The sequence below is a fragment of the Leuciscus leuciscus genome, assembly GCF_965113295.1.
Source record: "Leuciscus leuciscus genome assembly, chromosome: 6".
NCBI classification, from domain to species: Eukaryota; Metazoa; Chordata; class Actinopteri; order Cypriniformes; family Leuciscidae; genus Leuciscus; species Leuciscus leuciscus.
The window spans coordinates 19,358,349-19,499,344 of NC_138730.1; the positions used below are offsets into that span (position 1 = coordinate 19,358,349).

The 140,996-nt window shown below is 39.7% G+C and overlaps 10 protein-coding genes and 1 long non-coding RNA gene across 13 annotated transcripts; 5 read left to right on the forward strand and 6 right to left on the reverse strand.

The window, feature by feature from the left end:
• The first annotated feature begins 1,866 nt into the window (after positions 1–1,866).
• Positions 1,867–19,462, forward strand: dvl3a (dishevelled segment polarity protein 3a). Its single transcript, XM_082173791.1, has 15 exons — positions 1,867–2,403; positions 5,718–5,787; positions 7,074–7,192; positions 7,311–7,426; positions 7,579–7,720; positions 8,900–8,993; positions 10,318–10,387; positions 10,981–11,120; positions 11,195–11,271; positions 11,363–11,430; positions 12,003–12,152; positions 13,532–13,663; positions 14,400–14,567; positions 16,426–16,629; positions 18,452–19,462. The coding sequence occupies exons 1-15, from the start codon at positions 2,243–2,245 to the stop codon at positions 18,778–18,780; spliced, it is 2,040 nt and encodes a 679-aa protein (XP_082029917.1). The 5' UTR covers positions 1,867–2,242; the 3' UTR covers positions 18,781–19,462.
• A 3,049-nt stretch (positions 19,463–22,511) lies between these two features.
• zbtb41 (zinc finger and BTB domain containing 41) lies at positions 22,512–32,109 on the reverse strand. The gene is made up of 12 exons (XM_082173780.1): positions 31,956–32,109; positions 31,568–31,700; positions 29,671–30,914; positions 28,522–28,729; positions 26,914–26,983; positions 26,647–26,794; positions 25,696–25,825; positions 25,479–25,574; positions 24,986–25,092; positions 24,450–24,555; positions 24,098–24,186; positions 22,512–23,582 (listed from the first exon to the last, which is right to left on the reverse strand). Exons 3-12 carry the CDS (start codon positions 30,863–30,865, stop codon positions 22,996–22,998), a joined length of 2,736 nt encoding a protein of 911 aa, XP_082029906.1. The 5' UTR covers positions 30,866–30,914; positions 31,568–31,700; positions 31,956–32,109; the 3' UTR covers positions 22,512–22,995.
• A 2,349-nt stretch (positions 32,110–34,458) lies between these two features.
• LOC309500756 (protein crumbs homolog 1-like) lies at positions 34,459–46,763 on the forward strand. The gene is made up of 7 exons (XM_082172462.1): positions 34,459–35,570; positions 38,929–39,482; positions 40,612–40,777; positions 42,347–43,247; positions 43,368–43,409; positions 44,763–44,885; positions 45,080–46,763. Exons 1-7 carry the CDS (start codon positions 34,598–34,600, stop codon positions 45,330–45,332), a joined length of 3,012 nt encoding a protein of 1,003 aa, XP_082028588.1. The 5' UTR covers positions 34,459–34,597; the 3' UTR covers positions 45,333–46,763.
• Positions 46,764–47,527: 764 nt separating this feature from the next.
• ahsg2 (alpha-2-HS-glycoprotein 2) lies at positions 47,528–50,263 on the forward strand. Its single transcript, XM_082172579.1, has 7 exons — positions 47,528–47,804; positions 47,995–48,105; positions 48,183–48,267; positions 48,364–48,518; positions 48,602–48,706; positions 49,108–49,176; positions 49,505–50,263. Exons 1-7 carry the CDS (start codon positions 47,595–47,597, stop codon positions 49,856–49,858), a joined length of 1,089 nt encoding a protein of 362 aa, XP_082028705.1. The 5' UTR covers positions 47,528–47,594; the 3' UTR covers positions 49,859–50,263.
• A 131-nt stretch (positions 50,264–50,394) lies between these two features.
• Positions 50,395–57,059, reverse strand: LOC309500825 (uncharacterized protein). The gene is made up of 7 exons (XM_082172578.1): positions 55,368–57,059; positions 53,871–54,047; positions 53,677–53,795; positions 53,443–53,602; positions 53,248–53,363; positions 51,170–53,165; positions 50,395–51,075 (listed from the first exon to the last, which is right to left on the reverse strand). The coding sequence occupies exons 1-7, from the start codon at positions 55,675–55,677 to the stop codon at positions 51,068–51,070; spliced, it is 2,886 nt and encodes a 961-aa protein (XP_082028704.1). The 5' UTR covers positions 55,678–57,059; the 3' UTR covers positions 50,395–51,067.
• Positions 57,060–57,200: 141 nt separating this feature from the next.
• Positions 57,201–62,592, reverse strand: pfn2a (profilin 2a). 2 transcript variants are annotated; one of them, XM_082172580.1, is made up of 3 exons: positions 62,204–62,563; positions 60,919–61,111; positions 57,201–59,172 (listed from the first exon to the last, which is right to left on the reverse strand). In XM_082172580.1, exons 1-3 carry the CDS (start codon positions 62,330–62,332, stop codon positions 59,075–59,077), a joined length of 420 nt encoding a protein of 139 aa, XP_082028706.1. In that variant the 5' UTR covers positions 62,333–62,563; the 3' UTR covers positions 57,201–59,074. The 2 variants fall into 2 exon arrangements, with proteins under 2 accessions (XP_082028706.1, XP_082028707.1); XM_082172581.1 differs by having other exon boundaries at positions 59,132–59,519; positions 62,204–62,592.
• Positions 62,593–65,662: 3,070 nt separating this feature from the next.
• Positions 65,663–82,649, forward strand: LOC309501638 (TSC22 domain family protein 2-like). Of its 2 annotated transcripts, XM_082173792.1 has the most exons (4): positions 65,663–67,746; positions 75,139–75,213; positions 79,366–79,417; positions 81,093–82,649. In XM_082173792.1, exons 1-4 carry the CDS (start codon positions 66,242–66,244, stop codon positions 81,402–81,404), a joined length of 1,944 nt encoding a protein of 647 aa, XP_082029918.1. In that variant the 5' UTR covers positions 65,663–66,241; the 3' UTR covers positions 81,405–82,649. The 2 variants fall into 2 exon arrangements, with proteins under 2 accessions (XP_082029918.1, XP_082029919.1); XM_082173793.1 differs by lacking the exon at positions 75,139–75,213 and having other exon boundaries at positions 65,671–67,746.
• LOC309501690 lies at positions 68,755–75,132 on the reverse strand. The gene is made up of 2 exons (XR_014206969.1): positions 74,910–75,132; positions 68,755–74,874 (listed from the first exon to the last, which is right to left on the reverse strand). It is a non-coding gene; the product is annotated as an uncharacterized lncRNA (long non-coding RNA).
• A 1,464-nt stretch (positions 82,650–84,113) lies between the features above and the next one.
• On the reverse strand, positions 84,114–90,894 carry LOC309501662 (UAP56-interacting factor-like). The gene is made up of 9 exons (XM_082173828.1): positions 90,692–90,894; positions 90,160–90,291; positions 89,733–89,947; positions 89,460–89,596; positions 88,233–88,305; positions 86,875–86,930; positions 86,429–86,503; positions 85,835–85,964; positions 84,114–84,694 (listed from the first exon to the last, which is right to left on the reverse strand). Exons 1-9 carry the CDS (start codon positions 90,765–90,767, stop codon positions 84,593–84,595), a joined length of 996 nt encoding a protein of 331 aa, XP_082029954.1. The 5' UTR covers positions 90,768–90,894; the 3' UTR covers positions 84,114–84,592.
• A 426-nt stretch (positions 90,895–91,320) lies between these two features.
• On the forward strand, positions 91,321–96,172 carry cpdp (CPD photolyase). Its single transcript, XM_082171812.1, has 9 exons — positions 91,321–91,874; positions 92,389–92,534; positions 92,704–92,886; positions 93,015–93,173; positions 94,096–94,294; positions 94,408–94,557; positions 94,639–94,760; positions 94,870–95,029; positions 95,668–96,172. Exons 1-9 carry the CDS (start codon positions 91,472–91,474, stop codon positions 95,844–95,846), a joined length of 1,701 nt encoding a protein of 566 aa, XP_082027938.1. The 5' UTR covers positions 91,321–91,471; the 3' UTR covers positions 95,847–96,172.
• A 1,072-nt stretch (positions 96,173–97,244) lies between these two features.
• Positions 97,245–111,699, reverse strand: nmur1b (neuromedin U receptor 1b). The gene is made up of 5 exons (XM_082173820.1): positions 111,601–111,699; positions 109,367–109,492; positions 102,641–103,523; positions 99,898–100,143; positions 97,245–98,655 (listed from the first exon to the last, which is right to left on the reverse strand). Exons 3-5 carry the CDS (start codon positions 103,500–103,502, stop codon positions 98,507–98,509), a joined length of 1,257 nt encoding a protein of 418 aa, XP_082029946.1. The 5' UTR covers positions 103,503–103,523; positions 109,367–109,492; positions 111,601–111,699; the 3' UTR covers positions 97,245–98,506.
• Positions 111,700–140,996: the final 29,297 nt, after the last annotated feature.

Genomic DNA, 140,996 nt, shown 5'->3' on the forward strand with positions numbered 1-140,996 from the left:
GCACCATTCAGGCTGTACACAGAAATCGAACAGTGCACGAGGGTTAAACCCTACGGATTACAAATGGTATGGCATTAAAGTTCATGTGCATGCGAAGGCAGACGTCCCAACACTTTTGACAATATAGTGTACTTTCGATAAAACCTGCTTAAAATGTTGTTGTGTTTTGAGGTCTTTTAATATTTTGTGGTACACCTCATGAAAAGCAAATAGCCCAAACCTTTCTCTTTTTAATAAGCAATTTCCACATGTTAGTTTTTTCAAGTCTTTAATTGAAAGCAGTGTTGTGTAAATGGTCCCTAAATTGTGCCACTTTTTTACCAATGTTGTCCTCTAGGGCAGAGAAATTAGTAAAAAATAAATCATGATGTCTGCAGAGTCATAGAAATGACTTTTCAAAAAGGGGGGAATTATTTGGGATTATTTGTTTTATTTAACACCAGAATGATTTACATTTGGAATAAAAACATTTGATTTGTGTACACCAAGAATGTAGACTATAGACTCCGATTTACTAACATATCCATAAATCAGTCAGGAAAATGTATAATTCAGAATATTTAAATGTAGTTGAAAACTGTCATAAAAAATGGCCCCTTAGAGACAGCTAAATCCTTTACCTTTAGGTAATGTTTACAAAATCTTTTAGTGAACAAACTAAGGGATCATTATTCCAAATTCTAACCATCAAGGTTTCAGAGAAATATGAAATATTTCCCCTTTTCAATCGATATTAGTTGAGCCACTGACAGTGTTAAACCCAAAGCATCTGACAGACTTTACCACACTGCTACAATTTTGGTGAAAATTATTAATTTATTAATTGATGGCTCATATTTTAGCAATACAATTTCATGTTATGTATTGGCAATTCAACAACATGTACGATATGAAGTTTACACCTGTCTAAATTTGCTTAATCTTGCTACATTTAAATTTACGCCACGGCATAATTGGTACACATGAATTATCCCCCAAAAAAGTGACATTTAAAGGACATTCTGGGAGTTGATATGAACATTTCATGTGACTAATGACTAATAGCGTCTCCCTGTGATTACACAGTGTTATATGATACAGCTAAGACTAATCTTCCTGCAAACCACAGCAATTATAAACCAGGTCAAGTGGTTGTATTTTCTCCAATTTTATCTAACCTACTTTAATGTGAACTATATACAGGTTTAGTTTCATCAAGAGATACAACTTTTTATCAACAGATATGGTAGATTGTACAGATGTAAAAAGAAAAAAAGTATTTTTATTAGTGAAAAATGAGAGAATTAAGACAAAATGCTAGCTTTTATCTCCACATGTTTCCCTATACTTTTTACATTTCACAAAAACTTTGATGGATATGTGGAATAAAAATGTCTTTCAGTCCAGTAAAGGATTTTATAAACATCTTCTTAAGAAAACCAAAATGTTTCATCATAACCCTCTAAGTCTAGTGGATATTTTAAAGGGAAACTGAATCATATGCAGCAAAAATAAGACTTAAGAGTGAGCAAATGCATTCATAATTATTTGTGAAAATCATGCATTATGCTCCCATTTTATTTATTTAATATGCGCTTCAATCACACTTATCTCGATCTAGACATGACACAGTTTACCCCTGACTGAACACATGGCATGTTGTGCCACTGGGCCACTCTTTTCAGTCAAGTTTTTATGGCTGTATGTGATTCCAGTTAATATTAGATATCCATAATTAGGCTTCTTCTCATTTCTACTTGCCAATAGGCCAACTTAGAAAAGCGGCTCAACTTACCCCAATCTCCAAATGGCATCTTTTTAGTAGAATGACCCCACGTAACTGTTTTCACACCTACCACCCCTCTCCGCTAGGGGGAGCGCGTTTCCCCGGGCAGTCAGCGTCAATGAAAGCAATACAATTCCTCTGTAAGGAGAGCACAGGGAAGCTCTCCGAGTAGCCTCGGCATTCCTGACCAAAATAAGCTTCTTTATCACACATTTCACGGATTATTCTCTGTTCTCAACAGGCGGGATAGAGTGAAATAAGAGTATGGATCAGTAATCGCCTTTTAAACCAGTCAGCTCATGGAATATTTGCGCTGATATCGAAGATTCCTGGGAACTCCGGAGGAGAAAGAACGGGATTAGCAACAAAAAAAAAGTCAACTGGCGGGTGTAAGCGAGCAAAAACCCATTCTGGAGGGGCATCAGGGGAACCCCCTGCGCTGGATGACCGCCGATTACTTCTCCCCAGCGGTCTGCAATGGGGGAGACTAAAGTTATCTACCATCTCGACGACCAGGAAACTCCATACCTGGTCAAACTGCCCATCCCTGCCGAAAGGGTCACTCTTTTGGACCTGAAAAATGCTCTCAAGAAACCAAACTACAAGTTTTTCTTTAAATCTATGGACGATGACTTTGGGTGAGCCTACCGTAACGTTACATTAGTTTTCTTAGCACTTGTGCATGTTTTCTCGGGGTTTACATACAATTCCAGCTCCTCACACGCTTTCTCCTCTTGTTTGGATCAGGGATCGACTGCCATGATCCAGGCTGATATAATATATCCCTCATTAATTCCGTTGGACGCGCTTGTGTGTGTGTGAAAATGAGTCAAAATGTACTGTGTGTGTGTGTGTGTGTATGTGCGCGCGCGGAGTTCAGCAGGGGTAAATGTTGGGTCCTGTTCAATTGTCGACGGCATCCATTTTAAGACTGGATTACTCTCAAATATGGCTTTTGGCCTGACGGCACGATCTTGGGTGTAGTTATAGTTATGTGAATGGTTGGAGAGCACAGCCAGAGAGTATCACAGGAGGGAGTTGTTCAGGATCCGTCCTCCTTAAATGTTCTCCAGCGTCAGTCTAAATTGCCATGACTACACAAAAAGCACTCGTGGTTTTGGTGTTTCTTTACGCTTATTGTGCTCAGATCCGGTTCCTAAAGTATTTTCTTTTTTTCCTCAAAGCACCTTAGTGTCAGAACATTCGAGAGCGAGTATCGCCGAAACCAACCCCTTTAACTAACACTTTGAGGAATTTTCCACCCCGATTCAAGAGTAGTACAGTAGAATCTATTTGAATGTGCAGTGCGCATGCGCGGTTCAACGACCATAATGCACCCCAAATAATTTTTTTGACCAAAACATTCGAGGTGCGTTTAGGCTATATTGAATTTTGGATGCGCTTAACGGATTATATTATGGTCTTGGTCGTTAGCCACACTTTTCTCAACGTTTCCATCACTTAAAGGCCTTTGAAGTAGCTGTGAACTCTTTGACTTATTTGGGCCTTCATTAACATGGTCACCAAAAAGCGGGCATGTTCATATTTGGACCTGTATATCAGGTCCAGAATGGTCAAATAGAAGTGATGTACAGGCATGAAAAGTCCTGGAAATTAATTAAGGGTAAATTAAATATATCATTGGGTAGAAAATTCTCTTTGTGAGTGCTTGTATAGGCTAAAAGGCAGTGAGTGAAATGTCTTATTGGACGTTTTCGTTATATCTCGGCATTATTACAATATATAGTGTTTAACAGATCACTTTTATGTACGTTGAAGTGATTGAAAATGTCATGAAACTTTGCTTTATTATTATTTTTTACTAAGCCTGTGTCCAGATTTAAAGGGCCCCATTGACTTCCATAGTAGAAAAAAACAAAAAAAAAAACACTACGAAGTCAATGGGGTCCATCAACTGTTACTGGTTACTGATATTCTTCAAAATATCTTCTTTTGTGTTCAACAGAAGAATGAAACTCATACAGGTTTGTAACAACATGAGGGCGAGTAAATGATTACTGAATTTCCTTTTTTGGGTGAACTATGCCTTTCAAAGTGCACGAGTTCTGTCTGTTAAGCATTGTATAAAGGGTTGCCTGTATCTTTTAACTACTGTAGCTGTGAATCAGTCACATTTGGAGACCTGGCTAGTGTTCTTGTCCTGTCTGTCTGTTTCATTAGCCGAAAGAATGTTGACTTGGAACAACTGCAGGCTCGCTGTGGAATGCCCTGATCGCTTCAGCACTGGCAGCTTTACGGCCTTTTCCAGTGAAATAGGCTATCGTCCCATTCCCCTCCCTTTAACTCCCCTTCAACAAAGTTCATTAAAAGCTTAAAGATGTTCGTCGTTGAAGGGCAGGCTCCGATTTCTGCCAAATGGAAACAAATAGCTCAATTGAATCTGTCTCTATTGATGTTTTACATGTCTGTCAACTCAACAAAGCTAGGCTTTTTACACATTTGTAAATGTTATTATTGGATTTGGAGTGTTTGTGAATGAATGACACTTTTTTTCTGTGTGCACAATGCACATCAATACAGGTAGTTTGTTACAAAGCAGTAGTATAGAATTAAGAAATAGTGTGGATTTAAGCATCTGCAGCGTATAATTCAACACCACGGAAAATCATTTTGATTTGTCCCACAGTTTGTAGAAGATGGTTCACTTGGGAAGTTTGTCTTGTGCTGTGACAAACTTTACAGTTCCCGTTTGAGTTGATGCTCAAGAAACATCAGTGTTGAAAACAGTTGTGCTGCTTTTTTTTTTTTTTTTTTTGGAAACTGATAATTTTTTTCAGGATTCTTTGATAATAGAAAGTTTAATAGAACAGAATTTATTTGAATATATATATTTTTTGTGTCACTGTAAAAGCCGTTCTGTTCATTTTGATAAATGCAATGCTTCCTTGCTGAATAAAAATATTAATTTCTACATCTACAAAAAAACTTTGTGACTCCAAAGTTTTGAACTATAGTGTATATAATATTAATTCAGAGTCTACATGGAAATGTCTATATGGTGCTTTTGAATATGTAAAAGTTGGGGGAAAAAGTTAGGAACTTTGGACAGTTATATATACTTTTCTTATTAGATTCCTACAAATTCAGTCTTGAAAAACAAAAACCTTTGACCTGTTTCCACAATTGGACATTGGATTTTTATTTATTTATTTATTTATTTTCAGGCCAGGGCTGCGTTTCTCAAAAGCATTGTGAGCTAAGTTGATCATAGAGACCATTGATGGCAATGGTTGTACGATCTACTTTGGCTTACCGTGCTTTTGGGAAACACAGCCCTGGAAAAGTAATGAAAAAGTTGAGGAAATTACTTCAGTGATTATACATTTTTCTGGTTATGTTCTAGATGTTGGCTGAAAATCTGACTTTTTTGTTTTACTCAAATAAGTGTGATGCAAATACATCTAATTGTTTAAATCTTTTCATTTCAAGCATTGCTGGGCGAACTGATTCTAAATTATAATTGTTTTAATTTGGAGTGTCATATTACAGTCTTGTAGGTTGTGAGCATAATGTGAGCTTGCATTTGTTTTACATACGAGCATTCGAACAAACAGGTTTTTTTTTTTCATACAGGCTTGCAAACGCAACATTCTAGTGGTAAATTTCATTGAATATCTGAAATAACTTTGATTTCATGAGTTTTGAATCGTATCTGGTGGAGTCTCCCTCAGCTCTTCCATTTGTTCTTCAGTCCTTTGTGTGTTTTGTGAGCACGTGTGTGCAATGCTTATCTGATTAATGCGTTTCTGATCCAACCCGTCCTTTCTTTCATTTAATGGCAGTCTCATTTACGTATTCTAATTTATTCCCAGACACTCTGGGGATCTCTAAAGCTGATCTTCCGTTATTTTACACTTCACACACAGACTGTGGTTGTTAAATAAGACCTGTCTGTTCTGATTGTGTTTCTCTGTTTCTTGTGTTTCTGCAGGGTGGTCAAGGAGGAAATCACTGACGACAATGCAAAGCTTCCCTGTTACAATGGCCGTGTGATTTGCTGGGTGAGAACAGAAACACACACACACACATCCCGTCCAGCCTCGCATCTTAATTCCCTGGTGCTCCTTGCATAATAGATCAGCCTTTTAATTCAGCCCATTCCCGGTTCTCTTGAGTGCTGACACTGCTGTATTTGTATTTTTCAAAGAGGCTGCCAGTCATGCCTGCTTAAGGTTCACTTCGGTGTGATGCAGCTAATCAAAGACTTTGGTACGCTACGCTGCATAGGCTTTGTTTTATGAGCTTCACATTTATATTTAAATTGAAAATTCGCTGGTCTTCAGCCCGCTTTTGTTACAATGTTGGTAGTATATGTGAACGAAGAATGTTTACTCATTAAAATTCAAGTTTATTCGTCAGCAAAAGTCCGCCAGATGATTTCCGCATTTTTGTATCCCTGCACACAGACAGTCGGATCGACAGAGGGTTATTAATAGAACATTTATTGTAAGAGAAGTTTTATCATTGAATTTGTTTCGTACTTTGTCTACTCTTTAAACTGCATTATGGTAAAAATGTAACACTATGGCAACAGCTTTACTTGCATGCGAATGGCAGTTTCTTTCAGTTTTTCCCCACCGGTTGGCCTAAAACACTGTGTTCGTTGTCATTCAGTTTGGAATGTGCCGGAAAATATGAATAATCTCAGTGTTTGTAGTCAGCAGTGTCTAGAACGCGCTAGATCCTTCCCCGAAAATAACTCACTCCTGCTAAATGTTTACTCTTTGAATTCTTGATGTTGACACCATTATGAATAAAAGTTTGCTTGGAAGTATTTCCTACTAAAGCAAGAGTCTGTATTTGACACTGGTCAAGCGTATCCATAGCAGACTGGTGGGAGAGGCCTTGGACCGCAACATGCCCTACTGTCATTAAATTTAAACTTTTTGTTGGAAATGGCACAAAACAATTCAAAACCATATGAGATCAACATGAATACAAAGAATACACTAAGATCTTGGCACATGTGTCTTAAACTAGCTTTTTCTTTCCTTTCCCACTTTACATTCAATTCAATTTGCTGTTCTTATTGCGCTGTTTTGTTTAAGTTGCTTGTCCAGCAATAGAAGAAGTTCTCTTGGGATCTGGAACCATCTTATAAGCCATATATGAAGTTTTGGGTATTGTAATATGTTTTTATATTTAGAGATCCTAGTATAGGAGTATTGAACTGAAGCAATTCTGATAAGCAGAAACCATTTTTAACCATGTCTTGGTTCATAACCACTTCAGGTTACAGTGTGTGAACTGCTCTTGACAATATTTGTTCTTTTGTGTATGTTAATAGCTGGTGTCCTCAGACGGCTCCCACTCAGATGGATGTTCAGTGGCAGAGAGTCAGTCCGAGCGGCCGCCATCTCACGAGAGAAGCCAAGGCATTGGAGATTCCAGACCCCCGTCCTTCCAGTACGTGTTTTGATCAAATGATCAGATCATATAACAAGTTGGCAGTAAAACTCAAAATAAGGAAAATGTTCTCACAGTCTTTTTGTTTCTGTAATCTTTAACCTTCTCTCCCACACAGTCCAAAGGCTGCTGGCAGCCGGCATGGTGTGGACGATGAGACGGAGACGGATTCAGTGGTGTCACACCGGAGGGAGAGGGACAGATCGCGCAGGAAACACTCACATGAGCACTCTGGTATGTGTCACCTCACTTCTCACTGCATGTCTTGTGCTTTGTGAGACCTGCCATGTAAAAGGTTCATATTTAATAGTAATAGCTATTCCTATTTAAGAATTTAAAGACAAATCCACACTTGAATCAGTGATCATTAATGTTGGTCTCTGTAGGAGGAAGGCAGAATGGCTACTCACGGGGAGGCAGAGGCGTGGATCTGGGAGGTTATGACGTCTGTGACAGCCGTTCTTCCCTCATGAGCAGTGAACTGGAATCAAGCAGCTGTTTTGACTCGGATGACGGCTCCACCAGCCGGTGGGTCTCACAGCATTTGTTCGTTCCCAAACCAATGCGCTCAATATGATTACGATCACAGCGAGCTCCAATGGTTTGTCACAGCTCAGACTCGATGGCATATGTGGGCAATCATAAATATGGTTTGTGGAGATTTGGGAAATTGTTTCAAGTAAATGTAGATTAATGCTGTCGATAGGGTCGGGAATCGAAAACTGGTTATTTCTCAGAACATGCTGAAGAAGTTGTTTTGTGGTAATAAATGTACTTTTAATAATAATAATACAATGTGTAGTATATATTGATTGGTTGCTCCCTGAAAAGTACTAAAAGAACAATCGATCAGAAAGAATCAGAGCTGTTAGAGGGATAGTTTATTAAAAAATGAAAATTCAGTCATCTTTTACCCACCCTCATGTCATTTCAAACCTGTATTCATCCTCAATATTTTCAGTGAAATACTGAGAGATTTCTGTTCCTCCATTGCAAGTCCATTCCACAAAAACTAATAACATCAAATATGATAAACGGCAAGTAAATTGTACTTACTTGACGTTCAAGAACAAACCTTGCTGGTTCTTGTAGAAGCTTAAACATGCTTGCACAGCGTAAAAAAAATTATATTTTTTGCTAATTGAGTTAAAGCAGAAATAAAATAAAACTCATTAAAACTTTACATAAAACTTAAAATATTCATAAGTCTAAAATAACACTGGCTTGCTTGACGGGTCAGGTCAGATCATTTCTTGCCCCTCAATTATCATGTTTGAGCTTCTATTTACAATATTTGAATATGTGCGTTGATCAATGTTTAAATATGAATAAAAGCCTAAAAGAAATCTCATCATCATATAAAGCAACCGTGTTTCTTCAGAAGACTTGTGTTAAACTGCTCAATTCATATCGACTACTTTTACAATCTCTTCATGGATTTTGGGGGATTTCAAATATTTGATGGCCTTTCAATGGAATCAGAGAAATCTCAGGTTTCGTTAAAAATTTCTTAATTTGTCTTTCGAAGATGAACGAATGTCTAGGAACAAACGACAAGAGAAATAAATGACAGAAATGACATTTTTGGGTAAACTAACCCTTTATAGTCTTTACAGTTCCTTAGTATCTTCTTCACATCTGTTTTACATTACTATTGACTTGAAACAGAATGAAATGCTCATGTAAACTCTGACACTTGTTTCTCAGTTTTAGCAGTGTTACTGAGCAAAGTGGCTCGTCCAAGCTGTTGAGACGACATCGCCGGCGGAGGCGCAGACCCAAAGCCCAGCAAATGGACAGGGTGAGACAGTGGACAGAGCTCTTAACTCTTTCCCCGCCATTGACGGAATTTTCCGGCAATCCATGTTTTTTTTCACTGTTATACAGTAGGGGGGCGATATTAAACATCTTATGAAAGAGTAGAGAATCTGCGGATCAAAACACAGGCGAAGAAGCAGAAACAAGTGATGAAAGTATCAAAACTCAAAAATGTTAATAAATCAAAACTGTTACAGAATGAAATGTCGACCCAGGACAAGGTAAAGGACTGTTCAAGCTTTGGGGGTGTTAATGGACTGAATCGACTCTACTGTCGGATGTAGTCTTAAGGCCCGTACACACCGGGACGAATATCGGCGCGCGTTATTCGCCAGCGTTTTTCAACGCGTTTTTCGCTGACGATGAGCCGAGTGAACATGCAAATTCATTCCCTGACATTAGATGGCGCTTAATGTAAAACAGAAATACAATACCACTCCATAACAGTCTATACTCTGCAATACCACTCCATAACAGTTCTCTTTTAACAAGATTTTTGTAGTCGCTGTCGCGTTTGTCATATAGTTCTTTATTCCGACACCAACGAGACCAGCAGCTCTACATTCATCTTGCCTTGCATCTTCCTAGTCATTTCTTCCCGGCAGTGTCTGTCTATGGGCAGTGTAGACGCTACTTGGCGTATATCTTCTTCGCTGTTACGTATGTGTGCTCAGCAAGACCGTTTTGTGTTTGAGCGCCCCCAAGTTGTGTTTTACTGTAACTTCAGAAGCTCCAGACACGTGAGCAAAAGCGCCAATCTCATTGGTCGGATAGTTTTTGACGCGGCGCGTCAAACCAAAAAAACAAACCCGAGGCGTTTAAAAAAAAATTACGCTTTTACGCGTGGCGTTTTTCGCGTCGGTGTGCACAGTCACATTGGCGCCCTTTGTTTAGTCACGAGGCGTTAAACGTCGGCGAATATCGCGCGCGAAATTCGTCCCGGTGTGTACGGGCCTTTAGACAAAAGCTCGATTTTCTCAGCTTTTTTAATGAAACTTGCCCACATTCAGGTGTTGATAGAAAAAGAATGCAAAAAAGAAAAGGTATAAAACATTTTTTTTTTTTTTTTTTTTTTTTTTTTTTTTTTAAACATGTTAAATGTTCAGATATTCATACAACAAAATATTCTAGGGGCCATGAAAGTTTTGTGAGAATGTTGAATAAAAAAAATGAAAGTGAATAATTCTGGCGATGGCAAAATGTAAAAAAAAAAAAAAAAGAAGAAAAAAAAGGAAAGAATTAAGTGTCAAATAACATGTATACAAACCATTATATATTAAAATGACTTTGTCTCTCTCTCTCCACAGTCGTCTTCTTTCAGTAGCATCACTGACTCCACCATGTCGCTGAATATCATCACTGTCACTTTAAATATGGGTGAGTTTGCATTATATGGTTTTGTTCCTTTTAATTAAACTCTGAATGTATTCCCAGTACAGCAGCCTTGAGTGCCATAAAAATATTAAAGGGATAGTTCCCCAAAAAATGAAAATAAGCCCAATATTTACTCACCCTCAAGTCATTCTAGTCATTCTGTTTTGAAGTCCATAAAAGTGCATCTATCCATCATAAAAGTGCTCCGCACGGCTTTGAGGGGTTAATAAATGCCTTCTGAAGTGAAGTGATGCGTTTGTGTATGAAAATTATCCATATTTAAAACTTTATAAAGTAAAATAACTAGCTTCTGGCCAAACAAGTTGCTCTTTATACGCAAGTCGACTATTCATGGATTTCATCCGGTCCCTTTCCACAGGTGTATTAATCAAGCACAATGCAGTCTGCATTCATAATCTAGGTGGTTGATTTTATACACCTGTGGAAAGGGACCGGATGAAACCCATGAATATATGGCCGTTTGGCCGGAAGCTAGAATTTTACTTTGTATTGAGGTAAACCCCTGTGTATAGATGTGCAACATATTATTAAAGTCAACAAGTTGCCTGAAACCTCTCTCGCTTGACCTCATTTAGAGAAGTATAACTTCCTGGGCATCAGTATCGTTGGTCAGAGCAACGAGCGAGGCGACGGAGGCATCTACATCGGCTCTATAATGAAGGGCGGAGCGGTGGCGGCCGATGGGCGGATCGAGCCTGGTGACATGCTGCTGCAGGTGAGGTTTGGATGGAGACCTGTTCAGGTTAGGAATCTGGTTGTATCAGTTCATATTACCGTTTCCTCTCACAGGTGAACGACATCAACTTTGAGAACATGTGCAACGATGATGCCGTACGAGTGCTGAGGGAGATCGTGCATAAGCCTGGGTGAGTCATATTACAAAACATTCTCACTTATGTTTAGCTGATCAACAAAAGTGTGATAACAACTGCACTTTTTTTTTTTTTTTTTTTGCAGGCCCGTGTCGCTTACCGTGGCCAAATGCTGGGACCCAAACCCTAACAGTTGCTTTGCTTTGCCGAGGAGTGAGTGTTCAATTTGTCCCTCTCACACACTCATTTACACACAAAAGGACCATAATATTCGTTTTAAAAGAAATTAAGCATTTTATTCAGCAAGGATGCAATAAATTGATCAAAAGTGGCAAATTAATTTATATTGTTACAAAATATTTCGATTTCAAATAAATGCTGTTCTTTTGAACTTTCTATTCATCAAAGAATCCTTAAAAAAAAAATCACAGTTTCCACAAAAAATATTGAGTAGCACAACATATCACAACATTGATAATGATAATAAATGTTTATTGAGCAGCAAATCATCATAATAGAATAATTTCTGAAGGATCATGTGACACTGAAGACTGGAGTAATTCAGTAAATTCAGCTTTGCCGTCACAGGAATAAATTACATTTTAAAATATACTAAAATAGAAAATAACTGTTATGTAACTATGTAATAATATTTGACAGTATTAGATTTAACTGCATTTTTTATTTTTAAAAAATGCAGCTTTGGTGGTTTGTAAAACTTGTTGTGGTGAAAACGCAAACTCTTTTGTATAGCTTTGTTGAGTACTTGTTGCCTTCTGTCCCAGGTGAACCCATCCGGCCCATTGACCCTGCAGCCTGGGTGTCCCATACGGCAGCCATGACGGGTGTCTATCCTGCCTACGGCATAAGTCCTTCCATGAGCACAGTCACCTCCACCAGCTCCTCCATCTCCAGCTCCATCCCAGAGACTGAGAGTAAGACATCTGCTGTTCACTCTCCTCCAGATGTTATTGCACACAGCTTGGAAATCTTTAAAAGTTTAGTTCACCCAAAAATGAAAATTCTGTCATTAATTACTAACCCTAATGTCTTTCCAAACCCGCAAGACTTTCGTTCATCTTCTGAACACAAATTCATATTTTTTTTATGAAATCTGAGAGCTTTCTGTCCCTCCATTGACAGCTGCGCAACTACCACTTTGACGCTTCAAAAAGTTAAGTCACTCGATCGCTTTAAATGATGTACAGATATAATTTAGTATTTTATTCATATATAAACATTGATCAGTGAACATAAACAGAAGCTCATCCAAACCTGCTTGGCGCATGAGAACAAACCTCATTGGTTCAAACGTGCTGCGTAACACGAGAATGAACCTCAGTTGATGAATGTTTCTATCTGAATAAAAGCCTAAATTGAATCTGGTCATTATATGAAGTGATCGTGTCACTGTCAAGTCAGGTCAAGTCAAGTCAAGTTTATTTGTATAGCGCTTTTCACAATACAGATTGTATCAAAGCAGCTTCACAGAATTAAATAAAAATAATACAACAAAGTTTTTTTTAAGAGGAATTTATTGATTGATCAAATTAAATTAAGTATCCCCAAAATATCCCCAACTGAGCAAGCCAAAGGCAACAGTGGCAAGGAACCGAAAAACTCCATCAAGTGACCTAATGGTGTCCTAAAACTCCATCACTGTGAACTGCTCAATTCATATGGATAAGTTTTACGATCTCTTTATGAACTTTTTGAAGCGTCTAAGTGGTGGTTGCATAGACGGTCAATGGAGGGACAGAAAGCTCTCAGATTTTATCAAAAAGATCTTCATTTGTGTTCAGAAGATGAACGAAAGTCTTACGGGTTTGGAATGACATGAGGGTTAGTAAATGATTCCAGAATTTTAATTTTTGGGTGAACTATCCCTATAAGACTTCACTATTATGATTGCTTATACCTAGGCTTATGGATTTGATCAGACCCACATTTTGGCATGTAATTCATCCCACAACATTTGTTATAGAAATGAATACCTCAAATTATGCGGTTTGTTGAGGAGAGTTGTACTGTTAATTTTCTTGTGATCAGACTTACTAGTTCTAACTTGCAAATGACAAAATGGGTGAAAAATGAAACTCTAATATTTCATGTAGTTTTTGTAATGTTGTAAAATTTTAATTGTATATAAATATAATTGTTAATAGTTTTTTTTGGCATTTGGCACCTTTGATGCTGATATGGCATTAAACAAATAAACACCTTAACAACTGTGAAGCAACCTAGATTGTGGGAGGTCCTGATTTCTCGCCACCAGGCAGATTCTTTTGTAAACTGTGTGTTGTTCTCCTCGCAGGATTTGATGACTACCACCTGTCCGTCCACAGCGACATGGCAACAGTTGCAAAAGCAATGGCCTGTCCTGACTCAGGACTGGAAGTTCGAGACAGAATGTGGCTGAAGATCACTATAGCCAATGCTTTCATAGGTCAAGACACACTTTATTTAAATGATAGATTGTAGTAATTCATCATTATAGTTTTACCTGTAATTGTACCAATATTCAAGTCAGCATGAAACTGATTTTTTTATTGTCTTTTCTTCCCTACTTTGACGTTCTTTTTTGTGAAACCGCTTTTCAAACGAGAAAAAAAATTCAGGCGGGACTTTATTTTGTCCATTAGGAATTGACCGGATCATTTGATCGCTGTCGTTTGCTAATTGCTGTGATGTCATGTGAGTGGCAGGTTGCTGAAACAGATGTTATTGACCCGCCCTCGCACCAGTGGGACAGTAGAGATGTTGTGATGGGGAGAAGAAGTTAGTGTTATTGATTAAAGATGTGCACGGATAAATCATTTATAATAAACACTGTAATATTCCATAACAGAAATAATAATTGTTTATTACAGTGTACATAGCAACAAGATAAACACTGCAGTATTCGGTTTGAAGCCTGTCCCGCCACAATCAACTGCAAGCTTGCAATAATTTTTTAGTGCAGAACCCACGTCTCGAATACGGTCAACAACCGATGCATAGAATCAAGTCCCTGCCCTAAGTTTTTTTTCTTTTTCAGTAATATTTGTAATACTCGGATGTGTGTCACAATATAAGAGAAAAATATCTGCTACTTCCATTTTATCACAACTTTAAAATAAACATCAGCAAACTACTCCATGGAGCCGCTGTATATAATAATGGGTGCATATGTTGGTTTTTAGGCTCTGATGTGGTTGACTGGCTGTTTCATCACGTGGAGGGCTTTGCAGATCGCCGTGAAGCACGCAAGTACGCCAGCAACCTGTTGAAGGCTGGCTTCATCCGCCACACTGTCAACAAAATCACCTTCTCCGAGCAGTGCTACTACATCTTTGGAGATCTTTCTGGCAGTAAGTACTTTTATGAGATTTCTGTCATTTACTCTCCCTTGTGTTGCTCCAAACCTGTAGGACTTTCATTCTTCTGTGGACCAGATCATAAAATATGGATCTCTGAGCTGTTCTTTACCAGACAATAAAACCATACTGTGACCAGGGAAATGTGAAATGGATGAAAAAGTTAAAGTGGTCCTATGGTTTGAATATGTGGCATGTGACTTGCCATCTGAGAGCTTTTGCTTTAAATTTCAATCCTCTCACAAAGCCATCATATGGCATAGCCAGATCCTGTCTGGATCTTTTTGTAGGTTATTAGCGCAGACAAAACCGACTGTGGTGTCGACTCGCGTTTCCTGCAGCTAGGCCAAAACGTTACACTTTAACACACGTCAAAGACGACTGTCAACTAGCACTCCATAACTCTCCATACCAGCAGGTGGCAGTAGTCTATATTTGTCATTCAAAAAGGGAAATTGGGGCTGCGTTCCAGTCCAAAATTGTCATGCCCTTCACTCACTAACTTCCCTCCGTCTCGTTCACTCGGATGTACGTCGTTGCATAAGTGCCCACTACTGGCGGAACCTTTGCAATAAGCTGAATTGGAACGTGCCAAGCCCTTGATCACTTAGAATCCACTATGGGGTTGATTTATTGTTTTTGTTTAATGCAGCATTCTATATGTATATAGGTGTGTTTTTTATTTTATTTTTTATATAATTAATATATCATAGAGTTGTTTGTGGTGGGGTAAATTAAACGCAATATGCGTTGATGTCACAATCGTGTTGCATTATGGTATATGGAGCTGCCTGACGTGTACATATGAAGTAGACAAAATCGAGGGAGCGAGGGTCTGTCCATAAAACTTCCCTCTTCCACTTCACGAAGTGGAACGCACTTCAAAATGGCGGCAGGGCCAGGGATTCCCCCGAGGGGAAGTGCTTAGGGAAGTTCGCAAGTGCGTGTCTAAAAGTGGACTGGAACGCAGCCTGATTTGTCATTCAAAAAGGGAAATTGATACTAGCGCTGCGTCCAAACTCGAATACTTCACTACTATATAGCATGTGAAGCGACGCAACTGATGCTGGTAGGTGATGTCCGGATTACTTTCATACTACAAACATTCATACTATATAGAACTTACTTTTTTTAACAGCCGCGAAGTAAGTTCTTGAGCCCCTGCAATTTTAATCGTGAAAGTGTACCGAGGGGGACCTTCACCCCCCAGAATGCGATTTCTACCAAGGGGGAAACGTGATTTCACCCCTGTCCCCGCAGAAGTCTGTGCTGAGATCAGAGTGATCTCTCTCTCCGTCAGATTCAACGGGCCTCAAGCAAGTTGCAACACAAGTCACATGGCTTGGTGGTTTCAATATGCATTCATTTTATGCAGAAGAGTTGTTCGGAGATTCGTCTAAACATGTCCTTTTGTGCTCCACAGAAGAAAGAGTCATTTGGGTTCGGATGAACATAATTTATAATATATCCTATCCTAAAATTTCGGGCTGAGCTAATCCTTTAACACAACGAAATATCACAGTTTACATATGGTCCCTGCCCATTGTATATTTTTATAAAACAAATGCGTTCTTTCATTGTAAGCTAGTAGGGGATTTTAAACCACTATTTGGATTTGAGTTGTTATTAGTCCAGATGTTGAATTTACGAATTTTCTGTTTGATTATGTAGCTATATAAATATTCTACTGCTATGTTTAGTGTAGGCTTGTCAGTACGAGGGAAAATTCTATTTCAGGCTCCAGCTATTCATGGCCCTGAACTTCCATCTGTCCCAGTGAAAGTTGCCGTCACTGTACATTCAGGTTTGCATTTTGTCGACACTCTATCAACTGGACCGTCTTTTGTTGTAGACATGGCCCATCTCTCTCTGAATGACCATGACGGCTCCAGCGGGGCGTCTGATCAGGACACTCTTGCTCCATTGCTTCACCCCGCTGAAGCTCCCTGGCCTGCCGCGTTCCCTTATCAGTACCCAACAGCCCATCCCCATGCGGACGCCGCTCACAGCTACTCTGAAGCCGGTGGAGGCAGCGCAGGCAGCCAGCACAGTGAAGGTGAGTAACCTCAAATCACGCTGCACGACATATCGAAATAAAATAGTTTTTGCCATACGGTTTAGTGCAATTTGATCAACCCTGCAGCCTGCGGTTTTAGTAAGTAAATACTAGGGGTTGAACGACTTTTTAACACATTTATGTGATTCAAGTCAACAAGTCGCTGATGATGTCATAAATTAACAAATAAGCCTTAACCTTGAGCTGACAAGTCGACTTCAAGCTTAAAGCATCATGGCAGAACATTTAAGTCGACTAGTCAATGCAACCCTTGGTGAATACATGTGCTACCAGTGAAGCGCAAACAACAGATGTTGTTCATGAGTCTCAGAACGGCTCGGATTCTTTATGGTGAACCTGATTTCACCAAGTACAACATGTTCCTGGATCAACATCTTTGTTGGTCCTGGAACAACATTCCAATCAACCAATCAGATTTGAAGGACAAGTTTACAGTTTGTCAAGTTTAGGCTTACAACCAAGGTTAGGTGCTTCTACATCACTGACTACGTTTACATGCAGCCAATAACCCGTTCAAAACCGGAATATTAGCAATAACCCGGTCGCGCACGGCCATGTAAACACCGGCAAAAACCCAGATATGCTCATATCCCGGTTTTTAAAAACCCGGATGTGATCCCTGGGGGTACCCCTTTTCTAACCCGAATATTTGGTCATGTAAACGCGTATCGGCATATCCCCATCAAAAGGAACATTGATTTGTGTTCTGCGCATGTTCTATTCGCAAGGAATCTTGGTCTTTTGAGTAGAGACGGCGCATACAAAAACCCGCGTGCAGTATACCGGAAGTAAACAAGAAGTAGAGGTAAACATGGCGAGACGCAGCACAGCACCACACTTTTGGAGCGAGGAGGAAAGCACAAACAAAGGCGATCGCTATCTGCCCCGAACTATTCATTATCCGCGTGCTGCTGCTGTTGTTGTTGTCTTTGGATACAGGAAGAAGAATCGGAAATGACGCATATGGCGTCTTAAGGTTGTCCGTACGTCCAGACGCTAACCGTGCGTCGCTGTTTACATCGGGATATTGCCAATTGATTACAAATTCCATGTATACAGGAGTAACTCTCTCTGCTCACGCATGTAAACGGGTTATTCCGAATGTTTCAGAAACCTATATAGTGACCTTAACCCGACCATAACCCGAATATTGACAGCTTGTAAACGTAGTCAGTGTTATTCACATGTCATCTCCCTTGATTTTAGGGATAAGATATTGGTTCCAATAGGTTTAGGGGTAGTGATATGGTTACGACCAAATATTCAGACAGGAATGTTGTTCCAGGTTCAACAAAGTATGTTGGTATGCTTGATGATGAAAGCTTGATGGTATACCGTTTAAAAATGAAATTAAGATCTATGTATGGATGTATGGATTTCTTTTTTGTTTAATATATTGAATAATCTCAATAAAACTAATAATTATGATTATTTTATAGTCAAATTGAATTGGTCCAAAACAGTGTGAATGTGGCCTATGAAAACTTGAAATATAAGTTTTTCTCCAATCGTTCAGCACTTAAAGGATTTCGCACCTAAAGTCTTTAGAGTAAAAAATAAATTTTCAGCTTTTTATTTTTTATTTTGATGCACTCCCCCCAAAAATCAGCCCTATCATTCTAGAATGATTCATTATTTTCCAAATGGAGCATTTCAAGTCATCTGATGAAGCTTCCTGTATTTTTTTCATGTCACAATATACATTGCAGAAAAACTAAATATCACAATGTCATTTTCAAATATTGTGCGGCCCCAACTCATTTAAGTAGCGTCTCACTTTCTTTAACGTTGCTGTCCATAGGGAGCAGCGGTTCAAACTGCAGCTGGAGCAGGACTGAGGGGAAGACCGCAGCTGGAGACTTCAGGATAGGGGGCGGAGGCGAAATGGTCGACGCTCATGAGTTTGACTTCCGCAGAGACAGAGCCCCCAGCGAGCGCTCGGCGGCGGCACCCAGCGAGGGCAGTGTGCGAAGCTCACGATCTCACAGCTACAGCCTGAAGCAGGGATCCGCACGAGCCGGCCCGGGGTCGCCGTCCTCCCGCCTTCTCGCCAGCATTCCCCCCGAACTCACAGGCTCCCGCCGCTCCTGCAACACAGCCAACGGGGAGTTCTTCGTCGACATCATGTGACTTACAAGCAGAAGTGCCCAAACAGTTTTTTGCCTTATGGATTACAAAAAAAATGTGGCCTACTAGTGCAACCCATTAGAATTAGGATTAGTGCTGACCTAAAAATCAATAGCTTGTGAGCCCCAACAATACTTAGGTCTTAGAATTAGTCTACTAAAGCATAGGAAAACATCAGTTCCTGCTTACAAGAACAGATTAAGACTTTTTTTTTTAACTAAATACTGAGCAAAATCACCTCAAAATAGTTGGGAAACGTGTTATTGGAGAAAATGGAAAGATTTCCTCTTATGGATGGACAAAAAAAAAGAGATTTTGAGAGAAATAGCAATAATTGAATGGGATTTAGTTACAACACTATATGGGTGTGAGGTTTCAAGGTGAATGTAGTCCAACCAAGGACGTAAATGTCAAAGTTTGAAGAGAAATGCCTGTTGTCATCTGCCCTGTTTTAGCGCATATTAGGAGGTTCTTAACTTTTTTTTTTTTGTCCTTTTTTACATTTTTACTCTCAGTAAATGTCTCTTGAAGATATTTCATTATTCACGGAAATTGTTTTTACTGAGAATATATTTTTCAGTGTTTGTCAGCAATATTGTATTGGGAGAATTTTTTGAAGAACCATGTTAAGGAGATTTCTTTTTTTAATTTATAAATATAGTTTTATTGTGACATGCTTGGAGTACATATGTGTCTGTGTGTGTTTTATGGGTTCAGCTTGAGGAATGTGAAGGCTGTCCTCATCTGGAATCCAGATGTTTCTGGGTTTATGTGTCCGTCTGCTTTTATTGTTTTTCGGCTAATATTCTAAGGTTCTCCGTACTTTAACGTTTTTCAGAGCTTAAAAAGATAATCTCTGAAGTACTGAATCGTAGTCTTGGTATTGTTTTGGTAAAATCTGGTTTGGAAGTCCATAAAAGTAGCCACTGAATGCGAATATAAAGTATGACAGTTACAGGTGTTTAGTAGTAGTATATGAGTTGATAATGTTTAGTTAACTACCTACAAGAGTGGTTGTTAACGAACTAGATTTAGTAATTGTGCAGCATTAGGATAGCAAAGCAGTGACTGAATCATTTTAACTTCAGATCCAAAGAACAGAAATAATACACAGACAAAACATGCACATGAATGTAATTTCCCACATCAGATCAGAAAACTAAGGAAAAACACCCTTAAAGGAGCATCTGGAGATGTTTCTGGTGGATATTTGGCAACTGATGGAGATTTGTTTCTGTATGAAAAAAAGATCATCATGGGTATGTATTCTGCCTCAGTGTTCTTGATGCCAACTTTCAGGCAGAGACACGCACTTTTAATTAAGCACCAGATTGGGAACCAAAGAAATAACAGTAGACACAAAAACACGTCAAATGTGAAAAAGATGAACTTCAGAGTTGCTTTGGATCAACAAATCCTACCAGATGTCTATCATGTGGGTAGATTACTCTCAAATTGTAGTCAGTACTGATTCCAAATTACATGACACAAATTGTAGTTAGTAACGTAATCCATTACATTGCACATTTAAGGTAATGTAATCAGACTACTTTTTGATTACTTTTAGATTACTTTTGACCTAACTTATTGATAACATTGATTTGAATAGGATGATCTTGTACAATATTGATATAAAAATACAAAGAGAAAGAAATTATCCCTGCATTGCATGCAAATATGAAATGATGTGAATTTGTACATTTTAATGTGTTTTAAAAAGACAAAAGCCTTCCAAAGACAGAAATACACGGTTAAATGAGTCACTGAGTGATAATTCAAATAATAATTCGGATATAAGCACTAGACTTTTATAGAAAGAAAAATGTAAAAGATAAAAAGAAGTATTAGAGAGAATCAATTATATATAATTTAATGCCATTGTGAGATTACATGTAATCATGAAAAAATGATTGGGTAATTGATGATGTACCTAACTGGATGGTGAAATCATGCTGTAGAGACAGAGTGGCTCAGTCTTTGCCAGGCTGAGCTGCAGGTGATGTTCTTTCATCCAAGATGTTCGCCAGACCACTTGAGATTTGTGCAACTACTGTGGGATCATCTGGTTGAAATGAAAGGTACAGCTGCGTGTCATCAGCATAGCAATGGTAGGAGAAACCATGTGGCTGTGTGATGGATCCCAGTGATGTAGTGTATTTGGAAAAGAATTACAACCCAAGAACTGAACCCTGAGGAACTCCCATGATCTGTTGATGTGCTTTGGATTCCTCCCCTCTCCAGACAACCCTGAAATACCTTCCTGTTAGAAAGGATTTAAACCAGTCAAGTGGAGTTCCTATGATGCCCAGTGATGAGAGGGTGGACAGAAGGATCTGATGATTGAGAGCATCCTGACCAGTTGTATCACAGTGTGGTACGGTAGTAGCCTACCACAGAAATGGACCGTAAGTGCCCACAGAGAGTGGTAAAGACTGTTGAGAGCATCATTAGATACCTTTACCCTCCTTGCAGAACATCTAGCTTCCACCGCAGAGTCCACAGAAGAGCCAGTTCCGCTATTAAAGACTCTTCCCAGTTCCCACCCCAACACAAACTGGCAAAAGGTAGGCTACATATATAAATGCAGGACGTCTAAGAAATAGTTTTATTTCTTATTTATAAAAATTTATTTAAGTTTAAATTAAGTTATTTATTTATAAAAATATTTCAACACGGACTCCTCATCATAGGCTACTGTCGTCACATTCATATTCCGCATGCGACCTGTTCAGACTACACAACTATAGGCTACTGTACTATATTTGCACTATTATTGCACTGTTTGTTGCCTATACTTGTAATTTACATGTTACTTCTTATCTTAATACTTTATTCTTGTGGAAAGCAGAATAATTTAATTGTACAGGGAACTGTGCATATGACAATAAAGGCTCTGAACTTTCAACTGTTGAACAAGAGAACTGCTGATATTTGACCACAGGGAGGCAGTGTGACTCGAAAGACTGAAATGGGCAAATACTGTCCCTCCAACATGTACCACATTAGCTCTGGTCTACTGCTGACTTTACTGTGCAACTCTGTCAACTATGTATTCATTTTTGTGTGTCACAGGTCAGATTTAGTTGTAATCTTATCCATGTGTTTGAGCTGGTTTCCTGCGCAGTGAATCGTGAATGGACAAACGGAGAGCTGCATGAATATATCCAAACTGTGGACAGGAAATGCTGTTGGAAAACTAAATAATTGCAGAACAAACATCATCTAACAAAGAAATGATTGGGAGATATAGAGTGTTAACTGATATTGTGTCAGTAGTCTGCTGGACTGTTATAAAGATGAATTTATTTACATTACAAGTTATCAGAATTTCATCTTATTTTGTGGCCACATAAATATCAGCAACAGCACCAATCGCATTTTCTTACTAAATCCTAATGCATGAGCAATAAAAGCCTGAAGTATTAATATGATACTCAACATAAAACACATGCAAACTTAGGTTGTTTTTATTTTATTTTAGATTTTGTCGAAAGGTTCAATAAACTATTCTATTAAAAAGAAAGTGTTTTTTTTTTTCAGACTATTATTTCCTATGTCAGGCTGTGCAGGTTTAAACAGATATAATTCATACAGCAAACAGTATAAAACTGGTTTCCCAAAGAAAGTGGTCATAATTGTTGTCTCTAAAACTTTTTTCCAACATCCCACCATGTGACTGAACAGCCAGACAAAAAAAAAACCCAAAACACAACAAACGACTAGAACAAGCAGTATAAAATCACTTCCTGAACTCAAGAGTTCCAGGATGCTTTATTTACAAGAACACAAGCAAAAGAGCTGTGCGCTCATTTCATCATTTACTTTGGTTAGGGGTGGAGAATTACTTGAGAAGATTTGACACATATATAATAACTCATCAGCACTGCAGTTATCTGTCAGATATATGAACACAATCGGCTTATAAAGGAGACATTTACACACAGATTCCATTTAGAGTCAAAGTTTATAGTGGATGTGGATGATAGAATCCTCAATTCATTATCAGCTGTTCACTTCAATTATTAAAGGTAGGAACATTTTTAATTCTGTCATTATTTATTCTCCGTCATGTCGTTCCAAACTATTTTCTGCTTTGAATTACAATAGTGAATGCATTTTAGAGTGAACCATGTCTGTGAGAACAGCACAAAGAGACCAAAAAGGAATTCATGTGATGTGAAGAATAACGTGTATGTAATAGCACTGATGTGCTGCGAATTAATGAGTATGTTCAGCACTAGACATATTTTGTACAGATGAAGCCGAGTCCAGTCCCAATAGTGTGCCCAAGTACGACTGCTCTCGAGGGTCCATCATCTGGTCCGGCCGCACTGGGTGCACTATGTTGGTGGGCTGAGGCGTGAGGGTGTACTTCTCTAAGAACACTAGGTCAGTGGCGGACTGGTAGCCCGTCTGCTGTTGCTGGACGCCGTGTGGCGCCCCGTGCACCGTGTCCTCAGTCATCTGGACGGGGACGAGTGTCACGGGAACGCAGACATCAGCCGCCACACTCTGCAGCACAGTCTTAGACGCGGTGTGGTATGGTTTGGGTGTTTCGTTTGACGGCAACGGCTCGGTCAGCTTGCTAGCGGCGGGCACAGGCATGTTCTGCTGTTGCTGGTCGAGCAGGCGGGCGCTGTGAACGTGGTCCACGTGGTACTTCAGCTTGTCCTTACGCTTGAAGGTAGCACTGCAGTGCGGGCAGTTGAAAGGGCGTACATCCGAGTGAATGACCATGTGTTTGGTCAAAGTCTTCTTGATGCGGAAGGTCTGGTTACAGATCACACACCGATGGGGTTTCTCACCTGAGGACAGCGAAATATCGGATCAGAAAAAACTGTGTAGCAGAAATGCCACGAATTTGCCATTAAAGATTTACAGTTCAAAAAGTCGGCAAGAATTTTAAATCTTTTTGAAAAAGGTCTATAATGCTCACCGAGGCTGCATTTTTTTTGCTCAAAAGGACAGTAAAAACCTATTGTAAAGACTTTTTTTTAAACATTTTTTTATGATAACTGTTTGATGTTTTATTCCTGTAATGACAAAGCTGAATTTTCAGCATCATTACTCCAGTGTTCAGTGTCACATGATCCTTCAGAAATCATTCTAAGATGCTGATTTGCTGCTCAAGAAACATTTCTTATCATCGTCTGTTTTGTGGAAACCGTGATACATTTTTATTTTTTATTTTAAAGAACAGCATTTATTCGAAATAGAAATCTTTTTTAACATTATAAATGTCTTTATTGTCACTATTGATTATTTTTAATGCATCCTTGCTGAATAAAGGTATTAATTTGTAGTGTATAGTGTATTTTACCTGAATGTGTTCTGAAATGTGACATGAGGTTGGTCTTCCCCCTGAACTCTTTCTTGCACACCTGACACTGATGCAACACTGCTTTATACCTGTCAAATTACAGTACATGATCATGACATCACAGATCTCACACAACCAACATCAACTGCGGGCATTATTTTGTATTGCATAACAAAGACTGCATGTATCGTCACAAAAACAATGTTTTTGTTTCTGAAATTGGTGTGTGTGTGTGTGTGTGTGTGTGTGTGTGTGTGTGTGTGTGTGTGTGTGTGTGTGTGTGTGTGTGTGTGTGTGTGTGTGTGTGTGTGTGTGTGTGTGTGTGTGTGTGTGTGTGTGTGAGTTCACATGCCTTCGCCAGATCTTCTCTCCCAGGTGAATGCTTTTATAATGGACAGTCAGGTGATCGGCACGGCGGAAGCATTTTCCACACTCTTCACACTGGTGCGCTCTCTCGCCTACACAAAACAAATGTTACAAGACTATAATCCTACAATACACACTTATAGAGCACATAAAGCTTCGTTTAAAAGTTTTAAGGTGGATTTCACTGTTTTTGGCCTTAAAGGGATAGTCCAAAATGAGGGGCATCCAAAAATGAACATTTTGGTTACCAGTTTCAGTTCCAATTGATTTCCATGATATTTTTTGACCATACAATGGAAGTTAATGGGAGCCGAGAGAGTTTCTTTGGTTACCAGTATTCCTCATAGTATCTTCTTTTATGTTCCACATAATAAAGAAAGTCAGACAGGTGTGGAAAGACATGAGGGTGATCATTTTTTTGGGGGGGTCGACAGTTTTAAATCCTAGTGAGTCATCCATCCATCTAGACATTTAAGGCATCACATTATGGCTGACATCCATTTGACTGAATTTGAAAAATACCTGTATGAATTTTTTTGTGCTTCTTTAGATGATCATGGCGAATGAAAGTTTTGCCACATTCCTCGCATTCATAGCGCTTGTCCTCATGATGAACACGAAGGTGAAGCCTAAAATATAGACAAAACATCAGGTAACAAACACTGGTGATAAATAAAACTATAATGATTTCTAAAGGATCATGTGACAATGAAGACTGGAGTAATGATGCTGAAAATTCAGTTTTGAATTGCAAGAATAAATTACATTTTAAAATATATTAAAAGTTATTATAAATTTTAATAATATTTCACAATATTGTAGTTTTAACTGTATTTTTGCAGCCTTGGTAAGCATAAGAGACTTCCTTCAAAAACAGAAGATGTGCATATATGCAATTAAAGTTCAATATGTTCATAGAAGCTTGCTTAACTATTCATCTGCACAATTTCTCTCAGAATTTTTTTTTTATGTGAACCACGTTTCTTGTATGTAGTATTTCGGCACTCTCACAGACCTGTAGGAGCTCCCGTGACGGAAACTTTGTCCGCAGATGCTGCACAGGTGAGGTTTTTCCCCGCTATGGATCCTCAGATGCTCTCTGAGGGTTGTCCTGAAAATATGTTCAAAGATAAGCTGAGAGAGCTTGTTTTTGAATAAAACACCCAACCATTATCGCACTGGCATACAGGTTTGGTAATATCAGTGTTTTGAGCATAACAGCAGCTTCTTACCTCTCTCGAACCGATTTGCCACACAGAAAGCAGGTCCATTTCCTCTTCCCCCCATGTGTGCACTCGATGTGACGTTTGCGGTTCCCTGTGTCATTAAACTGACGACCACAGATGTCACAAGGAAAGGGTCCTGGATATTGGACATTTTGTCAACATTAAAGGAACACTCCACCGTTTTTTGAAATAGGGCTTATTCACCTTCTTTCCCACATTTAGATAGGTGGGCAAATGCATTTTTGTCTCAGTGCATGCATTGTTTTAGTTTGACAGGGTTGGCGCTAGCTTAGCTTAGCATAATGAATGGAATCCTTTGTTGCCAGCTAGCATGTCCTGAGTAAAAGTGATATAAAAAAATAAATAAAAAACACCTAATTACTTCTTGTGGCCTGCGTATTCACAACAAGTACAAATAGCGATGCAGATTAACACTAGGCGATTTCCTATGCAGATTTTGACATGGGACTATATTAGGGGGAAGCACAGGCGAAGCACTGCTACTTGGGCGCAGAGATATCACGCCCAAGTAGCAGTGCTTCGCCTGTGCTTCCCCCTAATATAGTCCTTAATATATAAGTCAATATCTGCCTAGGAAATCACCTAGTGTTAATCTGCATCGCTATTTGTACTTGTTGTGAATACGCAGGCCACAAGAAGTAATTAGGTAGGTTTTTTTATTTTTTTATATCACTTTTACTCAGGACATGCTAGCTGGCAACAAAGGATTCCATTCATTATGCTAAGCTAAGCTCACGCCGACCCTGTCAAACTAAAACAATGCATGCACTGAGACAAAAATGCATTTGCCCACCTATCTAAATGTGGGAAAGAAGGTGAATAAGCCCTATTTCAAAAAACGGTGGAGTGTTCCTTTAAAGGAATTCTCTGGGTCCAATACAAGTTAAACGCTTTTGGTGCTGTTCATTAGCACAAAAAAGAAAGGTAAAGCTTTACCCAAATGGAACTTTTCTTGGTGCTTCAACCGGGCAAATCGTGACTTGAAGTACTCGTCGCAGTAGGCACACTTGAAGGGTTTGTCCTGTGAATGTAAGATCATGTGCTCCTCCAGATGGGGACGACGACTGAAGGACTTGTGACAGATCTGTAATGTTAAAGAAATGATACAGGCAACTGTAAAATTGTTTGCAAACAGAATTTCACTTCAGCTTTTTGTGGTCATTTGAATGTAGTGTATAAAAATAAATAAGGCAAATGACTCACGTCACATTTCCAGCCTTCACTCTTCTTCTTCTTCTGAGTGAGAAACTCCTGGAGGTGGTCAGGGTGAAATCTGTAAGCAGACAAGGTGCATTTCATCACCAAAACAACAGTTCAGAAGATGTACTGGAAACTACAGCAAGTGACAGCAAAACACATTTGCTGTCTATTTCCAGGATTCTCAGAAGCGGAAGTCATCATAGATGGGTGAATTTGTAAAGTGGTAAATGTGTGACTACAGCAAACATGATTCTTCAGTGGGAAAAGAAAAAATTCATGATAGCGTTTCAACAACTTTCCAAAAGAGGACAAAATATAGAGAAATGAACTTACAGCAGTAAGAAAGAGAGAAAGATGTCAAATTTACAGTTACTCCTTCAGCTAAAGATTTGCTAAGTTTACAATGTTAATAACTGTGGAAATGCATTTATTCATTTAGTAGACACAGAATACATAACTGCCATCTATTAAAGGGATCGTTCACCCAAAAATGAAAATTCTGGCATCATTTACTCACCCTCAAGTCGTTACAAACCTGTATGAGTTTCATTTTCAACACAAAATAAGATATTTTGAAGAATGTTGGTCCCATTGACTTCCATTGTATGGTCAAAACATATAATGGTTATAACGGTTTGGTTACCAGCATTCCTCAACATATCTTCCTTTGTATTCTGCAGAAGAAAGTCATACCTCGAAAAGATGGTATGAACCAACTTCTTGTTCTGATTTAAGTCACATTTCATGATATCAAATGATATTGTACATGAAGAAAATGAAGCCCATAAGAACACACATTTGGTAATTCGTTCATATGTTAAAATTTGAAATGCACATTTTTCTCAAAGTTGGGGTAATATCAGTCATAATATCTGTCCACAGGACGTTCTCCCTGAAATATTTAGGCATGTTCAAGCGCAAAGCGGGGTTCTCCCGGCTCTCCTATAGAGTAGAATCCCCTTTCGCTGAGTTGAGACTGTCGTTGTGTCTGAAGTTCGGCTTGAATGTGTGTGGCAGATTGCAGATATCAGCTACTTTTTGCTGCAATCTTGCATCAAGGTTTCCCTCACGGCGCCATGGGCATTAAACTTCTTGATAACATTATGTGTGGTGAAAACAGGAACATCAAGGTCTATGGAGATGTGCTTGCAACCTTGAGATTGTCCATGCTTGGCTATAATCTTGTGTCTGACCACTTCACATAATCCTCTGGTTTTCTTTCTTTTTGTCCATTCTCGTTGCGGTACAAATAGTGACACAAAACAGGAGAATGATTCATTTTCTCTATTATTCAAACTGGCTGAATCAGCGACTGTGAACCAGAATCACTTGCTTGAAATGGAATCATTTTTAACCACTTCTAGAAGTTGCCAATAAAACTGTCCAGGCCATTTTAGGATTTCTCTGTGAACCTACCCAAGATTTAATAAATTACTCAGATTTTGTTGTTTTGTTCAGCTGCTCACCAAAGGCATACATACATATGTGGATACCAAAATATGTTTTAATTTCAAAAGCTTACTGGAAGAAATTGTGGCTTAGAAATGGTCACAATCTTTCCTCTGATTCCGATTCAGTGAAATCCGGGATTGGGACGGGATCCCCACTCACCTCTTCACGTGTCTGCTGAGAGTCTTCCTGCTGGCATGAAGCTTGTTGCAGAAGGGACATTTGTGCTCTTTCCTCTGGACGGGCGTATCACTGTCATGCTTCTTCTTGTGCACAGTGAGGTTTGATTTGGTGGAGTAGCACTGAAGACAGATGTCACACTGGAAAGGTTTTTCTCCGGTGTGTACTCTGGTGTGACTCTCGTATTTACCTACAAAATGAGGAAAAGCAAAGCAGTTATTAAGACAAAGCTATTACATGAACAACAAAATGGCATTAATCTTTCTTTCTTTTTTTTATCCAAATAATAATAAAAGAAATGCAAACTACTTCCTCCTTATAATATCAGGACAGTCAGTAGTATTGCCCTGACATTTTTGACTTTATGGTCAAAAATATCAAATATACACTTTAATTAATAAACTAAAAACATGCTCATCATAGAAGAGGTGTATTCTCGTCATATTATGCACACAGCCGTTCAAAAGTTTGGGATCGGTAATTATTTATTTTTTTAAATGTAATACTTTTATTCAGTAAGTATACAAGTGATAAATATCACAGTTTTCACAAAAACATTAAGCAGCTTGACTGTATTCATCACTGATAATAATAATAAATGTTTCTTGAGCATCAAATCATCATATTAGAATGATTTCTGAAGGATCATGTGACACTGAAGACTGGAGTAATGATGCTGAAAATTCAGCTTTGATCACAGGAATAAGTTACATTTTAAAACATATTATAATATAAAATAGGGTCACACTTAGTTTATAGTCCAGTTCACACTATTAACTATTACCAACAACTTTTGCCTCAAACTCCTAATTAATAGTTAGTACGGTAGTTCAGTTTAGCTATTGGGATTAAGGGATGTATAATATGGTCATGCAGAATAAGGCATTAATATGTGATTTATACGTACTAATAAACAGCCAATATCCTAGTAATATGCATGCTAATAAGCAAATAGTTAATAGTGAGAATTGGACCCTAAACTAAAGTGTTACAGAAAATAGTTATTGAATTAAGATTTAAACTGTAATAATATTTTACAGTTTTAATATATTTGAACTGCATTATTAATGTATTGTGAAAATAAATTAAGAGAAGTCACCGATTACATCCGTCAGCCTTTACGGTTCTCACCTATGCGATCAAAGGTCTTGTCACATTTGGGACACTTCAGAGTCTTTTTGTTAGCGCTCTGGACCACAATGGGAGCCAGTCCCTCCGGGAAGACATGAGCGGTGACCTCCGTCGCTTGGCTTTGCTCCTCAACAGCACGAGTTGATCTCGGTTCGGCCTCCTTCTGGGTCTCGGTCTGCTCTCCGGCCTCACTGAGTTCAGCCACATGCTCCTCCTCTTGCTTCTCACCGTCTTCACGTTCTGCCTCCTCGACCTCCACAGCACTGGAGGTTTCTTCTCGCCCCTCCTTAATACTTTGCTCTCCCTGCTCATTCCGTTGCTCTTCCTCACTTTCGTCATCCTCTTCCTCCTGCTCCTCAAAGGTAGCATCGTCATCCTTTGGAGTTTTTTGACTGGGTTTTCCAGACAGTGCGTGGCCATTTCCGCTCTCCTGGCTCTCAAATTTAGCAGGGGTCCTCCTCTGACGGCCAGATCGGCGGGTAGTGACCGCGGATGAGCTTGCCATGTTTTGCTCTTCCTCAACATGGCAATCAGCGCTGTGCGTCTTGGCCAGGTGATTCTCCAGAGATTTCTTGTAGCAGAATGTGCGACTGCAAAAGGAGCACTTGGCTCCTACTGAAGTTTGGACATGCGGGACATCTGGGGTCTCCTGGGGAACCCGCTGAACATCACTGACTTCATCAGCGTGAGCTGGTGTCACCCACTTTGATAAAAGATTTACAGCTTCCATCATATCCAGAAAACAGGCAGCCTCGGTCAGAGCAGGAATCTGGCTTTCTGAAACTTCAAATTCAGATGTGTACAGGAAGTTGAGCAAGTGTCCAAAGGTGGAGCCCTCTATGTTATCAATGGTAACATGGTGCAATTCGGGGGTTTCACTGAATTTGGCATGAAAATAGCCACTGCCAAAAGCCAAAACCACCTTGTGGGCATGATACATCTTCCCACTGACCATTAGAGTTATGTCACAGAATGATGGCAGTTTCTGACGGTCTTCGTTCAAGAACTTCAGGAAACAGCCATCACTTTGGGATATTTGCAGATGCTTCTTTTCCTGCGAAGAATCTTTATTGGCCAGGTCAACATCGCTGCTGGCATCACACGCCGTTGGTCCATCACATGTTGTCTCCTGTGTTTCTGTGCTACTGATATCCTTCACTTTCGACTGCTGGGATGGACTGACTTTCTTCTTCATGTTTAGGGTTTTCAACACAAAACTTCCATTTTTAGAGCTGAAAAACAGACTTACAATGCACAAACACTGATTCTTTAGTACTTGGGCAAAACTGGGGTAAACAAATACATTTATGTATTCAACTATTTTGCATTAATCTGTTTATAGGTATTGTATTACATTGGAGTACAACCTGCTGCTTTTTGTATGTATGGCAATTTATGTATTACAATTTTAAAAATGTGTGCTGTCATGGCATTCATTATGAATATTGCTAAATCTAGTCATTCAGAATGACTCATAAGAACAAATTAACAATATATGATGGTTTCACATCGCCTCCATCTATTGAAAAACATATTTTGCTTATCACAGACTAACTTCAGAATCTTCACCCTTAAATAAATATTTTACAAATGAACCTATTCCTTCAGTCAGGATACACTATAAATGATTATTTTAAAAATACATACTATTATTTATTTAAACTTTCACATACATTATAATGGAAATATAAATGTCAAAACAAAAAAATAAATAAATTTTAAACACAAATAAATGGTACATTTGTGTTAAGTAAATCCTAGAGATCATCTCTGGTTCATTTCAAAGTGGAAACAACAACAACAACAAAAATCTATTAACTAGAAAAACTATGGGGCATATTTTGGCCCATACTGGAGCAAATTTAGAATAAACGATTATAGTTTATTATGCATTTACCAGCGCTTTCAGTTGTCAAAATAATGTAATCATGTCACACGCCGAGCCTATAGTATATGTGGAGTTAGTAACTTCAGACAGAACGAAGCATTGACAGCGTCATATATCATGACGTTTTGCTTGCAGTCTTGCACTGGGTGAGGAAAATTACACAAACGAAACAAACACATTACAATACTGTCAGAGTGCATTACATTGTACATACATTACTAAATCTAGTGCAATGCAAATGAGAACAATGCAAATCTGAAGTGAACTACCCCTTACGGCCCCCCATTATGTCATGCTCCCACAGGGCCCCTCCACAACAGGAGTGCGTTGACAAACGACCCTAAAATGGCCCATGGCAAACCGCGAAGAGCGACTTGTTTCTCAGTTCCAGTCTTACCTTTAAAAAGATTAAAAATGCGGTGGTGTTTTGAAGAGGTGTCTTGTTTTGCCTTTGTATACAAACAAACAAAATTATAAGATTATAAGACGCGTAGTATGTCCTTTTTCCATCGTCCAGGGCTCCGACGTCTCAACAAGCTGTTTTGTCATTGGCTAAAGGCGAAAGGTCTTCCTGTTTCATTGGTTTACATATAAAGCGAATTCATCCTACGAGAATAACTCCTATGTATAACTTGTAATTTAATGAAAGTTAATAATGTATTATTTTCATTTATAAACAATAATAATTATATTAATAACAATGAATGCGAAACGACGTTGTCCATAAGACGCGTAGCATTATGGGTAATGTAGTTGCCTATTTGGTGAATGGAAATCCCTGCTTCAAGTTCAACAATGCACACACAAGTACAGTTATTATTTATGAATGATTATATACATCATATTTAATTGAACTATTAATTTTTATTAAATATGATGTTTTCAATGTAAATATGTAGCCTATGTTATTTAGGCTATGTATAGTAAATAAATAAATAAATAAAATTGTAAATATTAACAAAATTTCGAATAGTCAAAAGTTCGAACATAATTTATAATTTTACACACTTTATATGTGAATTAGCCTATACAGTGACCACATGTTATCTTTTTCTTTACAGTATGTATTCTGTCTCGCGAGTCACGCCGGTGTTCAAGGCTATTTCTTTCTAACACGCTTCTAATTCCAACTTTGTCGCAACAGGTAAAAGGGTGATTAAGAATATCCACCCTATATGTGCCATGACCGTTTTGTTGCAAAATAACATTCTGTGGGCCTACCTCAAACCATAAAATAAACTTAATCACCAACTCATCATTTGAAAATAATCTTCATTCAAATCTAAATAGTGGATGATGGCTTTATAAGTTCTACTGTCTAATTACAAATTTACTCTGCAAAGGTGGCAGCACAGAAGGCAAGTAGGTGTCTTTACACACACTGTTTAATGCTGCTCAGAGGTGGCATAAATGCATTTACACAGCCATTTTATCTGTATATTGTTTAGGCGGGTCAGAGCAGGCATAATTTAGTCTGTCTTTTATGCTGTATTTCATCTTTACTCAGAATTTTGAGCAGGCACAGAGCAACCTTAACTCAGCTGTGTGAAGAAAGATGCCTTAAGATTAGTTAATAACTGCATTTAGATCGGTCTTATCAGAGCATTTGAAGTCCATAAGGTGTGGATGCGTGAGTCTCTCAGATTAGCCTTTGGGACCTGTCCCGTCCCTGGCTTCACACCAGTTCATTACACATGTAAGTGCATTAACATAATCCTAAAACTTGCTGTGAACCCACTGAAGCCAGTCAGTCCTAAACACAGATGAATGAAGACGAGCTAAGGAAGTCTCTGGCGGTAATGGTGTTTTACGAAGCGGCCCTGTCTTCTTCAGAGCTTGTTTTAGGTCTCCTGTCTGTTTACAACTAAAATCATGTCAAGTGCGGCCATATCTTTCTGGATGATATTGCTGTATGCAGGTAATAACAATTTTATCTTGTGGGATAGTTCTGGATTACATTATCAAAACCTGCTTGTTTGTACTTTTTGTAGAAGGTTATTGTTATAGGCATGTTAATAACATTGTGGAATAAGTCTAAGAATGCATAATGCTTTTCTTGCATCAATCCTCACAGTTTAACAGCCTTGGAGATTGTGATTGGCTTGCTTCCATCAAAGCTCAAGATGTTTTCTGGATGATTTTCAAATCATGCTGAAGAACATGATTTTTTGTTGTTGTTGACCTTTTGCAGTTCATGCAGCATGAAAACCTTTTTGATTATACTTATTGTTGTATCAACTTAACAATTAAAGTTGGTCTGTTCTTTTATCAAACATAATATAATAATTTTGATAAACTAAATTTTTTTTTACTTTTTTTTACTGGTGAATCCAAGTTCAATAATCATTAAGCTGAGCATTAACATTAGATAATATTGATGTAGAACATTTTTATTTTGTATACTAATTGAAATATTTATGTCATAATAAGTCCCCATGCTTTGAGCAAAAACACATGCTATTTAATATTTTAAGTTGGTCATACTTTAAGTTGACTATTTAATTTTGAACTCTTTCTAAATTCAATAGTTCAATCAGCCTAAAATAGTGTTTGTCTGACTAAATGAAAGTTGTGTTTTACAGTGATGCTGTCATTAGCAAAAGAACATACCAAATACTACAAAAATCTGAAATTCTTGTTGATTTAAAAAAAAAAATTCTCTCAAATTGTCATGGCCAGAAACATAATGTGTAACGGGAAAACATGTTTTAAAGTGGTAATTTGCCTAAAAACAAAAATCCTGTTATCACTTACTTATCCTCATGTCGGTCCAAACATGCATGACTCATGCAGATGAGATGATAGTTCAAAAAATGTCTTTTGATAGTTCATTTAATGAAAGTCAATGGGGTCCAAAACATCACAGGACACCAGTGACTTTCAAACAGCTGCACATTTTTTCCATCTTCTGATGTGTTCCACAGAACAAAGTCATACAGGTTTGGAACGACATGAAGGATGAGTAAATGATGACATAATTTCCATTTTTGAGTGAATGTGATATCTCCAAGTCAGATATGAAGTCAACCAGTATTGATTATGTTCATGCAAAGTCTTGAAACTTGTTTCTTCTCTGCCTCAGGAGTCTCCAGTGGGTGTGAAACAAACCCGTGCATGAATGGTGGTGTGTGCGTGAATCAGGATGGACAATTCAAATGTCAGTGTTCCCAAGAGAGCTATAATGGACACCTCTATGGGGGGCCGAACTGCATGGTAGTCCTGCTGGGCTGTGAGCGTCATTGGTGCCCGAACGGCGCCACTTGCCATCCATACCTGGACAAAGGACGGCATCGATACAGCTGCATCTGCCCTGAGGGCTTAACTGGAACAAAATGCCAGACGTCCACCACCTTCTCTTTTGAAGAAAGTGGATTTATCCAGGTCCAGACCATCCTCACTAACGCTTTTGAGCCCTTGAATGTCACTCTGAGTTTTCGCACATTGCAGGAAGTGGCCACTCTGCTCCAGTGCCAAGTTGAAGATCAGCTTCTTACGCTGGAGTTGGTGGATGGAAAACTACGGCATACATTGCAGAGAGCCCAGGACACGGAAAGCATTCTTCTAGAGCTCCCAGCGAGGGTTTCCGATGGCCGCTGGCACACGGCGAAGGCCTCGCTGCACAACAGCATGTTTGGGCTGAGTCTTAGAGACCCGTCTTGTCCTGGAGACTTGTGTGACATGGAAGTGCAGATAGATCAAGCAGAGCCCGAATTGGGTTCAGGTCTATCAGAGTTGACTGTGATACAGGATCTCTACATTGGTGGAAGAGGAGAGCAAGCTGGTTCAAGCTTTCTGGGATGTATGCGGGATGTGTGGTTGGATTCACGCATAGTGGTGCCTGGATTGGGACAGAGGGCTCCCATTAAGCAATTTAATGTGAAACAGGACTGCGGTGACTGGGACCAATGCAAGGAAAACCCATGCCAGAACAGAGGCAGATGTGTCAAGACAGGATGGAGGAGTTTTAGCTGTGAATGCCATCGGCCTTATGAGGGCAAGCACTGTTTAGAGGGTATGATCTTTTGTTTATCCTACTCCAGTTTACTTGTAAACAAGCTATGGGTCGGACTTCATGTAGAATAGACACAATTGTGGATTTAGATACTTAAAGAGGACCTATTGTGCTTTTTTCTCATTTTCAACTTACTTTAGTGTGTAATGTTGCTGTTTGAGAATGAAAAAGGTTGCAAAATACAAAGTCACTCCAAAGGGAGTTTTTCTCTGTATCAGTGCGCACAATGTTTCTGAAATCCCTGAAACGCCTCCATTGTAGTCTTGAGTTTTTTGTGAGAAAGTATAGTTCACAATATTCCTCATTTAAATAATTCCCGCCCAACCACAGTTATTGTAAGGGCCGTGATATTTCCCAAACACGCTCTAAGCGGTTGACCAATCACAACACACTGGTCCAGCCGACCAATCAGAGCACATTGTGCTTTTCAGAAGGAGTGGCTTCATAGAGACAGGAACTAAACAGAGTGTTACTGACAGACTGTGAATAGAGGTGTCCATAAAGCATGAAATCCTATTCTAGTAGACCCCCCCAAAAAAATCAAGACTTTGTAAAAGGGCATAAATCACATTTCAAATGTAATAATGTCACACAGTTGCCCTAACAGAGTGTAGTTTATCACATATGAACTTATGATCCATTAATGTTGAAACCTGAAAGTGTTCGTTTGAAAATTTAGCATTTAAAACGACACAAACTTCTTTGTTAAAGCTACACTGTGTGATATTTTCCCCCATCTAGCGGTGAAATTGTATATGACTACCCAGTGAATATTAGTTTCTGTTCCTTTCAATTTCGAGGGCGTTTTAACTCCTACGGTGGCCGTATTATTCCAAGATTAACATGGCTTTCAGTTCGACTTCGTCCAATTGCGCCTTTAAAACTATCACCTGTAATCCGTCGCAGCACAGATTTATGTTACAAGGTAAACAATACTTTTTCACCATTGACGTGAGGAAAAGTAACGCAAGTTATACTAGAGGTCGTTCTGGCGTTATGCACAACCATGCTATGGTTAGACAAGCAACTATAAAACTTCGAATTTACACATATAGGCTGGATTACCTGCCGAGAGGAAAGCAGGCAACTTCGGCGTCCGTTTTAAAATCTTTGCTCCTCATGAGCTCTTTCCATTTGGGAAAAGTTACTCCATTATTGACTTTGGTCTTGCTGATTTGCCTGTCGCGTTGACGTTTTAATTCTATCTTTCGCTTCCTTGGCGACTCTGCTACATGTCCTCGAAAATAGGCGTGATCCTCCATCAACAATCTTTCAAATCTGCCGGCAGTCGCGAGTAATCTCCCCCTCGCATTCGTCTCTGTGTCACTGAGTGTAAAGCGCGAAAGGCGAAGCTTGAATTTACAGGTATGTCCCTCTTTGGCTAATGTAGTTTCAAGATGGAGGGGCAACATGGCGACCGGCATTCGAACCCCTCACCCGTATGTACTTTCAGTGGCAGATTATAAACTTACGAGAATACTTTATTACTTGAAAGAAGTAAATATACATCAATGAGCACATCTGTTTTTGAAAGAACTAAGTGTTTTTTGCTAAGAATCAACTAAAAAAATTACACAGTGTAGCTTTAAATGTTGTGCAAAGAGAAGTGTGCTTGTGCTCTCTTGTCATTAATTGTCAATTGTCATTCTTGTCATATCTTGTCAATAATTGTCATTAATTTTGATATATGCAATGACATTTACACATTTTTAAGTGTGGCTTAAGTGTCGTTCCAAACCTGTATGAGTTTCTTTCTTCAACTGAACACAAAAGAAGATATTTTGAAGAATGTCTGTAATCAAACAGTTGATGGACCCCACTGACTTCCAGAGGATTCTTTTTTCTTACTATGGAAGTCAATGGGGTCCATCAGCTGTTTGATTACAGACATTCTTCAAAATATCTTCTTTTGTGTTCAACAGAAGAAAGAAACTCATACAGGTTTGGAACGACATGAGATAAAGTAAATGATGACCGAATTTCCATTTTTGGGTGAACTATCCCTTTAAATTAGCAAATACTGTAGTTTGAGCTACAAATTTTAATACTATTTAAAGTAGCCTATTTCTGCTTAAACCAAGATACAATATTAAATCATTTAAAAAGAACATTCAATCTTTCCTGATCACCATTTATCTCTACAACAACATCACTGCTTAGCAAATTATCTAAATTTAGCACCCCTCAGAGGGTCAAATCTAGTCCCAAGACATAGAATGAGATTAGAGCGCTAAATGAAACAGCCATCTACAAACACCAAGACGTAAACATGCCAAAGCAGAAGGACTGCCAAGGGAAGGTTAAAATCAGCCACACCTGAACTGTGGATTATAGAAACGTGATATAAACAGGCGCGTTTAATCCCATGCTAACTTTAAATAGGGCCTATCCTGCTAGGAAAGCTGCCGTCAATGATTGATTTAAAACTTTGTCAGTGAGGAAAACAAATTTTTCTCTGTGAGGAACAGGTAGGCGACAGAACATATTTATTGAACTCTATTTTTGGAAACATTTAGTCATAAATGTCTTATTATTATTATTATTATTATTATTACAGCCACCACAACAATAAGAAAAATATATGTATAATAATTTATTTATTGTTAATTATTATACATATATTTGTATTATTATTGTTGTGGTGGCTGTAATCATTTTTTGTTGTAGTTAATTTTTTACAATAAACAATTATTTCCATTTTGTTGCATTTGACAGTTAGGCCTACATTTTATTTTGATTATTATTATTGTTATTATTTTTAGCAGAATTAATAATAATAATAGTAACATATTTGAAATAATATTAACATTTATATAATAAAAAATACAAATCTTTTGAATACTATGAATAATTATTACTACATTTAGAAATATTCAATTTTGTTATATTTGACTGTTTGTCTTATTTTTATTATTATTACAATAATAATAATAATAATAATAATTAATGTATTTATAATAATAATAATTCTTTCCATTTTGTTAAATTTGACTGACACATTTTATTTAGATCATTATAATTGTTGTTGTTGTTAACAACATTATTGTTATTATTTTTTAATTATTATTATCAACATTATATTTGAATTAATATTACAAATTATAATTTTATTTTAGGTTTGATATTGTTATTGTTACAACAACAACAACAACAACAATATATTTTAAATAGTATTATAACTCTTTAGAAATATAACATTTTGTTATATTGGATTTGATATCATAATTATAATTATAATAAAATTGCTAATAATGATAATAATTATATATTTTGTATAATGTTAATATTTAGAAATGTCCCATTTTGTTTGTTACATATTATTATAACATGCACTCATTTGATCTTTTTGATTTTGTAGAGTATGTAGCTGCAAGGTTTGGCAATGAAGATTTGGAGAGCCACGCTGTGTTCAGGGTGGATGAAGACGACCCAGGTGACAGCACTACCGTGTCCATGTTCGTCCGCACGCGCCGCTCACAGGGCCTGCTCCTCGTCCTCTCCAACAGCACCAGTCAGTACCTCCGTGTCTGGCTGGACGATGGAAAGGTCAAAGTTCAAATCAACAACTTTGAAAGCCTGCTAGGAAGGGAAGTGGTCAACGATGGCCACTTTCATCTCATATCTGTGCTTGTGGAACCCGAATCCCTGTCCCTGTTTATGTCTGCTAAGATAGAGGGTCGCGTCCCGGTCCGTCGTGTGCTGGTCCAGGCTGGGGACGCAGTGCATGTGGGAGGCTTACCGGATCGCCGTGCATCGCTAGCCTTTGGGGGATACTTTAAGGGCTGTATCCAAGACCTCCGTATGAATAGCAGACGCCTGCAGTTCTACCCAGTCAGTGTCCCGGTGAGCTCCTACAGGCTCCAGAGTTTGCTGGAAGTCACACGCGGATGTACTGGCGACGACTCCTGCAGTGTAAGAGACGTTTACAGATCTATTACGGTACTGCTATAATAAAGTGTGGTCCAATTTGCAATTTATTCTGGACAAGAAAATATCCAACTGACAGGAAAGGTTGGTCTGGTCGACATGAAAAGTGACCAGTAATAGCATATTTTGCTTTTATATGCCATTAGGCCGGGTGATATACTATAATGGACGGGCATGGGGAAAACTTATTCAGACAGTTTCATAGCAGAAACAATGATCAGAATGAGCACTCGTTTCGCATTATCAGCAACAATATTTTGTATCTATTATGAATGATTTAATGAATATTCAAATATGATGAATATTTACATCATTTACAGTGTTCACTGTTCTGGAATACTAATGCTTGACTTGAACCATATAAAGAATTTGTGCACATTTAAACCCCCTTTAGAAGTATATATGCTAAACTTTCATAAATATTCAAGTAATATGAATGATCACACCATTCACAATATTAAAAAATCTGGAATAATGATACTTGACTTCAACCAAACCTTTTTAGAAAGGTGCTAAACATCCTAAATATGTTAAAGAGTTTTGATATTTTGTCAACTTTATTCATAATTATGAATAATTTTATAAATATTCTTGCATTATGAATTGTTACACCCTTCACAATGTTCACAATTCTGGAATAACGTTATACTTTTATAAATTTGCTTTAATATGTTTAATATGCTTGATTATTTTGTAAACTTCTAATATTATGAATCCTATAAAAATGTTCATGTAGTATTATGAATGATCACATCATTCAGAATTTTCGTAATTCTGGAATAATTATGCTTTGCTTGATCCAAACCTTTATAGAAATTGGCTTAGCTTTCGAAATATGTTTGACTATTTTGTAAACATCAAATATTATGAATCCTTTGATAAATATTCATATGTTATGAATTATTACATAATTCACAGTGTTCGTAATTCACCATTTTGCTGTTTGAGACAGACCCCAAAGGCCCGTGGACAGCAGTTTGAGAAAAAAAGCAAACAACTATAAAGTTGTTTGAAGGACAGCAGAGTCTTCTTCAAGATTTAACATGTGAATGAATCTTGATCGTTTAAAGGGACAGTATGTACTGTAATGAATGATTGTGAGTATCTCTTCTAGATCAATCCCTGCTTGAATGGAGGTGTGTGCTACTCCATGTGGGATGATTTCACATGCAGTTGCCCACCTAATACGGCAGGGCGACGCTGTGAGGAAGTCAAGTGGTGTGAGCTGTCTCCATGTCCCGCCGCTGCTATGTGTCAAGCACACACTCAGGGTTTTGAATGTAAGTATGAATATGTAAATGTTCCAAGAGCAGTTGTCCTTATCTGAACTGTTTTTCTGAGTAAAAGCGGTAAGGAAAAAAGCATTACCAGAATTACCAGCGACACCAGAATAAAAATGTTCATGATTCTGAAGCTGAAAACAGAATTATTTGAGACGAATATGCTTGCACTCTGTTACTCACTAGATATATTTAAATAATGTAGGCCACTTTTTACTGGTAATATCAGACATTTTGCATTATCAGGACCCACAAATATCCCCCCTTTGCATTATTATACGTTATATTCAATATTATATATAGTACTTTAATGTATTACTGACACCAAAACTCTGTAAAATTTTTATTTTTTGGTGTACTATACACAATACACATTGTCACTATCCACGATACATATTGTTGCATTTTTGTATTCCGATATGTTGTGACACGACAAATTGTTGCACCCCTAGTAGATATACTAGAGGATTTATGAAAGCCTTGAAAGATTATCCTTTGTTGGATTTGCCAAGCCATATGTGTCTGCCCTGAGGCATTGCATGAAGCGTGTTAATGACATGCACACATGATCTCACAGAAATTAAATATGGTGCTGAGGGCTTACACTTTGGAGGTAAAATAAAAGAATTATAATTCTAGACAAGTCGTTCTGGCACCAGGACCCCCATTGTCTTTTTTTACAACAAAAATCAAAGGTCCCATGGCTTTTCTATTTTTTTGTGATTTAATATGAGGATTAAGGATAAAGATTGTAAAAAAAAAAAAAAAAAATGTACTCACATAATTTCTACTAGATAAAGTATTTTAGGGCTTGGCATAACTAAATGTATATTCTTTATAATTATTCCCATAAAGAAACAATGAAAACTTTAGCCTACTTACAAGTAAACATAAAAAAAAAAAAAAAATATATATATATATATATATATACATTTTGTTTTGTTTTGTTACAGCTTGTTGTTCAGCTATTTGATTTGATATTGTTATTATTATTGTTATCATTAACAACAACAACAACAACAATAATATTAATAATTATAACTATTTAGAAATATTCAATTTTGTTATATTTGATTTTATATAATTATTAGAAGTAATAGTAGTAATAATAATACTGCTAATAATAATAATTATATATGTTAATGAAAACTTTACTTGAAATAAAATAAACATTTACTGAAAAAAATTAGAGAAAAAATAATTGTATGTATATATATATATATATATATATATATATATATACACACACACTGTATATAAACAATGATAGTATCTTAATGATACTAAAATAAATTGGCTAAATTGCTATTGCTAGACAAAACATTGCCAAAAAAAGCAGTTTAATTCATTTTAAAGTAAGTAAACATTAATGTAAAAAGTGGGAACACTGTAAACAGCTTTTAAAGGCAAATAAGATATGTAGTCGCTTATGGAAACATAATTATGGATGTATATGTAAATTCTGGTTAAATATATTTACCGGTATATATTTGCAATAAAAGAGTTTTGTAGAAATAGATTATCTTTAGTAAAGAGTTGATTGATGCTTCTTTCCTGCTCGTTTTGCAGGTGTGGTCAATGTCAGCCTCCGAAGTGACAGCCACATAATCACCTATCGTGGCAATGGAAAAATAAAGCGATATCTCAGCAGCATTTCAATACATTTCCGTACCAGGCAGCAGAACGCGACTCTACTACATGCTGAGCGCGATGCTCAATTTATTACCATTTCTATCCAAGACGGACACGTGGTTTTAGAGCTGCAGGGAGAAGAACAATCTTCGTATATACACAGTCTGGACCAGGTTAGTGATGGACAGTGGCACAGGGCAGACTTCAGCATGGACAACCCAGCCTTACAGTCATCCAGATGGAGACTGGTTCTGGATGAGCACTGGGAGAAACCCTCCATCTCAATTACAGCCTCAGAAGATCTGGATTTCCTGAGAGAAGATGTGGACATCATCTTGGGGGGGTTGGGACCCAATTCGGAGGGCAACTTCGCTGGCTGTCTTGGTTTGGTGGAGATTGGTGGCCTTGCATTGCCATATTACAGCGACATGGAGATGAACCTTCCCAGGCCCCAGGAAGAGCACTTTCTGAGAACCTCTGCCACTCCCTACTTTGGCTGCTGGGGATCTAATATCTGTGAGCCTGACCCGTGCCAAAATGGTGGGGTTTGTGAAGATCTGTTCGACCTTTTCAAGTGCAATTGCCCATCTGATTGGGATGGCCAACTCTGTGAACTGACTCTAGACACTTGTGCCTCAAACCCTTGTGTTCATGGAGCCTGCAGAGGAGTGTCAGCAGGATACGAGTGCTCGTGTGATGTGGGCTACACCGGCCGACACTGTGAAGTGGTGGTGGACTTATGCGCCCACCACAAGTGCAGCAATGGTGGAATATGCCTAAGAGGACTGAAACGCTACGCATGTCTCTGTCCGAGAAACACAACTGGACCTTTCTGCAGGTGAAGATGATTCCCATGCTCACCCCTCCAATGCATCTCTCGACACACGAGTTCTTCTGCAATATCTTGAAATGTTGACATTCTTAGATATTTGCGTGTTAAATTCCATTTCTATTTCAGGGAGAGAGTTCCAGAACTTCCATGGTATATCGACAGGTTTCCGTGAGTTTGACTTCTTACAATATGCATTAAAGGTGCTGTAAGCCAAAGCCTTTACATGTTAGAAATGGTCCTTCACAAGGGGGTGATCATATTTGAGATCCTTGGCATTCACATGTTTGAAAACCCGAGCCAACCAATATTAGCCAGCCCGAAAAAGCAAAGTAATTGACTGATTGGCTAGAAAATACAGGCCGCTAGCCTCACTCTATTTTTTTGCATCCACATTTACAGGGGATATTTTCTATTTAACACATCTATTTCAGTGATGCGTCTGCTAGTTTAATGTGTAAATTAAAATAAACAATTAGAGTAGGTTATATGTTAATGTTGGCAGCTCAGAATTGTTACTTTTTTGACTTATTATGCTTTAGAAATGAGAATAAAGGTCCGTTTACATAACAATAATGATATAGGACCCTATTTTAATGATCTAAGCGCATGGTCTAAAGGGCAAAACTTAGGAACTTAAACTTAGGGAGTGTCCTAATCCACTTTTGCTTGTTTAATGACGGTAAAGATGGTCGGTGCACCCGGCGCAATGTCTAGAAGGGTTGTCCTTATTCACTTAATGAGTAATGGGTGTGTTTTGGGCGTAACGTGAAATAAACCAATCAGAGTCTCATCTCCCATTCCCTTTAAAAGCCAGTTACGCTCATGCCATGGCGGATCCGCTTTTTACATGGCGGAATTTACAAGCGGAAAAACTGAACGCATCTCCAGAGAGGAAACGGATCTGCTCGTGCGCGAGGATAAATAACAAAAAAATAAACACTACTATTGACTTTAGACCAGGTTTTTGTTGGTCAATGATGCAGTCTATTTCAGTTGCCTAAAAATAGCACAAATGGGCGCAAATGCATTTGCTATTTAAACAACGTGGCGCAGGACGTGAAAATGATAACTGCGTCGGGCTGAAACTAGCAAAAAACACTTGCGTCGTGCCTGGCGCCACATTGCGCCAGGTGAATGATAGGGCCCATAGTTTCAAAATCACTCTAAATGTAAAAGTATAGCAGAGTCCTATAACAATAATGGCACAGAGTAACAATATTGTTGGAATCACTTTCACAGCAATATTTTCCAGTTGATTAAAAAGATAAAAACATTGATCAGCCAATCAGAATCCATCCTGCTTTAAAGAGCTTGAGCATTTAAAGAGGCAGACAACTTAACTGCAGCGTGTGCTTATAATAAACATAAAGATATTGTGCGTTGGTGTGGATGCTAATAAAGTTATCTTTATAGTTATTATTCCTGGTGTGAATGGGCCTGAAGTATTAATAGAACAGAACTGTAGTAAGTCAAAAATGAAGCCTGTACCAAGCCTCATCCTTTTATCATATTTTTCTCTAGATACCCTAAACTTCCTGTGTCTTTCTGTGGGAATGAGAGATGGAACTACAGTTGCTTCAATGGTGGGAATTGCTCCTCTGTAGAGGATACTTGTGAATGTCTACCTGGATTCGCAGGACAATGGTAAAAATATTAAACCACAGAGGTTCAATTTATGTGATAGCACGTGAATGGGTGAAAACCTATTGATGAGAAGTGTGCTATTTTTTTCTCTCAGCGATCAGACTTAATGGCAAACCTACTGTTTATAATGTGCCGTAAGATGGCTCTTAACTGTGTCAATCTCTCCATCTGAGATGACTGATTTTCTTTGACAGGTGCGAGCTGGAGCTGGATGAATGTGCATCTGACCCCTGCCTTAACGGAGGCTTCTGCCGTAACCTGATCAACAGGTTCCAGTGTGTGTGCGAGATGAGCTTTGCAGGTGACCACTGTCAGATTGACGTCAGTGACTTCTACGTCTATGTGTTCCTGCTCCTGTGGCAGAATATCTTCCAGCTGTTGTCATACCTCATTTTGCGTTTAGATGATGACCCAGAGGTTGAATGGAACGCAGCCAATGATGACTAGGACTAAAAACAGTTCCTTCTCAGACACTCTGAGGACTCTTGAGGAAGATGTGGGGTGATGTTGAATGGACACAAATACGCGAAGGCCTTTAAAGGGGTCCTAGTATGCTTTTTTAGTATGGCAACTTTATTTAGTGTGTGATGTTGCTGTTTGAGAATGAAAAAGGTCTGCAAAGTTACAAAACACAAAGTCACTCCAAAGAGAGTTTTTCTCTGTATCAGTGCACACTGTTTCTGAAATCCCTGAAACGCCTCCATTGTAGTCTTGAGTTTTCTTACGGGAAAGTACACCTCACAATATTCCTCATTTAAATAATTTCTGGCCAAGGTACAGTATGAGCAAAAAAAATTAAACAATTGGGGGGTGACCTGTTGCCTTAGTTGTGTGTTGAAACTCGTGGTTATGGTGCGTGACATTTGCGAAACACACTCTAAGCAGTTGACCAACCACAACACACTGTTCCAGCCCACCAATCAGAGCACATTGTGCTTTTCAGAAGGAGTGGCTTCATAGAGACAGGAACTGAACTGGGGTGCGTTTCCCATACAACGACGCAACTCACTGGTTCACTACCATAGTACGATACATCGTTGGAGAAATCAACTAGCTAGTCACGACTGTTTCCCGAAACTATGTTGTCGCAAAGTGGTCGTTCAACCACCATGGTTTATGACGTCACGTACGTGGGGGAGATACAGATTAAGTCCACATGTCATACAAACATGAAACTATGCTTCTAACCACAGGTGGAGAGCTGTCGTTCCAACCACACAACTTTGCGATGCTGTTTGCGAATGTTCGTTAGAACTATGGTTTCGGGAAACACGGACTCGTTGAACTATGCTGATAACGACGGAACTTGCAAACATAGTTGGCTAACGATGCTTTTGGGAAACGCACCCCAGAGCGTTACTGACAGACTGTGAAGAGAGGTGCTGCAACAATGTCAAATATGTGGAAATCAAGGCTTTTTTTTTTAAATCAATCATGAAATCGTATTTTAGTAGACACCAAAAACAAAATCATGGATTTCAAAATGGTCATAATAGCTCCCCTTTAAATATTATTAGAGGTCATTATGAGTCTGTTTTCTGAATCAAATGTAGTTTAAGAACCAATCAGTAAGAAAACCAATATATGATTTTTAATCCCATCATTAAATTATTTTTTTTATCAACTGGTGTTCTGATTTATGAATTCATTTTGATGTGTAATGTTATTTTTTGAAGTAAATTTGCAATCCTAGCCTTTTATATCTCAATGATTAAATGACTGCATTAGCTTTCCATTATTTTACCCCATATAGCAGATTTTGTTTTGAAATCAAATAAACGAATCACAAAAATAAGACCATTCAATATTTAGTTGTTTCTATGCAGCAGCTGTGTATATTATAGCGTTGGTTTTGCTTATGAATCTGAGATTGACAACAGGTTTCAAACATATATTTAAAGTATTTAAATGTCTGTGTTGATTGTTGAATGGCTGTTATTTATTTTTATTTATTTTTTTGAGACCAGAATATCACAGCGATTAACAGAGACTGGTAATGGTTTGAAGATCTTTCTTAAAAGGAAATGAAGGCCCAACATTGGCCATTAAATAACATATTAGTAAATCTTCTACTCACTCCGGATCAAAGTGTTTGCAAGCATCCCTCATATTGCTGACCACTGGTAGTTGAACTGGATTTCCGCAATACTCAGGCAAATAGAGGCACTTCAGAAAAACAAGTTTACATTAAGTTATGTTTGCTTTTCATTGCTGGGTGTTCGATAAGCACCAGAAACAGCAAAAAAAACACACTTGGAGGCATCTTTTTAAAAATGCTTGAAATCTGACATTTAAACTTTTTCAAAAAAGTGAGTCAAACAGAAGGCTTTTGCTTTTCTGATTATATTTTTTAAATGGCACATGTGGTGTGGATTCATTCAAAAAAAACACAACTGAAGATTGACTGGATGCGAAGCTGACTGGACTGACTTCAGTCATGTGAGTTTTATCACCAAGGACATGGTCAAAGTTTAAAAGCACCCCTGCTTCCCCAAACCAAACTTTAATTTGAACACCCACTCGAATTGCACAGTTATGTTTATATTGGCACTCAAAGATGGTTCATTGGTGTCATTTATGTAACAGAAGTCGGAATGTCGTCAAGACTAAAGTACAGCGTATATATATATATACACAACAAACCAAACTCTGCCACCTTCTATCTGCATATTGTCTTTGCTTTAGGAGTTCAGGTTATTGCTGTTCAGCATGCAGCTCTGGGTTACAGTGGCTGTTCTTGGGCTCCTGGTAATGGGCTCATGGGCACAGGGGGTGATGCCCACTTTCAGCTTAATTCCCTGTGATGCCCCGGAGGTTGAAGCAGCGGCTCTGGTGGCACAGGATTTCCTCAACGCTCAGCACACCCACGGTTACAAATATGCCTTGAATCAAATTGAGAAAAGCAAGATCCTCTCCAAGGTGAGACAATGGATGACCATGATCCACTGAGCTTTTTTTAAGAATAAGAGACCTGTGCAGTTCCATGATATTTTCGGAAATGTTTAATATAAATATTTCTTTTTTGCACGCTTGGGATGTCAGTATCATCAATCCACACATTTTATTACAGGTATCAATAGGGTTTTAAGATTTAAAAGTCTCTTTGTAGCCAGGTCACACAGACACGTATCTTCTGGAGTTGGACTTGCTGGAAACTACATGTCACGTCTTGGATCCAACACCAGTGAGCCTGTGTCCAGTCAGACAAAAGCATACTGTGGTGAGATCTGTTCAGTTAACTTTATTGTAAATATGTTGTATATTGCATTTATCTAAAAGGACCTGGTCCTCGTCTAGGCTGTTGAGGCAGATTGTGATTTTGTCCTGACAAATACAACTCAAGGTCTGTCTGTTGTGGCATTCAAGTGCAAAACCGAAACAGGTAAGAGGACACACACACAAAAAATCATTGTTAAAACAAAAGCAGTTTTTGTCATCTGATCTGGAAACATCCCTTTGTTGTTGTTGTTGTATCTAGAATCAGAGGAAGAGTGCATAGGCTGCCCTAGCCTCGTTCTATTTAATGACACAGATGGCCTCCAACTCATTGAGAACTCTTTAGATAGTTTCAATAAAAACAATACGCTAAGCACTAAGTTTGCACTCCTTGAAATTGGACGAATGGCATCCCAGGTAATGTAAATGGAATATTAGAAATTATTATTGGAAAATAAAGCTCCCTATAGATAATGGTACTGTTTTCTACTTTTTTTCAGATTGTCAGCGGTGGACCCAAATACTTTGCAGAATATGCCATTATTGGGACTAACTGCACGAGTTATGATGATGATATATGCTTCCCTCAGAATCACACTGTTGCTGTAAGAATATTTAAATATCTTGAGAGAGAGAGAGAGTTTGGCTAGTGTTCAGCTGGCTGGTGTAAATGTTTGAATTAAAAGTCAACATGAAGCCAGAAATTCTTCCTGATCTATTGTGCATAAGACATTGGTGCTCCACCTTTGAAGCGACTTTACTTTTCAGATGATTTCACCAAGCCCTCTTTTCAAATCCCACTCAGTCCAACCGCCTGGCTCTATTCTTCATGCCCTCTTTTCATGATCCAGTCAAATCCCACAGATAAAAGTCTCGTCCTACATTTCTTTCTTGTTGAATATCCTGTTTTGCTCAGAAATCACATCAGATTACTGAAGCAAAATGGGTTGAACAGTCTTTCATGTTGACTTCAAAGTGTCTAATCCATATTTGTGGCTATTTTTAGATTCATGGCCTCTGTCTAGCTGAAGGTTCTGCCAATCTGAATGATGTTGACTGCAAAATCTTCGGCCCAGTAAATACCTCTTCATTTTACACTTGTCAATTTAATGGCTGCCTTAAATCTAATGTTATTTTTGTATAATTGAGACTTTTTAATAACGTGTGTATATATATATATATATAATGTTTTAGTGAAGCATTTTCTTGTAGACATGACAAATGATTAGGACAAGTTAAATGAATGCAAACAAAGATGTTAAAATGTAATCTTAAAAAAAAAAAAGTGTGAAGTGTGTAATTTATGGTCCATGTGTGACACCAAAACATAAAATCGGTTTCACTCCCCCCGAAGCAGAGGTTAGAGGAATTTAAATATACCTTTTTTTTTTTTTTCATGACAGACCCAAACTGTTGACCCGGCGAGCAATGCCACAGTGCGATTCCAAAAACTTCTGCATGCTCACACCTTTGGACCCATCCACCACCCCACCCTCCATGACCTCAGACATCACAAGCTGACAGCACTTCATGACCCTGCGGCAAGCGGCCTGCTCTCTGCAGAATCTGCTGAATCAGCTGAGGTAGTGGCGGTTGTGCCGCCAAAGGAAGCTCCTGTTGTAAAGAGGGAGGTTTCTGCACCAGAAGGGCCAGCAGTAGATGCAGCAGTAGTGCCAGAAGGGCCAGCATTAGATGCAACAGTAATGCCAAAAATCCTCCTCCCTCCGATCTGTCCAGGAAAAAAGAAACATTTCTGACTTGTTCCCATTTCATGAACCAACCCATATAAAGTAGTCATCATTTGAAGTTGATCGAAACCTTTCATCAAAGTTATACATGAATTTTGAACAATACCTGTTCTTGTCTTTGGATAACTTTGATAAACGTTTTTGATCCACTTCAAATGTTGACTACTGTAGATAAGATTAAGTCACACTTGTTTTGGTCTCCAGACTTGTCCTGTTGAGTTCTGAGATTGCCACCAAACTTATAACTGCAATCAGTCAGGAGTAAATGTTTTACAACAAAACCGATACATGTATAAACAAAACTAGCCTTCTTGTTAAGAAAAACAATTCAAGGATATTCCTGTTATTCTGTGGTGCTGTAATGAAATGTTTACCTTGACAAAATGTCATTAAATATTGATGACAATGACATAAGTGGGACAGAGATTCTCTAATGTTTGTTATAAATGCTGCATTTCCAAAGGGATTTTGGGTTTCACATTTTTGATAAATATTCTTATCTTGAGTTTGTATGGTTTTAAAGGTTTCTCATTGTTTGGGAGTTAAAATTACCAGTTATTTTACAATGAAACAGCTGAACACTGTAGGGCAAGTGGAAGTATGTACATGTAAATGATTATTTCTATAACTAGCTCACCTGAGAAAACCAAGTTGACTCGATCAAATCAAGTTTACTTTTGGATTTCTGGTAAAGGTGGCATGGATACAGGATATAGTGTATATATAAGTGCCACCATCCTGCAGAATTTAGCGCCAAAGCACAAATCTTGAAGACCTTGATTAGCTGGCTCTGGTATGTTTAATTAGGGCTAGACCTAAACTCTGCTGGAAGGGGATTCTGCATGAACTGGATTAGACAGCCTACCCACCCAACAAACAAACACTTCTTGTTCCAAGTGAGTGATGCTAAATTAACTGCAGTCTGTATACTGTTGTGACATCCTGCATTTAGGACAAATCAAGTGAACGCGAGTATGAAAAACTCAACTTATTTGAAAGAACCAGCAGAATATAAACTTGTGTAAAAGACAAACTAGATTACCCTAATCAATAAAGACTCAAATGAACTCCATACAAATTGTACATTTAACTAAACAGGCAATGCAGGACAGACATTCTTTAAAGAAAAAACAATAACAGTTGTGTCACTTAAACAGTTTTATTAGTTAGTGCGGTTTCCAGCTCTCCGAATTCCTTGGTCTACTGTGGATGGATGCCTCATAACCCTTAAAAGAAAGAAAAAAAAAGTATATTTTATATACACACACCTTCAACAGTAGTTATGCTGTACCATTTTGTACACAGAACTGATTCACTTGCCATCTAATTGATCGTAGGAAAGTAATGCATCCTGGTTAGATTTAACAGCAGGAACCCAATATGTGCCCTTAAAAACAGGAACCACAGATTCTCCACTTTGAGAGTTATCCTGCTGAGGGTTCATTACTGGAAGATTACCACCACTAGTTTGCTCTGGTTGAGGTGGCATGGTTGAAGGCTCAAATGATTTGTGATTATTGGATGTCTGAGGAAATGACATCTGGCTGTTGGAGTCTTTTGTTGGAGAGTCAGATATTGGGACCTTAGCATTTGAATAAGTAGCTTGATACCAGTGATTCATATGCACATTTTTGCCATGAGCTTCAGGTTTTGAAGAAGTGTCAGATTGGACCATTTTCTCAAAAAAGGGAACATTATTTGGAGCAACTAACATTGGCTGCGTGTGATGTCCCCATGGGGGAACATATCGTTCCCTCTCAGCCTGGTAAACTGCAGGTTTTGGGCTTTGGTTTGAATAGAATACAGACTCAGCAACTGGTCCAGAAGGCAACTTAGAAGGTCCCAAAGGATGTAGAACAGGAGCAACATTTGCAGGTTTCACTGTAGGCCATGAAGAGCCAGTATGTGACTCCAACTTCCTAAAAACAGAGGGACTCATAATAGGTCCTGTCAAAAGCTTTGAAGTATGAGGGACATGGATACCCTTAACAGTGGGATTCTCTGCCAAATATTGCATTGCTGTACTATCTGAAGCTGGTGGCACAATTGCACCTTGTGACGAAAGCGGGCCATAATTATAACCCATGCCATGAACAAGAGGAGGGGTTGAACCTGCAGATATAAAGGGAGATGACAGTTCTTGGCCTGTGACTTTAGTCCGTCCAAAAATGTCAAAACTAGACAGAGGACAACCAAAATAGTGATGGTTATGGTAGGATATTGAAGGTGGGCAAGGGCAGAAAGTTGGACAGTGAAAATAACCTGCATGTGACAAACAATTTGGAGTGAGGCAAGAATTTATGGGGGCAGGGGTGTAAACAACTTCAGGAGATTTGGGGAGTGAAGGGGTAGGATCAGGGCTAGGATCAGGACTTGGGGCAAAATCAAACTCTAGGCTCATAGGAGGACCCTTAACAGATGGGGTTAATCTGGAAGCAACAGCCCCAGAGGTGGAAACTGTATTATTCTGGAGGACTTTTATAGGAACAGGAGGCATTAGCTGTGGCCCTGCCTTTCTTGTAGGGGCAGGTGGTGGTGGTGCAGACTCTGGTTTTGGTGGAACATGTGGTTTAGAGGGTCCGGGTTGGTTTTGGGAATAAGGCCAGTATGGGTCTACTGGAAAAACTGGTCCAGGTTTTCCAGGATATGAAGGATACACCAAGTTTCTGGGAGGAAACATAGGTGCCAATTGCACAGGAGGGACAATGGGCATTGTAGATGTCAACTTATCTTGAGGACTGCTTGTGGGTTTTAGTAGGGGAGCGAGAGGGGTTTTAGGAGCCTTGATAGGAGGAAACAAAGGCTCTCTTGGATATGGCAAAGCTGTATTTAGACTGGGGACAGGGGTGAGACCCAAGCTGGGCTTAGGGATCCAAGGATACCAAGTTTGAGGAGGTTTTATGTAAACGGGTGCTTGTGGCTGCTGGGTGATAGCAGTTGGGAGACCCATAATTTTGGGATCTTGAGGAACAACCTCTGGTGGTATGGTTGGAGGAAAACGTAGAAAAGGGTAATTAGGAGGAACGGGTTTAAAATTTGGCTGGCCCAGGATGTAATAAGGAAGGGGAGGAGTAGGCAACTTCTGAACTTTTGAACTTGTGGAGGCCGTTAAACTTGGATCCCTTATTGGCTGAGTGGTTTTAGTGGTAGTGGTGGAAGGGTCTGTTGATGAAACGAGAGCCGGGGGCATAAATGTCAGTGTATAATTTTTAGGTGCAAGATCAGGCAGTCTCATAGGAAGATTATGGGAAGACAATGCTGGACAGGACAGATTAAACTCGCTCTCCACTGCCATGCTGAGAGTGAACATCCCATCCTGTAAGAGGCAGCAGATTAGTTTATTCAAGATGAGAAACTGGCTGAAATTAGTCAAATGTGAAATACTGTATATTGCATACCTTTGGCTCAGTGCATGGCATGTACGGGGCATGGATGACCACACTTTCTGCATGTGACACCAAGCTGTATCCACATCTAGCTGACGCTTTCAGTAGAGGCTCCCACTCATTCATTACTAAGTTTAAACATAATTAACATTTAGACCTGTAACACTCACGTCAACCTATGCAAACAAACATGGACCTGTTTGTTACCTTTGATCTTCAGGTTCTCAGAGACTCCTTTATACAGCTTCACAATCATGCCATTCGGGTAGCAGGAGACAGTTGGAGCTCTCTGTGCCGAGGTTCGTGAGGAACAAGACATTTTCACAGGCAATCCAAACCAAAGTAAGGGAAGAACAAAAGTGTCTCTCTGAAAAGAACAAGGAGTAAGGTCAGAAGGGATAAAAGCTATAATTCTATTTACATTGAAATCTAAATGCAAACCTCATGTGATACGTAACATCCATCATTTGGTATGATGAAAACAAAGTCTCTCCATGTTCTCAGAAATCTATGACCACATTCTGAGGGCAACTGTGACAATGGAAGTGGTGGATTGCTTCCTACAAACAGATAAATAAATAAAAATTGGGAAGCAAAAAAAGTTTGAAGCCTTAAATGTCAATGGAGAGGCAAACCTCGATCAATAAGAAAGCTGGATCCAAAAGAAGCCTCTCGTCCATGAACGGTCAGTTTCATCAAATCTCCAGCACAATCTACTTGGGGTTTCATATCAAGTAGCCTTTCTACTGTTGGAGTATACAGGGTGTTCAGACCATAAACCTGTCCCCAAAGAGGTTGCAACTTCATCCCGCCTTTTGACAGAAGATACAAACAGGGTAAACTGGAAGACAAGTCCAACTTTAACACCATGCAAACAAAAACTAAATGCTTTTGCATGGAGGTGCAATAAATAACCCCCTTCAGACCCTGCGACCATTGGAATGGACATCACATGGTTTTTGGTTAAACCTATAGCCTAAGATTTTAATGTTTTTTTTAAATATGATACTGCCTGGTCACTGATTGGTCCCTGATCAACCAATCACAACAAAAGCATGGCCCATAACTTAATCTGATTGAATTTCAGGCATCACATAAGACATGCATGGCTAACCACCTAGACAGGAGGTAGAGGAGCTCCTTTACCTTCTTAGATTTATAATAATCTTAATAGTATCAAGTGATATTCAAAGTAATTTGAAGATCTTTCAGAGCTGTGGAACATTGACATCCATCACAATGGACATTAGGTTCATAAAATTACTAATATTATTAATATGATTTTATGTCTTCAATGTTGTGACCATGAAATATCATTCAGCTTTTCATTAGTTTTAGTGAAAAACCGCAAAAACAAATGAATGAATACACAGCAACTCACACACTACAAACACATTTATGCTATGCACACACAATCATTTATCAAAACCAGCAAGCACACAAACACTCACAGACATGCACACATACTCAGAAGCACCTACTGCAACCAACAAAAATAATCAAGTTCTTTGAGACTTGGGACCTTTTTTCTACATTCTTATTGCATTGCCCATTCTTACAGTAGCCTGTGTGTTCTTTTCAATATGTTCAATGCTAGTTCATATACGGTTTAAACTCTCATTCATAAGTATTTTAAGGTTAAAAGATGACTATTGATTCAGTTGCCGGTTGCATACTGCTAAGATTAGTCCTTCAAGTTATGCATCACTTTTTCTGATCATTCATAACTGCTTTAAGTCAGTTACATAAAAACGTAGATTGGTCTAATTTGAAACAAGAAAGTAAGACTGATTGCCCCTTGACTAATTGCAAGTTGGTCATAGCCTACTATACTGAAAACTTAGTAGGCTACTGGCTGTTTATTCAACTGGCCTCTGGGTGTCAATTGTCTAATAGGCCTAATAATAAAACTGAGTTTGCACAAATCTTGTTTTAAGACTCATTTATAATTTTTTTATTTTGCTCAGTGAAAAAATAAATCCAGGTCTGAACTCAGACTGGATGACTAAGCTTCAAAGTCATGGACTAAAATTCTTGTTAGGCTAAATATTCGCTAAACATTTATTCTGTATTGTTAGTGATTTAAATCCTCCTTACAAATGCATTCAATAAATCACGGGTACATCGATTACCTGGATCATCTGACTGGTATGCATTGTCATCGGCTCGACCGAGATCGAGATCCGAAGAAAAACGGTCACTACCATCACCATGAGACTTTGGAGCTTGGTCTTGCCAAACGAGAAGGCGTCCAACTGGTTCTCCAGATTTCGGCTTCTCGTCTCCTCGATCAAATGACTCCTTTGTCCGTGTATTATTGTGAAAAGAGCCCAGTGAAAAAGGTTTCTTTACCTCATTAAATAACACAAAACCACTAACTTTAATAAAGCTAAGCCAAATAAACAGAAAAAGCTTCAGGATTGGTTTCCATTTAAACGCCATTCGACATAACAATTTTGCGCACACACTCCGCGTTACACCACTATAGTGTGTCGCAAAAACGCGTCTTTTCTCAAGCACCGGAAATATATAAGATCTTATGTCTACAATTAGTGCACGTCCAACAAATCAGACACCTGTTAGACACCCCAGAGAAAGAAATTAAGGGTTGTTGTGGATGAGTATCACATGTGAGGTAGACAAGGCAACGTCGGTCCAGGAGAGCCGATGTGCAGTTATGCTCCAATTCTGATCAAACACACCTGAACAAGCTAATCAATGTCTTCAGGAGGCAGGTGAGTTTTTTTCAGGGTTGGAGCCAAACTCTGCTGCAGGACTGACATTGGCTACCCCTGGTCTAAGCTTAAGTAGAGTGAATCATATGTGTGTGTGTGTGTGAGAGCAGGCACATTTACTAGTTATACTCTAGTCCTAGATGGCATGTCAAATTATATGTACATGTAGTACATATATTGCAACTCTTCACATCAGACAAGCTAATTCTGGAAATAAAATTAAACCAAGGCCTGGTTCCACAGAGAGGGCTTCGATTAAGTCAGTGTTAATTCAATTAGGACACTGTAAAACATTTCTTAATTCCCCAACTCGAAAATTTCTAGTGACTGGTCACATCTAAATTTTTCAATTGGCCCAAGTTAAATTCTGTAAATTATAAAATTAAATTTACAGAATTTCACTTGGGCCAATTGAAAAATTTAGATGTGACCAGTCACCAGAAATTTTCGAGTTGGGGAGGTTAGACATTTTTTTTTACAGCGGTCATTTAAAGGGATAGTTCACCCAAAATTGAAAAATTACTCACCCTCATGTTATTTCCAAACTTGTATGAATTTCTTTCCTCTGCTGAACACAAATGAAGATATTTTGAAGAATGTGGGCCACCAAACAGGCCCAAGAACCCCTTAACTTCCATTGTATGGGAAAAAAATTATTTGGAAGTCAATAGGGCCCTTCAACTGTTTGGTTACAATTTACAATCCTTCTTCAAAATATCTTTTGTGTTCAGCAGAAGAAATAAATACATACAGGTTTGGAACAACTTGAGGGAGTGTAAATGATGAAATCATTTTTGGGGGGTGAACTATCCCTTTAAGTATCTTTTATAAACCTGCCTTATAAAAACCATTACTGGTGTGAATCTTGAGACAAAAGAAGGGCATATTTTAAGATATGTCAGTGCAAGGTGCTTGCAGTTAAAACATGCATTTTAGTCTGGGACTAGGCTTAAGCATTTAACACCTCTATGTTTGTGATTATAGCGACCTCTTCAGGCTTATCCATGTCAAATACAAACCAATGAGGCACAGTATATTTTTCCTTCAAGTGCTCACTTTAATATCAACATAGTAGTTCACATATTGAATAGAAAATATCTTGAGAAAGGAAAACAATCAAGCAGGAAATCCCTTTTCTGATACCTACCATGCACTACACCGTCTTTGGTAGACTTCATTTTTGACATTTCTAAAAAGATGCTTGAAGACAAACACATGAACAAAATGAAATTTCTGGTTGGAATAGGTTTATTTGATCTGTCTGTAAACAAGGTGGTTAAATCATGGCATTTGCTTTTTCTTTCCTTTCACGCAAATTGAGTTGAGCTGGTCAGATGTAAGAAGGGAGAGAATTGGACAATTTTTTTTTTTTTTTTTTTTTTATCTGTACATTTTCCACAAGCCCTGGAGTTTGAATTTATGCCAAATATCCCAAAGGTGCCACTAAAGAATTGACTCCTCACAAGGCAGCAGTTAAAATCCATCTCACAGTAGCAACAGATCAGATCTACATTATGGCACAGGATACACAGCTTTATTTAACAAGTTTCCACAATACAACTGACTTCGACTAGTGGTCTTTTTCCAACTAATACCACCATATCCCAGAAAAGGTTAGTGTACACAGTTTACTTCAGTATATATTTTTTTTTGTCTATTTAATGAAGCATTTGTACCGTGCTATGACAGTTTGATACATCGCAATTAAGTAGTGTACAAGGCAATGACTTCCAAATGGTTTCATTCTTGAAAATAACAGATTAAAAGTCAAAAATGTTTAAGAATTTTGAAGTGACATGTTAACAATAAGACTGCCATTTCATCTATTCAAGACATTCATGAGAGAAATTCTCAGGTAGTTATCATACACTTGATTTTTATTTCAAACTGTTAAGCCAGTAATAGTGTTTAATAGAAATGAGCTTGTGTTACATTGTGTACTTGGTGTTGAAAATTTAGTGTTATAAAGTCAGCAACAGATGAAGCTAGCAGTCATCCTTCACAACAACGGTTTGGAGCAATTCTGTTAATCCCTTCGGATGCAACACAAAATTGGTCCTATTGGAGAACCCAAAGTGAAATGGACAGAACCAGGAGGTACATTGGGATGGCAGCACTTTTTGTCTTAAAAAAAAAAAGAAACAAAAAAGGACAAACATAAAAGAAAAACATTTTACAGGAGCTGGCAAACAACAATCATAAGTGCCTGAGCTATTGTAGCGATGGAATGTCCATACAGAGTCCGGGATGCAAAGGCTCTTGGGGAACAATTTAACCCAAACCTTGTAAATGCTGATCTGCCACCACACTCAAAATATTCCAACATTAGACCAATGACTTACAAGACCACATCCAAATACAACAGCAAAAGCATTTGATATAAGGTATTAAAACTAAAGAAGGTACAGCTGGGGCGAGGGTGGTGCGGTTCACAAGGGCAGGGGCAGAGGTGCTTACTAAATGAATTCAGGATCAAACCAATAAAATAAAATAGAAAGTGTTCTGTGACTGGTTAACTTCATTCTCAAAGCTGAGACACGGTGGTGTAGTTAGTTATTGGAAAAAACGATGATATTGACCTAAAAGATATGCATGCACTTTCTTCATCCTGGACATGCTGTATACAAGGAAGACCATGAGAGCTCAGCAAGGACTCAAAGCACTCGAGAAGCATAATCTATCTTAAGCTGGTTCATTAGCAGTGCCTAAGGAAACAAAATTGGACAATGTAGTGACTTCATTTACTTGTGAATTTACACAAATTCTGGGCAGTCCAATTCTTCAATTCTTCATTTTACATCTATGGTATGTACAGTAGTGTTTGTGACTGAACCTTCATAAAACCAACATGCTTGATTTACTGTGGCACAAAAAAGATGTCAGAATTTGGAAAACTAAAGAACATGGAGCATTAAACAAAAGGAAAACTTCATAAAAAAATGGACAGATAGATTTGGAGAGAGACAACAATGCATCTACTAACTGTTTCTGGTAGTGTTGTCAAGTTGACAAAAGGGGGGCAAGGATGAGGGTAGGGGTGGGTGGGTAGTGTGGTGCGGTGTATTAAAGTGAGCTGCTGTGTGGATGGATGGGAAGGGGCTGCTTTAGTATCCAACTTTCCTCAGGTACTCAGCCATGCTAAATGCTTTCTTGTTGAGCGATCCTCCGTGGGTACCTTCCTTTCCCATGACTACAACCAACACTGGAGTACATAAGGAAAGAAAAAAAGACGACAAATGAACAAAACTGAAAAAAAAAAAAAAAACTAAAAAAAAAAAAAAAAAAAAGTCTTTCCCCCGATGTCACGGGGACATTATAGGATATAATCACCATTCTTCCCTTGATTGCTATTAATTTTTTTCAAGACATTAACTGCTTGAAGGAGAAAGCTTAACAGCAAACTTCTTTCTTCTTTCTGTCCCTCAAGTGAAACTAAACAAGCTTAATTACATTAGAACCCTGAATCCCTCAAGTATTTTGCCATTGAGTATGCCTTCTTATTCAATCCGCCTCCATGGACCCCTTCTTTGCCCATTACAAGAACCAAGACTGAAAGAGAAGAAATAGAGAAGGGGAAAGTTGAGAAGTGCAGTGGTTAAGGAAAAAAAAGGGAACATTATGAAACAGAGGAGAAAGAGAATCACAATAGCAATCAGAAGTGTTTGCATGCACATGCGTTTCACCATTAAAAGCAACCAAGTACAGGAAAGTGATTCAGAGTATTTGATAAGAAGGTCTGAAGCTTGTTGCTTGAGCTGTGTAGTGACACATTTTAGCGCACAGGAAAGAGGAAATAGGAAGAGGAATTTGACGCTGCCACATTCCAAAGGACCTTCGACCCCCTCCTCCACACCCCCTAAATCCCTTTGAAATGGAGTTACCTTGCCAAGATATCTCTCAGAGACTTTCATGGGATCACATCTGCACATTTATACATTTTGTCAATTGGATATGCTAAACACACTGGGCTTAAAGGGATAGTTCACCCAAAATGTTTAATTCTGTCTTCTTTTACTCACCCTCGAGTTGTTCCAAACCTGTACGAGTTTGTTTCTTCTGGTAAACACAAAGGAAGCTATTTTGAAGAATGTTGGTAACCAGACAGTTGATGGACCTCATTGACTTCCGCAGTATTTTTCCCCCATGATGGGGTCCATCAACTGTTTGGTTACTGACATTCTTCAAAATATAATCTTGTGTGTTCAAGCAGAAGAAAAACTCACAGGTTTGGAACAACTTCATGGAGAGTAAATGAAGACAATTGTAATTTTTGGATGAACTATCCCTTTAATACTAGCAACCTAACCTTTACCTCTAGGATTGTGCAAATAATCAGCATCTATGAGACTCAAACTTGCACCCTGCTGATTTATCTAATATATGCAGAGATAACAGGGTGTGGAGGGGTGTTTACCGTATAACCAGATGACTGATAGACCAGTACCAAATTCATTAAACAGTGACAAGGTGAAAGTAAATCTCAAACGCGGTTTAAGAAAACTGTTAGATCAAGAAAAGCTAGTACATGCACAGCGCTGAAATCCAGCTCTTGGGTGTGTGTGTGTGTGTGTGTGTGTTTTGTTTTTTCAGAAAAGGAGAGGTAGGGGACAGAAGATTGCACTGGTTTGAAACCATACCTTCAATGTCTGTTTTTCTTATACTCAAAAAGAGGACCACAAAGGCAGACTGTATGAGTGGGCACATCTTAGCATTAAGGGTCATTCATTTTAAAGTTGCTATGGAAATCTTTATTTCTTTTTATTGAAATAAATCTATATGAATATTGTAAGGAATTAGATACAGCTTGTTTCCCAGGGATAATCTACACTAATACTTTGAACAGACACAAGAACCCTAATAAAAAGGCAATCCTTAATAAAAGAGCCTGTCAGGGGTGATCCTAAAATATCTGTGGGCTAAATTAAACATTTTGACATGTATAGTTTACCTTTGCCAGCTCTGCCTATGGAAACATTGTATGTCGGCTCTCCATTATGACTCTTTGTCCTGATGTCCATTGTCCAGTCCCCTTCCAGTGGAAGACTGTCTCTGATCACAGAGCACTTCTTTTTCCCTAAAGTCAGCCCACTGGTGAAGAAGCCCTCTCGATCTTTGCCAACAATGACATCGATTTCATCAGGCTGAAAAATGAAACGTGAAAAAAAAGATGACATTTTAAAAAGTCTTCTCTTCAATTAAGATTTAGCATCATGCAGGTTTACACGGTCTCCGCTGTAAATAATTCAAATAGGGACTGTACTTTAAGGGAACCTTGGAGAAAACCTGATTGGATCATTTGATCTCCCAGCATACCATGAGTGAAGCCAATCTGACCCACTCTAGGAGTTTAATTAATAAATGCAGTTTAGGTTTAACCACTTTTTTTATTTTATGACAATAGCATAATTCCAGTTCTAATACTAACAGTGAGATGCGGGGAAAAGTGAGTATTCACAGGCGACAGGACGCCATCTTTGTGTTCCTGTAGGGGGAAAAAACTTGAAGCACAGGCGCCACTGTCTGAACTTCCTCCTCTCATGGCCTAAGACTGCAGCTTATCTCAAGACTGATCAGACAAAGTCCGAGCCCTGAATGAATCCCGGGCTTATTACCGATCTAGCAAGGGGATCTCTGCACATAAAGGGCCTAAAAAATAGAAAGATAAAATGCACAACGCGTGGATATGGTAGAAATCGATAATGCTGAATAATGCAAAAGGAAATGTGTGATTTAATCAGAGCCAGACCCGTTTACTTCCAATAACACTCTTCAAAAATGCAAAGGAAGCGTGCTAGATGGGTTCGGCTGTACAGCGGTTACACTTTAACTAGGTTCTTTAGATAAGCATAAAGTGGTTCATTGTGATATGAGTAATGAAGACTAGAGGCCGTGGCCACAGCCCTGTGCCTTCATCTGGGCCTCGACCCATTCAGTAGAAACACATCAATTCTCTCCCGCTCTTTCCATTTTAAGAGAAAAAAAAAGGCTGAAGTGTACCGTTGCCGTTTTGCTAATGCTAAACGCGATAACAACAGCTCGTTTTATTGTAAAATACGCTTGAAATGGTTAGCTCGCGCTAGGCACGAGACCGGCTCCCCGTGCACGCGTGCTAAAGCTGACTAGCTTGCTAACACCCGAATCCGTCCGCTCGCCCTAACACACAAATTACCGTCCAAATTAAATCAAAACGAAGTGTTAACCTCACAGCGGGTGATAATCTAGCAAAAACTTACCGTTATACCGCTAAAAGTACCCCCCTCTGACGATGCCCAAACATATTTGGCGTCCGTGTAGCCAACAATGGCGGCATCCTGGCAGCTGCCATCGGCCATCAGGTTATCCACGTAGCTTTGCCAAGACATTTTTCTGTGATTTGAAAGGATATATAGGACGTACTGCACCCACTGGAGTGGATTGAACGCTACACGTGCTGAAGGACTAGCGAGGGTCGTGCGGATGGAGGGTTTTGGCGTCTCCTGTGCTGTCCGGCTCGTTGGCTTGTATGAAATCTCAGCTCGGGCAGGAAAGAAAGCCGACGGACTGAGACAGCGCCTGGGTGTAGTCCCGTGCTATATCCCTCCGCGCAGACGACTCACCACCGCCACTGCGACGCTGCACGAAAATAGGCCCCCTCTGATGTGGTCGCATCAGCTCAGTCTGACTATCACGATGTAATTAGTTTCACAACGCTAGGTTTTTAACAGAAAATGTCTAAATGTATTATTTCCCCGCCCCTTTATGGCTCATGAATTTACCACATCTGTCCACATGAAGTTTTCTGATATCAGGAACGTCTCAATTATCTTAAAGGATAGTTCACCCCAAAATACAACTTTTGTCATAATATTCGCCCTAATGAAATATTTTGAATAATGATGGTAACAAATCAGTTTTGATTAGCCTACCAATGACTTCTAATTCTGGTTAACTAAAACTTAAACCATAAAAACATTTCCGTTACTACAATAGTATATTAAAAAAAATATTTTTTTTATCTAGTTGCCAATGCAACATTTCTTACTTTCCTTTAGTTAAACTTGAAAATAAAATGGCACAAATACACAAGTTCTAAAACTTTAAATTAAAATATATAATTATTTCACAATATTAATAAAAAGCATAATAATATCTCAATGATACTAAAATAACATGAGGGGAAAAAACACATTCCACTGAATTTCCACAGAGGAAAGATTTTCATTTCTGGGTGAAATATCACTTTAAGTCACATAAGTTTGATGTGAAGTAATTGTCACTTTGAAAAAGGGATTTAGTTTTATTACCCCTAGTAAAAGCCGATTTAGTTTCACCTTTGAATATTTATTTTTACATTATGGCAAATGTTAAATATCATATCATCAAATTAATATTTACTCAGAATGTAAACATCAAGCTATCATTTAACAGATAGGGTAGAAACTTTTTTTTTGCTTTAATAACTCATTTTTAAATGTACAATTAACTAAACGGTGTTATATGACAAGTACAAATAGTGCTCATGTTACACCCCACCCCACAACAACAGTGAGGTATAATAGTATAGGTGGGGTGGGTTGTTGTAACACCAGGGCCTTGGTCAAAAAACAGCGATGAAGGAGACCGGAACGCAGTTTCCTTTAGTGAAGGCAATACAGGAGACACAGAAACCAGTGGCTCCCCTGTGTAACACTAGGAAACATATGTTTTGTACATTCATTTATGTTGTTATTAAATGTATAGGCTACTTATTTTGTTAATCATATTAAATTGTTTTGAATACCAACCCTGTCTTCCTTCAACTCCAGTCCATTTCATTGTAACCATTTTGAAAGAAAAAAAGGAAGCCTTTTATTTTTAAATGGCAAACTTACTAAACAATGAGCTAACATGGGATAATGATTCAAAGAACAACAGATAGTCACATTTACAACCGTGTCAAACATCAGCCAGCCCAATTTTGTAACATTTTTGTTGGCCCAGTGTGTGGAGAAAGTAGTTCTAAAACCTTGACCATTAGGTCTGCTATGATATTTCTAAATTTGTATACATCGTGTTTGTGAGATCTATCAAGACTCTGTTGATTCAGATGAAATGAGTTGTGGCAATATGTTTGCAAACTAAATTAAATGTAAATCCCAAAATAATTTTGTTTGCCTAGTCCATTGACTTCTACAGTCATCTCAGCAGCTGGGTTACATACATTGTCATTAATGTCAGGACAGATCGTGTAGGGCGAACAATGACACAAGACACACAACAAAACCATGACATTTACAGGCCAGTCATTGGGGAGGCACACCCATGACTACGGTTATGTTATCTCAACTAATTTTATTTGACAAAGCCAAGAAATATTATTCTAATCACCTGTCACTCCCCTAAATCCAACAGACAACTTAAGATAAAACATAGTACAACATATAAAAAGTGTGTTGCATTATTTGGATTAGTTGCTTTTAAACATGACTAAAAAAAGTGGTTGAAGAGAATATAATAGGCCTATACATAAAAAAGACCAAATTGATTTTGCTACACTCTTTGTGGAACACAATTTTCCAAAACGTTTAACTAGAGCTTTAAGGACTGAATATAAAATAAATATGTGAAAAATCCACCAGAGGGGTGTCTCCTCCTCACTGCCGAACTAAAGCACTTCCGGCTTTTCCTCAAAGTAGGTTAATGGTCGTGTGAATTTACTGTGTGTTATTTCTATATTGCACTTGGCATGTAGAAAACGCAATTATTATATATTTTGAACCGAAAAGAAAGATAAAACACCGCCAATAACAGAGGATTCCAGAAGGTTCAAGCTAATCAGAAGTGTGTGTGCAGAATGCAATTGCTCCCTCTACTGGTCATAGCTGATATTCTACACACAATGCCACTCAATAAGTATAATAAAAACCCATTCATCAATTTGATAACAGCACTGTACAATTGAAGCAGGAAGAGTGGAAATAGTTTCAGAATAAATATACAGAAGAATATATTCATTTCATAGAACAACTGAACATCACTTTGCGACTGAGAGTCTGTGGTCACACAGCCAAGTTGCATTAAAGCCTTTAAACTGGTTTCACTGTTCTCTCTTAAATTAGAATATTTTTGTGTGTGATTTTTTTACTCCTAAAATGTTGGCATATTTTTTGTTATAGCCTCTAGATGAATAAGTGAACACAATAAAAACAATGAATTTAAGCAAGAATCAACTATAACAGTCAGTTTTTTCCCCCTCATAAATGCCAGGAATTGTCAAAATGTGTCTTATGTGTTGTAATTTTATAATAGCCTATATTAATTTAAAATATAATGGTTTATTTCATAATAGGCTCCCATTGTAACTTAACTTAGCCTACAGCATGTGGTGAAAATCTTTAATATTTATTATCATTAATATTAATATTATTATTTTCCCAGGACAGTAGTGAAAACTTCCAGTAGCTTTTATGTAGGCAAGAATGACTTTCATAATTTTTTTTTCCTTTTCCCTTGTCTTTATCTTGCTTAATATTGTTGTTGGGTAGGCTATATGTTGTGTAGTATGTGATGTGAAAATTCAGTGTAATCTTAAATGCTAAAATTGTTGTAAAGACTGGTTACCCCAATAAGACGCAAACCTCTTTATTTTCCCGTGCTTTATTTAATGTGCATATATTTAAAACGAAAGGGTAAATGAACTTACGCCGTTAGATTGAACGTAGGAAGCCGTATTCACGATCCGTTTACGCGTCATGCCTGTTGCGCTCGTTTCCCAGCATGCAACTCGAATTTATATAGCCATCTTGTCGGGAGGTGAAATTTTTAGATTTTCTGTTTCCGAAGTCTGCCAGTTAGTTAGCCATAAACTTTAATTTCTAACCGTTTTCGTAGTTGTTTTGTTAGTATGCCCGAATTTAGTCGCTGAGTTTAGTGCCATAGGAGGCGGGGTTTCAAAGCGCTCGTTCAGGATGTGTTTGATACTTATATGTAGGTAGAGAAGTGAGAGGCAGCAGGGGGAGTGAGCAGCCGAATCTACGACAGCGGCCTTACACACACACACACCGCCCTTCTGGATCACCAGCATATGAGGATAAGTTAATAACCAACACGTCATCTTTCATACACCGCTTGTGGAGGTTGTTTTCGTCCGCCGTTCACGCGTCGAAAATGCAACAGGAGAGAAGAGGAAGACTGATGACGCACGATCATCTCGAAAAACTCTGAAATTTTGGGTCCGGTGCCGCAACAATCTGCTGTTTTGTGAAGTCAACAGCGTCTTTAAGGGGTCTCGGTGTCATAAAAAGCTGTTCAGCATGTCGAAGATGCCGGCCAAGAAGAAGAGTTGCTTTCAGATCACGAGTGTGACTCAGGCTCAAGTCGCGGCCAACAGCGCGACCGAGGACACCGAGAGCCTGGACGACCCGGATGAGTCCCGGACAGAGGACGTGTCCTCCGAGATATTTGACATGTCCAGGGCTGACTATGAGCCTGAGGTCTGTGACATGAGCTCCTCGGAGGAGACTTTGAATAATGTGTGCGAATCAGAGGGGCAGTTGCCCGCTGCCGCCCCCGTGAACGGTGGGTTTGTCCCGCGCAACAACCTGGGTCACCAGGGCATCCAGGCCTCTAGTGCTCAAGCGGCGGGCACGTCTCAAGTCACAAATTCATCAAGCGCGACGACCGTAACCAGCTGCAGTTCACGCTTCAGGGTCATTAAGCTTGATCATGGCACCGGAGAGCCCTTCAGGAGGGGCCGGTGGACCTGTATGGAGTATTATGAGAAAGACCTGGATGGCTCTGTGATGAGCAGGACTGTGGATAGTATAAGGCACACCAATGTGACGGAGCCCTTAGCGGATAGGGACAGTGGTATCGGGGCCACCGTCAGCTCCGTAATGGCTCAGGTGGCACCTGACGCAGGTAGCGACGGGTCATCTTTCACCGGCCCGGGTTCCGGTTCACCCGAGACCTTTAGTAATAAGCCGGTGCCTCCGTCTTCTCAGCAGCAGGTGCTGGGAAACTCTCATGTCGCTGTTCCTCACAGTCTCCATCATGATGGAGGACACCCGGCAGCCCACCTTCAGAAATCTCCCAGCATCCCTCCTCCTCAACTTTATCAACCCCAGTCTAGTGCACACCACCTGCAAAGCCAACCGGCTCTGATATCAGCCGGTCAGCCTGAATACACCCAGCGTAACATGCCTACAGTCACCCAGACTCACCCCGGAGCAAGCCTTTCTGTCGGACATGCCGTCAGTCAGGGGTCGTCCCCTGTTCCGACCCAATCCGCTGGAGGGATGCAGGTTCTGGGTACAGTAGAAAGCCCCGGAGTCCCTGGAGGTGTTCCCTTAGGGAGCCAACCGGTGTCGTCGGTCCCAAACCTGGTGCAGCATGTGGGGCTGTTGAGCAGCATCAGCCCTATATCAATTCAGCAATCACCAGTGGGACAATACCAGGCCTCAGGCTTGTCGACGCCGCCGCAAAGCACTCAGAACATGCCCACAGCACCAGGGACGGTCGGAGTAGGCGGCGTGCCAGCCTCGAGTTTGCTCACTGCTCTGCCAGGATCTGCGACAGTACCCAACCTTAATACCTCTGCACACAGCCAGGTTCCTCGCAGCGGGACGGCAGCGGGCATCGGCTCTCCTGCCATGGGTTTCAGTCAGACGGATGAGAGCCGGAGGATGTCTGATGCATCGGCACAGATTCACAGTACAGACATGATGAAGCCCTTAATCACAGAAGGCCTGCAGTTGTCCAGGCCGGCTGTCAACAGTCTTTTCGGAATATCCATTCCCATTGATGGGGAGGAGGACAGGTGAGGTGCCATTCATGTTCTGAGCGATTTAAGGGATTTGACTGCCTGAACTTTCACTTTTTATGCAGGGTTCCCACGGTCATGGAAGACCTGGAAATGTCAAGGGATTTTAAAATTGATTTCCAGGCCTGGAAAAATCATTCAGATTATGTAGTGAATTCAATAATTCATGAGATAGAAATTAGTCTGTGTGAATGCCATCTTTATATAAAAATGTATATCTTTTTTTTGAATTTGGACCATCTTTGAATTTGGTAAAAAGGCGTGGGAACCCTTCTCTTCTTTTTTATCTTGATTTAGTTTTATTAGGCTATATTTCCCAGAGAGTATTATTTTTTTAAATTTTTTTTTATTGCATACACAGGCTCAGGTAATATTTAAAGGATTGTTTGATGATAAAGGGATAGTTCACCCATCATTTACTCACCCTGGCCTGAAGTTGTTCCAAACCTGTATGAATTTTGTTTTCTGTTGAACACATAAGAAGATATTTTGAAGAATGTTGGTGTTGTAACCAAACAGTTTATGGGCCACATTGACCTCCATAGTATTTTTTCCCATACTATGAAAGTCAATGGGGTCCATCAGCTGTTTGGTTACCAACATTCTTCAAAATATCTTCTTTTGTGTTCAGCAGAAGAAAGAAACTCATACAGGTTTGGAACAACTTGAGGGTGAGTAAATGAAGACAGAATTGTAATTATTGGTCGAACTATCCCTGTTATGGGAATGGTGTCAACAAATGTTTAATAGAAGAAAAGAAATGTTGCATAGATTTTAAATCAGGCAATGAGAACAGGCTTTAGTCATTTCATCCTGGTAAATTTCCATGCAGTGTGCTTAGCATTAATGTGCAAATGGTTGTGTTGTGAGGAATGCAGTGACATGTGATAGATGTGTGGTTGTTCTCATTAGGGTTGCTATTCCATCTCTTGCTTTTCCACTGCCAGTCAAAAGTTTGGACACACCCACGTTTTTATTATTACTGTTTTTCTCATTTTCGAATAACAGCAAAAGTCATTAAAATAATGGGATTATTTAGTGAAAAATGAGGAACATCCTGCTATTCAGAAACTTTTAAAGCAGTTTGTGTGCTGGACACTTGTTGGCTGCTTGACGCATCCATTTAAAAAATGTCGTTAATATTTCATCATTCACTTGATCGGGAAGGTAGGATGTGGGTAAAACATCCTACCCATGAGGTAAAAAGCCAACCAGCTTTTTATCAGGTTGGGCCACAATCGATGATTTAACAATTTGAAGAATTATTTATTTATTTTATTTGTTGATAATGAAGTCGGTTTAGTTTAATATACACTACCATATGTTTGGGGTCAGTAATGTTTTTCCAGATGTTTTTGAAAAAAAAGACTATTATGGTTTTAAGGCTGCATTTACTTGATCAAAAATACAGAAAAACAGTAATATTGTGAAATATTACAATAACTTTTTATTTGAATATATTTTAAAATGTATTTCCCTATGATCAAAGCTGGATTTTCATCATCATTACTCCAGTCTTCAGTGTCACATGATACTTCAGAAATCATTCTGATATGATTTGCTGCTCAAGAAACATATCTTCTTATCAATGTTGAACACACTTTGTGCTGCTTAATTTCCAGGATTCTTTGATGAAGAGGAAGTTCAAAAGATCAGAATTTATTTGAATGTTTTAACTGTTACTTTTGATCAATTTAATGTGTCCTTGTCTAATAAAAGTATTAATTTCTTAAAAAAAAAAAAAAAAGTACTGACCCCCAAACAGTAGTGTATATGTAAGACATGGGTTGAAGTTGTTTTGAATGTACAGTGAGGTTGTATGTTTACTGATATTTTGAAAAGATATGTTTGATGTACAAGTATGACAGAACTCAAACAAGCATGCACACAAAAATGTTTCTTGTTTGCTTCCGGATGTCACAAGAATGCCAGAAATGGCAGTACTTTCTCAATTGAAAAAAGGGGACTGTGCGTATCTGGTGACACAGTTTCAGTTGAGAAGTGTCGCTGCTTGGCTTCCTCTTAGATGCTCGACTTTCAGTTCCAGCTTTGCAACTTGTACACAATATATCAACTTGATGGCATACTCGAGAGGAAATGGTGAACTGTCAAGTGCATTAGATGACTCTGTGGCTTCAGTTTATGTACTAGTCGAAGTATAGTGTGAGTAGGCAGTGGCCTTAAAACTCAAGGGCTGGATCTCAGCTCGATGTCTCCTACGTGTGCCTGTCACTCGCCCAGCCCGGGGTAAAGACGCTTGTCACTGAATGGTGACACCTTTTGTAGCTGATATGCAAAGGGGGGGTCTGTGATAGCGGAGGCCTATCACGTAGCGAACAGTAGACCTCCCCCTATGTTTTACTTGTAGAGATAAGGTTGCTCTTCTACATGGTTAAAAACTGTTCTTTATTGCTCTTTTAAAAGACAGAGACAGCCATCACTCCTTATTTATGACTCTAAAGACATGGTTTTCACATTATTTACTTAATGTATAGGGGCACAAGGGTCATCTGACAGGCAGTTGTTGAGTGATTTCCTCAAGACAGCATTCCTGTTCAGGAATTACTGAAATATTTTGTGGATGCCATGCATATGTCTTTGAGGGAACAAACTCCATGAACGTATTTAAAAATTGTTCACCCAGCAGATGCTGTTATTGTTTTCCTTTAGTTGCCTAATGCAGTTAGATTTATACTTTATGGTTTGGTTGGCACAGCTCACACCTTCACAGGTGGGTTTTTTTGTAATTTTTGGAGATTGATTATAGATTTAAATTAGGGATGCACAATATATCGGCCACCATATCGGTATCGGCCGATATCGCCTATGTTCATTTTTAATGTTATCGTTCTTGGGCCGATAAATAATGAATTATTTCCTTCAGCTGAGATTCAGGTGTGCACGGTTCGCTATGACGTTTTTTAATTGCTTAAAATATGATTGAAATCACTTCAAAAAGGAAAGTGTGGTTAAGTGCAACATAAGCCTGTCATATAGGCTACATAAAATTGTGTGCTTGGGTCATGGATTTTAAAGGTGAGACTTTTTTTAAATCAGGCTCTCAAAAATTATTTAAAAAATGTTTTTTATCAACCAATATATCGGTTATCGGCTTTCAAATACAAAGAGTTATCGGTATCGGCCAAAATGTTCATATTGGTGCATCCCTAATTTAAATAATAATAAATATTAAAATAAAAAAATTAATTAAGAAATGAGTAAATTAATTAAGAAATGAGTAAAAGTTTGGGGTCAATACGTTTTTTTTTTTTTTTTGGAAAGAAATTATTACTTTTATTCAGCAAGGATACATTAATTTGCTCAAAAGTGGCAGTGAAGACATTTAGCATGTTACAAAATATTTTAAATAAATGCTGTTCTTTGAAATTCTATCCCTTAAAGAATTCTGAAAATAAATTGACATTTTCACAAAAATATTAAGCAGTGCAACCTTGATAATAAGCATTTCTAGTAATCAAATCAGCATATTAGAATGATTAGAGGGATAATGTGACAAGACGAGTAATGATGCTGAAAATTCAGCTTTGACATCACAGGAATAAATCATGTTTCAAAATGCAAAAAAAAGGAAAACATTTATTTTAAATTGTAATATTGTTTTTACTGTATTTTTGAACAGATAAACGCAACCTTGGTGAGCAAAAGAGACTTCAAACTTTGCACAATATTTTTTTTTTTAGAACCTGACATGACAACTTCATGACGGTTAAACATGTCTTGCACCAATTCTCATTGTTTTAATAGAGGTTTTATCTGAGTGAAATATGACATGGACGTGTATTGTGAAATCCACCCAATCAGTTTCAACTAACAAAACACTGATTGTGTCACATGGTCATTCACAACATAGACCAAAGTTACAGTTGGTTATTACTTTGTCCCAAATGTGATGTTGTTTTGACATTCTAAGTCTTGGGATTATAAATCTAACATCTGAAAGTGTTTTCCATGAATTAGCTCATTGTGCAACAAGAGATCAGATTTTGCCCCATCTGCTGGTGAGAATGTGGAACCTCTTCTGTTTTTGCCGCCTTTTTGAGATATGATGATGCGCGCTGGCATATAACATCCCTGGCAAATATCCAGTTATGTAAGGCAGACCAATTGAACGTGAAGACTAGCATTAAAAAGTTAAAGCCGGCCTTTAGTTGGCATTACCTTCAGCTTTCAGGGCTCCGTTAGTTTTTGTTTGTTGATCAAAACATTTGTTTGACCTACTTTACTAGTCGTAAGCAAGTACAGATCATTTGTCAAGTGTCATAACAGTGATTCATTTGTGCAACTGTGTTTCAATCTTTCAACACCAGCACAGGTCAGGATGTACCTTTTCACACAATCTTGCCATTCTCTCAATCTCAAATCTTAAAGCGTCTTTGTATTTGGCAAGCATTCCCTTCACTCTTTCTTTTAAAGCTCTCAACACCTCCATCCCAGGTAACACTGCTGACTTCATCTGACAGTAAAGCAGTTCACAAGCTGTCAAGTCTTCAGAACACGCTCTTCATGTACTTCCTGTGGGGGAACTTCTGTAGGCCTTTGCTCATGTAGAGCTCCGATCTCCGTTTTGTCTTAAGAATAAAAGCTGCTGCTTTCATGTTGTGCAAGCGGCAGTCACACTAAATCTTTAAGCATGCGAAATATTTCACACTTATAAGTGACTGATTTGGCACACTGGGTAGGCAGCAACCCCATGTATCATAGCAAATAGCACTATTTATGTAAAGTGCACTAATTGATTCCAATAGTTTGTTGCCAAGCTAACATAACAATACTCTAAGCATAAAAAATATACAGCACACTCACATTTTGAATACATCATACATACTTTTTGTAAGAATGGATCGATGTAAATACCTTTTTTCAAGTCCGATACCGATACGTCAACCTCGAGTATCTGCAGATACAGATGCAAATTCGATACAAGTACTGTTTTTTTTTTTTCTTTATCAGTTTATTAATGTTTTGCAGACAAAGAGAAGAGAGATTGTGTGCACAACACCCTGGTGTATTTCACTCTTTTTCATCAGGGGTTTAAAGTATAGAACTTTAGTAGTGAATGAGTATCATTCAGTTCGCTACTCCAGTGATCTGCGTTTCTTCTTCTTCTTGTTCCGTCTACTCAATTGAACTTTTTGACTGTGATACAACGGCCCAGGCAGACTAAAGGTGTCGTCACGTTTACTGTGTGTAACGGTATAGCCTATTGGAGTCGTGCAGCTCTTAAAGTGACAGCAGCCTAATAAATCTGCTACAGTCATTATTGTTAATCAAACAACAAAAGACACAGATAAAATCACTCACTGCTCTTGAATGCATAACTTTTATAGTTTAAATAAGGATTCGTCTATATGTAATGTATACAGCAGTGTTATTTTACATTTGATTACATCTTCCTGAAAAACCTAAAGCACTGTTCATTTCATTTGTATTTTTGTTCTGACCAGACAGTGGAACGCAACTTGATTTTGTGAGGCTATTGGCCCTGCCCAACACATTGTTAGCCCTGGCTCGCACTGGCCTGACAGTGGAAAAGCGGCTAATGATGCCAAAATATGCTGCTTATGTAGGCTGCTCACTCATCTCAGTCTTGTGAGACCGTCCCTTTAGGCAGATCACATTTTGAATATTGGATGGATTTTTGAAATGCCTTGTTTTGGTTGTCAGTGTCATGATTCACCTCGTCTATCTTCCTCTTCAAACCATTTCACATGTTCTAATTGAAAATGCATTTTCTCTGATCCACTTCAGAGGTATAAATAATGTACGATTACACTGACCTCAGTGATGAAATTATAATATTTGCTTGAAACCCAGTTTTTTTTAAAACCACTGTTATGGTTACCTTGTTTTACAAGATCCATGTATATAGTGTGTTTTTCGTTTCTTAGATTAGCTCATGTGTAACATTAACCATACAGTTGGAATCTACAGGTAATGCATATTTGTCTCAACACGTAGCTGTAGTTGAATGCTTTCTAAGCAACGATCCTGATGTTTATTGGATCCAGATATAATCTGCCGTCCCCATGAGGTTACATGCATAGTAAGAAGAAAAAGAGCCCTTTGGAGGAGTGTGGTTGTGGGGTCTCGGCCCCCACCGGAGAGCAGCCAGTGTTCCACGGATTCTAGGAAAAGCTGTTTGCTCAGAGTCCAGATATTCACACATGTGGTAAATCTACTCCTGTCCCCTCCCATTCCTATATAGAGGGCTATATGGAGAGGAGGGTCTCCTCCACCCCAACTGCTGTAGCCCTCCCATCCTGATATAGAACATTCTGTCCTTTTACTTTAAAGGCCCTGGTAGTTTGGAGAAATGGAGTTAATGGTTACCGCCTGTGGTCCCCTACCTATCACAAGATCTTAAGTGATCACTGACCAATCTTTATTTAGATGCTTAGGATTCATAATTGTATCTTTAAGTGTCATTGAGACTTTTTAAAGTTATAGGCTAATACATGCTGTTTACCTATGACTTGGCAATATAGATACAAATTCTGTATCTACATTTTTATTGTCATTTTTAGATTTCATATATCTATGTATTTGTTCTAAAATGGCTTTAAATAGGAACTTTGAGAATTGCTGCAAATTATTTTTAAAGTATATAGTGTGATAATTAAAGCTAAAGAGAAAATCTAGTGACGTACACTACAGTTCAAATGTTTTGAGTACTTTTATTCAGCAAGGATGCATACGATTATGCTACAGTAAAGAATTATGATGTTATAAAGACTTGTATTTCAAATAAATGCTGTTTTTAAAAAAAAACTTTCTATTCATCAAAGAATCACAAAAAAGTTTCATGGTTCCCACAAAAATGAGCCTAAGCAGCACAGCTGGTAAGAAATATTTCTAGTCAAATCATCATATTAGAAATTCTGAAGGATCATGTGACACTGAAGACTAGAGTGATGCTACTGAAAATATTCAGTTATATTATATATATAAATATATAAATGATCAGAGAACATAGCAAGAGACTAATTTAAAAAAATCGAACTGACCCCAAACTTTTGATTATAAGCGCCTATTAGTGTTCTCGTACTTGCAAGTGGCGAGACAATGATTGATTGTCAAACTAATCTGATGACATGATCATGAAACCTAATGGTCACAAAAGCAAATTATGATCATGAAACCTAATGGTCACAAAAGCAAATTAAAATCATTGCAATCATGTTGCTTAATTTTCAGTAGTGAACGAACATCTGATATATTTTCCAGTTAACCTCAATTGTTCTTTTGGATGTTTTTACTACAGTCTGAGCAGACTACAAATCAACCCTCCTTTGATTCCCTCTTTGGCCTGAACTTTTCATTTCTCACATAACTTTTTCTATTTCTCTCTTTCTGCTGGATGGAGTGCAGGAATCCCTCCACAGCTTTCTACCAAGCTTTCCAGTCTGGCAGTAGGCTGAAGGACTCAAAGATGACCTGTGATAGGTACAGTAATGGGACAGACCCTGGTGTGACGCAAATGACGTTTGAAGTGTGCTGCATGGGGCGGGCATGGCTTTGAGGCTTAAAATGGTGCTCTCTGCAGTGGAGCTCAGCGCAAACATAACCTCATAATGCTCATATGCAAATTGCAATATTAATCAATGTGGGCTAAAATCCAATGGGAAAATGGGATACTGAATCGTGTTTCAAATGCATTGCTTTCCATTAACACAATTAATTAGCTGAAGCCAGTGGTGAGCTGCAGATAAGGATTTATGCCAATAGGATAATTTTTGTTTTTAGGAATGTGCAAAAGCAAAAATGTTAATAATTTGGCTAGTCGGTTAGTTTCTGAACATCTAGGCTAGTTGACTTGACTTGAGCATCTCCAATTAAATGCACCACAACTAAAGACCTTAAATTTACTAGTCAGTTGTTCAACGACTGGTTGCCCAACCTGGCCTACCCTAAGTAGTGGTCGACCGTAGGGCTGGGTGATAAACTATATCATATCGAGATTGCAATAATATTTACGTCGATAGCGATGATAAACTCGATATAACAGAAACACAGCAGAAATAAACGCAACAACAGGCAGTCAGTGCATGTCGATAAGTGATTTCTGCGTGTGTCTGTGTGAATGAGCGGCACTGTTTCGTCTGATACGCAAACTCACACACGTGAGGCTCACAGTGTCTTCAGCGTCTGCCGTCTCAATATACGAGGACATGAACTTCATCTCCAGAGCTGCTTTGAGAGTCACTTCACAAGCTTTTCACAGTTTCATTTGTGAAAAACTATCGACCAATACACACTGAAACTCATAAATAAAAATAAAAACCATCAAAATAAAGTTAATTTTAACTTGAAGAAATTATGACAGAAATAAATCACTACTGTAGCTTTTTACTAAAATGTACTTCTGAAAGTAATACTAATATTCAAGGTAATAATGAACATAAACATCTTAAAGAGTGCTGACCTGTACCACCTGACCGCTGCAGGTTCATTTCAGCGTTGATAGTGTTGCCATTGAAACTCATAAATTCGAGTCACGAACCGCTCCAGTATAACGTCACGGGTTTCCATCTCTTACAAATTACAGTAGTTATGGCATGAACGCAGCATAAGCTGGTTGTTTTGGTTCAGGAGGAACTGTAAAAGGCGGCTGCTGTTTCGGTTGCGGTGCTCGGTGACTGACGTCTGTCTAACTCTGCATAGCATGAAAGATGACGTGATGTCAATGTGTAATATATATATATATATATATATATATATATATATATATATATATATATATATATATATATATTAGAGGTGGGCATAGATTAATTTTTTTAATCTAGATACATTTTGAAATTAATCTAGATTAAAATGGCTCATTTGAATTCTGCCGAAGGCATTCAGAATATGTGTGCTACCCAAATAATGACTATAAAAGTAAGTCTTTGAGAACGGGTTTCTCAAGCCAGGTGGCGCATTAGACCAGGGGCTCATCTCCTGTTTCCAAAATGCATCACAAACTGCTTGAGAAAGCTGTTCTACTCATAGACTGTAAAAGGTTACTACTGTACTGTTACCGTCCGTAGGCAACATTAGGTAGGCCTATGTTATTATCAACTACTATAGGCTATCAATTAGGGATGGGCGATATGGCCTAAAATCTATATTGTGATATACATTGCAGCCTCTTGCGATAACGATATACAGTATATTATAATAAAACCATTTCAGAACAGATTACACAGACCCATGCTAAACAACTGCTAAATGTATTTTTTTTTTAAAGGGTGTATGTAGTTTTGAGAACATATATTGTGCAAAACTGTAAGTATACAACATAATTTTGCAGATAAATAAAATTTAAGTACACTAGCTGCAGAGACTTAAGTAGGTCTAATGTTTATTATGGCTTGGAGCTTATGAAACCCCAAATTTAAAATTAGAATATTGTCTAACTGATGTCTTTTCAGTGAAAAAGAAACACAACAACGATTCTTAAAATCGAGATTATGTGCTACACCACTAAGATATATTGGAATGGGAATAATACGCACGCGCTGGTATTCAGTGATATCATGTTTCGTTTTGAATTTGAGGTGGTAGAACGGATTAGTCGTGTGTTAACTTACCGAACTGTTACCCCACACACTCTGTATTTAGTTTGCTGCTGCTCGTCTGACGGCTTAAACCCGAACCAAGTCCAAATAATGGATGTTGCACCGATCTTTTTCACCAGCTTTCACTTTCAGCCGTGTTTACTTAAGATGACGACGAATATGCGTTGCAGCCGGGTTTACCTCGCGGCCGCAGGTAGATTGCGTCATCATAGCTTGTGTAGTATAGAGCCATCTCCCAACCCAACTTGGAGAATAGATTAACGGCGATATTTTTTTTATCGCGCGATAAGAGTCTCGCGTTAACGCAGCACGTTAACGCCGATAACGGCCCACCACTAATATATATATATATATATATATATATATATATATATATATATATATATATATATATACACGCATACATTTAGACCACTTCACCTAGTGATTGCTATCAGGATGTGAAGAGACTTTCAAGCAGCATAACAAAAAATGTTTCTGGAACAAATCGCCTACCCTGCCTTTAATATGGCTATTTGTGTCGCTTTGATGTGATATCTCTTCTGAGTCAGCCTGGTTTTTCGACACTAACCTTACATTCTCAGCTCAAGACATCTTGTTTTTAAAGACAAGAATAAGTAGTTACATAAGACAAGCGATCCTTTGTTTGTATGGACAAGCCTGCAAAAGCTTTATGAGAGCCTTTAAATACCTTTGCTTGGCTCAAGGTTATCAGCAGCCTTTGCTGTGGTCTTGGATATGTTGCAAGACTGGATCTAATTCATCAGTCGAACAAGTTCCCCAACATACTGTTTCTTTTAAGTGCAATAATCTTTGGTTAATATTTTGACTCTGTGACATTAGAGAGGATGAGATGCATTGTACATGTTTGTGCGACTTGAAACTGCAAGACAGCACTGACCACGTCACACTTTTTTTGGGACACTTTTTAACTTTTCTTTACTTTTGAGATTGTATATTTCCCCGACAATTGCGTATGCATGTGTACGTGCTTGTGAAAACTATCATTACAACAACATGGAGAGCCATTTAGTCTCCCAAATTGTGTCAGTGTGATTTTGTACTGAATGCGTTTCCTCTTAAATGGACCTTTTATGGTTGATGCTAATCTGCTTTTCCTGTGAGAGTAAATTGTAGGGAAAAGTACAGAATGTCTCTAAATCAGTGTCATCATTGCTTGTCTTGACTTTCTACACATGTGATCTGCTTCAGTGTATTGGATGGATTGATGGGTTAAAAAACAACAACAGTAGCATGCATACAATTTTTTTTAACAAATATATAGTCGAAAATAGAACATTGTTAATAAGACACATTAGTTCCAAATTAGTCCTGGTCTAAATTTTCTATTTTAATATATTTTAAAATTATATTTATTTCTGTGATGGTAAAACTGAATTTTCCGCATCATTACTTCCAGACTTCAGTGTCACATGATCCTTCAGAAATCATTCTAATCTAATTTTAATGTGACGCACAAGATGCAATTCATATTATTAGCAATATTGATGTATAGACAGTTAAAAAATCCATCCATCCATCCTTCCATCCATCCTTCCATCCATCCTTCCATCCTTCCTTCCTTCCTTCCTTCCTTTAATGTTTTGACTGTAATTGTGTAAAGTATACAGTACAGTGTTCAGTGACGTGATTGTTTTATTGTGCATGTTTCTAAACTGAGTCAACTTTACACCCTCTTTGGACAAAACCCTGTATGAGTATCAGATGGAGGCTGCCGCCCCCCCGCCCACATAGCACTGTACTCTTCTGTACTGTTAGAGCTGTTTGCGGTGGTTAGTTGTCGTTATGAGGGGCTGCTCCACGAGCTGCTCGATTTCCATGATTTTAGCACGATTTGTTGGAAGATTGATGTGTACGTGCATGTGGCGCAATATTCCATGAAGAAACGGAGAGGGAAGCAGCAACAGGAGCAGTTTGTTATTCTTTAATGTACATGCTTTAAACGTCTGCAAAATGGTTATGATGTTTTTATGCAGCAGATGTTTTAAATGAGACTTTTTTTTTCCAATTGCAGTGCCTCTGGAGCAAGTGTGGTTGCCATTGATAATAAAATAGAGCAAGCAATGGTAAGTTTTTCATTTATTTATATATATATAAAAATATAAATAAAAATATTATTTCATAAGAGATTAAATATACATTTTCAGTTTTCGTGTAATGTTGCTGTTTGAGAATGAAAAAGGTCTGCAAAGTTACAAAACACAGTCACTCCAGAGATAGTTATTCTCTCTATTATTAACTGTTTCTGAACTCCCTGAAACGCCTCCATTGTATTCTTGAGTTTTCTTCCGGGAAAGTACGCCTCACACAATGTCCTTCATTTACATATGCAAAACAAAAGGACAAAGCCTGGTTGAGTTGCGTTAGTAGTGTTGAAACTGGCGGTTTCTGACATTTCTGAAACCTGCTCGACCAATTGGTCAACGGTTGACCAATCACAAAACACTAGGGGCTTTCGCATCAGAGGAACCTTTTCATAGTTCCTAGAACTATTGGCGGAAGTACCCGGATTTTGGCGTGTTCGCACCGCAGGAACTAGGAAGGATTTTTCTTCTAGGAACTCCTTTTGGAGGAATTTATTTAGCTCCTACTTCAGAGTCGGGTCTAAACCAGCACTATAGACCTTATGCGCCAGAGAAACGAGGGCGCCGCCATCTTTAGAATATTGTCTTTAGTAATTAGCTTTTGAAGTAGATAAATGTAAAGTTAACGAAAGTTATCATGAGGACTGTAATGTTTAAATCAGATGACTTAACAAATGTCAGTCGACCGGGAAGATTTTAAAACGAGCCGTTCATTAATAAACACGCAAAATCGCTGTGAAAATACAGACCGGAAGTCAAGACAACAAACGCAGCGCTGAAAAGGGGCGGGGCTACATAAGGTCTATAACTATCCGTGACATTAGTGTACACTGATTGACCAAACGCATGCGAAACGCCAGCACCCGCCATTTAAAAAAAGGCTGTGTAAACATACAGATTATAGCCTATATTTACTCCAGAAACTAACTCTACGAACATGGAAAACAGTGATAGATGGGCCTCTTAACCTTTACGCTGAGGAGAAAATCCAACGCAACTTTGAGTGGACCAAGCTAAAGCAACTCAGTTAGCAACACTGGACATTAACCACACGGCATACGCTAATAACTTTTCATATAACTTACTGACTACTTTCTATGTATAACAGTTCTATCCAATAACGTATTAGACAGGACTGTTAGACAGTTCGTAAACTAATGAACACGGAGAATGCGAGCACTGTGTGCTCAGACTCTGGCGTTCTCAGCGCCGTCAAAATTAAAGTCACAACAACAAGCGCGGCTTACGTCACTTCAAGAGTTCCTACTGGCTGTGCGAATGCAACCAGGAAAATGTTCCTAATGGAAACCATTGGTTCTCGGGGAACCATCCTGGTGGCTAGTTCCTAGAACTAAGTTCCTGGAACTACCCGGTGCGAAAGCCCTTACTGATCCAACTGACCAAAGAGCACATTGTGCTTTTCAGAAGGAGGGGCTTCATAGAGACAGGATCTAAACAGCGTTACTGACAGACTGGGAAGAGAGGTGCTGCAACAATATCTGAAAAAAAAAAAACGTTTTTTTTTTGCGTTTAAGCATTAACCTATTCAAGTAGACCCCAAAAACAAAATCAAGACTGTAAAAGGGCATAATAGTTCCTCTGTAACAAAATTTTGAATGGGTTCTGATGTTGAAATTATGTCATGTTTTGGCTCTAGGATTTAGTGAAAAGTCATCTGATGTATGCCGTGCGGGAGGAGGTGGAGGTGTTGAAGGAGCAGATAAAGGAGCTCTTTGAGAGAAACTCTGTGCTGGAGCGAGAGAACGCTGTGCTCAAATCTCTAGCCAACAGCGAGCAACTCTCCCAACTCACCGTCCAGCCCAACTCCAACCCATCCAACTCTCCCTCCCAGCTCGGGCCCGTCCCGGGTCAGGCCCAGGCCCAGCCCCAGCCTTACCTTCAGCTAGACGGCAATACGACCCTGGACTCCCTGCCACGACAACCACAGCCCAACGTCACCTCCGCCTGAAGCCTGTGCGAATGACGCATTTATCATTACAACAGCAGAAAACCTGTCTCGTTCACTACTTCGCTGAGCGCGCATGATGTCGGCGTTTTCTGCTCGGGCACAACATGCTAGCATGCCTGTGGACCACGGTCTCGATCGGGGCTCCCGTAAGGCCCATTCCCCCCTGGACGAGGTGGAGAGTTTGTGAAGAGAGTTATTTTTTTAATAAAGAGAATCCAGCCATGAAAGCGGTGTATTTTTTAGCATTGCAGTTTTCATGTTGTAAGAAGCGAGAGTCTATTTTCAGAGCCACCGTACTTAACATGATTTCGATTCACCTGTCAAGTTCAATTGTACTGTTTGTTATTTATTATAGGGCTGCTATTTTCAGAGAGGAACAATGTCACAGAAGCCGATAAGTTCGAGAGAAACCTTTTCGATTCATAAATCCGACAGTAATTGGTCATAAATCCAAGCAAGCAGTCTTACAATATCAATCATCAATGCAACCATAAACAGTGGGTAGAGTTCAAACACTAACAGCAAAGTTTCTCTGTGGATAAAGAATGTGAACCTGGCGTGAATGTACATTTTGTATAGTATAAAGAGTAAAAAGAGCGTAACAAGTTTGTACAGGTTTGTGGGCGAAGATCTAAACTGAATCCTCAATGATCTACCCTGATGAAGAACGCTTCAGTTCTGTTGCTAGTATGTTGGAAAAAGAAGTCAGTTGCCATATTCTCCTGCCCGCTACCCTGATGTCTCATGTTTTTGGGGTTGGGAAGGGGATTTAAAAGAAGAAGAAGAAAAAAAAAAACTGTGAAATTGTTCAACCTACTTTGTAACCAAAGATGCAAAGCTGTGTAATTTTTTTTCTTTTCTTTTTTTTTTTTCTTTTGTTATGCGCACTATGTACTTTTTTTTTTTTTTTTTTTTTAATGTTCCTCACAACAAATCTTTTTGTTGCTTTTAGGCATGTTCTGCATGATCTGTTATCTGTAAATGTCAAACCACTTTCTTACCTCATATTTGTATTGGGCACTCATATTGTAAGTAGTCTGTGAATGGTGTCAGCGGCAGAAGGAGATATGGAGGTGATGGTGAGGAGGGAAAAAAATGAACTAGTGTGTGTGACGCACTAGCCACAGAAAATGAAGTGAGCCATGTTTTGTTCATTTAAATGGTGTTTGAATTTCATATGCCAATAGTTTTGTTACATTGCAAATTTTAATGTATTTAAATAAATGCAATATTCAAATTACAAAAGTGCTTAGGAATATTTGTATTAATGCATATTTTGGTAGGAACAGGTGGTTAAATTGTCTGCGATGCTGTATGAACCATGATGATTATTTTCACAGTTGAAGTCTCACATGACCGCACTGTAGGCAGTGACTTCCCCACACTGAGAGGAAACATGATGGATTTACCTTGATGTGTGGGTTGCTGATACACACCACTTGTGCTTTTTACGTATACCATATTAAGTTGAAGTATACAGCATACAACATTTCAGGCCCAAAAAAGACCCACATATTAATTGAGAAGGGTAGATTGAATTATAAAGAAAAAGATCAAGAAAGGTTTTAGCCATCATCTGATTAATGTGTTTGCACTTCATAGATTGTGTATGACTCGCTATAAAACAGCAGGATACAAATTTCTGCAACTTCTTTACATATTTAGCAAATTTTCCTCCACACTCAAAAATTCATGACTTTTTGATTTTGAGGTGAACTGTGACCTGGATATGACCCCCTTTTTTTTGGATCACATGAAACCAGTCAAGAACAAGTCATATTTAACCTGTACTACCATTAGTTGATTGTATTGTGGTATATTTTTTTTCCTTAAAGTACTTCTCAATTAAAGATGAAGCGATATAAAAATTTTATTGGGCCGTTTTCACGACACTGGTTTCAACTAAAAAGGGAAAGCTTTATTAGTTTTGGCCGTTCATTTACACGACAACTGTTTTTTATTGGGGCCTAAAAAAATTCTAACTTTTGAAAATGGGATTCAAAGTTTTTGAAAACAACACCCTTATCTCCGTGAGAACTACTGAAACACACATTTGTGAAAACCAGACATGCGCAGTAGCATTGCAACACTTTTGTTATCTCCTTGAAATAGTCCAAGGTGTGTAATGTTTCTTTACAAAGTGACATCGCCAACTGAATAATAACACCTGGCATGAATAATACAGCAGTTTGGGCAACGCTCTGACAATAAACCCAAAGTAAAAACTTCTGTTTTTAGTATATCATTGTCGTGTAAACGTACCCTTAGGGGCTATTTACACGTCACCACTTTCAACTAAAAACGTTAAAAAAAATAAAATGGGTAACAAGTGCAAGTTTTTGAAAACGGTCTCTGTGTACAACAAAAACGCGAATCTCGGAGAGACGATGACGTCACGCATTTGCGTATTACATGTGAAGTCTGTTTCATGGCCGTCTTGTTTTTATGTATGTGTATGTAATTCCTTGATAATGTTATTTTGTTCTTGAGCAATAAAAAAAATCGCGGATCGTTTTGACAATGGTGTTGCCTGTACGCGGAAAACTCTCCGTTTTAAGCAAGTGTAAACGTACCCTTAGTTTCAAACGCTGAAATGAATTTAGTGCATAATGTACAAACAATTATTATTTGTTTTAAAATTGGATATTACAAAGAAAGCATTTAACAGTGTTTATATTCATCATCTGCTAACAGATCAAAAATGACACATTTGTTGCACAATGTTTTTTAATTGAAATATTATAAAACATCTTAAAACAGTATTTTTTTGCTCTACAAAAAGAATGTGTTCTGCTTCATACAACCGCTTTATGAAAAACAGTATATCCAGAAACGTTTAAATTATTCCAACTGCAACATAATTATATAAAAAAAACAGGACGCCATCAAATATCAAGGGCAGTTCATGAGACGACACAACTTAACTGAAATTCAAGGACATTTATGCTTGCTTTGTAAGGACAGAACAGATTTTTTTTAGAAAAATAAAAACAAAGTCACTTTCCCCAAAAAAACAAAAAAAAACAGCGCATCCACTTTCTGATGAAGTCTCTTCGTTCAGGGGTATTTCATGTGAGTTCATGAACAGTGTTAGTTCAGCTCCGGTCCTTGTTTGCCTGTTCTGTCCTGAAGGACTGTTCAGTGAGATCAGGAATAGAGACACGTGAGCAGTGTCTCTGAGTTCAGCTCTAGGCCACGGTGACGAATCGGCCCCCTTTGCTGCTCTGCTCCGCTGCCGCCACACGCTGGTCCTTCAGAATGCGAAACCGCTCGTTGAGGGTCATTCCGGTCTGATAAAGGAAAGCAGAACAATCAAGGGTTTACCAGAATTGATCTTGGTATAACGGATGTAAATGTGTTTCCAGGAGCTGTTTGGGAACAGAGTACTTTTTCTCCAAATAGGAAAGCAAAACACAGATTACAGCTCAGGATTTAGTGGAATAATTCAGGTTATAAGCAGATTTCTTAAGTGGATGTAAATGATTTGAACTAATGAACTGGATCAGTCTTATTCATCAATGAATAATTCAGATCTGTTTGGTGGATTAGATCAACAAAACCATAGAGATAAAAAAAAATAAAAAATGTGTTTGACAAATCAGACTTTAGCTGTTTCCAACCAAAGTTACAGATAACTAGAACTGGAATATAGCATAAAACACTTGCAAATAAAGCATCGTTTTCATCCTGTGTGTTCAAGAGAACAAAATTGTGATTTTCAGGGAAGTTGGTGCAAAATATCTGTCATAGAAATGGCTTCCCCTGCAATCGCGGAAGCCAATATGGCTGCATCCAAAATCGCATCCTTTCCTTCTATTTAGTAGGCGAGAAACAGTATGTGACAAAAGCAGTACGTCCGAATTCACAGCACTCATTAAAAAGTAGACAAGTATCCGGATGATCTACTACTCCCGGTGAGATCCTGAAGCGTGCATATGATGGACACTTTACTATCCCATGAGGCCACGGGAGATGATTTGTGAATCGCAGTGAAGTGATGTAACTGACACAGGTAGGTCACATGATTATGACAACATGGCGAATGAAGTATGTCCGGATTACATTCATACTACACACATATACATATAGAACGTACTTTTTTTTGCGGCTGTGAAGTAATTACTTGTTCAAAGTACGTACCTATTCAAGTGACTGCGATTTTGGACGCAGCCAATGGCTCTTTTTTCCTACATCATGAATGACGTCTCAAAGCATGCAGACGAAACGCAATAAACGGTCATGTTATCTTGTGCTCAGATTCCTGTTGTTTGGGAACGCAATCAAGTGAGGTAATCATTTTGGTTTCAGTAAACAATTAATTGATCATTTACTGACTGAATTATGCAAAAATAGGCATTACAACATGGTTATCTTATATTAGTTTAGCGTTTCAGTGGCTCGACAATAAATATAATTGTGATTTGTCCCACCTGCTTTCCAACACTGTTGATATCAAACTGCAGGGCGACACCTTTGGGAGGTTTCCTCTCCGGCTCTTCTTTAGGTGGAGGTGACGAGCTTGTTGAAGTCACGGGGTGCAGCGACCAGGACTGAGCAGGTCTGCAACGGGGGGGAAAGAACGAACATCATTAGTTATGCGCTTCAAAACTCTTCAAAGCATTCACAACATGCCAAAAAGAGCCTCAAAAGTTAAACCGGTCAAACTAAAATGACAAGACAAAACTAATGGATGTGGTTTTGAAATATGTGGGGCTTGATAAAGAAAATAGACAGCTGAACATCTTGAAGAGTTAGTTCACCCAAAAATGAAAATTCTGTCAGTAATTACTCACCCTCATGTTGTTCCATCAAAAATATCTTCATTTGTGTTCCGAAGATGAACAAAAGTCTTACGGGGTTGGAACAACATGAGGGTGAGCGATTACTGACAGAATTTTCATTTTTGGGTGAACTAACCCTTTAAGGAGTATCATTTGAAATACAAAAACACATCACAATGTCTGAATGACAAGCGGTGTATGCGTTGAAATTGTGCATCTGAGTGTAATAAAATGTAATCATACTCAGGCTGTGTTCTAGCTGTGGGGTTTTCTATTGACACTGTGAGGATGCCACTGTTGTTTGTAGGAGTGCGCCACCTGGTGGAAAAGGGGGGCAGAAATCAGTAAGGGACTTTTGAAAGAAGTAACTTCTGCTCAGCTGCATTTATTTGATCAGTAAAAATACAGAAAAGAACCTAATATTGTTAAATATTACTACAAATCTAAATAACTATTTTCCATTTAAAGTGTAATTTATTCCTGTGATGTAAAGCTGAATTTTCAGCATCATTACTCAAGTCTTCAGTGTCACATGATCCTTCAGAAATCATTCTAACATGATAATTGGACCCAATAAAATATTAGTGTAACTACTGCAGCAATATTTAGAAAATATAATTAAGCAGCAATATCACTGAAAAGTGATTGCGTAGAAAAAAAAGATAAGAAAAAGAATGGTGTTTACTTACGAGCGAGTTCTCTGTGTGGGTGGAGCAGATTGTGTCTTCTGAACTTGTGCATGAACCTATAAAAATTTAAAAAAGGTAAAATTGTATAAAGAGTACAATCCCATCTTGAGTTTTAATTCAGAATTAAAATGAGTATTTTACCTACATTTCTATATGAACATCGAATCAGTAATGTCACAAAAAAAAACAACAACTTGCAACTCTGAACTAACGATTCGATGAGACTTTGATACAGTGAGTTTATTCAGTGAAGGATTTGTCCGACTGATTTGAAATGATAGCCTGTGAGTTTAATGTGCGTGTGCGATTCATTAAAATACTCATTAAATGTTATTCAATTAATACACAAACTCTAAGGACCAGTTTCTAATTTAAACATGTTACAGTGAAATGTGAGTGTGACCTGGCAGTCACGAGAGCCAATGTCTTACAAATACACTTAAAGGACAAATCCAGTGAAAAATGAACCTAGGGGTAATTAACACATGGTTACTGAGTCGATCGTTCCCTGGGGTGCGTTTTCATGATAATCGAATGTAAAGAGTTTTATTTATAAAAACAGATTAGCTCATAACACTAGTATATAGGGCACAGAGTAAGTAAAAACACATCGCAAGTTAATACCACTAACAAGGCTCAAAATAGTCTCACACTAACACGGTATCATGATGAGGGTCCATACATGCAAACCGAAGCATTGAGAACTTTGTAAGTGTACAGACAGTTTAATAAGAAGATACTTTATAAAGACAGTACATTACGCGTTTACATGCAGGATCCATCTTGGAGAACAGTCTCGACTAGTCGAGCAACGAACGCCGCGCTAAGTGAGCTGGTCGATAGGAATTACGCATAGTGAAATCTAACGTAGCACGGCGTTCGTGTTTTTACTTACTCTCTGCCCCATATACTAGTGTTATGAGCTAATCTGTTTTTATAAATAAAACTCTTTACATTCGATTATCATGAAAACGCACCCCAGGGAACGATCGACTCAGTAACCATGTGTTAATTACCCCTAGGTTCATTTTTCACTGGATTTGTCCTTTAAGCTGACAGGTGCAAAGAAAATGAGTTCAAAGCTACACATCGTTTTGAGAACACATTTGTATAAATGCATAAACATAGGAGCCATATTATTGAGCGCTTGTCCTTAAACAGTTTGCATACAGGCTTAACATATGTTACACATTTAAGTGAAACAAAAGGCTCTTTAAAATTTGAAGAGGTCACATGATCGGAAACTATTTATTCAGTTTTTTGCCAGAAGGAATTTTTCCATGCATGCACTAGTGACAACAAATGATCAAGTTAACAGCTTCTGTGAGATCTGAGCCGGAAGATAATTTGCTTCTTACTTTAAGTCCTCTTCTGAAGAGGAAGGTGGCCTGTCGTGCTTCTCTCTGTGTTTGCGGTCCAGATGGAGTATTCCTGTAGAGAGCAGATGATCAACAGAAGACAAACATTTACACATCACTGAGGCAACTTGGAGAAAAAAAGAAAAAACGAATGAAGGAATGATGTCATTATTCAACCCTTCCCACAATGTCACAATTTCCTATGATATTAAGTCCCACCCTGATTTTTTTTTTCTAAGTAAAGCACGGTAATCAATAATAATTACATCACATTATGCAAACATTGTGGATTTTGTCAACTTGAAATTCTTAGATTCAATGAATTACAAATCTAACATTGACATTTCACCCATATTATTTTTTATTTCATGCATGTTTCAGAAACTATAATTTAAAAGGCCCACTATGTAACCCTTCAGAATAGATGATGCTTTACAATGAACTCTGTCAGAGAGCTACAATAATGGCAATTTATCTGTTGAGTAATAAAAACTGCAAACTCTTTTACAACATTTCAAATCCGCCAGTTCTCGCCACCCTCAAAAAGCCAAGCCGATGTTGATTCTTGTTTTCTTACGAGCTCTGTCGCGTTCTCTTTTTGCCAGCAGACTCTCCTCTGTTCTCACTCGTTGTGACAACTAACCTATGACACTTCTACACTAAACACACATCAAAGTAGCCGGAGAAACGTTTCTCTATTTACAGATATGACGAGACGCGAACAGGCGAGTGACGAATGTACACAATATCCCACGAAAACCATCCCGACAGAGCTAATATATAAACACTCATAATAGGCTTACCATAGTGAACCAGGGTAAAACAAAAATCACGTTTTGGAAGAAGGATTGATGATGTATTGACTGGCTTTTTATTTTATTTTATTTTTCTAAACGGTTTTAATTATTCTTATTTCTTTTTATTATTTTAATTTCTTCTATGTAAAGCACTTTGAATTGCCATTGTGTATGAAATGTGCTATATAAATAAACTTGCCTTGATTATTTAAATCAGTCATTTTGAGAAGAAAAAAAGAAAAGAAAAAACCCCAAGCCGTTTATGATACGCATCATACCCTACATATTTTTGGTAAACTCAAGATGTGCCTTTCACGTGGAGTTGTGGCTTCTTATGCACCATGCGTTCACGTCTGCTTTCATAAGGCACTGCATATAGCAACCACACAGATTTTCTCTCAGAAATTAAAAAAATAAATAAAAATCTCACCATTTTCTGCGAAGCTGAAAGGGTCTGTGAGGACCTGGGCCCTGAGGCTTCTGGGAGTCCATCTGTCTGTTTGGTCTCCTCTGAAACGGCATCTGTCGCCGCTGGGTGTCACGCCGCTGGACAAATGGCTGAGACCTCTGAGACAAGGGAAAACAAGAACATCTAAATTCATTCACACATGCATGACAACAAAATCACCTTTTAAGCCCAAAGTTTGACCATCTCCAAACTAATTCCCATTATCACCCTCCAGTGCAAGATCAGTTTCCACACCTGGTTAAAAGCTGCATTGTTGGGCCGGTTCGGCATGGGCCGGTTCTGGGCTGGTCTGTTCTGGGCAGGTCGGTTGAGTGGACTGATCCCTTTAAAAAGAGCAGCATTTTTTCTCGCTGCTAAACCAGTGATGACCCCCTGCCCACGACGCCTGGCCACCACGGGCGGAAGCTTGCGGTTTTGACCAAACCGTTTGTTCACAACACCTCCAACAACTGGCCAAAACAAAAGTTGCAAATGCTCAATCAGATTTGGCAGAACTAATATAATAATAAATGTTTTAAACAAAAAGGTAGTTGTACTTTTTATATCACAATTCTGACTTCTTTTCTTGCAATTGCAAGAATTGTATTCGTTCCATGCCGGAAATAAGCTTCCATAAAATTAGACTGTGATAAAGCAATAAAATAAAGTGTCACATTCTGACCTCTTTTAGATGGCACTCCGGGTCTTGACACGGTTTTCTTCCCCTGGGTGAAGCGGCCTTTCACAGGGAGTCTGTGCTTTCCCTTCTGGGACTGGATTTGTTTCTGCTTCTTATTCAGCCTGATAATATCATCTGTGGAATAAGAAAGCAATAAATCTGAGCAAAGCAAACTATATAAGTCACATCATGCAAAGTGTTGGGTTGTTCAATTTAACACTAAAAATAACCGTAAGCAGCACATATATAATAAATAAAAAAACACAATTATGATACAAGAAGATGAATTCAATAAAACATTCATTGAATATGTATTGAAAAAACACTATAAGCATTCTGGTTAAACTATACTCAGGAAATGTAGCTAATCGCAGTCAAGCTATCACTCTAAACGTGGTTATGATTCAATAAAATATTGACAAAGGTGTAACGTTCTTGCTATGTTAAAGCCGAAACAAGCTGTGATAAATAAAATGTAAAATATCAAAATGCTAAACAGCTAAACACGCTAGGCTAGTTTTATCTGTGGCATTACCTAAAGACATGTCAACCTTATCGGGACCATCTTCTGTACTTCCGCCGCCAAACGACTGAAAACTAGATTTGCTCATAATAATGCCGTTCGTTCGCTTAGATACGAAGAAACAAACTACACACTTCCTTCACGATCCAAACAGCCCAGGTGAACAAACTGAGCCTAGCAAATTAGCCAGCTTTCACTGAGCGCTCAAAGCGTCTGCGCCTGCGCCGACCTACGCATTGAGAGCTGAGGCTCTTGGGAAATGGAGTTTATTCTGGAAATACCAAGGACTTGTTTTCATGTAGATTTTGTCTGAAATAAAATGGAGCAATACTTTCCACATATGATGAATACTTGTATTTTTTGTAAAATATGGCAAAAACAGTACTTTATTTTCGATTATTTATATATATATATTTATTATATACAATACAATAATATATATTTTGTATTTAATATATATATACAAAATATAAATAATTACGGCATGACGTGAACGCACAAATATATAAATGTAGATACATATTTTTATTTTCGTAATGCTAATGTTACCCAACTAAAAATGAATGGTTGGAAATGCAGACGCGTAAGCCCCGCCCCAATGACAGTCATTGGTCAATGAGCGGTGTTTCTGGTGTTACAAAACTATCTACACGTGAGGGAAAGGGTGCAGGCTACAGAATTTGCCGTTTGTTTCATTTGTTAGGTTTTTCTGTTAGGTTCTATTTTCGTAATGCATCGTCCATCACATGCAAATTACCTTGCTGTTTTTACCTGACGTCTCTCTGTGTATGTATGTGTAGTTTGTTTTCTACGTGCTTGTCCATCAGATACAGCAGAATAGCGCTGCTCCTCCGAGCCATCAGCGAGTCAAACACAACTCCACAACATTACATCAGCAGCATGTCTGTAAACAAGCGCAGCCTGAAGCGCCAGAGAGAGTCCGCGAGCGCCGGGGGGAAACAGCCGAAGCCCGCAGGAGAGAGAGGGAGAGAGTCCGGTGGGAAACAGCCGAAGCCCGCAGGAGAGAGAGGGAGAGAGTCCGGCTGGCTGCTGGAGGAAGTGTCTGAGCTCCGCAGAGACGCAAAGGGGTGCGAGTTCAACAAAAAGCGCCTCCGCTACCTATCAAGCACCCAGAAAATCAAACAGGGCTCCGATGGGGTCCTCTACTGGATGTCTCGCGACCAAAGAGTCCAAGGTAAAACACAGAGAAAGAGTCAGTTACACTTGCGTTCAAAAGATAGCCTAGCCTAGAGGTCTAATGTTTTTGAAAGTCTCTTATTCTCACGAATGCATTTATTTGACCAGAATACAGTAACACGTAATGTGAAATATTATTACAATGTAAAAGAACTGTTTCATATTTTAATATATTTATTCCTGTAATGGCAAAGCTGAATTTTCAGCATCATTACTCCAGTCTTCAGTGCCGTGATTCTTCAGAAATCATTCTGAATCTGAAATGATGATTTGCTGCTCAAGAAACATTCTTATTATTGTCTATTTTGAAAACGTAATATTTTTCTGGAAACCATTTAATTTTCAGAAATTAATTTAAAATAGAAATCTTTTATACCATGATAGTCTTTACTGTCACTTTTGATCAGTTTAATGCATTTTTGCTGAATAAAAGCAGTCATTTCTTTCAAAAAATCTTATTGACCCCAAACTTTTGAGCAGCAGTGTACACACTTATGCTGTTTGTGTTGCAGATAACTGGGCACTGATCTATGCTCAGCTGCTGGCCTTGGATGAGAAACTTCCTCTGCACATCTGCTTCTGCTTGGTGCCTCGGTATTTGGATGCAGCTTATAGACAGTACGCCTTTATGCTAAAAGGACTGCAAGAAGTGGCAAAGGTACAAATATATTGCACTCAAATTAGAGATATCATTTGCATCTGTCTGGGTCTTGCAAGGAGTTTCTGGCTTGGGACTGGTCGGTGTTTCTGATTGGCTGGGGACGCAGACTTTGTAAGTGAGATTTAATGTGTGGTATTTTAATAAAATGTAATGTCTCTTGTTACAGGAATGCAAAAGCCTGGATATTCAGTTCCATCTGCTGTCCGGGGAACCTGGACAAAATCTGCCAACCTTTGTTAAAAAATGTAACTTTGGAGCAGTTGTCACTGACTTTAACCCTCTCCGGATCCCCCTCCAGTGGATTGAGACTGTTAAGAAACACCTTCCGTCTGACATCCCTTTCATTCAGGTGTGCCAGTTTAGCTTTATTGTCTTGTGCACTTGCATGCCGTGTCATCATCACTACTGTAATGCTCATTTCTCCCAGTGCACACTGATTTGAAACCATGCTACTTTTTCATACCACTTTAAATCCAGGTTGATGCACATAATGTGGTGCCGTGCTGGGAAGCATCTGAGAAGCTGGAATATGGAGCCAGGACAATACGGGGCAAAATCACTAAACTTCTCCCAGAATTCCTTACAGAGATTCCGCTCGTGGACACGCATCCACACGCCGCTTCTCAAACAGCAAAGGTTTGGTGAAGAATTCTATAGTAGTTGTAGCAGAGATGTGATTTTTCCATATTTATATGAATTTCTGTATTTTCTGACATGAATTATGACATGAATTGCGTAAATCTGAGGAAAAAATAGCTACGTTTTCAAAAAATACATAATGTAACAATACATAATTGTTATTATTATTTAATACTCATTTTTTATTTGGCACATTTGTTTATAATTTAAATAATAATACAAATATTATTTTGAATAATAATAATAATAAATATTATTGTTAACTGGTGTTACTGATTATTATTACTGTATACTACCATTTGAAGTGGATCAAAAAAGTTCATCAGTTATCCTAAGACAAGAACGGGTATTGTTCAAAATTCATGTATAACTTTAATGAAAGGTTTTGATCCACTTCAAATGATGACTACTGTATTATTATTAATGCAATTATTATGAATAATAATTAATTCAATAACAATAAAAATAACAACAACAATAATAAGGATTTAAAAATGCGTATATAATATATAATTATTTATTTTACACTAAAATATAAACAGTGGTAATATAATCTTTCATTTGTGTAATTATAATTTAAATATTAATATTATTAATGAATTTATTATTAATAATTAAATGATAATAACACCACATATTATAATTTTTTTTTATATATATATATATATATATATATATATATATATATAACGCTAATAACAATAACAACAGTAATATTCTTTCTTATGTTACTGTTGTTGTTGTATAGTCAAACTGAATGGGGGAAATCAGGTTTTCCTTTTCCTTTTTGTGTGTGTGTGTGTGTGTGTGTGTGTGCATTGTTTATTGCTGCCATTCTCAAATGCATGAGACAGTAAATCCTCATTCTACTTATCAGGGTGTTTCCCATCTTCTTCATGTCAAAATCCCTCTGTTTCAGCCGATAGACTGGGAGGAGGTGCTGTCGTCTCTTGAGGTGGACCGTGGGGTTGGCGAGGTGGACTGGGCTCAGCCTGGCACCTCTGCTGGCATGGCCATGTTGGAGTCCTTCATTGATCAACGCCTGCGTTTATTTGCCACCCACAGGAACAATCCCAACTGTGACGCCCTCAGCCATCTCTCCCCCTGGCTCCACACCGGTCAGTCTGTGTGTTTTTCTTTTGTTTATGTAATTAAAGTAAATGGCTTCCGATGTCATCTAGATGCAGTTAAGAGGTTATAATGAGTGTGTATGGCATGTTTTCTCCTGAAGGTCAGCTGTCTGCTCAGCGCGTCGTGAGGCAGGTCAAGCGAGAAAAGAACGCCAGTGAGTCCGTGGCGTCTTTTACTGAGGAACTGGTGGTGCGCAGGGAGCTCGCTGACAACTTCTGCTTCTACAACCACAAATATGATGATGTTTCAGGTGAGTGCTGCTCCGTCACTCGCTTCAGTCACACAGATGTCAAGACTGTCTTGGCCTTTGTTTAAATACTTCTCTGCACAGGTGCGTACGATTGGGCGAAGAAGACTTTGCAGGAGCACTCTAAGGACAGCAGACAGTACCTTTACACAAAAGCGCAGCTGGAGAACGGCAAGACCCACGATCCGCTGTGGAACGCCGCTCAGGTAACTAAACAACAGTTTTACTCTACGCTTTAATTCAAGTGCCCTTTTTGGTTGTTTTATAATCACTGTTGTAATGGCAAAACCAGTGAATGTTGCTGGTCTGTTGTAGCGTCAGCTGGTGTCAGAAGGGAAGATGCATGGGTTCCTGCGCATGTACTGGGCAAAGAAGATCCTGGAATGGACTGCATCCCCTGAAGAAGCCCTCTCTATCGCTATATATCTGAATGACCGTTTGTCTTTAGACGGCTGCGATCCCAATGGATACGTGGGTGAGAGGCATAATGATGTTTTGTTTGCTCTAGCTGCTTCAAATATTGTCTTACAATAAATTATAAAGGCATTTTTTTTTTATGAATCAAAACTGACAGTAAAGACTTTTATAATGCCACAAAAGATTTGTATTCAGCATTCAAATAAATGCTGTTTTTTTATTATTACTTTCTTTACATCAAATAATCCTTAAAACAAAGTATCACGGTTTCCACTTAAATATTAAGCAGCACAACTGTTTTCAACATTAATAATATTAATAAATGTTTCTTGAGCAGGAAATCAGAATGATTTCTGAAGGATCATGTGACACTGAAGAGATTAATGATGCTGAAAGTTCAGCTTTGCGTCACAGGAATAAAATATATTTTTAAATATATAAAAAAAAAACAGTTATTTTGAATTATAATAATATTTCACAGTATTACTGTTTTTACTGTATTTTTGATTAATAAATGATTAATAAATGAATAATAAATGATTTTTGATTCTGCATTAATAAATGCAGCTTTGATGAGCATTAGAAACTGTTCTCTCAAAAACATTAACCTCAAATTTTTTAACGGTGTCATTAGTCTTTCCAAAATGTCTTCATACGTAATTATATAAATGACTGGTTCTTTAATATTCTTCACAGGATGCATGTGGTCCATCTGTGGCATCCATGACCAGGGCTGGGCAGAGAGGCCCATCTTTGGGAAAATTCGCTTTATGAATTATGCTGGCTGCAAGAGGAAGTTTGATGTGGCGCAGTTCGAGAGGAAGTACGCTGCTAAAAAGGAGATCTCCAAAAAAGACACCAAGACATCTGTGTAATTTAATTCTACTCAGAAGTCTGCTTTAATAAAGGTTTTCTGGCAGACATTTTTTTCTCTAGTGAAGTTTATTAATAAGATGATATATTTTGTTATTTGGTTCGGTGGTTTAAGGGCTGTTGTCTGTTTTTAAGTCTTGTGTTTACATGTACTACTTCTGATCAGTGGACCTGATCAGTGGACCTACAACTGTGGCTGTATGTGCTGTAGAGTGATGCATCGTGACTTCAGAAATGTAGTATATAGACATTGTACTATCGGTTTTCTGCCTTTTTATGTGTAGTGGTGGAAGAATAATTCCACCCAACAATAAAACATTATTTTTTTCTTACAAATATCTCTGATATTGTGCTACAATACTGTGCCTTTTAAGCTCACATTGAGCATCTAAAACAGTGGTTATCAACACACGACTCACTAGGGGGCATCAGCGCACTTCTAAGAGGGACACAGGATGCCTTAAAATGATTTCAATTGATTTAGATTAAAATAATCTAACTTTTTTTAAAAATCAAGATGTACAGTAAACTGAATTTTTTTATATATAATTTTTTTAAACAACAAAATGCCAGAAGAGCAATTTCTTTAAATCTGTGTTAGCTACATACGTATTAACTTCTAAAGATGCTCCACAATCTGAAAATAAAATATAATGTCTTGTGTTGTTTCGTCTCATTATCTTGCATTTTAATCTGAAATGAAGGTATTTGTAATAAGACTATAGATATTTTAAATGGATGAATTATACTCGCAATGTATCGAATTACAATCTTGATTTAACTATCCTATAGGGAATGTCAGACAGAGATATTTCATATTTCATAGCATGTTATAAAAAAGAAAGAAACTCCATGTAAACAATATAAACATTTTAATACGATCAGTACTTTAATAGATAAAGGAGTGACACTGACAGCTTTTCAATGATTTTTAAAGGAGCATGCTGTTAAAATATTTATTTTATACATATTTTGTTAACACTTTACAATAAGGTCTCATTTGTTAACATTAGTTAATGCATGAACTAACAATGAGTGATTTATTCTTATAGCATTTATTAACATTTGTTAATAAATGCTACAGTTTTTACTGTATTTTTGATTAAATAAATGCAGTAAAATAAAATATATTTAGTTCACAACATGAACTAAAGTTACCAGGTACAACTTTCGATCTTAGTAATGTGTTAGTAAATGTTGAGATTAACATTAAGTAAGATTAATAAATGCTGTAGAAGTATTGTTCATTGCTAGTTCATGTTAACTAATGTTAACAAATGAAAGTGTCACCCATATTCTTAGAAAGTGTTTTAGCCAAAAGTTCAACATGAAGTTAATCTGAAATGAATAGAAACAAGTATTTACGGGAATAGTTAAAACATTATTAAAATATACATGTAGGTTGCCATGTTGGAATACAAGTGAATTTATATTTATTTAATAAAAATGCAAACAATATGAAAAAGCATGTACAAACAGGAACTAAACAACAGCCTATGAAATCAACTAATGAAGTATTTTGTACTTGCCCTCCAGATTTGGCCATTTGGGATATTTAGCTTCCCCAAAAATATTATTTAGCACATTATGCAATTGACAAATTCTCTGGGGACTATAATCAATGAAATACAAGCACTTTTTTATTATCTTAGATTGATGTATTGGGCTCTGTGTAGAAGCATATAGAAAAAGATGGTAAAGTAAATAGGTGAAGGTTTCAGCAGTTCACCCTTGAGTAAAGACACGTTACCTCATGCACATACAACAATTCACTGTACAGACATCTGCGAAATCACAATCACAATCTATAGCTCATTTTTAGTAAATCATTCATATATAGAATATATTTTGAATATTTCAAATTCACTATGATTACTATATTCCTACAGAACAGAAGTTGTAGAACACAACTTATTAGAAATATAAACATATATAATGAAAAACTGTCTATAACCTCATCACAGTGTTGGACAATCCCGTCATCATTACATTCCAAAGTCCAAAATAATGTAAAGTAGATTTTTATCAGTAAGAATGATTGGAAACTTACTTAGTTACTGTAATCATTCAAGATTTAAAATTGCTGTATGCATATGCAACTGTATTTAACAAGACATGATTTATTATTCTACAAGGATGCATTCAATTGATAAAAAAAGATTTATATTTCAAATATATATAAAGTTCTGCATGGCTCGGGCTTCTTAACTCTGCTTGCAATCACATCATCTCTATAGGGCACAGCTGATTGGTTCCTGCTGTATCAGTAGCCAATGAGCCAATGAAGCGCGCTTTCAGAAACCCTCCACCTTCCCCAGCTCCACCTGTATAGATCTGCTACAGGTAATTCATGTACGCTATATAGCAACATATCAACATTGTCATTTCCATTACCATGCCAAACACTCAGAGAGTTGCCATGACAGAAATGCAGTTGTTTTGAACCTTGTATTATTCAAAGAATCCTTAAAAAAAAACAAAAAAACATATTTTTTTCAATGAATGTGGCGTAACTTCATCCACCAACTTTATATCTATATAGAAACGTTAATATAATTTAATAATTTGACTGGCTATGTGTCACTCACTCCACAGTGTTTCCAGCCTCTTTGTGCAATGCTGAGTGAAAGCCGAGCACATTTGACTGGAGCCAGCAGCAGTTTTATTTGGAAGTCAGAGTATCAGTGTTTTTCAGTGGGAAATGGGCAATCAAACTCCGCTCCACTCGTATACGTGGTTCCAGTCCGGCTTTCAGTCTTTGTGCTGTTGCCTGGTGACACGCAAAACTTGATGCGTTGGCTTCTTTTGGAACTATTTTCGTTGGCGGAGAAGAAATATACGCACTAACTGACCAATTTCTTTTAAAGTTATATTTTTTGGCTTCTATAAGACAGGACAGTAGGAGGAGAGACAGGAAACATTGAGAAAGCAAGAGGACCGTGAGCCAAGACTCGAACTCAGTTTAGTCTCGAGACACAGCGGCATCTATAGCAACTACAGCACTGACTACTTTCATTACCAATTTCTTGTGAAAATCTGTAAATTACTCGATATAAATTTTTTTTTTTTTTTTTTTTTTTTTTTTACATTAAATCAGATTATATTTGATGTTCTCACAAAGTGAGTTTACATACACAATGAAACACTGATTACATTCAAAAATCTACTTCTTCAAAAAATTCAGCAATGCAAGAAAATATGTTTTATATGAGATTTGAAATTATACTGTTTTGTATAAAAACATTGGAGCCAGAAAGATTTTTTTTATTGTTGTTGTTGTTAAAAGAAATGAATAGCCTACATTTATTCAACAAGGATGCATTAAATTGATCAGAAGTCAGTACAGGAATAATGTTTGGAAAATATTTCTATTTCCAATAAATTATGTTCTTTTGAACGTTCTATTTATCAAAGAATCCTGAAAAAAGGTTTCCACAATAAATATTAAGCAGCACAACTGTTTTCAACCATGATAATAACAATACATTTTTCTTGAACTGCAAATCATCATAGTTTGATTTCTGAAGGATCATGTGACACTGAAGACTGGAGTAATGATGCTGAAAATTCAGGAATAAATTACATTTTAAAATGGAAAATTTGGTCAATTTGATCTTACTGTTAATCTTATTTAATCTGTTTAATCTTACTGTTTTTACTGTATTTTTGATCAAACTATAATGCAGCCTTGGTGAACATAAGAGACTTCTTTCAAAAACACAAAAAGTCTAACCCCAAATTTTTGAACGATATAGTGTACATGATTTTTCATTCCATCAGGTTATAAGGCATAGTCAATAAAAGCAATTTAGCGTGTAAATGCGCTTACTAATGTTATTGCTGCTTTATGTTTTTATTACAAAATAGACTATATATTGAATACTTTGACAGCGCAACTGATATAGTATTTGGATCAAATAACTTGAACAGAATCCCCTGTATTTTCTATCTAGAGAGTCTGTGGCTGGCCACGAGGGTTGAATTTGACAGAATATGAGACAGAATTGGAGGCAGAAAAAGAAGCAGAAACAACACTACGTAATGTGACCTTACTTATTGAGAGCTGACGATGGTCTTTTTGACACACCACCTCACGGAACATTTCTCTGAAGCGTGAAGACATGAGGTTATAGAGGATGGGATTGACCACTGAACTCAAGTAGAAGAAGACACCAGAGAGAAGATGCACATACTCAAAGACAAGGTGGTTCTCTGCAGTCCAGTCATTAATGTAGCTCCACATGACACGATCAATGTGAAAAGGAGCCCAGCAGATTCCAAACACAATCACCAATGCACCTGTGAGATGTTAAAACAGAGAAAAGAGTATTATAAATGATTATTATAGTTTAATCATATTACATTACATTGCATTATAATATATTGTGGCTCTCAAACGTTAGTGGATCATTTTAGTTAATGCGATGAACTTTACCTGCACGGAAAAAAAGTCAAATTTACTTCATTTTTCTTTTGCACGCAAATTTTTTACGTAAATTTCACATTATGGAATTAAGTAAAATGTACTTAACTGAGTTAAGTTAAATTAACACAGAAAAAAAGTAACTTTAACTTGACCAGTTAAAGTTTGTTGAGTAATTTCATTTTCTACGTAGTTGAAGTTTCCTTTGCAAAATTCTGTTCCAGCATACATTTTACTCAAACAATATAACAGTGGATTTAGCATGCTTTTACAGTGTATGTTTACTTAGAACATCCAAAATATACTGTAGATATTGTGTATATAGACAACACATCTAATAGAAGTAATATGGTACCCACCCGAACACAGACCTCAATAATTGGTACAAAATACACAATAACAGTAACTTTTGTTGGATAATTTTTTACTATGAATGTGTCATTTTGAGTAGCAACTGAAAAACCAGCTGGAAAACTGTGAAAAATGAAACATTATTAATTATTCATGCCCCAGTGCATGATGGGAACACCAGTATCAGAAAGTTGAGTAGGTTTTACAAATTAAATTTTATAAAAATATTTATGCTTTAATTTCTACAAGCTTCAATTGAGTACTAATGTTGACTTTTTTTTTAATTTTTATTCTTGCCTGAACTTATTCAGTATATATTACATAATATGTTTTTTTTTTTAATATATAAAATAAAAGTATATACTTCACCACAGAATCATTTTTATCAGTGTGTGTGAACTTGAGGAGAATTGACTGCATACATCCACTAAAAATCACCGAAACACCAGTTAATACGGAAAGTGACGTTAGTTCTGAGAAAATGTCATTGTTTGCACATTGTCATCATTCACATTTCGCACATTTGAAGTGTCCAGATACACTTAGAATGTGTTTAAATCTATAAAACAAACTGTTACTCTTGGCACGCGTCTGTGCTACTGACAGTATTTATGTTCTTGACTAGATCTGGAGTATTTTGTTTGTATCTCAGAATCAAAGTATATGTTGATATTTTTTGAGGATGGCCACACAGAGTAAGTGCTGACCAGCTATTACAATAAGCCAGATGTAGACTGACGCTATTCCTAAATCAGATCCCCTTTGTATTTACAATAACATGACAAGAGGCTGATAAAGCACAGATGAGTATTTTCTGTTTATCAGGACAAATTATTCTCAACAAAGGTCCATGAGGTTTCCTCAACTGTAAAACCCTACGCACAGGACAAGAATGTGCCATGACTAAAAGAGCAGGATTTGACTATTTCTTTCTTTAAAAAAAAAAATACAATTTAGAAAAGAATACTTGAGCTTTTCAGTTTGATTAATGAACTCTGGAACTTTCTTATTAACAATCTTTCACTGCCAACACTGATGAATTTTGTAATGGGTTAACATTCTTTTTTCATACAATATCAATAACATCAGCGTTGGGGAAAGTTACTTTCGAAAGTAATGTGTTACAATATTGCGTTAGGTAATCAGATTACTCCCCCCCCCCCCCCCCCCCAAATAACTAGTAAAGTAACCCGTTAATTTAAAACAAAATTAAATTCACAACAAAATATCAAACTTTTTCAAATAAGTAACGCAACTTTGTTTTCCCATTTATTGACTGACAGCTCTTCTGAGAGAAATCATGAGTAAGATGCAGAGGTGTTGTGAGTAAACATGATGGTTATTGAGTTCTATGTCAAAGTCAATGTCAGAATATTACGCAAATCTGTAACATAAATAACACAGATAAATAGGCTACTTTATGTATTTAATCTCACTTTATTACCCAATGTCTTTGCTACTGACCTTCAATGATCCAACACAACCATACCAATATGCAAAAATGACTTTAGTTAAATGTCATATTTGTTTAATTTTTGTTTTGTGTTTATTGCTGAAGTAAGAGTGTTGAACTTCTGCGTGAGAAAAGGAAACGCAAAAGTAATGTAACATTACTTTCCATAAAAAGTAGCAAAGTAACAAAATTAGTTTACTTTTTTTTTAGGAAGTAACGCAATATTGTAACACATTACTTTTGAAAGTAACTTTACAAACGTAATTGAGTTATATGAGGTACATAAGTAGCTCCTTAAGGTTAAGGTAACAATTACAAGTTCACAGTTTTTACACTGTACTTTTCAATCCTTTCTTACTTCATCCCAACTTTTCATCCTCCAATCAAGCCCAAATATATAATTATAAAATCCTAATTAAAGTCCCCTAGATTTTGTTTCAGAATGAATATCCTTTTTCATTTGGAAACATGTCACATTATGAAAACTGTGAATGCTGTTTCGTGTTGAATCTAACTGTTACTGGCATACAGATACCAACAGCAGAGGTAAGCACTGGAACGGGACTCACAGAGCATTTTTGTGACTTGCCGATGACGTGCCCTCTGATTCACCCCATCCTGATTGAGCCCAATCTTAGAATCGAAACACTCCCTTTCCCGATGCAGCTGCAGGCCGATCAGCACATACAGCACAGTGATGGTCAGCATTGGCAGCACGAAGAACAGCAGCGCTGTCACTTGCACCAGCAAGTTGTAGATCCATCTATCATGCACCACGGTACACACCCCCGAATCTGGGAAAGTGAGTCCAAAACGGGGCCTTAACGTTTCCACGCCATGCAGACTGGTATTGGGCAAGGCACACAACAGAGAGACGGCCCACAACACGAGGATAACGCGCTTGGCATGAGCATGCGTGGCCGTGTGTTTGGCTTGCAGGGGATGCACCACTGCTCTGTAGCGCTCAGCACTCAAAGCAGTCACGTTGAGCACAGAGGCAAAGCAGACCGTCTCAAACAGGCAGGTTTTGAAGTAGCAGCCAGCAAAGCCAAACAGAAAAGGGTAGTTGCTCCAGAGCTCGTAAAGCTCCAGAGGGAGGCCGAGCAACAGCACGAGGAGGTCAGAAATGGCCAAGCTGAACAGGTAGTAGTTTGTCGTTGTGCGCATAACACGGTGACGGGCAATGACAATACAAGTCAGACCGTTGCCCAGCACGCCAACTAGGAAGATGAACAGGTAGATGACACACATGGGCAGGAAGAAGGGTGAACGGCAAGGGCCGAGGTACTTCTCCAGGTAAGCGGCGAGGCTCAGACAGAGGTCTGACTGGTTCACTGTTCTGTTTTGACATTCTTCCTCTTTGGCGGAGCACCATGATGCATTCACAGCCGCGTAGAGGGAGTCTGGAGAGGAGCAGTTGAACTGGATCATTGGTTACCAGGAGGAAATCACCTGCAGAGGTTACAACAAAGACAGACAGGGTTAAAGGGGTTTTAATTATTATTATATACTATATCAATTACAGGTCAAGTAATTTTTTTTTTAAAGTCATTAATACCTATTAAATCATTAAAGGTATTAATCAATTATTAATTATACATTATTAAATATAATAGTTGTAATAAAAATTATTCAACCCCCATTGCAAATCAGGTTTATTGGCAACATTTACAGACTTTCAGCTGTTTGCAATGAACCAATCAAACAAAAGTCATTGAAATAGCTCAACAAAACAAATGTTTCAAGTGTTTTCCCCAAATTCAACAAAAAATGTAACTTTAAGGACTTTTGCAGTCTCAAAATTATTCAACCCCCCTTCATGGCGAGCATCTTTATTTAGAAGAACACCCTATTGTTTTTATGACCTGCTATAAATGAGATGTATAACCAGACACCAGCAGCGTTTGAGGAATTTTAGCCTATTCCTCATGAGCAATGGCCTTCAGTCCAGTAATATTCTTGTGTTAACCTGCTGCAACCGCCTTCTTCAAATCCACCAGAGATTTTCTATGGGGTTCAAGTCAGGTGACTGTGATGGCCACTGTAAAGGAAGGTCCAATGACGCCCAAGCTTCAGCTTCCTCACTGACGGTATAGATGTTTTCTCCTAGGATTTCCCGATACTTCAATAAATCCATCTTGCCTTCCACACGCTGCAGGTTTCCAGTGCCAGAGGATGCAAAGCAGCCCCAGAGCATCACCGAGCCTCACCATCCTTAACTGTAGGCAGTGTTCTTTTCAGCATATGCTTCATTCTTCTTCCTCCAGACATACCGCTGATCCAAACTGAAAAGTTCCAGTTTTGTTTCATCGCTCCCTAGAACAGAATCCCAAAACTTCTGTGGCTTATTTATATGATTTTTAGCACTTTTCTTGAGCTTTTGAGTCAGTAGTGGTGTACGTCTTGGAGCTCTGGCATGTGCTTTGGCAATGCATTAGCCGTTGATAGCTTCCTTTATCTGCCCTGTCCAGGTAGTGTAACCACTGTTCCTTTAACTTTAAACTTGCGAACTAAGCTTCCAATAGTGTCTCTAGGAACTTTTAGTGCCTTCACTATTTTTTGTGTGTGTGTGTGTGTGTGTGTGTGTGTGTGTGAAGGGCAATGATATCTTCTCTTTACTAGTGTTGTTTTTGGCGGCCTGTTTTAATTTTAGTCTAGTCTTTGTGTCAAGCTGTCATTTTAGTTTTTATTAGTTTTAGTCACGTTCATACTCTTTTTAGTCTAGTCAAGTTTTAGTCGACGAAAACTGATGACATTTTAGTCTAGTTTTAGTCAACGAAAACTGATGACATTTTAGTCTAGTTTTAGTCGACGAAAACTGATGACATTTTAGTCTAGTTTTAGTCAATGAAAATTGTATTTTAGTCTCTTTTTAGTAATGCAATTCTATTTAACCCAGTCAATATAGAATTTCAAACAAGGTTATCTTATTATATTTAGTATATTTAGCTTTGGCTGTGACGGTGGCAGTTTTTTTTTTTTTTTTTTTTTACCACGGTAATGGACCAACTACCGGCGGTGGTTGGGGGGTTATTTAAAAACAAAACAAAACAAAAAACTCATTTTATATTTCCACACAAAGACGCGTGATATAGCCTATACTCTGCGCTCTGAGAGGGATGTGGGACACGAGCAGGAAAGAGACCATCGATCTCTTTATGATATCTTCGTGTTTTCTACTTGATGTAAATTGGTCTGAAGAGCGAATTTTATCCTCCACAAGGGCAAGGTATTTAGGCTATGTTTGAGATTGCGCTGCCAGAGAAAGTGAAACTAAAAATCACCCGCGCGTGTGAAGCGCGCTTTACAACTAAATTTGACGCGCCTTGCCATGTCTAATAACAAGCACAAACTGTGTTAAAAAGAATTTGACATGCAAGTACAAATGTAGGCTATCTGTCCTACAGCGTTTTTCTACTTTACCACAGTAAAGAATACGAATATAATAGGCCTAATTAAAAGCGAACCAATGAAGAAACGTTTATAATCCTTTTAGAAAATGGGTGAGACGTGAGTGAAGATTTGGGAAAAGAAACAAGAGATTCCATGCAGGGATGAGTCACGATTTTTGGATATTCGATTAGTTTATTTAATTATAGAATATCGAATAGGTTGTGCGATTATTCTCTAAAATAAAATCTCCATGTTCTGGTGCTGATGCGGTGACGCGTTCATGTAACCGCGGGTGACGCTGCCAATAACATAGCCTACAGCTGTCACAAAGAACCGGCAAAAGTAATGATTATGAATGTGTCAAATATCAAAGAGACATTTTAATAGAATAACTAATGGAGTAATATTCTTAAATTCGCTGATAATCGGGTGACCAGATCGCAAACCAGAATTTAAAGCCGACAATAGGTTCACGCACAACTCTCTCATTCGTCGTGACGTTATAACATTTCGTCTCGTCTAGTTTTGGTCAACGAAAATGAAGAGACATTTTAGCATAGTTTTTTATTTTGTAAATCACATTTAGTCTCGTTTTTATTCGTCAACGATATTGCATTATACATGTATTTTAGTCATCGTCACATGACCAGCATTTACTCGTCTCGTCTCGTTTTCGTCAGGTGATAACGGTTCGTTGACGACAATATTTCGTCATAATTTTCGTTGACGAAAGCAACACTACTCTTTACTTTTTGGACCATTATTTTGACTTAGCCATTTTTCTAACATGCAGTCAAACATGACACTCAACAAACCTAGCTAGTTCAGATATTTCATGTGTTCTAGCTCAAGCACACCTGGTGCAACTAATGAAGCCCTTGATTAGTTGCATCAGGTGTGCTTGAGACAACACCTGTTTTGCAGATTTGTGCCGTTGTGAGGGATTTTATTCAGGGGGCTGAAGACCGCAGAAGTCATTAAAAGTTGCATTTTCAGTTGAATTTGGGGAAATCACTGAGCTATTTAAATTATTGATTTGTTCATTGCAAACAGTCTGTCAATTTTGCCAATAAATCTGATTTGCAATGGAGGTTGAATAATTTTGATTACAACTGTATAACACACACATTGTTTATACAGTGGGGAGAACAAGTTTTTGATACACTGCCGATTTTGCAGGTTTTCCCACTTACAAAGCATGTAGAGGTCTGTCGCTTCAACTGTGAGAGACGGAATCTAAAACAAAAATCCAGAAAATGACATTGTATGATTTTTAAATAATTACTTTGCATTTTATTGCATGACATAAGTATTTGATCACCTACCAACCAGTAAGAATTCCGGCTCTCACAGACCTGTTAGTTTTTCTTTAAGAAGCCCTCCTGTTCTCCACTCATTACCTGTATTAACTGCACCTGTTTGAACTCGTGTATAAAAGACACCTGTCCACACACACTCAATCAAACAAACAGACTCCAACCTCTCCACAATGGCCAAGACCGGAGAGCTGTGTAAGGACATCAGGGATAAAACTGTGGACCTGCACAAGGCTGGGATGGGCTACAGGACAATAGGCCAGCAGCTTGGTGAGAAGGCCACAACTGTTGGCGCAATTATTAGAAAATGGAAGAAGTTCAAGATGACGGTCAATCTCCCTCGGTCTGGGGCACCATGCAAGATCTCACCTCGTGGGGCATCAATGATCATGAGGAAGGTGAGGGATCAGCCCAGAACTACACGGCAGGACCTGGTCAATGACCTGAAGAGAGCTGGGACCACAGTCTCAAAGAAAACCATTAGTAACACACTACGCCGTCATGGATTAAAATCCTGCAACGCACGCAAGGTCCCCCTGCTCAAGCCAGCACATGTCCATTCTTTGGGGATGCTTTTCTGCAAAGGGGACAGGACGACTGCACGGTATTGAGGGGAGGATGGATGGGGCCATGTATCGCGAGATCTTGGCCAACAACCTCCTTCCCTCAGTAAGAGCATTGAAGATGGGTCGTGGCTGGGTCTTCCAGCATGACAACGACCCGAAACACACAGCCAGGGCAACCAAGGAGTGGCTCCGTAAGAAGCATCTCAAGGTCCTGGAGTGGCCTAGCCAGTCTCCAGACCTGAACCCAATAGAAAATCTTGGGAGGGAGCTGAAAGTCCGTATTGCCCAGCGACAGCCCCGAAACCTGAAAGATCTGGAGAAGGTCTGTATGGAGGAGTGGGCCAAAATCCCTGCTGTAGTGTGTGCAAACCTGGTCAAGAACTACAGGAAACGTATGATCTCTGTAATTGCAAACAAAGGTTTCTGTACCAAATATTAAGTTCTGCTTTTCTGATGTATCAAATACTTATGTGATGCAATAAAATGCAAATTAATTACTTAAAAATCATACAATGTTATTTTCTGGATTTTTGTTTTAGATTCCGTCACGTCACTCACAGTTGAAGAGTACCTATGATAAAAATTACAGACTTCTACATGCTTTGTAAGTGGGAAGTGTATCAAATACTTGTTCTCCCCACTGTATATTTAATATTATAATTTATATTCTATCTCATATTCACCTCTAAAAGTCTACCATTTGATTGGGAGGTAGTCAGTTAATGTGAACATAAAACACAGCAAATTGATAGAGTTTCGCAGAGTCAGTCAGACCCCAGTCCTGCGTGTCTTTGGAGTGAATACCGTTGTTCCACAGCATGTACGCTACAGCTGTGCGATAGTGTCGCCCACTCTCACTGTGTATATTCTGAACAGTAACAACTATGTCTCTTGTGTACTTTTCATTTAAAAGAACAGTAAACAGACCCAAACAAAACTGAATAAACACATTAATTCATGGTATGAGATGTTTAATCTGTGGTGCTTCTGGAGATCTAATTTCCATAGTTCAGTCCCTGTTCTTACACACTTTTAGTTTGTTCAGGAGTGGCTGCTTAAAAATGTTTGTTTTTCTGGTTATCACTGTAATAATTAAGACAGTCTGTCTAAGAGGTTTTCAGGACCACTGCTGGAGACGTTAAGGTTATTATTGTTTAATAGTCTTTAGAAGTTTTGATTGGCTAAAAAACCTTTAAAGTCAACCTTTTTCCTCCTTTGTTTTCAGTTGTACCATTTTACATTATTTGATATTTTGCTTCTTAGAAAACATGATGTCACTTTCAACTTTATGTTGTAGGAGTACAACTAGTGCAGAACAGAACACAAAGATCTATCAATAAATGCATACACACATTTTTAAACATAATGAACAGCATTTGTAAGAATAACCAATGATAAGTCATTAGAAAAAGTGTTTGAATTATATGATAAAAAAAATTATTATAATAAGAGACTCCCCTAAGCAGGAATGCATTTTTGTTTATGTTGTAAATAAATTGATTGGAAATACATGAGCCTAGATAAACACTTTTGGTGGCAGATGTTTAAATGTTATTGTTATCACATCTGTAATTAATATAGTTAATAATCTAATAAGAATTGCAGTAGTTGACACTTATAGTAAATAAATCGGAACTGTCTAATTTACACTGTAAACATATATCAATAAACTAGGATTAATAAACAAATAAGATGAGCACATACACATCAACTTATATTTCATGTTAATCAATATTTGTAATTTGTATGACAAAAAGCTTCTTACAATAACAAACAACTGCAGTCTAAAGCAGAATTAATTCTGAGTAAAAATGTTAACATTTCTATTTACAATGTAATGTTTACATTTTAGGCAAAATGAGAATCTTGGATTTTTTTTTTTTTTTTTTTTTTTTTTTTGTCTGCCTTAGTGTTATGTACATTATAGAAAAACCGCACCTTTATTTTTTGCAAGAACAAACAATGTCTAAAAATTATATTTCATTCTTGGATAGACAAGATGAAAGAAAAGCAAACATACCTGAGCAAAATCTTGTTGAAAGTGTATCTCAGAGGAGTATTCCTAAAGGACTGGTAGGCTACTCATGACTGTCCTGCCTCTCAGTTCCTCCTTCTCAAGCAGATGTGGTGGCGTGGAGCAATCTGACTATAAAGCAATGAAGAGAAATGCTACATATACACATACAGATTATCTCTCCTAACTCTCTCCACACAATCCCCTCCTACTTATAGTGAGATGGATGACCTTTAAAGTACCGTCACAGTCTTTTCTCTATGCACTATAACTGGAACTGTCAGTGTGTAATATTTCACTATTAATGCAATCGCACTACGTAGTCGTTCACCAGCAAGAACAATAGTCTACATAGTTCACCAAAAATTGAAAATTAGCCCCATGATTTACTCACCCTCAAGCCATGTGTATATGACATTCTTCTTTCAGACAAATACAATCGGAATTATATAAAAAAAACGTCCTGGCTCTTCCAAGCTTTATAATGGCAGTGAATGGATGCTTTCTGTTTTGAAGTTCATCAAAGTGCATCCATCCATGATAAAAGTGCTCCACACGGCTCTGGGGGGTTAATAAAGGCCTTCTGAAGCGAAGCGATGCGTTCGTGTAAGAAAAATATACATATTTTTATCGTCTAAAAAAACGAGCAGCCGGCAGATGCCCATACGCATCGATTTACGGCGAAAGAGTAACCCTTGACCTGACGCACAACGTAATGACGAATGCGGAAGCGCAGAGGAAAGAGCAAAACAAAACACCATTCACAAATTAGAAGTCAACGAGAATTTTTAAAGAGAAATGTCGGAGGAGCTTGAGCTTGCTGCCCAGCCCTGTTTGTTTGAACTACGAGAGGCGTCAAAGCTTACGCTACTCTTACATCATTTATCGTCAAGTGTTACTCTCTCGACTTGCGTAGGCCGTACTTTTATTATGGATGGATGCACTTTGATGAACTTCAAAACAGAAACCAGCCATTCACTGCCATCATAAAGCTTGGAAGAGCATTTTCGGGTGAACTATCCCTTTAATTCATGCCCTAGTTTTTTATTTTTATTTAATGCTTTATTTTAATTGGGGAACTAACGTATCTTAGTATTTTTTATGCCCAACTATTACTTTAAAGGTGCAATCGGTGATCTTTGAAATGCTAACTTTAGCCTGCTAGCATTGAAAGCATACAATCCCACCCTCCCTACAAATCGCCGTCCAAAGCCACGCCTCCTCCAAAACACGTGAACGAGCACAGACAAGAAGCGAGTCGATCAGAGACAACGTTATTGGATTACAGCATGTGTCGTTTACTGTGAGAAGACTTTACAGTATACAGTGAGTAACAGTACTACAATAATGAATGTAAACAACTGTTTGCCTGTGGCCTGCCATTCTCCTCTGTCTGCACAGTGTACGTGAACGCGCTGATGACGTATGATGTCTGCGTGAACACTGCAGGCTGTTCAGTGGTATGTAAACATACATTAACTGACAGGGAACACATGTTATCATTTCATTCGGACTGTGCAATGATTGAACGAACATTTTATGGTCCTACACCTTCCACAGAGGATATCATAAAAATAGGCCTACATTTAGACCGCTTAACATATATTGCTATCAGGAAATGAGTAGACTTTCAACCAGCATAACAAAAAAAAATTCTGTAGAGAATCGCCTATTGCGCCTTTAATTAATGACAGCATCCTTTAAACTTGCATGAGACTCCACAAGTTTGTACAAAACCTGATGATCCATGCATGATGATCCAAGCATGATTCCAGCATGATTTGAAAATGCTCCAGAGAAGAAAGGAAATCTATTTTTTGTTCAAAGGAGTTCACACGCTCAATGTCACAAATTTGCTTACATTTGATTTGTGACCTAGAAAATAGTGTATATAGATAGAAACTTGATTATTTCTTCTTCGTTTAACTTGTCTTTGCTTTCATTTTTGCTTCTTCAAAACCCTGAAACGTTTCTTTTTGTCCAGTTTTAAAACAAATCTAATCCAAACACTTTTCAGTGTGCAGTCTAATTTCAGTCTTATGTTCAACTAATTTCAATGTAATATACATTTAATAAAACCTTACATTCAGTTCGCACTTAAGTATACTCTACTATAATTTCCATAATAAGTAGGCTACCATAATAAGTTAAAGTGCACTTCTTTTTTACAAGGGGAAGAAAGAATCAGTTGAATAAATGAATAAATAATCACATTTTGAATGCAGGAAAAAGAAACTCACCTTGTCTGCAATAATAATTGACGGCACATCGCTCAAAGTTTGTTACAACAAAATGGAGTAATCTTTATGGTATTTGATAACCCTAAAAGGAAGCTTGTTTCTAGAGCACTTCAGCACAAGCAAAGGAAAACCCAGGCTGAGACTCTATGCTTTGAGAGGTCACTTTTGAGAGAGACATTTATTGCATGTTGGACACAAAGCAGGCTGTCCAGGACACCTTATATCTCTTCACAGCTCAATAGATATATGAATATATGACTATGGTCACTATAAAAGTTTTGTCCAATGAGTATGTGCTAAATGTCTTAAAATAGAAAGGTTCAAGTTCAGGCTTTTGCTGGGCATCTAAAAGAGGTTCAGCGTTTGAAACTCTGTGTGGCAGGGCTTGTTGTTTAGCTGAAGGACTTTGACTTCTGACGTCTCTAGTTGGCTCTGGAGGAAGTTTTCCTCAAGTGCCTGTCTGTTTTGGCTCAGTTCTTTGTGCCCTCAATCCTCCTGACCAGCTTCCGAATTGCGATGTGACAGGGACAGTATTAGCCAAGTGATCATCCGAGAAGAATCTATTTGCTCACGATTGGAGAATTATTCAGTGCTACTTTGACAAACGGCATATGGGCTGTCTTCCGCATGTTTTCCGCATGATTTATTTGAAATGAACAGTTCAGCTCAAATGAGTCTGAATTCTTATGTAAATTAGGTTCACATTTTCAATTATTATTTTGAAAGAGAGTCAAATTGAACGTCACCTGCGCAAATGCCATAGCTCAAAGCTCAGCTTCAGTTGGGGTTCAGTGATTTGCCATTCATGTGGGGAGACTGGGACTATATTTTGAATACACACTTTGCAAAATAAGAAATGTCCCTTTTTCAGGATACTGTATTTTGAAAGATGATTTTGTAAAATCCACGTACGTTTTACAGATCTTCATTGAAAAGTGTTTAAACAATTGTTTTCATGCTTGTTCAATGAACCATAAACAATTATTGGACATGCACCTGTGGACCAGTCCTTAAGACACTAACAGTTTACAGGCGGTGAACAATTATGGTCCCAGTTCCAATAATGTGGGACACTAAAGAGAGCTTTCTACTGACTCTGAAAAACACTAGGAGAAAGATGGCCAGGGTCTCGATCACATGCATGAACATGCCACAGTCCTGCTGCAGGAGACATGAGGACTGCAGATGTGAACAAGGGAAGGACAGCTGGTCGTCCTTGCAGTGCCAAACCATGTGTAACCATGAGTCCCCCCACAGATGTGTTCAAGAACTTGCAAATGTCTTGGTGGAAGTAACATCTCACAGCAAGAGCTGGCAAATCAGTCCATGAGGATGAGATGCACTGCAGGATCTAAAGTAGTAGTAGCTTACTATATAACAAATCAATAGAGAATATATTGAACATTTCCACCATCAGTGCTGTAGCCCTGATAAAACTTGGTAAAAAATTTGCAGTTTTACCCCCCAATACAGTAAAACGCTCTCGGTTACTAACGTAACCTCGGTTCTCTCTAGATGAGGGAACGAGTGTTGCGTAAGCTAGCTTACGCTACGGGAAAAACCCTTTTCTCGAGAATACTGAAGCCAAAAATTATCCTTAATTTTGCATTAATTTAAAACGCATTGCTGCATAAGCAGACCTAGGCAGAGCGACTCGCGCGCCTATTGGTTGCTCAGCAGCAACTGCTGCAACCTATCCAGGGCCTGCTCGTGACGAAGCACCAATGAGGGCGCGGGCGCCCGTGCGCGTCACGTCCCGCCAGAATGGGCGTGGCTACAGGCTATAAAAGCAGGCCCGTGAGGTTGTTCTCTGGTTTTTCAATCTGAAGCGAACCAGAAGTAGCACAAGCACGGCAGGGTTACGCAACACTCGTTCCCTCATCTAGAGAGAACCGAGGTTACGTTAGTAACCGAGAGCGTTCTCTTACGAGAGTACTCTCGTGTTGCGTAAGCTAGCTTACGCTACGGGAACCCAATGTAAAACGCCGTGCGTGCTAGAGAAGGTCCACATGCACGTTCCCAAGGGCATGTGCCCGGGTACAAACGTAAGTGGTAATGTCTGGGCCGACGAGGGGTGGGCCCAGGGAGTGATAAGCATTCCAGAATGTGGGAATGGGTGCTTAATACAGTAGAACAGCCAGGGACATCTGTGGGCTGAACTCAGAATAGCACTGCCTGTCAGCCACCTGAACCCGAAGGGCAGGTGAAAATCGATCACAGACAGGAAGACCTGGTCTGTCGATCTGGAGCCTGTGTATAACACGACCCACACACAGTCTGTGTCGATCTGCAGCGAGAGCGAACAGAGCTAGTATATTAGACTGACAACAGTTTAGCCTGTAGGGCAGGCACCTCCAGGTTATAAAACCTGATAAATGTAGGCGGGGAGGCCCAGCCCGCCGACATACAAATATCATGGAGAGAGACTCCGCGAGACCACGCCCATGACGAGGCCATGCCTCTGGTGGAGTGCGCTCTGACGCCCAGAGGGCAATGGAGGTTCTTAGACCTGTAAGCCATAGCGATAGCGTCAACTATCCATCTGGACAGGCTCTGTTTCGATGTGGCTAAGCCCTTAGCGCGGCCACCAAACGAAACGAAGAGCTGCTCTGACTGCCTGAAAGCATCAGACCGTTCGACATATATTCTCAGCGCCCTGACAGGGCAGAGAAAATTCACATCGTCCTCACCTTCAGATCTCGGAAGAGCTGACAGTGAAATGATCTGTGATCTGAACGGAGTGGAAAGCACTTTGGGGACATAACCGTGCCTCGGTTTAAGGATGACTTTAGAGTCATTAGGCCCAAACTCCAAGCACGAAGCACTCACAGAGAGCGCGTGAAGGTCACCCACTCGCTTAACTGAAGCGAGAGCCATGAGAAAAGCGGTCTTCAGGGAAAGATACCGCAAATCCACAGACTGAAGGGGTTCGAAGGGTTCGCCCTTCATGGCATCCAGGACCAAGGAGAGGTCCCAGGCTGGAACCAGAGGGGGCCGGGGAGGATTTAACCTCCTAGCTCCTCTTAGGAACCTAACAATGAAGTCATTTCTACCCAGTGACCGGCCATGCAAGGGTTTTGTAAACGCAGCAATGGCCGCCACATACACTTTGAGCGTGGAGGGGGACCTGCCCTCATCCAAAAGCTCTTGCAGAAAGGAGAGAACCTCTGAAACGCTACAGCGTTGTGGGTCTAAGTTTCGGGCTGAGCACCAGCCGGAAAACACTGACCATTTAGAGGCGTAGAGCCTTCTCGTAGAGGGTGCTCTAGCCTGAGTAATTGTGTTCAACACTGCCGCTGGGAGGTCAGCGTGTACCCGTTGATGGCCCATGCATGTAGGGCCCATAAGTCGGGGCGCGGGTGCCAGATCGCACCCCTGGCCTGGGAGAGGATATCTTTCCTCACCGGAATTGGCCACGGGGTCGTGCTCGTCAGTTGCATCAGCTCTGAGAACCACACTTGATTCCTCCAGAGCGGCGCAACGAGGAGCACAGAGCATTTGCTCTCCCTGATGCACTTGATACCTGTGGTAACATCGCGATCGGGGGAAACGCATAGAGCGGACGGCTGGGCCAGTCGTGGGCCAGCGCATCTCTCTGTTTCGTGAAGAATACTGGGCAGTGCGCGTTCTCCGTCGACGCAAAGAGGTCGACATCCGCTCTGCCGAAGATGTCCCATAGTATCTGGGCTATCTGAGGATGCAGGGACCATTCCCGGGGGGAACGTTGTCCCTGGACAGCATGTCTGGTCCCACATTTTGGCAGCCAGGGACATGCGATGCTCTCAGTGAGCGCAGGTTGTGATGGGCCCACAAGAGGAGGCGTTCCGCCAGCTTGTGAAGACTCTGTGACCTGAGACCGCCCTGGCGGTTGATGTATGATACCACAGACATGTTGTCGGTGCGGACTAACACGTTGTGGCCTTTGAGGAGGGGGAGAAAGTATCTCAAGGCATTTTCGACCGCTTTCATCTCCAGACAGTTTATGTGTAGGCGCCTTTCTGAGGCTGCCCACAGACCAAACACTGGTCTGCCCTCGTAGAGGGCGCCCCAACCTGAGTTGGATGCGTCTGTCGAGATTACTTTTCGTCTCGAAGTCATGCCCAGATCCACTCCTGACTGATACCAGTCTGCCGCCCTCCAGGGATTCAGTGCTGTGACACAGTTCTGAGTCACCCTGAGGCGAACGCGGCCGGCGGACCATGCTCGCAACGGGACCCGCGTTTTCAGCCAGTGCTGCAGCGGGTGCATGAAAAGCAAGCCCAGTTGAAGCACTGCCGAGGCCGAAGCCATAAGACCCAGCATCCTCTGAAAACGTTTGAGAGGAAAAATGCTGCCGGTCCTGAAAACTGCTGCTGAGCGCTGAATCTGCAGCGCGCGCTGTGACGTCAGCCGCGCTGTCATTGACACAGAGTCTAAGTCTGTTCCCAGAAAACACTGACCATTTAGAGGCGTAGAGCCTTCTCGTAGAGGGTGCTCTAGCCTGAGTAATTGTGTTCAACACTGCCGCTGGGAGGTCAGCGTGTACCCGTTGATGGCCCATGCATGTAGGGCCCATAAGTCGGGGCGCGGGTGCCAGATCGCACCCCTGGCCTGGGAGAGGATATCTTTCCTCACCGGAATCGGCCACGGGGTCGTGCTCGTCAGTTGCATCAGCTCTGAGAACCACACTTGATTCCTCCAGAGCGGCGCAACGAGGAGCACAGAGCATTTGCTCTCCCTGATGCACTTGATACCTGTGGTAACATCGCGATCGGGGGAAACGCATAGAGCGGACGGCTGGGCCAGTCGTCTAAGTCTGACACAGAGTTTAAGTCTGTTCCCAGAAAAGAGATTCTCTGGCTGGGAGACAGTGAACTCTTGGTCCAGTTGATTTGGAGACCCAAATCCCGTAAATGGTCGAGTAATAGAGCTCTGTGCGCTATTGACTCTGACTCTGACTGGGCTAGAATAAACCAGTCGTCCAGATAGTTCAGTATTCACATTCCCCGTTGTCTCAGGGGAGCGAGCGCTGCATCCATGCACTTCGTGAATGTACGGGGTGCTAAGGACAGACCGAACGGCAGGACGGTATACTGATAGCTCAGACCCTCGAAGGCGAATCGCAATGAAAGGCCTGTGATGGGGCGCTATTTGGATCTGAAAATATGCGTCTTTCAGGTCCACAGAGATAAACCAGTCCCTCGGGCGAATTTGCGCGAGAATCTGACTGGTTGTGAGCATTTTGAACGATCTCTGCATAAGGGCTTTGTTCAGCCGTCTGAGATCTAGGATGGGTCTGAGACCACCATCCTTCTTTGGAACGAGGAAATATCTGCTGTAAAAACCTGACTCGCTCAGTGTGTGAGGGACGGTTTCTACGGCTCGTTTCTCTAACAGTTTCGCAATCTCGGCGCGAAGTAGGTGTGCTACTTCGCTGTTCACCGTGGTTTCGACCCTGGCTCGGAAGCGAGGGGGTCTGCGAGCGAACTGTAGTGAATAACCTCGTTCTACCGTGTTCAGTACCCATTCTGACACGCCCGGCAGCTCCCTCCATGCCTTTATGTGAAAGGCTAGAGGGAGAATAACGCACAGGCTGTTGTCGCTGTATGTGTGTGGCATATATCTCACAGCGCCTGAGAGAGCGCTCATGGAGGTGCGCGCGCTTCGCACACACATAACACAGCTCGTGTCTGGTAGAGGGTGATTTACACACGGGACACATTTTGTGTTTATTAACGGGGGCTCTGAATGAGTGCTTATCACAGAGCAGCCCGTGTTTGTGTAAAGGGATGAGCGCTGTACAGCGGGCACCTCTTTCACATTTGAAACACACACGGCGTGAGCCGAGTTTATGGATATGGGCCGTGAATGAGGGGGTATCACTGAACCGGCCGTGTTTGTATGTAGGCACGAACACTGTGGAGTGGGCACGTGACCTGCATTTATAACACCATCGGCGTGAGCCGGATAAACAGACAGAATGCTCTTTCTGTGATATGTTTGGGTGGCCGTAAAAACGGCCTTTGGGTACAGGCGAGCGTGTTGTGTAACGGGTTCGTTGGCTGTGAAATACACATCTCTAGTCACCTCCTCTGAGGGAACTGTGAGAGCGAGGTGCGCTGTTTTCGATGGCGGTCCGGCCGCAGCGGGACTCGACCATCTTCGTCTTTCTATCACGGTCAGGAAGACTTTGAGGGCTCTGCCTTCAGCACAATCTTGGACCGGGGTCCCCGAGGGGGAGGCGGTCTGTGGCGGCTGGAAGAGCGTGAGCGCTGCTGGGAGTCCCTCGGCTGACGGCGCTGTGAGGCTGACGGCGGGGGAGGCTGTGGCGCTGGCTTCCGATTGGACGGCTGCTTAGAGCGGCCCATAGTGGAACTGGAGCGCTTCGGCAAGAAATGCCGCATAGCCTGGGAGGTCTTCTGTACCTCAGAATACCGCTGCGAAAACCCCTTGACAGCCGGGCCGAAGAGACCGGATGGCGCCACGGGCGCGTCGAGGTAAGTGGCTCTGTCGGACTCCTTCATGTCGGACAGCGTCAACCACAAGTGCCTCTCAGTGACAGTGAGAGACGCCATATTCCTCCCGATGGCCTGAGCAGCGGACTTGGTGGCTCGTAGCGCTAAGTCGGTCGCGCTCCTGAGGTCAGAAAAATGTTCAGGGTTCGGGCCCGCCTCGTCCATTTTACGGAGAAGGTCGGCCTGATACACCTGAAGTACGGCCATCGTGTGAAGTGCAGACGCGGCTTGACCGTCGGCGGTGTAGGCGCAACCGATCAAAGCCGAAGTAGTCCTGCAGGCTTTGGAAGGCAGTGAAGGGTGAGACTGCCATCCGGCGGAAGGCGGGCAGAGGTGCGCGGCTACGGGTTCCTCGACTGGAGGAATGCAGAGATAGCCTTTGTCTTTCACGCCGTCTACAAGAGAGAGCGTCGAAGAGACAGAAGAGCGCAGCCTGGCAGAAAATGGCACCTTCCAGCTCTTAGTGAGCTCCTCGTGGAGCTCCGGAAGAAAGGGGGCAGGCCTGGTGTGAGGCGTCGAGCGGCGGCCTGGCAGAAAGCAGCCGTCCAGCCTGCTGGGTGCAGGCTCGTCAGGAAGCGACCAATCGAGGCCGAGGTCCTCCACGGCCTTGGTAAGCAGGCGAAGAAGCTCGGCGTCGAACGTAGACCGCACACCGCTCGATTCCTGAAGAGAAGGGGCGGGGTCCGGAATGGAGCCCGACCATTCTTCGCAGTCAGAAGCCAGAATAGAGCAGCTGTCCCCTTCTTCGTCATCTCCCCCTGACTCGATATGCACAGCGGGCGGCTGGCCGGCCGTGATAGAGGTGGGGGATTCAGGGAGCACACGGGGAAAGATCCGGCATGCAAGCGCTCGCGGCAGATGCCTCCGGCGTTCTCTGTGAACGCCGCTTTTTACGGCGCGGCCCAGAGGAGAGAAGCGGAGGGGCGGGATCCACGCTGAAAGATGCTAGGCGAGCCCGCAGGGTCGCCATAGACATCGCCTCACATTCCGGGCAGCCGCCCAGGGAAAGCGCGTGGTCCGCGTGAGTGTGTCCCAGGCAGGAAAAGCACAGAATGTGGCGGTCCCCGTCGCTGAGATCGGCTCGGCAAGAGCCGCACTTCTTGAAAAGAGGCATTTGAAACAACGCCTCGCTCTTTTAGGTGCAAGCGTGTGTAACGTAACACGCGAATGAAAAGGATATTGGCGCCGGATAGCGCAGCAGGAACGGCAGAGGAAGCGGCGAGATGGCCGGCTTGAAGCTCGTCCCGCTGAAGGCTCTTCGACGGCGCAGCTTCTCCGGAGAACAGCGAGGTGAGTGTCCACTTCGCTGAAGAGTTGAAAAATCAGAGAACAACCTCACGGGCCTGCTTTTATAGCCTGTAGCCACGTCTTCTGGCGGGACGTGACGCGCACGGGCGCCCGCGCCCTCATTGGTGCTTCGTCACGAGCAGGCCCTGGATAGGTTGCAGCAGTTGCTGCTGAGCAACCAATAGGCGCGCAAGTCGCTCTGCCTAGGTCTGCTTATGCAGCAATGCGTTTTAAATTAATGCAAAATTAATGATAATTTTTGGCTTCAGTATTCTCGAGAAAAGGGTTTTTCCCGTAGCGTAAGCTAGCTTATGCAACACGAGAGTACTCTCGTAAGAGAACTGCACATTTTAGAGTGGCCTTTTATTGTGGCCAGCCTAAGGCACACCTGTGCAATAATCATGCTGTCTAATCAGCATCTTGATTTGCCACACCTGTGACGTGGATGGATTATCTCGGCAAAGGAAAAGTGCTCACTAACACAGATTTAGACAGATTTGTGAACAATATTTGAGAGAAATAGGCCTTTTGTGTACATATAAAAAGTCTTAGATCTTTGAGTTCAGCTTATGAAAAATGGAATTAATTTCACATCAAATAATCTGTTTCTCCACCGAACCGACAGTACGATTTTCTTATCAACTCTCAAGGAAGATTCTTCTTCTTATCAACTCTCAAGAAAGGTTATTCTTCCGGTCATGAAGAATAACTATTCTGTTCTATCAGATTACTATAGTACTGATTTCAGTACTCAACAATATAAAAGCTTGTAGCTTAAGATCACACATTTAAGAGACTTTGGTGCTGAGCAAGAATGCGTGTGTGTGTGTGTGTGTGTGTGTGTAGCTCCTCGGTTAATCCGTGAGTTTGAAGCGTTCTTTCGGTTCTTCCGGAGAGCGCGTCGTTCGCGGGAAGTTTAAAAGATTTACTTGAAAGCAAAGTAGCCAGAAAATCAGGGTAAGTCTGTTTCACCCGGAGACAGAAATGAATGAGCACGAGACTAAGAATAAAACACAAAAGAACGAGAGATTACAGTACAGAATAAGACTAAGAACATAAAACTAAGTTAGTGATGAGCCATCGTCATCGTCCTTTAAGGGAAAACTTAGTCCACACATATTTTGGGTGACCTGACCAATAGTTGTTGTCTAACTTTTAGCGGGAGAGTGTTTCTTTGCCTCCTTTTGACAGCCTGATTTGCATGTTTTATGATGGTGTCAGAATTGATAATTTTTACTCCAAAGGATGGCAAACATAGTTTAATACATTTTATCGTAACCTACTATGGCTGGAGATACAAAAGTAGAGATACATTCTTACACTTGAATATAAGCCCTTAGAGTTCAACTAACACAACTAGAAAGTCATAAATGAGGTGGGAAACATACATACACACAGGAATATTATATGCATTTTGGAATGACTTATATTATGAGTTTGTGTAAGAATGTTTGTGCATGTATATTGGTGCATGTCTATCCATGCCACCTGGCCTCAGTGCCTGCGGCGGGAGGGGAGTTGAGTTGATAAAGTTCTACCAGAAAGACTTGGGATGCAAAATACATTAATAAGTTTACATTTATTAACAGCCCAGCAAGCAATATTATGATATAAAGTTTTTTGGCGTAGGCCCCATCCGTAACTCGCAACCCGAGGGTACGGAATCTGCATTTCCTGCCTGAAGACGAAGGCTTCCCTTCTGGGATGGGAACCCGACCCCCTGGGATGCATGGGAAGGGCCATCCTGGTGGTGGCGGGGAGGATGGAGGGGAAGAGACCATCCTGGTGGTGAGGATGGAGGTGAATGTAGGCGTCAGCATCTGTGAACTCAGACTTGTAAGTACCGATCTTTTATACAACAAGTATTAGAACATGATTGGATGGATGAGAAGGTAATAAGTGACGTCACAATTAAGTTTTCCCGGCAGAACTTACGCTACAGCTTTCATATCTTTTTGAAGCTCAAGACGGAGTTTGGAGGTGTTTCTGTTTAACCTCTGCCATGCCACTTAAGTGACAATGGGGCAATTTGATCCAGACTCATCTGCGCTAGGCCTATGATTTACAAGAATGAGTCCAAGAGGTTAAAAGCTTTCTGAAGCTTAGAATGAACAAGTCATCATGATTTCATCCAGACGCCACAGTGCACAATGTTTACACATTAGCAATGCCAAGTTTCTTCCTAGTCATAATTTTCATTGTCACCATTTGAGTAGGCTGTGTCCGAAATCGCCCCCTATATCCTTAAATAGGGCACTGTTTGAGGGGACAGCCATTTGTAGTGGTGTCCGAAACCATAGCAGACGTTATCGTATACGCTCAACCATTAGAGAATACCCATAATGCACTGTGAGGGTAAAGTCGAATGAATTCCCGCTTCTCGCCAGAAAATGGTGCCCGCAGGTGAATCATCCATCCATCCATTTTCCAAACCGTGCTACAGCGAAATATCGTATAAATTCCTTTGTAACTGATTATTAAATAGTTTATTTAAGATCTATACATGCTATAGTTTCCATGACAGAGTTCAAGAGCTAAGTTTCAAATGAATATTAAACAGCAAGCACCAACTATTGTGCAACTACATTTTCATTTAGTCCTTAAAGTGCACTAGTGGAGTATTAGTGGACTATTCCTATAGGGAATAGTAAATGAGGGTATTAGGGGGGTGATTTAGAACACAGCCCATGTCATTCATTAGTTGTCTTTGTTTCTCATTAGTTCTTACCTGTTCCCTGTTGATTGCCTTCCTCCAGTGTATTTAAGCCTTCAGTTCTCCTCTGGGTCTTGTGTTTGTTACATTCATTTTTGTAGTTTTCTTTCATTCCTGGTGTTCATTAAAAGATATTTCTTAATTCATTCTGCTTCACGGCATCTCTATTATTGGATTATCAACACAAATTCCTAACAAGTCACACAATATGTGTAATTTGTCCATTAAATTAACAAATCATCAAATTGCTAAACTTACAGCAAAGTTTTCATTATTTTAGAAAAGCTAACATGTAAAAGGTAATGTGCAAAAATATTAAATCAACTTTTTTTGGCAAAATTGTAAACATAACTAAAACATGTGACCACTCAAAAAATTTAAATATGAATTAATGAAAAATTAAATTTTTCAACCTTTCATGTAAAATATACCTTCATTATATAGCTGCTTCTTGTCAAAATGTATCGCAGTATGTTTTTATTATTTTGTGTTTTTAACCCTTTTTACTCAAAAACTATGGCAAACATACTTTACTTTAATGGTACTTTATTTTAATAGGACTTTTGAATCAAGTATTATATTTACTTATAACTTTAAGAAATAACTTTAGCGAAATTTTTCAATTTGACATCTAACCCTTTTGTCTCCTACATGTTCCCCTGTATAGGCATCAGCTTGCCAGAAACAGAGATGATAATGTGGGCATGATGAACCCACACACTACACCACCACACTATTCCATCACACTGAATAGGCTGAAACAATAAAGATTGAAAATGAATAGAATCGACAGTTTCTACTTAATTTCCCCTCTAATCTATTTGAGGGTTTGACATCAGCAGAATTATTCATTGCTAGCGGATAGTCAGGGGCAGTAAAGCAGAAAATTGTCCTCCTCGTCCCTCAACGTGAGTCACAGCTGTTTCCTCATCCAGATGATGTGACCACAAAACTTTTATAACAAGGTTAAATGGTCAAGAGAGCTTAAACTCAAAGTGTTATCATGATCTGTGGAGATTATTGGATTAACCCATTCATTTCCCTTTATGACAATAAAGGTACCTTAAAATCAATCAATCAGTCAACTCGCTTGTTAAGTCATGACGTAAGAATACTGTTTTGGGTCCAAATTCCTAATCCTTTTAATTGAGAATACTATCTCAATAGCTGTTTATAGCACTATGTATTCATAACACACATTTAATCTAAACTTTAAATAACTCATTGTGTAGCCTACACAGCCTCTTGGCTCAGACACCAATATTTTTACAATTCATAATATTAATCACTATCTGGCCATCTGAGAAAGCTGTTCAAATCATAATAAGATTATCATATTTTTAAACCTGTTAATTCAGGATAACTGGGAAAAAAAATTTAAATGATGGATTTTCATAGTTTAAGATTAAAAGGCTATCTTTTACAAGGGTAAAACATTTAAATCAATACATAAAATGCATTTGAAAAGGAGCAAAAAAAAATTGTGTGTGGTAAACCGTTCAAAGGGCAATTTTAATGTGACGTTCACATAATAAAAAGAAAAAAATATGTTCCCTTTCGAGGGAACTCGCGATGCGTCGATAACGCTTTGGGAACGCCCCCGGCGTGAATGCGTCTGAAGCATCTATGTCAACTAGTCCAATGGAATGAATGAAATGCGCGTCACGGGCGGGTGACGTCATGACCAGGAAGCTATAAAAGCGCATCCGGTGAAACCGGCTTTAGCTTCTGTTGCCTCAGCAAGCGATCTGTGTAACTCTGTCTGTCTTATTTACTGTTGTCTGTATTTGAGAGAATGGAAAAGCAAATGTTCAAACTCTGTGTTCCTCCTTGCCCGCGTTATTTAACGGGTGGGGATACACACGAGCTTTGTGTCATTTGTTTGGGAGGGGAGCATGCGGTGTCAGCTTTCGAGGGGGCTGATTGCCAGCATTGCGAGCTGCTCCCTCTCCGCACGCTCCGCTCTCGGCTGTCACTTTTTGAGGAAAGTGGCCAGCCTCGCGATCCTCAGGGTACAGGACCCGCTGCTGCTGAGGCAGCACGGAGAATGCACTCCTGGGGATCGCAAAAGGATCTCTCAGAAGGGTTGGAGACGGGTCCGAGGACCTTATCTCCTTCCCGTCCTGGGGGATCCAGCGCTCTCTCGCCGGTGTCGGAAGCCCGCGCGGCGGCTTCTTCCGCCCGGGGAGAGAGCCCAATGCTTCATTGCTCTAGCTCCGAGGAGTTAGATGTGATGAGCGTTGATAGTGAAAACAAAAGCACTACTATAAGGGGAGAGGATTCACTTTCCTCTTCTCCAGCGTATGAGGAGTTGGTGGATGTTATCACTCGTGCTGTTGAAAAATTAAATATTGAATGGCCAGCCGAGAGAGTGGACGCTCGTCCTAAAAGTAAACTTGATGAGCGTTTTCTTCCATCTGTAAAAACATTTCCACCACGAGGCCTTCCATTCTTTCCAGATCTGCACAGTGAGCTGTCCAGATCTTGGAATAAACCATATTCCTCTCGTCTATATAGTCCCCATGTTCACGTTTATTCAGATATTAGGGGGCTGAGAGAATATGGTTATGGGTCGATGCCCCGGGCTGAACAGACGCTCGCGAGCTATCTGTCGCCTGGTTCAGCATCGTCCCTGAAGGCCTCAGCTTTGCCCACAAAGCCTCTGAAAACTACATCATCTCTCGTGGGCAAAGCATATACGGCAGCAGGTCAGGCTGGAGCATGTCTACACACTATGGCAGTGCTCCAGGCTTATCAGGCTGATCTGCTGGGGGATTTGGACAGAAGCGAGGGGGTGGGGCCCGATGAGGTTCGAGAACTTCGTCGGGCCACTGATTTGTCTCTCAGGGCTACTAAGGAGACCGCCAGAGCAATTGGGCGGTCTATGGCAGCCCTTGTAGCCACTGAGAGGCATCTTTGGTTAAATCTGGCAGAAATAAAAGAGAAAGATCGTGCTTTTCTGTTAGATGCACCTATTGATCCCTCTGGTCTCTTTGGTGAGGCTGTTAATTCGGTTGTGGAAAGATTCCAGGAGGCTAAGAAACAGTCAGAGGCATTTAAAAAATTTCTCCCTCGCCGTGTCCAACCCCCTGGGGCTGCTGGGCGTGAGCAGTCCCAGCCGTCAAGCTCCTCATACAGAGCACAACAGAAAGAGAGTGTTGCGTCTCGTGCTCCGCCACAAAAACACTGGAAGCAGACGCAGCACTCTCAGCCGAAGCCTTCAAAGCAGAAGCCGGATCTGAGGACCGTCCTTCAGGCTAAGAAGGCTTCGGCTCAAAAGAAAAGGTCCTGACTCCTATGCAGTCAGACCCATGAGGGCAGCCCCACCCGGGGTGGAGCGGATCACACCTCAGCATACGGTGTCCGCTCCACCTCGGTGTCCTCAGGGAGCCATTCTGCCAACCCCGCACCCTTGGTCTCGGGGCGCAGTGGTTCCCAGCGATCGTCTGGTGCAATGTCAACTCGACATTGCGTCAGATATGAACCTTCTGAGGGGGGTTCAAAAACATTCAGTTCGGGTGGTTCCTGCCGATATGTTTCAGGCCCCCGGGCCGAGTGTCTCAATTACACCAGAGACCAGCCTCGAGAGGCTGGTTCCCTTAGTAGATTTTCTGACAGAGTGGAAGAAACTGCCGAATATTTCTCAATGGGTACTGCATATAGTAGAGAAAGGATACAGAATCCAGTTTGGTTCTCGTCCTCCACGCTACAACGGGGTGTTGCCCACGTTGGTGCATCCCGAGCAGGCTCTGGTGATGGAGCAAGAGGTGAAAGCTCTTTTGGCAAAAGAAGCGATAGAGCAGGTGTTTCTACCCGACAGAGAATCGGGTTTTTACAGCCGTTATTTCATCGTTCCAAAAAAGGATGGGGGGTTGCGTCCCATTTTAGATCTTCGTCTGTTGAATCGTACAGTTCAAAAACTCAAGTTCAAGATGCTGACACTCAAACAGATCGTGACTCAAATCAGATCCGAGGACTGGTTTGTCACAATAGATATGAAAGACGCTTACTTCCATGTCTCCATCCTCCCTCAGCACAGGAAGTTCCTGAGGTTTTCTTTTGGGGGCAAAGAATACCAGTATCGGGTTCTTCCATTCGGTCTAGCTTTATCACCCCGCACATTCACGAAGTGCGTAGATGCAGCTCTGGCCTCGCTCAGGCTGCAGGGCATACGTATTCTGAATTACATAGACGACTGGCTGGTTCTAGCGGAATCAGAACAGTTAGCGGTTCGGCATCGAGATGTCGTCCTCGCACATATGCGGAAATTGGGGTTGAGGCTCAACGCCAAGAAGAGTGTGCTATCTCCATTACAGAGGACCACTTTTCTGGGTGTGGTATGGGATTCAGTCACGATGCGAGCCAATCTATCGCCCGTTCGTGTAGCTGCTATCCTAACAGCCATAAAAGAGCTAAAGCTAGGTCAGTCACGCACTGTGAAGCAGTTCGAGAGACTGTTAGGGCTCATGGCAGCGGCGTCCAACGTGATACCTTTTGGCCTGCTGTACATGAGACCTTTGCAGTGGTGGCTCAGGACCAGAGGGTTCTCCCCGAGGGGAAACCCACTTCGTATGATCAAGATCACGCGGCGGTGTCTTCGCGCCTTGGTTATATGGAAGAAACATTGGTTCCTGTCCCAGGGTCCGGTGTTGGGAGCTCTTTGCCATCGAGTTGCTATCTCGACAGATGCTTCCCTCACCGGCTGGGGAGCGGTAATGGAAGGCCGCTCAGCTCAGGGTCTGTGGAGGAGTCATCATCTCTCCTGGCACATAAATTGCCTGGAGATGATGGCCGTTTTCAACGCGTTGAGACATTTCCTCCCAGACCTGAGGGATCACCATGTGCTTGTCCGGACAGACAACACATCGGTGGTCTCTTATATAAATCGTCAGGGGGGTCTGCGTTCGCGCCCACTATGCAAGTTGGCACACCAGATCCTCCTATGGTCCCTGGGGAAAATACTCTCTCTGAGGGCAGTGTATATTCCAGGGGGCCAGAATATCGGAGCAGACGTCCTGTCGAGGCAGGAGCTGAGGCCGGGGGACTGGAGACTTCACCCCGAGGTGGTGGAGAAGATATGGGAGTTTTACGGCAAGGCCGAAGTGGATCTGTTCGCGTCTCAGCATACGACACACTGTCCACTCTGGTTCTCCCTTACCCACCCAGCCCCCCTGGGGCTGGATGCTATGGTACAGACGTGGCCGAGGCTACGTCTGTACGCCTTTCCCCCTGTTGCTCTGCTCCCAGGAGTTCTGGAGAGAGTTCGTCAGCACGGAATAAGCCTATTGCTAGTAGCACCACGTTGGCCAAGTCGAATCTGGTTTGCGGACCTGATTCATCTACTAGACGGTCCTCCCTTGGAGTTACCGATCAGGAGAGACCTTTTGTCTCAGGCCGGGGGCACAATATTCCACCCCCGACCAGAGATTTGGAAACTTTGGGTTTGGCCTCTGAGGGGGCCCAACTTATAGAGAGTGGTCTTTCAACCGAGGTTGTTGAGACCATTCTAAGCTCCAGAGCTCCCGCTACGAGGAAATTGTACTCTTTGAAATGGAGAGTCTTCACTACTTGGTGTCACCAGCGTCAGTGGGACCCGGTTAACTGTTCAGTAAACACAGTACTGGAGTTTCTGCAGGATCGCTTTGCGTCAGGTTTATGTCCATCCACCTTAAAAGTATACGTGGCAGCCATTGCGGCCTTCCACGTCCCGGTGGGTGGTGTATCGTTGGGTCGAGACCCCCTGATTACTCGTTTCCTTCGTGGCACCCTGAGGCTAAGGCCTGTAACACGCACTAGGATGCCGGCTTGGGACTTGGCGTTGGTACTGGAGGGCCTATCTGGGGCTCCGTTTGAGCCCTTAGAATCGGTCTCAGAGAAATTTCTGACTTTCAAGACTATTTTTCTTCTAGCCATTTCGTCCCTCAAGAGAGTCGGAGATCTTCAGGCCCTTTCGGTTTCTCCCACCTGCCTTGAATTCGCACCGGGAATGGTCAAGGCATTCTTGTATCCTAAACAGGGTTATGTCCCTAAGGTGCCAACCATTATTCCGAGGCCTATTGTGCTTCAGGCTTTCTGTCCTCCACCTTTTACTACTCCGGGCCAGGAAAAGCTGAACTTGTTGTGTCCAGTGCGAGCATTGGATACTTATGTTCATCGGTCTTCTCCATGGAGGAAGTCCGATCAATTGTTTGTCTGTTTTGGATCATCCAAGAGAGGTTGTCCGGCTTCTAAGCAGACAGTTAGTAAGTGGATAGTCGAGGCTATTTCTCTTGCCTATGAGTCCTCTGGCCAGCCCTGTCCTTTGGCGGTCAGAGCTCATTCCACTAGAAGTATGGCGGCCTCTAAGGCCTTAATATCTGGAGTGTCCCTCCAAGACGTTTGTGATACGGCGGGTTGGTCCTCTCCGCTCACATTTGTCAGATTTTATAGCCTGGACCTGGATGCTGCCCCAGGGTCTCAGGTGCTCAGTGCTTAGTGTGGGTTTTTAAAAAAAAATACAACAGGCTTACACTCAGGCATTTGGAATTCTGGCGGTTTGGGTATTCTCGTTCCCAAAGCGTTATCGACGCATCGCGAGTTCCCTCGAAAGGGAACGTCTCAGGTTACGACTGTAACCATAGTTCCCTGAGAAAGGGAACGAGACGATGCGTCGCCCTGCCATACTTCCTGCATTCCTGTGATCGACTTGCTTCGGCAAATTTCGAAGCTAAAGCCGGTTTCACCGGATGCGCTTTTATAGCTTCCTGGTCATGACGTCACCCGCCCGTGACGCGCATTTCATTCATTCCATTGGACTAGTTGACATAGATGCTTCAGACGCATTCACGCCGGGGGCGTTCCCAAAGCGTTATCGACGCATCGTCTCGTTCCCTTTCTCAGGGAACTATGGTTACAGTCGTAACCTGAGACGTTCTATTAAGATCAGATTAACTCCTGAGAACTAGTCTATATCTTTTCTTAGTTACGTATGTGATCCCCTTACATTTAATTCAGTTACAGTCAATTAAATGGGAAGAATTCCAAGTATAGTTGTAAATGTGGTGTATAGTGTTGTGTTGTGGGGTGGGTTTGGATGGGGATGATATACATAGTGTTTCACAAAAGGAGGACGGGGTGGTTATTCTCTCTAATCAAATGAGCTTTAATGATTTATAGCACACCCACCCAACCCTGCCCTTCAGAATTAATAGTTGTTAATCACTGTTAACACTTGCTATGACCCTAACTTACACCATATGAGTAGACAGAAATCAAACACATATACAAAATGAACAAATGACCTAAAAATATGGCTATAACATTGTAAAACAGTTTAAAGACAGTTTGTTAGATGATATACAATGGCATGCAGTTAACTCAGAGATTAAACTATTTAATCCTTGTGTTGTTGTCATGCTGTAAGAACGAGGAAGCAATAGCTGGTGCAATAAACTCTTTAATGTAAGAAATGATGAATCAAACAGGGAAACAACACAGGCTGGTGACGCAGGGACTTCGATGGTCAAACACGTAGTGAGTCTTGATAGGTGCTGAAGTGTCGTGATGGTGATGAAGATATCCGAGGTGAACGAAGAACAGAACAGCGAACAGGAATCCAGGCACAAACATCACACGAGCACAGAACGGGAACGGGAACAGGAACAGGAACAGGAACAGGAACAGGAACAGGAACACAGGCTCGGGAACACCAAACAGCACAAGACTTCAAACAACGATCTGACAATGGAGAGGAGCAAACGGTGAGTATTTAAGGAAGTGATGATGAGTCGCAGCTGGCGCCGATGATGATTGCAGACAGGATGAATGAGCGTGATTGCTCCGGCCACACCCACAGATCCACGCGACACACACACACACACACACACACACACACACACACACACACACACCAATAACAAATGCACGAGACGAAAAGAAAGCAATGCATTCGCGAACCGTGACAGTTGTAGTCTTGATTTAAACATTTCAAAATCATGGTGTGCGATACCAAAAAAATAGTAAGATGATGAAACATCCAAAGACTTAATTTAGTCTGCATGTTTACATAAACCAACAATTTAAAAAAACATAACGTTTTTTTATAAAGAACTAATAGATTTTAGTAGTCTTAGTTGAAGGACTGTCAGGACCGGAGGCAGAAGAGACCATGAGGGGACTTGGAGCTGGGCGTAACCAGCGGTGATGAAGAAGACTTGGAGCTGGGCGGAACCAGTGGTGATGAAGAAGACTTGGAGTTGGGCGGAACCAGTGGTGAGGAAGAAGACTTGGAGCTGGGCGGAACCAGCAGTGATGAAGAAGACTTGGAGGTGGGCGGAACCAGCGGTGAGGAAGAAGACTTGGAGGTGGGCGGAACCAGCGGTGAGGAAGAAGACTTGGAGGTGGGCGGAACCAGCGGTGAGGAAGAAGACTTGGAGCTGGGCAGAACCAGCGGTGATGAAGACTTGGAGGTGGGCGGAACCAGCGGTGATGAAGAAGACTTGGAGCAGGGTGGAACCAGCAGTGATGAAGAAGACTTGGAAGTGGGCGGAACCAGCTGTGAGGAAGAAGACTTGGAGGTGAGCGGAACCAGCAGTGAGGAAGAAGACTTGGAGGTGGGCGGAACCAGCGGTGAGGAAGAAGACTTGGAGCTGGGCGGAACCAGCGGTGAGGAAGAAGACTTGGAGCTGGGCGGAACCAGCAGTGATGAAGAAGACTTGGAGCTGGGCGGAACCAGCAGTGATGAAGATGACTTGGAGGTGGGCGGAACCAGCGGTGATGAAGAAGACTTGGAGCAGGGTGGAACCAACAGTGATGAAGAAGACTTGGAGGTGGGCGGAACCAGCGGTGAGGAAGAAGACTTGGAGGTGGGCGGAACCAGCAGTGATGAAGAAGACTTGGAACTGGGCGGAACCAGCAGTGAGGAAGAAGACTTGGAGGTGGGCGGAACCAGCGGTGAGGAAGAAGACTTGGAGGTGGGCGGAACCAGCGGTGAGGAAGAAGACTTGGAGCAGGGCAGAATTAGCAGCGATGAAGAAGACTTAGAGCTGGGCGGAACCAGCGGTGATGAAGAAGACTTGGAGCAGGGTGGAACCAGCAGTGATGAAGAAGACTTGGAGCTGGGCGGAACCAGCAGTGATGAAGAAGACTTGGAGGTGGGCGGAACCAGCGGTGAGGAAGAAGACTTGAAGGTGTGCGGAATGAGCAGCGATGAAGAAGACTTGGAGCTGGGTGGAACCAGTGGCAATAAAGAAGACTTGGAGCTGGGCGGAACCAGCGGTGATGAAGAAGACTTGGAGCTGGGTGGAACCAGTGGCAATAAAGAACACTTGGAGCTGGGCAGAACCAGCGGTGATGAACAAGACTTGGAGCTGGGCGGAACCAGCGGTGATGAACAAGACTTGGAGGTGTGCGGAATGAGCAGCGATGAAGAAGACTTGGAGCTGGGAAGAACAAGTGGCAATAAAGAAGATATGGAGCTGGGCGGAACCAGCGGTGATGAAGAAGACTTGGAGCTGGGCGGAACCAGCGGTAATTTAAAATACTTGGAGTTGGGCAGAACCAGTGGCAATAAAGAAGACTTGGAGGTCGGCGGAACTAGCGACGATGAAGAAAACTTGGAGCTGGGCAGAACCAGCGGTGATGAAGACTTGGAGCTGGGCGGAACCAGCGGTGATAAAGAAGACTTGGAGGTGTGTGGAACGAGCAGCGATGAAGAACCAGTGGCAAGTCTAAAGAAGACTTGGAGGTTGGTGGAACCAGCGATGATGAAGAAGACTTGGAGCTGGGCGGAACCAGTGGAACCCTTCAGGGTTGGGGACATGGGTGGCGCCAGGATGTCGAGCTCCACCAGTTCTCCCACTAGGACAAATGTAGGAACCGGCTCACACATGATCAGACTGGGCGGTAAGCTTTGTGTCCAGGACTAATGAGGCTGCAGGCTCTGCCACCGTTGCAGGCATAGGTGCTGGCACTGGGTCCGTGGTGGGCATCAGCTCTGGCTCAGGGTCTGTGGTAGGCTCAGGCTCATTATCCATGGTGGACAAAGAACAAACTAAACTTAAAGGGTAATATATACACTGATGATCTAAACAAGGAACAGGTGGATGAAATCACTGAAATAATGAACAACCATGACAACCAATGAACACAAGCTAGCAACCACAACCGAAGATAAACACAGGAAATAGTGAGATACAAACTAAACTTTCAGGAAATTTAACTAAAACCACAACGGAACGTGATAGATAGACACAGTTTATGGTTACTTGCAAATGCGAAACTATTATCCTACGCTCTTGAGCCTGTGGAGGTCTGTGCGTTGCTCTGGATAGCAAACAGCTGGACAGACACTGGCTGGAGGATAAACCATGTGACAGGGACCCTGCGGCTCTAGTGCCAAATCATGCAGATGAGCTGATGCTTCCTGAGCTGAAACACAGCCAAAACCTTCATACTGCAGACGCTCCATCATCTCCTCAAACTCTGTTCAGAACAGGGGTGACCAATCCTGCTCCTGGAGGGCAGGTGTGCTGCAGAGTTTAGCTCTAACCCCAAATATACACTAGAACCCGCCGGCCCAAAGTTGCAAGGGTGATTTTTCCGCTCACAGGCGCTAGACGGCCACCATTCAACTCGAAAAAAGTCATATAACCATTCCAATGACTCCAAAGCTGTTCAGTTAAGCTAAATTAAGCTAAAAAATCCCTGCATAGTTCCCCTTTAATGGATGTCAATGGAGGAGAGGCTGAATAAATAAATAATGATATAATTTTTTTTTTGTGTGTGACTGCTATAAGAAGATTTGTATCACTTTGCATTGGATTTTGGTTGTGGTTATGCAAAACCATGTAAATATTTATGGGATGATCAAATGCCTTCTCCACATCCTCCACTGCCTGGTGGCCACACGTTGCGTGTCTGTTATGTAATTAATAGTAAACAAAGGAAAACTATAATTTGTTCTTCTCTTCAAATGATTGACTCTGTTTGAGAAATATAGTGTACTCTCCTAAAAAAGGTTTGATTGGGTTTTATATAGAACCTATATAGAGTTCTTGACTCAATTTTAAAGATGGCAAAACGTTTCTATGTAAGTATATTATTGCATAATATGAATTAAAAAAAATAAAATAATAATTAACACTAAATTCATAACATGATCCCATGATGGGAACCCCTAAAATGTTCTATATATGAAGTGCCTGACAGAACCCTTAAATGTTCTGTATTTCTTCTAAGAGTGAATTTAAAAAAATGAATTGATCAATAGCATTTAATACTGGGAATTCCACTAGTCCTTACTGCTTAATTAACTACTAATTAGATAATTAGTGACTCTAAAATTAAACAAAAAATGTATTCAAGTAAAAAGGCCTCATTTGTCCTTTTTCCTAGTTGCATATTTCTAACAGAAAATGTAATTCCTCTCACTTTCTCTCCGCTGTGGAATCTTAGGTTTACAGCCAGATGCCTAAGTGCAAGACGCTTTGTTTCCATTATGTCTGTTAACATATATCTGTTATATGTTGTGTTAAATACTCTGCATAGTTTTTCAGGTCATCTTGGACCAGTACCACTGCAGTGCTGTGCTGTAGCCACTGTAAGATGTCCCATATTTCCCGCCTTGGAGGACTTGATATTAAATTCTGTTTAGTTATAGATGACTGTGACATTTTTCTTCTTGTAGAAATTTGTGAGTTGTCTTGCAGTTTTGTCATTTTAACACAGACCACCCTTTCAACCATAAACACAACTGGCTTCTTAAAATCCATTTACTGAATTCAACCCTCCCTGAATAACATCCAAGCTTTAAGAACTTTCTTTGTTTCAACACAAACTGATTATGAGGTGCTTGTGATTTTGGCCTATATAAGTTTCGTTTTCTGCTAGTAGCCTTGCAGTTGACTTTCTGTTTTGGAAAGTTAGTTTCAATGTTTCATCAGCTGATCAACAGTGGCACCTATTGGCCAGACTGTACATCTATCCCTTCATTTTCAGTTGTATCAAATTAAACCTCGGTTTCACAGACAAGGCCTAAACTAGTCCCAGACTAAAATGCATGTTTAAGCTGTTTTAACTGAAAGCAAATTGCACTTACATATCTTAAAAGTGCCATTGTTTTGTCTCAAGATGCACACCAGTAATGTTTTTTATTAAGGCATGTTTATAAAAACTACTTAAATGCCCTAATTGAACTAAGGCTTAATCTTGGCTTAATCTAAGCCCTATCTATGAAACCAGGCCTAAATTATCTAACCTTACTAAATTAATTTCAAATATTGCAGAAGTTTTTTTTTTCTTGTCCCTTGAATATATATTATGATAGGCTATATATATATATATATATATGTTAAAATAAAAATATATTTTCAATTTATAAAACTATAAACAATATAAATTGCATATCTTTTAAATATATCTCAGCAATTTTTCCATGGTTTATTGTTGGTCTAGACGGTGAAAATAATGCATGAAGAAGTGCAACAATGTGAAAAAAGTGTTCAACAATTTAGCCTGCAAAACAGAACCAGCAATACCAAAACAAAAGAACTTTTTGTTGACTTCACGTAGGCAACTCACAGCACACGACACTGATAGCTCACAACTGCAGCAGTCAGCAACCCTTAGATTCTTTGGCTCACAAATGTCTGATGACCTCACCTGAACAACAAATTAATATAATTACACTGTTAACAATGCACGGGGAAAAGTGACATCAACACTAAAGACATTGATTATTGTCTGGAATGAAAATAACAGCACAAATTATAGGATTAATCTTATTTCACTCCAAAATCAAAAGAAAGAAATTAGAAATGATACTTAAATTATATTAATAAAAAGGGCCTGTTTTAAGGGTTAGGATTTTTATGATTGTGTTTTCAAACAAGTTCTGTCATGAAAATCTAGATGGTCCTAAATATGTCCTTAACTCAATCTGTTTGCAATCACATCTATCTCTATAGGGCACAGCTGATTGGTTCCTGCTGTATCAGTAGCCAATGAGCTCGCTGCTCATCCTTCAAATACTTGGGCAGCTCTTGCTGTAGAAACCCTCCACCTTCCCCAGCTCCCCCTGTATAGATCTGCAATGGTGTAATTCATGTATGCTATATTGTACAGCAGCAGCATATCTTACTTGCTCACAGCAGTGTGTTGTGTATGTATTGGCAGTAGCAAGTTGTTCTGCAGCAGCAGCATAGCAGATCTATTCCGCCAAGACCAAACATATCAACATTGTCATATCCATTACCATTACCAAACATTTAGAGAGTTGTCATGACAGAAATTATTTGAGAACACCACCAAAGTTCTTATTTTTGTAACTAATAATAAAAATAATACAGCCTATTTTAATACAAAAAATATATTATATTTTGTAGTATCTAGTTTATTATTTGAGTATCTGTTTCACCACTTTTAACGTTTTAATCAACAGATAAACAAACTAAGTAAGCAAACAACAATCATTCAAGGTTGAATCTTACGTCCCTGTGCTTGTGCGTGCCTGTATCTCTCTCTCTCTCTCTCTCTCTCTCTCTCTCTCTCTCTCTCTCTCTCTCTCTCTCTGATATATTCTTAGGTTCGCTCCACCTCTGGTATAGCCTGGTTAAAACCAGACCATTCTCAGTAGTAACTGCCCAAATTTGCCGGAAGTTTTCTGGGTTTTCCCAGGCTACCTCTGGTATGCTGATGCGGGAGACCGGGGATGGTTGTAACACGGGTCAGTTGTAACAATTCCAATCTGTCCAATCAGGAACTAGTTACAAATCACCTGATTCACTTCGCACATCCTCAGTTTAGTTCTTATTCCACATGTGATAAAGTAGAGCCCTGTGGCAGACACAGCACATGTTAGAGTGGAAAAAACAATTTTGAGATAAGAAAGTTACTTTTTTTACTTTTTTTGTTTTTGTTATGGGAATTTCTGCTTTGTAGTTAAACTCCTCAAACTTTTATTATGGTTATTGTGTGTCTGTGTAGATATTTTCCATGCAAGTTGTTAGTGCTAATGTTTTGCCTGTTAGCTGTAAGGTGAGCTAGTTCATGGCTACATGACTCTGGGTTAGTTGTAACAACAAGACTCTGGGTTAGTTGTAACAACAATGAAACAAAATTTTATTATGGCCAATACTATAGACTTACAGTAACAACCATGCTTACACAAATAGAATGTTCAAGTGTTCAAGTTCATTTTATTATGGTCAATTACTATGACAGAGAAACAACAGAGTCACACACGCACGCACGCACACTCACACACACACACACACACACACACACACACACACACACACACACACACACACACACACACACACACACACACACACACACACACACACACACACACACACACACACACACACAATGTTCAAGTGTTAAATTTTATTATGGCCATTACTAACACTGGCAGTAACAAACATGCTTACAAACAAGCAATGTTTGTGTTCAAGTTCAATTTATAATGGTCAATTACTATGATTGAGAGTGACAAACACACTGAGACTAAGAGTGATACACACATCAGTTATATTGAAAAGTCAGTGTTGAATAAAAACCTTTCAAAATATTTTTTTTGTCAAAATCCTTATTTCATTATGTTACATATCACCCCGGTGGATATCATAATGTTACATCTCACCCCAGGGTATGTTACAACTAACCCTGACTATGGGGTGAATTGTAACATTTCACTCCTCGTGTTTGAAACTAAACCATGCATTTTCTGTTTGTGTTGCAAAGATAATAGCTATGTCATTTAATAGCAGACACTTGTAACTAGTTTGGATCACATTTTGAACACACTGACTTCAAAGTACTTCAAGCTATAGACAGAAAGGTCAAAATTGTTACAACCATCCCCGGTCTCCCCTACGCTTGGAGAGCTTTCAGTTTTTATCAATGGCGTGACATCACTTCCCCCGCGGCCAATCAAGTTTCCCGCCAGCAGTAATAAAGGACACGGAACAGAACCCCAGGAACTTGCAGGAAGCAACTTGTTTTTCTGCCGCTCTGTTTTTTTTTTTTTGCTTTGTACGCTTATTCTTTTTTGTTACTGTCGTACTCGTACCCCTGTTTTATTTTTGATGTCCACTCGTTTTTGAATAGTGTTGTGAGATGATATACTATGGAGCTTATAATATGACAAAACGATTTGAATTTGAATTGTGTAAATTTGAATTATTTGCAAGTGAAATCTAACAAAATTGAATTTTAGGTGGTAGTTTAAATAGTTCTGAATTTGATTTTTTTTAAACGAATATTGAACATTTGAAATTTAACAAACTGAAATGTTTTTATGGCTGAATTTTATAGACATGTATTTTCAAACAGCTAGTTTTTTTGTTCTGAATTCGTATACTGCAAATATTCAGTTTAAAAAAATACAGATTCAAGTTTTCAAGATGAAGAAATTCGGAACTTCAAATTCAGTTTTCTAAAATTCAATCTCAAAAATTCAAGTTCAAAAATTCAGATCTTACAGAAAGTAGGTCACAGGTCATCCACAGGGAAGAGTAAAGGATCTCAGATAAGTCGAACAGAGCATTTTGGCTGCACTGCAGTAGTTTTCTGCCGCAAACGCAGTGGTGGTTCAAGAGAATCCGTGTATCTTTCGTTCAGTCGTTTTTTTATTTAATATTAAGAGTAGAAAAATGAGAAAACTACGGAAGCCCTGAACCGCAACGTAAAAAAAAAAAAAATACGTAAAAAAAAAAAAAAAAAATACGTAAAAAAAAAAAAAAATGTAAAAAAAAAAAAAAAATGCTATCATTTCGAGATTAAAGTCGAAATGTTTCGAGATTAAAGTCGAAATGTTTCGAGATTAAAGTCGAAATGTTTCGAGATTAAAGTCGAAATGTTTCGAGATTAAAGTCGAAATCTTTCGAGATTAAAGTCGAAATGTTTCGAGATTAAAGTCGAAATCTTTCGAGAATAAAGTCTTCCGTAGAAGTTGTGTGTGTGCTTGCCGTTATTTCACATTGCCGCACAGGCATTCATGCGTGTGCGTGTGTGTAAATACATGCGCTTGTGAAGTCGAACTGCCGTCTATAATAGACACCGTACGTTCTGGATACATTTTAAGTGCATCATTCTGTATCCAATCATTTGGCCGGATCCCGTGATTTCCTCAAATATAATAACCACTGGTGGTTGAGGAAAGATTCCCTGAAATGATTGTAAAGCGCTTTTAAGTGTAGGCCTACAGTAGACATATGAAAGCGCTATATAAATGCCTCATTCATGCATTCATTCATTCATTCATAAAGCTGGATATCTTGATCCAGTCTGACAGTATATTTTATAAAGTCCTATAGCCTAATGTCATGTTGGTAGACCTGTAGAATATCCCTTTGTTGAAAGCCCAGATAAAAGTAAAAAGCTATTATTTTGTGTAGATCCAGTTTACATACACACACACACACACACACACACACACACACGCACGCACACGCATGAATGCCTGTGCGGCAATGTGAAATAACGGCAAGCACACACACAACTTCTACGGAAGACTTTATTCTCGAAAGATTTCGACTTTAATCTCGAAAGATTTCGACTTTAATCTCGAAACATTTCGACTTTAATCTCGAAACATTTCGACTTTAATCTCGAAACATTTCGACTTTAATCTCGAAACATTTCGACTTTAATCTCGAAATGATAGCATTTTTTTTTTTACATAATTTGTTTTTTTGTTTTTTTTAACGTAATTTTTTTTTTTTTTACGGATTTTTTTTTTTTTTTACGTTGCGTTTCAGGGCTTCCGTAGAAAACAGCTTGAGTATTAGATTTCTAATATTCTAGTAATAATAGTCCGCTGTTGCACGGAGCTTACAAAAACTGTGTATTGCAACTAGGCTATATTTCATTTCCTCATCAAACAACTAGACTAACGAATGGCTCGGTACAACAGAAGAGCCAGAAAGGGCTTTCTCTCTGTGTAGACCAGCAGTTGGTCTGAATTTGCTACAGCCTATATTTCCCGGACTGTATAGGCTAAGTCACGTTTTATGAAACACGCTGTGATTTATTCCAAAGTGACTCTGGCATATATAATGCATTTAACGTCAAATAATATAAATGTTGACTTTCAAAAGTAGGCGCGCCAAGAAGGCTATTCTCTGTATTTTGGTTCATTTTTGGTGAGCGCCAGAAAGATCTAAAGAGACCGAGACGCGCTAAAGCAGCGCATCATGTTGTTTTATTTATTTTTCAATGGCATTATATTTTGTAGTCATTTTGAATGTATACAAATAAAAATATACATTTTACTGTTTCGAATTATGTCATATCATCTGTATGACTATAAATAACAGAGTATTAAGTTATTTCCCAGCAGTGGAACAAATCCAAGTGATGGCGCTCGCGCATCGCGTTCTCACACAACATACACTTTCAGACCTGACGTTACTACTTCATATCGCAGACTGTTCATTATCAAAATGAAACACAGTCAACCAAACATATAAAAAGTTATTCTGCCTAATTTTATTGGTCTGTTGTACAATATAAAGGGCAAGCTGTGCCGCACACAGTCCTACTCCAAACATTTCCCTTGCTGTGAAGACGCTGATTTAGCCTATACGTGTATTTTGGGATTCGACTGAAGTATGACGCCTTCTTTATATTAATAGTTAGCATCCACATGTTACATTGCAAATATGAAAACTTTTGACTGAATGAGAGATGCGCGACCGTTTCGATTTAAATAAATTTGTTTAGGCTTGGCGTTTAAAATAGGCTAAATGTTGTTTGTAATAAAGGGCACAATATAGCCTATTTTATAGGCTATGTAGCCTATATTATTTTATTAGGCCTATACATGGCTACTTATTTTTCATTCTTGTTGTTTTTTCTTGGTGGAGACCATTTGGGCAAAAAAACAAACAAAAAAACAAACATATTGTGTTCATTACCCCCACCCACATTTGGGCTTAAAGGGATACTTCACCTCTGGAAAGATGAATGTGTATTTAAAATAGGTCATTTATGTAGAAGAAATGTGAAATTATTTTTGAATTTGGAGCTTTCTAGACTGAGAAAAGCCAGAAAATGTATTTTTGGCTTATGTGGATGAAAGACAACAACTCCCAGAATGCACTTGCTTCGCTGCCCTAGGAGGCCACTCCCAAGCCGCGCCTACCAGTTAGAGAGCGCAGTTGAAAACAACAAGGCTACTAGTGAGACTCTGACGCATATGAATCACTCATCCGTCCATAAGGCTAGCTACCACCGGAGCTTGAAATTCATTTCACACAAAATGTCTAACGTTAGTTAGTTGGCGAACTCATTAATGAATTACTCCTCATTTGTATTTCTTTCGAAGTGGTGAATTATTGCATGGTTACGTTACCGGGATGTTCAGTCAGATGCGGTGCGAAACTAGGATGGTTCACAACACAAACGTCCGTGTCCTCGTGTGATTCAGAGATTTCGTCCAGGAGAAATTGGCATCGTTTAAATGCTTTGCAGCAGACGGACTCTATCTCTGTGTTCGTAGCGGTTCGTAGTTGCATAGTGAGATCACCGGCGCCACCAGTCCGCCCCCAGCTCGAGCCAGTCTGGGCTTCTCGTCCGCGACAGGCAGGTCTTCTGCCTCGGCTGCTCTTCGCTATGCGGCTTGTAAAGGTAGCCACAAACACCTGATTCGAGCATCAGACTTCCGAAATCCTCTTCTTCTACATCATATTGAGTAACGTTACCCTCCGCTATTGTCATATCTTCACAGCTTGCTCCACAGTGCCTGTTAGCTTAGCTTCCAAACAAGATGGAGGATATTGCTTTTAGTTTCAGAAAGTGAAGTCCCACCCACTGATCTGTAATAGGCCTGTAGCGTGAGCGGGTCCCGCCCCCTGGAATAATGGGGAGCTAGTGTTTGTAGTCTCTACACTTTTCAATGAAATGTGACTTCCTGCTTA

Excerpts from the sequence above, each read along its gene's own strand:
- cpdp (XM_082171812.1), top strand. The coding sequence starts at position 91,472 with ATGTGTAGTTTGTTTTCTACGTGCTTGTCCATCAGATACAGCAGAATA. Across the intron at positions 92,535-92,703 it reads GACTGCAAGAAGTGGCAAAG|GAATGCAAAAGCCTGGATAT; the intron begins GTACAAATATAT and ends CTCTTGTTACAG. Across the intron at positions 94,761-94,869 it reads CGCTGTGGAACGCCGCTCAG|CGTCAGCTGGTGTCAGAAGG; the intron begins GTAACTAAACAA and ends GGTCTGTTGTAG.
- pfn2a (XM_082172580.1), bottom strand. The coding sequence starts at position 62,332 with ATGTCTTGGCAAAGCTACGTGGATAACCTGATGGCCGATGGCAGCTGC. Across the intron at positions 61,112-62,203 it reads GTACTTTTAGCGGTATAACG|CCTGATGAAATCGATGTCAT; the intron begins GTAAGTTTTTGC and ends TTCATTTTTCAG. Across the intron at positions 59,173-60,918 it reads CATAGGCAGAGCTGGCAAAG|TGTTGGTTGTAGTCATGGGA; the intron begins GTAAACTATACA and ends TATGTACTCCAG.
- LOC309500825 (XM_082172578.1), bottom strand. The coding sequence starts at position 55,677 with ATGGCGTTTAAATGGAAACCAATCCTGAAGCTTTTTCTGTTTATTTGG. Across the intron at positions 53,796-53,870 it reads CAGCTTTCTTATTGATCGAG|GAAGCAATCCACCACTTCCA; the intron begins GTTTGCCTCTCC and ends ATCTGTTTGTAG. Across the intron at positions 53,364-53,442 it reads TGAGAACCTGAAGATCAAAG|TAATGAATGAGTGGGAGCCT; the intron begins GTAACAAACAGG and ends GTTTAAACTTAG.
- zbtb41 (XM_082173780.1), bottom strand. The coding sequence starts at position 30,865 with ATGAAGAAGAAAGTCAGTCCATCCCAGCAGTCGAAAGTGAAGGATATC. Across the intron at positions 26,984-28,521 it reads CTCAGCAGACACGTGAAGAG|ATTTCACCCTGACCACCTCC; the intron begins GTGAGTGGGGAT and ends GTCTGCTTACAG. Across the intron at positions 25,575-25,695 it reads GGCAAATCGGTTCGAGAGAG|GACAACCCTCAGAGAGCATC; the intron begins GTAAGAAGCTGC and ends ACATATTTTCAG.
- LOC309500756 (XM_082172462.1), top strand. The coding sequence starts at position 34,598 with ATGTTCATGCAAAGTCTTGAAACTTGTTTCTTCTCTGCCTCAGGAGTC. Across the intron at positions 43,248-43,367 it reads ACAACTGGACCTTTCTGCAG|GGAGAGAGTTCCAGAACTTC; the intron begins GTGAAGATGATT and ends TTTCTATTTCAG. Across the intron at positions 44,886-45,079 it reads CCTGGATTCGCAGGACAATG|GTGCGAGCTGGAGCTGGATG; the intron begins GTAAAAATATTA and ends TTTCTTTGACAG.
- dvl3a (XM_082173791.1), top strand. The coding sequence starts at position 2,243 with ATGGGGGAGACTAAAGTTATCTACCATCTCGACGACCAGGAAACTCCA. Across the intron at positions 2,404-5,717 it reads TCTATGGACGATGACTTTGG|GGTGGTCAAGGAGGAAATCA; the intron begins GTGAGCCTACCG and ends GTGTTTCTGCAG. Across the intron at positions 10,388-10,980 it reads CACTGTCACTTTAAATATGG|AGAAGTATAACTTCCTGGGC; the intron begins GTGAGTTTGCAT and ends GACCTCATTTAG.
- LOC309501638 (XM_082173792.1), top strand. The coding sequence starts at position 66,242 with ATGTCGAAGATGCCGGCCAAGAAGAAGAGTTGCTTTCAGATCACGAGT. Across the intron at positions 67,747-75,138 it reads ATTGATGGGGAGGAGGACAG|GAATCCCTCCACAGCTTTCT; the intron begins GTGAGGTGCCAT and ends GATGGAGTGCAG. Across the intron at positions 79,418-81,092 it reads ATAAAATAGAGCAAGCAATG|GATTTAGTGAAAAGTCATCT; the intron begins GTAAGTTTTTCA and ends TTTTGGCTCTAG.
- ahsg2 (XM_082172579.1), top strand. The coding sequence starts at position 47,595 with ATGCAGCTCTGGGTTACAGTGGCTGTTCTTGGGCTCCTGGTAATGGGC. Across the intron at positions 48,106-48,182 it reads TCAGACAAAAGCATACTGTG|GCTGTTGAGGCAGATTGTGA; the intron begins GTGAGATCTGTT and ends GTCCTCGTCTAG. Across the intron at positions 48,519-48,601 it reads TTGGACGAATGGCATCCCAG|ATTGTCAGCGGTGGACCCAA; the intron begins GTAATGTAAATG and ends ACTTTTTTTCAG.
- nmur1b (XM_082173820.1), bottom strand. The coding sequence starts at position 103,502 with ATGATCCAGTTCAACTGCTCCTCTCCAGACTCCCTCTACGCGGCTGTG. Across the intron at positions 100,144-102,640 it reads GCAAGTCACAAAAATGCTCT|GTGCATTGGTGATTGTGTTT; the intron begins GTGAGTCCCGTT and ends AACATCTCACAG. Across the intron at positions 98,656-99,897 it reads CCATCGTCAGCTCTCAATAA|TTCCAAAAGAAGCCAACGCA; the intron begins GTAAGGTCACAT and ends CAACGAAAATAG.
- LOC309501662 (XM_082173828.1), bottom strand. The coding sequence starts at position 90,767 with ATGAGCAAATCTAGTTTTCAGTCGTTTGGCGGCGGAAGTACAGAAGAT. Across the intron at positions 86,504-86,874 it reads CCCACACAGAGAACTCGCTC|GTGGCGCACTCCTACAAACA; the intron begins GTAAGTAAACAC and ends CTTTTCCACCAG. Across the intron at positions 85,965-86,428 it reads ACAGCTAGAACACAGCCTGA|ACCTGCTCAGTCCTGGTCGC; the intron begins GTATGATTACAT and ends CCCCCGTTGCAG.